The sequence below is a fragment of the Salmo salar genome, chromosome ssa24, assembly GCF_905237065.1.
Source record: "Salmo salar chromosome ssa24, Ssal_v3.1, whole genome shotgun sequence".
In the NCBI taxonomy this organism is placed as follows: Eukaryota; Metazoa; Chordata; class Actinopteri; order Salmoniformes; family Salmonidae; genus Salmo; species Salmo salar.
This window is the reverse complement of record NC_059465.1, coordinates 2,482,338-2,626,516: the sequence shown is the minus strand read 5'-3', so window position 1 is coordinate 2,626,516 and position 144,179 is coordinate 2,482,338. Positions and strand designations below refer to the sequence as shown.

Below are 144,179 nucleotides of genomic sequence, written 5' to 3'. Positions count from 1 at the left end.
GGAGTGATGGTTGCTGATAATGGGCCTCTGTACTCCTACGTAGTTATTCCATAAAAAATCTGCCGTTTCCAGCTACAATAGTCATTTACAACTGTTAGGTTCTTATTTTTCAGAGTAAATAACTCACAGACACTAGATAAGCTTTAACCAAGTTTAATTCTTCCCAAAAGATCTGCACAGCTGTATTCAGACAACAAAACATTTCTCTCCATCATAGTTATATTCATCCTACTTAAGACACTCCCTCTCTCCAATCCTTACAGTTTATGGCTCTACAGGAAGCTAATAAAGAGGGTAACAGGATACCAAACCTTTCTTGCTCCTTTAAGAAAATCTGTCCTCACCTCCTGACCTCAACCCCTCCTTCCTCTAATCCACAGATGTCCATCTGTCTCCCCTGTTTCACACGTTGCTCTCCTCTCATCCAACACATTCCACAGCTATGTCTTTCTACAGAGACCCAGTCTCTTTCACTCCTTAATATACTATGCGTCTGATCTATCATGTCTTTAATATCTCAATGTTCAAAATGTCGAATCCAACACAACATGAACAATGTCTACACTGTATTTCTGCTCAATTTGATGTTATTTTAATGGACAAAAAAATAGCTTTTCTTTCAAAAACGAGGCCATTTCTAAGTGACCCCAAACTTTTGAACGGTAGTGTACATCACCTATGACCTTACCTTTAGGTCGTAAATCACCACTCACATTCCTGAGCGAACAAAATCCAAAGCTAACAACTACTAATCCCCGCCACCCCATCCCTGGGGCTTGTGACTCTGTGTCTGTGGTTCACAGTCCAATACATCACTCAATTACACTCAATCAGCCTGATAATGTAATAGAGAACGGGAACTGATATATCTGCTTATTGTTCTGTCTGTTTACACTAACAGCCTCATAACACAAGAGCAACCATCAGATGATGTTGACATCTCTGTGACCTGCCAGTTGTTTCTCACACAGAGGTCAAGTCCTGAAACCTCTGTACGATGGTACAGTATATTAGCCTGACCAGATTGATCTTTGTGAGTGCACCTCAGCATGTGCGCAAGCACACACACACACGCAAATACACACACTGCTAAATATATGTATGCGACCAATAATATTTGATTTGATTTGACACAGACACACAGACACACACACAACCGGAGGTCTGAGTATACCAAAGGCGCCAGACTACAGTGTCCTCCTCCATCCTTTCTGTTTAATAAGGATGGAGACATATTCTCCTTCCCCCTCCACCCCTTCATCCCCCTTTCCCCCTCCACTCACTGTCCTCTATCCTCTAATGACATGACAAACAACCAAACAACAACAGCACAGGAAGGGAGAGAGTAGAGACATGGACATGGAGGATATTAAACCATTTCTGCCAAAAATACATATCTAGTGCCTTTTTAATGACAGGCACGGTAAAAGGTGGCATGGTAAAAGGTGTCAAAGACAAGGCATGGACTTATACTTCATACAGCATGATGCCTACATATGACTATATATAAGCTTTTCGAGAGAATGCCAAGAGTGTGCAAGGCTGTCATCAAGGCAAAGGGTGGCTAATTGATAATTTGTTCATTTGTTTAACACTTTTTTGGTTACTACATGATTCCATCTGTGTTATTTCATAGTTTTGATGTCTTCACTATTATTCTACAATGTAGAAAATAGTAAAAATAAAGAAAAACACTTCAATGAGTAGGTGTTCTAAAAATGTTGACCGGTTCTGTATATATATGAAACACAAAGAGTGGTGAAATGTAACTGTCATTTTTGCGGTGTGAAATAAACTCTGTCGACTCGAGACAAAGAGCCTTGTTGCCAACGCTGTTTCCATGACAAACACTCAACGCGTGGGTTCAACCTTTTCAACAGAATATCATTCTGCTGTCATCTTTGATCTGCTGTCATCTTTGACGAAGAGAACACCCCTGCCTTTCCTCACCTATCACCAAGTGCCATCTTACTTTTCCGTTGTTACACATCATGATGATGGTCATTAGAAACCATTATCATGGATATGAAACAAATATCCACACCACCACTTTCTCCCTTAAGTGTTTTGTTCTAACCAATGAAACATGGCAACGAGAGAGGGACTGCAGTAGGACATACTATGCCTGAAGCGGATGGCACAGACCAGTCTCTCATTTGGATAATTCAAAATGGAGAGAAGCAGCGAGACAAATGTTTTCTGGTGGCAAGCTGAATTGCAGACAGGGGAGAAGCCAGCCATAGAAATTGAATGCCTAGGGGGTGCTGGTGAGCAGCAACATGTGAAGATGCATTTTCTCGGTGCTCCGATCCAGGGCGAACAATTTACTATTAATTCTTGACCAACACCTCCACCACCGTGTTCATTTTGTGACATTTAATATGGAATCGAACCCAATTTACTAATCAGCTAGTCAACTAGACCAACTAGTGAATTCATATCTTGATTAGAAACGTGCCTCCACCCTGCTGCCAAAACAACATCACAATTATTCATCCAGTAACTTAACGTTATGAACCATGATGGTATGTACACTACCGTTCAAAAGTTTGGGGTCACTAAGAAATGTCCATGTTTTTGAAAGAAAAGCATTTTTAACATCAAATTGATCAGAAATACAGTGTAGACATTGTTAATGTTGTAAATGACTATTGTAGATGGAAACGACTGATTTTTTAATGGAATATCTACATTGTCAGCAACCATCACTCCTGTGTTCCAATGGCAGGTTGTGTTAGCTCATCCAAGTTTCTCATTTTAAAAGGCTAATTTATCATTAGAAAACCCTTTTCCAATTATGTTAGCACAGCTGAAAACTGTTGTCCTGCTTAAAGAAGCAATAAAACTGGCCTTCTTTAGACATGTTTAATACATACAAGTTCATACTCCCAAAGGACCATGTGTATTATTCTTTACTATTTGACTGGTTGGTGTGGTGGAATTATTGTAATCAAAAGGAGAGACTTTTAGATTTCTTCAAAACAATCAAACTTTATTATTTAATTACTGCAGTAATGGAGGTGGTCGGTAATCACCCCTGGAGGTGATCACTGTGAACTCAACGAGCTGGTTTGAGCCACAGCATTTTATAGCAAAGTCCATCCTCCTTCAGTCTACATGACAAACAACAGATATATGGAATGAGTCACAAGGTTAAGATTTATATGAAAGATACTTAGGATTCACAGCAGACAGTATCTGCTGTAAAATCAGTTCTCATTGTGTAGACTCCAATGTCTGGCCCTGGATTCATCTCTCCCTGGTACCTTATATAACAGAAACATAACTTTTTTATTTAACTTTTATTTAACTAGGCAAATCAGTTAAGAACAAATTCTTATTTACAATGACAACCTAGGGATAACTGTTAACCTTGGGTTAACTGCCTTGTTCAGGGGCACAATGACAGATTTTTTTACTTGTCAGTTTAGGGATTTGATCTAGCAACCTTTTGGTTACTGGCCCAACATGCTAACCACTAGGCTACCAACTACCCAATTAACTCATGCTCTGGAATGCGGTATCACCCAAAGACATCGTAAATCTTCCATAGGCCCATCCTCAGTAGAACACACACAGATGAGCGTTCTAACAACCGCTTATTCTGTTACATAAAACAACCATTTGGTGGAATTACAGCACGATAACCTAATCTTGAAATTTTGCTCTCATATTGGTCCGCCCTGGTGCTTGGTGGCAGATGGCACGGGTTTGCAGGTTGAATAGCCGAGCGAACACTGCAGGACGGGTATTAAATGCCAAGCGTTTATCAATTTTCGATATTCTGGTTTGTTAGAATGTTCAACAGAGGGTTACATTTATACAAATGTTGAATTTTACTGGGTTTGTTTTCCTATTTACTTATTTCATTAAATGTTTTTAAAGTACAGTGGGGGAAAAAAGTATTTGATCCCCTGCTGATTTTGTACGTTTGCCCAGTTACAAAGAAATTATCAGTCTATAATTTCAATAGTAGGTTTATTTCAACAGTGAGAGACAGAATAACATGCTGGAATACCCATCCACGACCCATTTTCAATGCCCTGGCTGAGGGAAGGAGGTTCTCACCCAAGATTTGACGGTACATGGCCCCGTCGTTCGTCCCTTGGATGCGATGAAGTTGTCCTGTCCCCTTAGCAGATAAACACCCCCAAAGCATGATGTTTCCACCTCCATGTTTGACAGTGGAGATGGTGTTCTTGGGGTCATAGGCAGCATTCCTCCTCCTCCAAACACGGCGAGTTGAGTTGATGTCAAAGAGCTCCATTTTGGTCTCATCTGACCACAACACTTTCACCAGTTGTCCTCTGAGTCATTCAGATGTTCATTGGCAAACTTCAGACGGGCATGTATATGTATTCTTGAGCAGGGGGACCTTGCGGGCGCTGCAGGATTTCAGTGCTTCACGGCGTAGTGTGTTACCAATTGTTTTCTTGGTGACTATGGTCCCAGCTGCCTTGAGATCATTGACAAGATCCTCCCGTGTAGTTCTGGGCTGATTCCTCACCGTTCTCATGATCATTGCAACTCCACGAGGTGAGATCTTGCATGGAGCCCCATGCCCGAGGGATATTGACAGTTCTTTTGTGTTGCTTCCATTTGCAAATAATCGCACCAAATGTTGTCACCTTCTCACCAAGCTGCTTGGCGAAGGTCTTGTAGCCCATTCCAGCCTTGTGTAGGTCTACAATCTTGTCCCTGACATCCTTGGAGAGCTCTTTGGTCTTGGCCATGGTGGAGAGTTTGGAATCTGATTGATTGATTGCTTTTGTGGACAGGTGTCTTTTTTACAGGTAACAAGCTGCAGTTAGGAGCACTCCCTTTAAGAGTGTAGTCCTAATCTTAGCTCGTTACCTGTATAAAAGACACCTGGGAGCCAGAAATCTTTCTGATTGAGAGGGGGTCAAATACTTATTTCCCTCATTAAAATGCAAATCAATTTATAACATTTTTGACATGCGGTTTTCTGGATATTTATGTTGTTATTCTGTCTCTCACTGTTCAAATAAACCTACCATTGAAATTATAGACTGATCCTTTCTTTGTCAGTGGGCAAACATACAAAATCAGCAGGGGATCAAATACTTTTCCCCCCCACTGTATATGTGTGTATCTATATATGTATATATATATATATACACTGCTCAAAAAAATAAAGGGAACACTTAAACAACACAATGTAACTCCAAGTCAATCACACTTCTGTGAAATCAAACTGTCCACTTAGGAAGCAACACTGATTGACAATAAATTTCACATGCTGTTGTGCAAATGGAATAGACAACAGGTGGAAATTATAGGCAATTAGCAAGACACCCCCAATAAAGGAGTGGTTGTGCAGGTGGTGACCACAGACCACTTCTCAGTTCCTATGCTTCCTGGCTGATGTTTTGGTCACTTTTGAATCTACAACCCACACAAGTGGCTCAGGTAGTGCAGCTCATCCAGGATGGCACATCAATGCGAGCTGTGGCAAGAAGGTTTGCTGTGTCTGTCAGCGTAGTGTCCAGAGCATGGAGGCGCTACCAGGAGACAGGCCAGTACATCAGGAGACGTGGAGGAGGCCGTAGGAGGGCAACAACCCAGCAGCAGGACCGCTACCTCCGCCTTTGTGCAAGGAGGAGCACTGCCAGAGCCCTGCAAAATGACCTCCAGAAGGCCACAAATGTGCATGTGTCTGCTCAAACGGTCAGAAACAGACTCCATGAGGGTGGTATGATGGCCTGACGTCCACAGGTGGGGGTTGTGCTTACAGCCCAACACCATGCAGGACGTTTGGCATTTTCCAGAGAACACCAAGATTGGCAAATTCGCCACTGGCGCCCTGTGATCTTCACAGATGAAAGCAGGTTCACACTGAGCACATGTGACAGACGTGACAGTCTGGAGACGCCGTGGAGAACGTTCTGCTGCCTGCAACATCCTCCAGCATGACCGGTTTGGCAGTGGGTCAGTCATGGTATGGGGTGGCATTTCTTTGGGGGGCCGCACAGCCCTCCATGTGCTGAGGTAGCCTGACTGAGATGAGATCCTCAGACCCCTTGTGAGACCATATACTGGTCTCTTGTGTATTGCATCCAAGTCCATACAGATCCAGACCGAAGCCCAACAATGTAATTTCAAAATCAGGCGCAGTAATCAACTCATTTCTAGAATCCTATAATTTGTCTGATCCATGGAGGAGGAGCAATCCCAATGCTAAACAGTACTCCATTTTTTCTCCAGTCCACAGCACATACTCTAGGATTGACTTTTCCTGCTGGACAATATAATTCTTCCTTTTGTAACTAATAGCCAATATAATAGCATCGTTATCTCAGACCATAGCCCTGTCCAGCTAGATATACGCTTTCTGGACAGTACTGTGTCATTGACCCACTACTACTATCCTGTAGTGCCTTTAAAAAATACATATCAACTCACATTGATGTCTTTTTACAGATCAACTGCACACCTGACGTGTCTCACTCTGCTGTGTGGGAGTCATTAAAATAATATCTAAGAGGCCAAATGATTTAATACACAGTGTATGACAACAAACAGTGCACCACACGCTTATCGGAGCCATCTCAACTCATTCTAGATGTGGACAACAGATATGCCTCTTCTCCAACTCCTGAACTCTACAAAGAGAGACTGTTACACCAATCGGAATTTGATAATCTTTCCACCAAACAAACGGAGCAACGTCTGTTTAAGTTGAGGCAAAAATTCTATGAACACTGAGAGAAAGTTGGCAAGTTGTTATCTCACCAGCTTTGACAATCTGCTGCTAGCAGCACCATACCTGAAATCTGTGTTGCAGCTGATTTAACTTCTACCAATCCCAAAGAAATCAAAAATAATATATACTGTAAATATTTTTTGTGGGCTATTTGTTGATAACACATTAGTCTCATTTGATACTCTGAGGGTTGACCATAATATTCCCAATACCTACTTTTTTAGATACCTGCAAGCTCGCAGCTTTGCCAAAAAACATTTCCCTTAATTTCTACTCAAGCCTACTAAGTGTCCAGTTGAGAGGTGCTTAGATCTTAACCCTTATCTGAAGGGCACAATCACCAGATTATACGACATAATACAGAACATTAATCCGCCTTCCTTTGCAAATACAAAATATGCATGGGAGCAAGACACAGGTGGCGAGCTACCTGATGATATATGGCAACAAAGTATTGAGCGTATCCACACATCATCATTTTGCATAAGGCATGGGCTTATTCAGTTTAAGCTTTTGTACCGTCTCCATTACTCAAATGACAGATTGGAAAAAATATATCCAAATGTTTACCACAAGCGTTTTAGATGCCACCAGAGTCCAGTGACTGTGGGACACATGTTTTGGTCATGCCAATCTTTGAGTGGCCTCTGGGACCCCATTTTTGAGGCATTCTCACATATGTGTAATACAACTGCTAGCCCCAACCCGGTCACTGGCATTTTTGGGACACTTCCCCTAGACCAGAATGCTACCACGCATCAGGCAAATGCGAAAGCTGCTATCTCGCCGCCTTGTCCTATTTCACTGGAAGTCTGCAAAGCCGATCTCCTTTATGCAGTGGGTTAAGGAGGTGATGTCATCTCTGGAGAAGGTTAGGTACACTGTGCATGGGTCCCAACAAAAGTTCTACTTAACCTGTTCCCCATTAATACAACACTTTTACTTAGTGTAACTTGCATAGTTTGGTAAGCAGCCATGTCTGTTCTAGTGGCTGTTAGTGCTGATAATAATGTTTATATTACTTTTTTCTTGTAGAGATACCTCAGCCAACCACAACATTGAATATAAATGACTGTTCTAGAATTGATATTGCTATGTGGGGAGCAGACTTCTTCATTAAAAGTGATAGTAAAAGGAGCCTGGTGGTGTTTGTTAGCAACAGGCTCTCTAGGCCCAGCAGGTGGGTTGTGTTTTGTCCGCAGGCTAGGGGCAGCCCTCCAACTGAACATACACACAGACGCCACATCAATCAGGCTAACTAACAAACCTTTCAGCTTCATGAAGAGATATAATGGATGCTGCGAGTAAGTCTTTTGAATAGCAATCCATTGGGAAACATTCACATACAGATGACAATGCCACTGTCGAAAAGAAAACTAAAAACAATTCACACAAAGAACCATGACTCCTTTTACTATCGCAAACTAACATAGACAAGGGCAACAACAATTCAGTCTCCGTTCTGACTCATTCTGAGCAGGCACCAGTTCACCGCCTTCAGCTCGGCCAGCTATCTTCATGGGGTCCTTCGTCTTTGATACAGATATCAGAGGCAGTTAGTTGGTTCTTGTTGTGCCAAAGCATCTTGAGCCATGCAGATGAGACATGCTGAGCGGATACTTTACAAGGAGTGTACGCACCTCCATTAAATTGCAGATGCAGGGCACAAAAAATTAAGTATTGAAAGAAAGATAGAATCCCTCACACCGTTGCTCAATAAAACTGTGGGAGCATTCAATACTGTGTGGGTATATATTTTTTCCCTTCCGGACCCCAAGCAGACCCATTACCAGATTGACGACAAACACCAGGCCGGCTCTTTGCTGCTATGACACTTACTGGGACCCAAGGGGATGCTCGGCAGGCAGATAAAAGTATTAGGGATGCCGCCACAACACAATTAAATCATTAAATCATTCCTTTACTAGGAATAGGCTAACTGCCTTAGACTGGCATTTGTCTTAATCTCTAATGTCTTTGTCAGGACAACAGTAAGATGATAAGCCATACCAGAAGTTTCTCCCTGCCTGTACCAGGGAAATTCCACTATATTGTAGTGCTTGAGGGCCAAGCCCTGTTGGTTGTTCTGGAGTGGGTGGACTTTGCCCCTAACAACTAATAATAATAATTTATTCAACTTCTATAGCGCTTTTCAAAGAATCTCAAAGAGTTTGAAAAAGCAAAAACAAAAAATTATCAAATTATTAATATGACCAAATGTATGAGCCTGTGCACCAGCAGTGGCATCACCCAAGTGGGTACTGCACAAATGGTAGATCTGGAGGAATAGTAGTACGCTATCTACAAAGCCAAGGGCACGGAGAGGATGTTGGGGAAAGCGTGGTGTGCTGCTGAAGCTACGGACATGTCTGTCTCTGACTCCCTGGCTGTTACTGAGCTGCTCCCTCCTCAAGACAATTGATATTTCCTCGGCTGACCATCCAATATGCAAGCTGTGCAACAACCCTGATCATACCCATGACTTCGGAACTTTCTTGATACTGTATCGTATTTATTGATTTATTTACTTTTATAAAATTTCCTGATGTATATGCAATTCAGCTTTTAGCTGCCATGTTCACTGACAAAAATGTAAATGCCACATGCTATAATTTCAAATCAGTCAATTGAAATAAATTCATTTGGCCTTAATCTATGGATTTAACATGACTGGGAATACAGATATGCATCTGTTGGTCACCACTATTTGCCTCATGCAGCGCGACACTTATATTTCCCTCACTAACTTTAAACCACAGCTTTCTGAGCAGCTAACCGATCACTGCAGCATTACATAGCCCATCTGTAAATAGCCCAACCAATCTACCTACCTCATCCCCATATTGTTTTTATTTACTTTTCTGCTCTTTTGCACACCAGTATTTCTACTTGCACATCACCATCTGCTCATCTATCACTCCAGTGTTAATTTGCTAAATTGTAATTACTTCGCTACTATGGCCTATTTATTGCCTTACTTCCTCATGCCATTTGCACACACTGTATATAGACTTTCTTTTTTTTCTATTGTGTTATTGACTGTACGCTTGTTTATTCCATGTGTAACTCTGTGTTGTTGCTTGTGTCGCACCGCTTTGCTTTATCTTGGCCAGGTCGCAGTTGTAAATGAGAACTTGTTCTCAACTAGCCCACCTGGTTAAATAAAGGTGAAATGTTTTTTATTTTTTTTAAACCCATCTCCTTCACATAGAGTTTATCAGGCTGATGATTGTGGCCTGTGGAATATTGTCCCAATCCTTTTGAAGTTCCTGGATATTGCTGGGAACTGGCCAATATCCAGGAACACAACACACTGTCGTTGTAATGATGGGGCGGTGAGTCAAAAGCAGGTGCAACGTTTTAATAAACCAACAAAACCAAGAACACAACACTAATATAAGGCGAAACGCAGATACACAAAAGCAATACCAACTGGTGAGTGAACATGGGAGAATGACATATTTACATTTACATTTAAGTCATTTAGCAGACGCTCTTATCCAGAGCGACTTACAAATTGGTGCATTCACCTTATAATATCCAGTGGAACAACCACTTTACAATAGTGCATCGAAATCTTTTAAGGGGGGGTTAGAAGGATTACTTTATCCTATCCCATATAAAGGGGAGGAGATGATGAAGGTAATGGAGTCCAGGTGTGAAACATAATGATTAACAGGTGCGCATAATGATGAGTGCCAGGTGTGCATAATGATGAATCCCAGGACTGGGGGTTAGTACTCTGGCGACGTCGTACACCGGAGGGGAGGAGCAGGAGCAGATGTGACAGTCGTACATGTCGATCCACAGCATCCCAAACATGCTCAACGAGTGACATGTCTGGTGAGTATGCAGGCCATGAAGGAACTTGGACATTTTCAGCTTCCTGGAATTGTGTACAGATCCTTGCGACATGAGGCTGTGCATTATCATGCTGAAACATGAGGTGATGGTGGCGGATGAATGGCATGACAATGGGCCTCAGGATCTCGTCACGGTATCTTTGTGCATTAAAATTACCATCAATAAAACACAATTGTGTTCGTTGTCCATAGCTTATGCTTGCCCATAACCACACCGCCACACTCTGTTCACAACGTTGACATCAGCAAACCGCTCACCCACACGACGCCATACATGCAGTCTGCCATATGCCCGGTACAGTTGAACCCGGGATGCATCCATGAAGAACACACTTTTCCAGCATGCCAGTGGCCATCGAAGGTGAGCATTTTCCCACTGAAATTGGTTACGACGCCGAACTGCAGTCAAGTCAAGTAACTGGTGAGGACGACGAGCTTGCAGATGAGTTTCCCTGAGACGGTTTCTAAAAGTGTGTGCAGAAATTCTTCGGTTTTACCAGTGGAGGCTCCTCGGAGGAGGAAGGGGAGGACCATCCTCCTCAGTGAATTTCATAAAAATTATGATTTTGAAACATTTGAAAAGTTATCCTTAACTATACAAAACTGTACAAAATCACCCAAAAATTGATTAAAACGCACTGTTTTGCAATGATGGTCTACAGTAACCTCAACAGCACCCTGTAGGGTAGCACCATGGGGTAGCCGGAGGACAACTAGTTACCGTCCTCCAACTGGGTACGTTGACTTCAATACAAAACCTTGCAGGCTCATGGTTCTCACCACCTTCCATAGACTTACACAACAATTATGACAACTTCTTGAGGACATCCTCCAACCTGTCAGAGCTCTTGCAGCATGAACTGACATACCAATCAAAGGATCAGAGAATGAAACTCAGCAAAAACTCCCTTTTTCAGGACCCTGTCTTTCAAAGATAATTTGTAAAAATCCAAATAACTTCACAGATCTTCATTGTTAAGGGTTTAAACATTGTTTCCCATGCTTGTTCAATGAACCATAAACAATGAATGAACATGCACCTTTGGAACAGACGTTAAGACACTAACAGCTTACAGATGGTACGCAATTAAGGTCACAGTTATGAAAACTTAGGACACTAAAAGACCTTTCTACTGACTCTGAAAAACACCAAAAGAAAGATGCCCAGGGTCCCTGCTCATCTGTGTGAACGTGCCTTAGGTATGCTGCAAGGAGGCATGAGGACTGCAGATGTGGCCAGGGCAATAAATTGCAATGTCCGTACTGTGAGACACCTAAGACAGCACTACAGGGAGACAGGATGGACAGCTGATCATCCTCGCAGTGGCAGACCACGTATAACAACACCTGCACAGGATCGGTACATCCGAACATCACACCTGCGGGACAGGTACAGGTTAGCAACAACAACTGCCCGAGTTACACAAGAAACGCACAATCCCTCCATCAGTGCTCAGACTGTCCGCAATAGGCTGAGAAAGGCTGGACTGAGGGCTTGTAGGCCTGTTGTAAGGCAGGTCCTCACCAGACATCACCAGCAACAACGTCACCTATGGGCACAAACCCACCGTCACTGGACCAGACAGGACTGGCAAAAAGTGCTCTTCACTGTCTCACCAGGGGTGATGGTCGGATTCGCGTTTATCGTCGAAGGAATGAGCGTTACACCGAGGCCTGTACTCTGGAGTGGGATCGATTTGGAGGTAGAGGGTCCGTCATGGTCTGGGGCAGTGTGTCACAGCATCATCGGACTGAGCTTGTTGTCATTGCAGGCAATCTCAACGCTGTACGTTACAGGGAAGACATCCTCCTCCCTCATGTGGTACCCTTCCTGCAGGCTCATCCTGACATGACCCTCCAGCAAGACATTTTACATTTACATTTTAGTAATTTAGCAGACGCTCTTATCCAGAGCGACTTACAGTAGTGAATGCATACATTTCGTACAATTTCATACATTTTTTTCTGTGCTGGCCCCCCGTGGGAATGCCACCAGCCATGCCACCAGCCACACTGCTCGTTCTGTGCGTGATTTCCTGCAAGACAGGAATGTCAGTGTTCTGTCATGGCCAGCGAAGAGCCCGGATCTCAATCCCATTGAGCACGTCTGGGACCTGTTGGATAGGAGGGTGAGGGCTAGGGACATTTCCCACAGAAATGTCCGGGAACTTGCAGGTGCCATGGTGGAAGAGTGGGGTAACATCTCACAGCAAGAACTGGCAAATCTGGTGCAGTCCATGAGGAGGAGACGCACTGCAGTACGATACTGACTGTTACTTTTGATTTTGACGCCCCCTTTGTTCAGGGACACATTATTCCATTTCTGTTAGTCACATGTCTGTGGAACTTGTTCAGTTTATGTCTCAGTTGTTGAATCTTGTTATGTTCATACAAATATTTACACATGTTAAATTTGCTGAAAATAAACGCAGTTGACAGTGAGAGGACGTTTATTTTTTTTGCTGAGTTTAGTACTAAAAGCATAAGCTACAGCTAGCTGTCAATGCAGTACATAAAGGCTTAAGGATAACAAAGTCAAGGTATTGGAGTGGCCATCACAAAGCCCTGACCTCAATCCTATAGAAAATTTGTGGGCAGATCTGAAAAAGTGTGTGCAAGCAAGGAGGCCTACAAAACAGTTACACCATCAGGAGGAATGGGCCAAAACATATATATACATATATATGTATGTGTAGTTAGGAATCCAATTCGTACAATATTTTACAAATTTGTTGTGCTTAAGATCCCGGACTGCATCTTTAAGTGTTCTATTGTATCCCTGGTATTTGCTTAGTCAATTAGTCTCACTGAACAGAGAATAGACACATCTGCTTTGCCAGGTTTGAAGTCGTCTTGTCAGTCACTGACAGCAAGAAAAAACATAACCATCAGTGGTCCTTAAAGATTGGAGCTAAATACACTTAGTTTATAGTCCTGAATATCTAGAGGCTAGAACCACTTATACTGACAAAAAATATATACTTATTTGTGACTTTTAAATAACAGCCAATTACAAAGACATCAATTACTGAGGGAGATATTAGACTACCAAGAGCACTTAACTTTTTAGCAACTGGTGTAGAATTGAACATGACTTAACAAGGAGCTTGTCATACTCAATCATGCAGCAGGGAGGATAACCATCATCATTCTTGCCCTCTCTCTCGTTCTTTCACTCTCTCTATTTCTAGCTATCCTAAACTCTGTGTCTATCTTTCTGTTCTGTCTATCTCTGTCTCCCCTGTCCTTCTTGCTCTCTCTTCTTCTCTCTCCCTCCCTATGCATGAGTCTAGGCTAGTGGCCAATCTTCAAAAAGGGCTTTAGTTTTTGAGATACCCCTACCAGAGGTATAATAAAAACAACCATGTTTTTTTTACCTCCGTTATGTCTCACATTTATGAAATGGATGGTTGTGTAATAATATTTTACTGCAAAAGTGGTTAAATTGATCGATATTGTGACCCACACCCTAAACTAAAACAGTGCAGAATAATGCCTGACTAGAGATGGAATCAGCTGCATGAGCTCATGTAACCCAGAAATGCAAGCTCTGATATTGCTATCATTTGGAATACAAGCAGTCAGTTGCCTGCCCCTACACCACAAACAAACAGCATTAGAATATCTTAATGCATCATGGAAATATAGAAAACAAGTGGGCTTTTTTTTCAGTCAAACATTCCTCTGTGGATTTTTATTTCTTCACCCCCTATTCATGCAATTATGATAGGGGGTTCCCCTGGATTTTAATCCAAATCAAATATGGCTGCCACAATACCATTAAATGGTGGTTTAATCACCTGTATATAAACATGTTTTTTTTTGTGTGCAATTCAACTAGGTTCGAAATTCAATATGCCTGCCATAATTACACTCAAACACCATTGCCTGGATATAGAAAAGGCGGCAGACTGCTTGGCATGGCACCACCAAGTACTCCAAGTCTTTGAAGATCAATGAGGCATCTCAGAGGCTCCAACGAAATGAAAGAGAATCCAACACCCTCTCCCTAGCTCTACAACTTGCCCCCACCGTGGTATAACTTGTACCACCAGGATTGGGTTCTTCAGTCACCTCCTTATCATTTAGATGTGAGCTTTGATTCATGGCTAATCCAATATGGCTACCTGAATCCAACATGACCTTCTGCTGGCTCACTGCATTTGTGATGCACATTGGGATGTTCTGATGCACTCTTATGCTGTTCAGGTTGAGCTGGCACATTGCTTTTTCCAGACAATCATGTCCACCATCCTGGCTGTCTGCCCTGGAGTTGCCGTATGTGTCTTGGTGACATAATGGTGTATGTAAGAACCGACGCTGGAGTAGAGAAGCAGGTACGGGGAGTAAACATTTAATAAGGAACAGCCATGGAACAAGGCAGGAACAGCGTCAGCACACGGGTAACACAATGACATACAACAATTAATCCTGAAGCAGGGAACAGAGCTTGGGAACAGACAGAAATAGGGGATGTAATGACACAGGTGATAGAGTCCAGGTGAGTCCAATAATTGCTGATGTGCGTGATGATGGTGGCAGGAGTGCGTGATGCTGGGCAGCCTGGTGCCTTCGAGTGCCAGGGAGGGGGAGTGGGAGCAGGCGTGACAGTGTATGTGGAGGATGTAACCACATATGATGACAAGCGCATAAGGCAGGTGTTCACTACAATGAACCAACACAACCTGAAACTCAGTGGGTCTTCACATGTCATAGGAATTGCAGCTCTCCAATGGGAATGCCATCCTGAATCTCCCAGTCTGTCCTGAGGGGTATACTACGATTGAAGCTAGATCTGCTCAGGGTTTTCGAAAGCTAACCAGCTTCAGTTAGCTTCACATTACAGCTCAGGCTTCATCCGTACTACAACAGTGGATATTGCTGATTCTAACTCTAGCAGGCTTGTAACTGCGTGTGCACGTGCACCTTTACTCCACACAGAGATGCATACAAAGCTCTCCCCTACCCTCCATTTGGCAAATCTGACCATCCTCCTCCTGATTCCTGCTTACAAGCAAAAACTAAAGCAGGAAGTACCATTGACTCGCTCAATACGGATGTGGTCAGATGACGCGGATTCATCCAATGGCAATGAGGAGTATACCACCTCAGTTATCAGCTTCATTAATAAGTGCATCGACAACATCGTCCCCACAGTTACCGTACGTACAGTTGAAGTCGGAAGTGTACATACACTTAGGTTGGAGTCATTAAAACTCGTTTTTCATGGCCGATTAATTAGGGCCGATTTCAAGTTTTCATAACAATCGGTAATCTGCATTTTTGGAAAATTAGGTAAGGTGCTAGCTAGCATTAAACTTATCTTATAAAAAACAATCAATCTTAACATAATCACTAGTTAACTACACAAGGTTGATGATATTACTAGTTTATCTAGCTTGTCCTGCGTTGCATATAATCAATGCGGTGCCTGTTAATTTATCATTGAATAACAGCCTATTTCGCCAAAACGGGTGATTTAACAAGCGCATTCGCAAAAAAAAGAACTGTCATTGCACCAATGTGTACCTAACCATAAACATCAACGCCTGTCTTAAAATCAATACACAAGTATATATTTTTAAACCTGCATATTTAGTTGATATTGCCTGCTAACATGAATTTCTTTTAACTAGGGAAATTGTGTCACTTCTCTTGCGTTCTGTGCAACAGAGTCAGGGTATATGCAGCAGTTTGGGCTGCCTGGCTCGTTGTGAACTGTGTGAAGACCATTTCTTCCTAACAAAGACAGTCAACTTTGCCAAACAGGGGATGATTTAACAAAAGTGCAAAAAAATTGCGGAAAAAATCACAATCGTTGCGCGAATGTACTTAACCATAAACATCAATGCCTTTCTTAAAATCAAAACACAGAAGTATATATTTTAAACCTGCATATTTAGTTAAAATAAATTCATGTTAGCAGGCAATATTAACTAGGCAAATTGTGTCACTTCTCTTGCGTTCATTGCACACAGAGTCAGGGTATATGCAACAGTTTGAGCCGCCTGGCTCGTTGCGAACTAATTTGCCAGAATTTTACATAATTATAACATAACATTGAAGGTTGTGCCATGTAACAGCAATATTTAGACTTATGGATGCTACCCGTTAGATAAAATACGGAACGGAACGGTATTTCTCTGAAAGAATAAACGTTTTGTTTTCGAAATGATAGTTTCTGGATTTGACCATATTAATGACCGAAGGCTCGTATTTCTGTGTGTTATTATATTATAATTAAGTCTATGATTTGATATTTGATAGAGCAGTCTGACTGAGCGGTGGTAGGCAGCAGCAGGCTAGTAAGCATTCATTCAAATAGTTTCCTATTTTGCCAACTTTCCTGCGTTTGCCAGCAGCTCTTCACAATGCTTCAAGCATTGCGCTGTTTATGACTTCAAGCCTATCAACTCCCAAGATTAGGCTGGCAATACTAAAGTACCTATTAGAACATCCAATAGTCAAAGGTATATGAAATACAAATGGTATAGAGAGAAATTGTCCTATAATAACTACAACCTAAAACTTCTTACCTGGGAATATTGAAGACTCATGTTAAAAGGAACCACCAGCTTTCATATGTTCTCATGTTCTGAGCAAGGAACTTAAACGTTAGTTTTTTTACATGGCACATATTTGCACTTTTACTTTCTTCTCCAACACATTGTTTTTGCATTATTTAAGCCAAATTGAACATGTTTCATTATTTATTTGAGACTAAATAGATTTTATTGATGTATTTAATTAAGTTAAAATAACTGTTCATTGTTCATTCAGTATTGTTGTAATTGTCCTTATTACAAATATATATATAAAAATCGGCGGAATAATCGGGAGCGGCTTTTTTTTTTGCCCTTCAATAATCGGTAACGGTATCGGCGTTGAAAAATCATAATCGGTCGACCTCTAGTCCAAACACACCAAGACAGCCATGAAGAGGGCATGACCACACCTTTTCCCTCTCAGGAGACTGAAAAGATTTGGCATGGGTCCACAGATCCTCAAAAAGTTCTACAGCTGCACCATCGAGAGCATCCTGACCGGTTGCATCACTGCCTGGTATGACAACTGCTCGGCATCTGACCGTAAATTGCTACAGAGGGTAGTGTGTACAGCCCAGTACATCACTGGGGCCAAGCTTTCTGCCATCCAGGACCTATATACTAGGCGGTGTCAGAGGAAAGCCCCAAAAATTGTCAGACACTCTAGTCACCCAAGTCATAGACTGTTTTCTCTTGGTACCGGAGCGCCAAGTCAAGGAGCCTTTTGGTCCTAAACAGCTTCTACCCCCAAGCCATAAGACTGCTAAACAATTAATCAAATGGCCACCAGATTATTTACATTGACACCCACCCCCCTCCATTTGTTTTGTTCACTGCTGCTACTCGCTGTTTATTGTCTATGCATAGTCACTTCACCCCTACCTACATGTTCAAATTACCTCGACTAACCTGTACCACAGCACATTGACTCGGTACCGGTACCCCCTGTATTTAGCTTCGTTATTGTTATTTTGTTGTGTTGCTTTTTATAATTTTTTACTTTAGTTTATTTGGTAAATATTTTCTTAACTCTTTCTTGAACTGCACTGTTGGTTAAGTGCTTGTAAATAAGCATTTCACGGTAAGGTCTACACTTGTTGTATTCGGCGCATGTTACAAATAAAGTTTGAATTTATTTGAAATAGGCTTGTTGAAATGCATTCTTTATTTTATTATCGTTAATGCCATCTTTGATGTGCTTTTCAATGCACAAGTACCTTTTTTCCCACTCCTATCGATAAAATAATTGTATTAAGTCATACACAAATTTTACTATGCGTGAAGTTTCAAAAGATTCTGTCACTATTAAATGTTCAATGTGATGGGTATGTTAACGTTGTAATTTTTTTACACACACAAACATTTGATTAATAAAATACACGGAATTTCCAATGGTATGCGAACACCTGCTTGTCGAACATCTCATTCCAAAATCATGGGCATTAAAATGGAGTTGGTCCCCTCTTTGCTGCTATAACAGCCTCCACTCTGCGCATGGTGATCTTAGGCTTGTGTGCGGCTGCTCGGTCATGGAAACCCATTTCATGAAGCTCCCAAGGAACAGTTCTTGTGCTGACGTTGCTTCCAGAGGCAGTTTGGAAATTGGTAATGAGTGTTGCAACCGAGGACAGACGCTTCAGCACTTGGCGGTCCCGTTCTGTGAGCTTGTGTGGTCTACCACTTCACGGTTGAGCCGTTGTTGCTCCTTGACGTTTCCACTTCACAATAACAGCACTTACAGTTGACCGGGGCAGCTCTAGAAGGACAGAAATCTGACAAACTGACTAGTTGGAGAGGTGGCATCCTATGACGGTGCCACGTTGAAAAACTGAGCACTTCATTAAGGCCATTCTACTGCCAGTTTCATCTATGGAGATTGCATGGCTGTGTGTTCGATTTTATACACCTGTCAGCAATGGGTGTGGCTGAAATAACCAAATCCACTAATTTGATGCGGTGTCCACATACTGTTGTATATACAGTATATATGGAAAGAATTCAACCCCTTAACTTTTTCCACATTTAGTTACGTTATAGCCTTATTCGAAAATGTATTAAATAAAATACAATTTGCATCAATCTACACATAATACCACATCTTAAATGTATTACAAATAAAAAACTGAAATACCTTAAGTATTCAGACCCTTTGCTATGAGACTCGAAATTGAGCTCAGGTGCATCCTGTTTCCATTGATCATCCTTGAGATGTTTCTACAACTTGATTAGAGTCCACCTGTGGTAAATTCAAATGATTGGACATGATTTGGAAAGGCACATACCTGTCTATATAAGGTCCCACAGTTGACAGTGTATGTCAGAGCAAAAACCATGCCATGAGGTCGAAGGAATTGTCCGTAGAGCTCCGAGACAGGATTTTGTCGAGGCACAGATCTGGGGAAAGGTACAAAAAATGTCTGCAGAATTGAAGGTCCCCAAGAACACAGCGGCCTCCATCATTCTTAAATGGAAGAAGTTTGGAACCACCAAGACCCTTCCTAGAGCTGGCCGGCTGGCCAAACTGAGCAATCTGGGAAGAAGGGTCTTGGTCAGGGAGGTCGACCAAGAACCCTAAGAAGAATTGAGGCTGTAATTGCTGCCAAAGGTGCTGCAACAAAGTACTGTTGAAACACTTATGTAAATGTTGGGATGACTCATGCATTGGTCTGGGAAACTGCGCAATAATGTCAACATCCTTTTAAGGACATAATGCCATCTATGACAAATAGGATGGTCAGACTTCAACAAAGATGCTGTATGTCATTGTGTATGGTGGCTGGGGATTAACTGTGATATAGTGGCCATGCTTGACCAGCTCCACCTCCCCTACAACCCCTTTAGTGTAAATTCAAAGCCCAGGGATTATATTCAAATGTACAGTATGTGTCTGGACTACGTCCCTCAAAACGCTTCTTATTCATATAGTTTAGGACCTACCCTCTAAGTCACTCTCCTTATCTCCTGCTGGACCTGCCCCAGACCGTTATCAGAGCCTACCACCCACAGTTCCAATCTGTTGGTGTTTTTTTTCATTAGTTCACTGTTGATACAGTCCCAAACTGTTTTGCATGTCAGCAGTCAAGTTCTCAAAATATCGGACTTTCAAGAAGCAAAGTGTCACTGGCCACATCATCATCGGCCAAATTATCATCCTACCCAACTTCCAAAGGAATATGAAGGAATATGTTGGACAAGCTGGTCAGGCCCCAAAACCACAACCACCACTGGCTACTTTGTATCCTCGACCTGTTAGGACACACTCATGTCCTGGTCACCTCAAAGACTGTATCAACTTTGCACACTTAGTTTCATTGGGGAAAAGAGGGAAAAGGCTTGCGCTGACTGTTGTATTACAGGTTGCTTCCCTGTAACTTGGTTACGCTACTACGTGCTTGTGTCGTGAAAGGCTTGTTATTATATTTTGTTGAAATGCCCATTGTTGATATGCTGTAAGTGTGTGAATGAGATTTAAACATGAACAAACATTGAAAAGTTATTTGGCTATTCAAGCACAACAGAGGCATGGCAGTACCACTTATATTCCTAGATATACCGTACCAAGATAGTGCTGTGGCGGTCATGAAATATTGTCAGCCGGTAACTGTCATGTAAATAACTGCCATTCTCGCGGTAATTGAATGGTAATTAACATAAATTAACATAGAATTAACGTAAATACACTTAGCATCTCCGGGCTACCATGCATAGCCTAAAAAGCCACTGATGCGGACCTCTGGAACTTTTTTTAAAAAGTCTATTAATTCCATTTAATATAGCCTACACCATCACAATAAATCCTTTATTTAATTTAGGCAGGTCTAAAGAAACGTTATGATATGAAGAAAATTTAGCCTTTATTTCAGAAGAACAGAATAGCATATTCTGAGTCGTCCTTATGTTAGACCCTGATCTGGCTATGCCATATGACTGTGGGCTACACTAGTTCATTAAGCAGACAAGATGTACTTATAATTCCCGTGGCATTATTTTATATTATTTTCTAGTAAGAAGAATACAGTTGATACAATAGCTGATATTTTTCCCAAATTATTTCCGAGGGTGTGAGCACATGCAGCACATTCTGTGTTGAGCGTTTAACAAAGTGATTATTTCAAACATGTCCTCCTATATTCTTAATTTATAGTTATTTATGCAACTTTAGTTGTGATACAAACCTTAGAATGTATTAGAAATCAAAACATATATCCTAAGACTGCATGATGCAACTAACGATGATGAAGAAAAAAGTTGCATTAAAGGCTCTGTTTCTTGTGCAGGCTGCACACATTTCATCAATCTCTAATACACAATTTAACAAGCACTTGATAATATTCTCACCTATCAGACTCTTCTCAATTTAATCTGGTCTTTACGTACATATAGACAACTAATATACTATATGTGCAGAATTAATTTTGAGTTAGAATGGCCCACAAAAAAAACATGTAATCCGTAGGCTACACTCGAATAGCGTTTCGCACATGTACATTTTTAATACAGTGCCTTCAGAAAGTATTCACACCCCTTGACTTTTTCCACATTTAGTGGTGTTACAAATAGGGATTCAAATGTATTTAATTGTCTTTTTTTATCCACACAAAATACTCAAAGTGGAAGATATATACACAACCCTTTGCGTAAATAAGACAGCTTTGCACACTCTTAGCATTCTCTCAAACAGCTTCATGAGGTAGTCACCTGGAATGTATTTCAATTAATAGGTGTGCCTTGTTAAAAGTTAATTAGTGGATTTTCTTTCCCTCTAAATGCATTTGAGACAATTAGATTAGATTCAACTTTATTGTCATTGAACAAGTAGAGTACAACAAAATGCAATAAGCATCTGACCAGAAGTGCAAATGAAAGAGTACAAAAAATGTACTAGTGAAACAATTAAGTACAATGTATGTTATTAAGTGGGATGTATAACTGTGCAATGAAGGCAAATGGCAAGTACAAATGGCAAGTCTAAATATGCAATGAAGGCAAATTAAAAGTGCAAGGAGGCATGCAACTGAAATGCAGGGATAGCAGTAATGAGGTTACCGAGGTAAACATGTACATGTACAACTGAATAATGTCCTTAATCAGACTTTGCAAAGCAATATCAGAGTCCAGTAGTACATTGAAGAGTGCAAAGAGAGTAATGCAAAAAGGTCCCTGAGAGGCAGTACTAAGCGGTGGGCGTGTGGATATGGCTGGTGCCGTGTCACAGAGTTCAGTAGGGTTACAGTAGCTGGAAAGAAACTGTTCTTGAGCCTGTTAGTGCGGGAATGTAGAGACCTGTACCGCCTGCCTGATGGTAGGAGGGCAAACAGTTTGTGGCATGGATGTAAAGGGTCCCTGATGATGCGGCGTGCCCTTTGTAGACACCGCTTGCGCTGGAAGTCTATGATGGCAGGGAGCTGGGGACGAGTGATGTGCTGGGCGGTTTTCACCACCCGTTGCAGGGCCTTATGGTCGGCCCCGGAGCATCCGCCAAACCACACTGTGGCGCAGTTAGTCAGAATGCTCTCGACTGTGCAGCGGTAAAAGTTCACCAGGACCTTGGGAGACAGACGGGCCTTCTTCAGTCTCTTCAAAAAGTACAGGCGCTGCTGCGCCTTTTTGACCAGGGTTGAGGTGTTGACCAGTTGTGTTGTGACAGGGTAGGGGGGCATACAGAAGATAGCCCTATTTGGTAAAAGACCAAGTACATATCATGGCAAGAACAGCTCAAATAAGCAAAGAGAAATGACAGTCCATCATTACACTTTAAAGACATGAAGATCAGTCAATACGGAAAATTTCAAGAACTTTGAACATTTCTTCAAGTGCAGTCGCAAAAACCATCAAGCGCTATGATGAAACTGGATCTCATGAGGACCGCCACAGGAAAGGAAGACTCAGAGTTACCTCTGCTGCAGTTCATTAGAGTTACCAGCCTCAGAAACTGCAGCTCAAATAAAGGCTTCACAGAGTTCAAGTAACCGACACATCTCAACATCAACTGTTCAAAGGAGACTGCGTGAATCAGGCCTTCATGGTCAAATTGCTGCAAAGAAACCACTACTAAAGGACACCAATAATAAGAAGAGACTTGCTTGGGCCAAGAAACACGAGCAATGGACATTAGACCGGTGGAAATCTGTCCTTTGGTCTGGAGTCCAAATTTGAGATTTTTGGTTCCAACCTCCGTGTCTTTGTGAGACACGGTGTGGGTGAACAGATGATCTCTACATGTGTATTTCCCACCGTAAAGCATGGAGGAGTGGTTATGGTGTGGGGGTGCTGTGCTGGTGACCCTGTCTGTGATTTATTTAGAATTCAAGGCACATTTAACCAGCATGGCTACCACAGCATTCTGCAGCGATACACCATCTCATCTGATTTGCGTTTAATGGGACAATCATTTGTTTTTCAACAGGACAATGACCCAACACACCTCCAGGCTGTGTAAGGGCTATTTGACCAAGAAGGAGAGTGATGGAGTGCTGCATCAGATGACCTGGCCTCCACAATCTCCCGACCTCAACCCAATTGAGAGAACGTGGGATGAGTCGGACCGCAGAGAGAAGGAAAAGCAGCCAACAAGTACTCAGCATATGTGGGAACTCCTTCAAGACTGTTGGAAAAGCATTCCTGATGAAGCTGGTTGAGAGAATGCCAAGCAAAGCTGTGATCAAGGCGAAGGGTGGCTATTTGAAAAATCTCACTTTCTTTAACACTTTTTTGGTTACTAAATGATTCCATATGTGTTATTTCATAGTTTTGATGTTTTCACTATTATTCTACAATGTAGAAAATAGTAAAAATAAAGAAAAACCCTTGAATGAGTAGGTGTTCTAAAACTTTTGACCGGTAGTGTATATTTTTTTGATGATTAATGAAAAATAAAAACACGTCTTGCACACCTGCGCCTCATGACACTCACCTGGACTCCATCACCTTCTTGATTATTTTCCCTATATCTGTCCCTCCCCTTGGTTCTTTCCTCAGGTGTTATTGACTCTGTTTTCATGTCGGTGCGTTGTTTGTGTTTTGTGTTCATTATTTATTTTATTTATCAAAACACTCACTCCCTGAACTTGCTTCCCGACTCTCAGCGCACTCGTTACAGGTGCAACTTTCACTGGGGATGGGAGGGACATGACGCCCCAGTTTTATCATTGCACTGTGATACAAAAAGCTGCAACTGTGTGCTTTAGGACCATACGGACGCCTCAGAGCGGTCGGGTAGGCTGTTTGTCAGTTTCAGCCAGATGGATTTAGGACAACGCAGACACAACAGTGCATGCGAACAGAGTCAGCTGTTGTCTTTGTGTGTTGTGATTTTTCTCAGAGTTGTCAAAGCAAGCAGAGCAGAAACTGGCTACTCTTTATTTGACTGATGAAGCTGGAAAGGTAACTGCTGTTTGACTTAGCAGGAAAAAAGTACTAATTCCTAGCTAGCTAGATCACTAAATTGAACTATTCTCTTTGCCTCGATCACACTAGACCTGAATCAAACATTGAAACCAGCGGCCGATATTGAAGACCTATATTCTGACGTTTTTTTGACAGCGCAATGTGAGTTTTTATTAGTGTCAGTATAGCAATGTAACGTTATTGGTGTCAGTTTCCCCAAGTAATACCCTACTTTTCACAATGACACGGTATAAACAGCTCTACAGGTTTCACTGTCATGGTGCACAGTCAGTGCACAACACTATGCTCATCATGTCTTAGCAGAATCAGATGGTGACGGGTGTCCCAGCAGGGTCTCAGTGAATGGATATGAAGTTCCATGTTGAGTTGATTGGTAGGCTACAGTTAGAGATCTGGGAATAATGGTAATTTCAATTATTGAAGCATTGATTCTATTCTTGGATAATATAATGTATTTATGTACCCCAAGGTAATTCTTTGTCATGCCTCATCTGAGCAGGATCAGATGGTGACAGGGGTCTCAGCAGGGTCAGGCAGCAAGTAAAGACCTGTCTGTGACCGCTGACGTGACATTTTTCAGATGCAACACATTATTCTCTCTGTGCAGCAAACACTGGACAAAACAGAAAAACTTCAAAGATCGAAACTATGTTATGGCAGTCAGACAAACCTCTTAAGTTGTGAGGAAAACCTGGGAGACACTATTGATGATGATGAATGGATACAGATGTAAGACCATCCAGCTCCAGCTCCCGCTCAGCCCAAGCTCTTCTCTGTCCTGGCACTCCAATGGTGGAATCAGCTTCCCCTAAAGCTAGGACAGCAGAGTACCTGCCCAACTTTTGAAAACATCTGAAATCCTACCTCTTCAAACAGTATCTTAAATAATCCTCCTCCTCCTCATCTCGACACCCCCCCAAAAAAAATGTTTTACAAAAAATTATAAATACACTGTACACTGTACTTTCTATGCCTGTGATACATGATTGTCCCACCTAGCTATCTTAAGATGAACTGTAAGTCGCTCTGGATAAGTGACAAAAAATGTAAATGTTTTAATAGAACATACCTATATGCCAGTGAAACTGAATAGCATGCACTCAGGAATGTAATTCCTCTAATGGAGTTGTAAAACACAAAAAGGGACATATTTGATCGTTTGATCTTGTGAAGGCTGGATGAATTCTGGCATGTCTATAGATTCTCCCTTCTCCCTGTTTTTGATTGCTTGGAAATGTTGATACTGGAGACTGTTATAAAAAGAAACTGTGTAACCATAGCATTTATAGCGGCTAAGAAATGCATTACCATTAATTGGAAGGTTGGTTATCCTCCCACAATGTCACAATGGACAGGAGAAATGTCAAGTTATGTAAGATTAAGGGTATACTGTGCAACTTTCACAGGGTCTAGGTGCCTTATATGGAATACTGTATGACAAAAGGGTGTCTGTATTTAAAACATTCGATTTTTGGGGGTCAAGCAGTCACAAATGTTTTAATTTTTTTATGCCACACGAGACACCTGTTGGATTTGTGCCTGTTTCAGTGGACTAATTCATTGAGGAGGCCGTGGTGATGCCACGCTACAAGAATATGGGGATTGTGGCTCAGATGCACAAGGCACATCTCTCTCCAGAATGTGCTCTCTCCTGCCATTTTGTGGGTATTCATTGCTTCATAACTTTATTGTGTGCATTGTTTGCTATGTCTATTAATTCCCCATTACAAATATCACCAGTAGTAGCCTACATTTACCGTTAATTCCCATAATTTCTAATCTGCAATGTTTATTTGGTTACGGTAATTTCTGTTAATGCATTCAATATATTATTATTACAGTCATTTACCGTTCTTATTGTCAGAGTGGACATGTGTTTTGCAGAACTCACAACCTATGCTACACCTGATTACGCATATAAAAGTATGACTAGTCTTCCTGGCCTGCACGCAAATGTAGGCCTATAAATGTGCCCATTTGGGGATGTCTGATATTATTTCTGATTGTCTTAACTCACCACCACTAATGAGCTGTGGAGCTTCTCAAAGTAATTTTTCTTCACCTCAAACAGCAACTAAACAAAGTCTGTTTTTAGAATCAGTTGAGAATGACAATAGTTCCTCAAAATATTTGAACAATATTTATAGTTCGCCCCTTTTCGATTACCACTTGGCATAGAAGTGGAAAATGTAATGCTCTGATCCAGTGGAAACATAAAATACCTGATTACTTCTTATCCCTTACACAAATAGCCTACAGCTGTGTCTGTCCCGAGCTCACTGGCGCAGGAAACTCTGAGGGCCCAGAATATTTTATATAATGTTTCAAGTTTGCTAGTGTGAGTTTCTGGGCGACCCAGTTGACAGTTGATACAATGTTTCGAGATTGTTGCAGACAGGCCATGCGGAGCCAATGTGATTTATAGGATATTTATTTTCATCAGGATATTTTCTGCCTGCAGGCTGCAATGTTTTTATGTTGGCTTTATGTAGACTCATTTTACATAGTTGGTAATGGCAATAAAAGTTACTTTTAGATTTGTATAATTTTAATTTAGATTTAGATAGAACCACAGACAATGATTTTAAGATACAAAGACTATTATAAATTAAACTGTTCCACAAAAATGTGCATATGAAAAACATAACTGGCACGCAGATTGGTAGAAATGGTAAGATAAATTGGCAATCCAAATGGAAAAGGTCGCTGGTGTAGCCTATTACCGGCATTTTCAGGAGCTTAACGGCAGAATCTGCGAAGGCAAGCAGCACCGGGAGAAAAAGGGTAAGAAACAGTTTTTTTTATCTCTGGCTCCCTCGAATCATTTGTGTGTCTTAATTATTTAACCAAACAGCATGTTTAAAGCATCACACAAGTTCAGTACATATAGTTGATTTTAGTAAAACACATTGGGTGTGTCTATATATGGAAAAATGCATGTTTAAAAATGTTGACCAATCGATTGGTCAAAAGAAAGACCACCCTTGGTCGACTAAGATTTTTTTCCGTCAGCTACAGCACTAGTAGAAATGCAGGAAATTTGCTTTAGATGCCTCCAAAAATGTTTTACCAAAGTTGCGCCCCTGGTTTAGTATAGATACACACGGCAAGGCAGGGCTTAACATGACCACGCCCGAGTAGGGTACAGCTGTAGGGTACTCGCATTACTCCTATGTTAAATTGCCTACCTTACTCATAACCTGACAACGGCTGTATTCTTTTTTTTATCATTCTATAAACATTTTGGATATGCTTGGTTGGTCATTCTTAACATGCTTCCGTGCTGTCTTAATCAACAAACGATATCATACCTAAAAACATTTTAATTCTAAACGTAGAAATGTTAGGATGAACACGTGAAATTTATGTCACGATTATCAGCCAAACAGACTTTATTAATTAGCTAGCTAACCCTCCTTTTACGATGCTGATAAGCTGTTGCGTACTGTTCTGCTTGAACAATGTTAGGAGAAAAAGACTACCAAATTAAGTTTCATCAACTACCCAAGGACCAGGTTAACCTCATGGTTTCAGGCTTTTACGCCGCGATGTTGATGGAAAGTTGTGGGCTCCGCTTCCTCGATACGTTTAAGTGTGTTAGAAGGACTTCATCACTGTTATGTCGCTAACACTTGTTTGTATCTCACTAGCTACAGTTGGAAGTTTTCATACACCTTAGCCAAATACATTTAAACTCAGTTTTTCACAATTCCTGACATTTCATCCTTGTAAAAGTTCCCTGTCTTAGGTCAGTTAGGATCACCACTTTATTGTAAGAATGTGAAATGTCAGAATAATAGTGGAGAGAATGATTTATTTCAGATTTTATTTCTTTCATCACATTCCCAGTGGGTTAGAAGTTTACATACACTCAATTAGTATTTGGTAGCATTGCCTTTAAATTGTTTAACTTGGGTAAAAAGTTTCGGGTAGCCTTCCACAAGCTTCCCACAATAAGTTGGGTGAATTTCGGCCCATTCCTCCTGACAGAGCTGGTGTAACTGAGTCAGGTTTGTAGGCCTCCTTGCTCGCACATGCTTTTTCAGTGCTGCCCACAAATGTTCTATAGGCTTGAGGTCAGGGCTTTGTGATGGCCACCCCAACACCTTGACTTTGTTGTCCTTAAGCCATTTTGCCACAACTTTGGAAGTATGCTTGGGGGCACTGTCCATTTGGAAGACCCATTTGCGACCACGCTTTAACTTCCTGACTGATGTCTTGAGATGTTGCTTCAATACAGTGAGGGAAAAAAGTATTTGATCCCCTGCAGATTTTGTACATTTGCCCACTGACAAAGAAATGATCAGTCTATAATTTTAATGGTAGGTTTATTTGAACAGTGAGAGACTGGCAAGTTGAAAGGACATATAGGCAAGCCAAGAATAATCAACTTTCTAAATATGTACCTTGACCATTCAGAGACAGGCAAAGACTGGAAGAAGTTACACGACATATTTAAGACTAGCGAATTAGATTGAGATGAACTTCTCTCACTAGCCAGGTAGATGTCAACTAACCAGCAAAAAAGCTAGGGGTAAACAAACAGTGACGTAAGTATAATGCGACAGCTTTACTAGCTTTACTGTCAGTGGTGGCCGGTCGTGTAAAAATGTAGAGTGTCAGAATACAGTGAGGGAAAAAAGTATTTGATCCCCTGCTGATTTTGTACGTTTACCCACTGACAAAGCATTGATCAGTCTATAATTTTAATGGTAGGTTTATCTGAACAGTGAGAGACAGAATAACAACAAAAAAATCCAGAAAAACGCATGTGAAAAATGATTTGCATTTTAATGAGGGAAATAAGTATTTGACCCCTCTGCAAAACATGACTTAGTACTTGGTGGCAAAACCCTTGTTGGCAATCACAGAGGTCAGACATTTCTTGTAGTTGGCCACCAGGTTTGCACACATTTCAGGAGGGATTTTGTCCCACTCCTCTTTGCAGATCTTCTCCAAGTCATTAAGGTTTCGAGGCTGACGTTTGGCAACTCGAACCTTCAGCTCCCTCCACAGATTTTCTATGGGATTAAGTCTTGAGCCACTCCTTTGTTGCCTTGGCTGTGTGTTTTGGGATATTGTCATGCTGGAATACCCATCCACGATCCATTTTCAATGCCCTGGCTGAGGGAAGGAGGTTCTCACCCAAGATTTGACGGTACATGGCCCCGTCCATCGTCCCTTTGATGCGGTGAAGTTGTCCTGTCCCCTTAGCAGAAAAACACCCCCAAAGCATAATGTTTCCACCTCCATGTTTGACAGTGGGGATGGTGTTCTTGGGGTGATAGGCAGCATTCTTCCGCCTCCAAACACGGTGAGTTGAGTTGATGCCAAAGAGCTCCATTTTGCTCTCATCTGACCACAACACTTTCACCCAGTTGTCCTCTGAATCATTCAGATGTTCATTGGCAAACCTGCTTTCTTGAGCAGGGGGACCTTGCGGGCGCTGCAAGATTTCAGTCCTTCACGGCGTAGTGTGTTACCAATTGTTTTCTTGGTGACTATGGTCCCAGCTGCCTTGCGATCATTGACAAGATCCTCCCGTGTAGTTCTGGGCTGATTCCTCACCATTCTCATGATCATTGCAACTCCACAAGGTGAGATCTTGCATGGAGCCCCAGGCCGAGGGAGATTGACAGTTCTTTTGTGTTTCTTCCATTTGTGAATAATCACACCAACTGTTGTCACCTTCTCACCAAGCTGCTTGGCGATGGTCTTGTTGCCCATTCCAGCCTTGTGTAGGTCTACAATCTTGTCCCTGACATCCTTGGAGAGCTCTTTTGTCTTGGCCATGGTGGAGAGTTTGGAATCTGATTGATTGATTGCTTCTGTGGACAGGTGTCTTTTATACAGGTAACAAGCTGAGATTAGGAGCACTCCCTTTAAGAGTGTGCTCCTAATCTCAGCTCGTTACCTGTATAAAAGACACCTGGGAGCCAGAAATCTTTCTGATTGAGAGGGGGTCAAATACTTATTTCCCTCATTAAAATGCAAATCAATTTATAACATTTTTGACATGCGTTTTTCTGGATTTTTTTGTTGTTATTCTGTCTCTCACTGTTCAAATAAACCTACCATTAAAATTATAGACTGATCATTTCTTTGTCAGTGGGCAAACGTACAAAATCAGCAGGGGATTAAATACTTTTTTCCCTCACTGTAAGTATCATGCAAAACATTTGCATGATACTTACAGTGTCATGCTGTAAGTATGACACTTACAGCATGACAGCCAAGTATGTTAATAACGACACGTGAGGCTGCTGAAAATGTTTATTTATTGAAACTACAAAAAAGTGTCAGTTTGCTGAGGATGCCATGAAAGTTTGGCTAAATACATGGGAGTAATGCGAGTACCTTATTGCTGTACCCTACTGGGGGCATGGTCACATTAAGCCACGCTGAGCCGTGTGTATCTATTGTGGAGTAACAACAATATTTGAGATCCATCCTCAGTTTTCTCCTATCACAGCCATTAAACTGTGTAACTTTTAAAAAATCCCTTTTGGCCTCATGGTGAAATCCCTGAGCGGTTTCCTTCCTCTCTGGCAACTGAGTTAGGAAGGACGCTTGTATCTTTGTAGTGACTGAGTGTATTGAATACCCATCTAAAGCTTAATTAATAACTTCACCATGCTCAAAGGGATATTCAGTGTCTGCATTTTTTTGTTGTTGAAAACCTCCCTGGTCTTTGTGGTTGAACCTGTGCTTGAAATTACTACTCGGCTGAGGGACCTTACAGATAATTGTATGTGTGGGGTACAGAGATAGGGTAAACATAAAAAAATCATGTTAAACACTATTATTGCACACAGAGTGTGTCCATGCAACCTATTATGTGACTTGTTCAATAAAATGTGCTGAAATGTATCCTGAACATATTTTGACATGCCATAACAAAGGGGTTGAATACTTATTGACAAGACATTTAAGCTTACATTCTTTATTCATTTGTAAACATTTCTACAAACAAAATTCCACTTTGACATTGTGAGGTATTGTGTGTAGATCAGTGGCACACAATCTCAATTTAATCCATTTTAAATTCAGTCTGTAACACCATTTATTTGGGAAAAAGTCAAGGGGTGTGAATACTTTCTGAAGGCACTTTATGCCAGATAGGCTACACCGGTTGTAAAGCGGATTTATCTGCTAATTTTAAGAACTAAGCAATAAATATAGCAGCAGGAGAAAGCTGGGATCTTCTTTTAAAAAGTGTCCACCCAAAACTATGTTTTCACACTTGATTGACTGGGCTTATAAGAACCCGTTTCACTTGGCTCTATCGGCTATGCATGGGCTCTCCAACCCTGTCCCATAGGCTATGCTTAGAGTTATATACAATAGCCACAACATCAAAAAAACATGTGCAACTGCATGCATTTTCATCAGGCAGAACCATAACGCACTGAATGACAGAACATTTGACTTGGAAAGTTGTCTATTAATCAGTTACCAAAAAGCCAAGCTTACGTTCATCTTAAATATACATAGTTGACATTTCCACCTATTGTATCTCTGTGTTTACAGGTCTATATTTCCATGAGGCATTAAGATATTCTAATCATTGTTGTGTATGATGGGCAGACAACTGACTACTTGTATTCCACATTTTAGCAATATCAGAGTTTGTAATATTGGGTTACATCCCCCCTCTAGCCAGGCATTATTCAGCATTTTTTTGTTTAGGGTGTGTGTAACAATATCAATGTAATCACTTTTGCAGTAAAATATCATAAATGGGAGACATTAGGGGAGTGAAAAACATGGTTGTGTTTTGTTGTACCTCTGGTAGGGCTATCACAACTGTTTGGAGGCATTGCCACTAGCCTAGTCTGTGTACGGATGCACTCTGCGGCCCAACAGCAAATCAGCTCCAAGTGATTCACATGCATAATCGAAAGATATACACTGAGTGTACAAATATTAGGAACACTCTCCCTTTTTGCCCTCAGAACAACCTCAATTCATCAGGGCATGGACTCTATAAGGTGTAGAAAGTGTTCCACAGGGATGCTGGCCCAAGTTGACTCCAATGCTTCCCACAGTTGTGTCAACTTGGCTGGATGTCGTTTGGGTGGTGGACCATTCTTGATACACACGGGAAACTGTTGAGTGTGAAAAACCAAGCAGTGTTGCAGTTCTTGACACACTCAAACCGGTGCACCTGGCAACTACTACCATACCCCATTCAAAGGCGCTTAAATCTTTTGTCTTGCCCATTCACCCCCTGAATGGCACATATACACAATCCATGTCTCAATTCTCTCAAGGCTTAAAAATCATTCTTTAACCAGTCTCCTCCCCTTCATCTACACTGATTGAAGTGGATTTAACAAGTGACATCAATAAGGGATCATAGCTTTCACCTGGATTCACCTGGTCAGTCTATGTCATAGAAAGAGCAGGTGTTCCTAATGTTTTGTACACTCAGTGTATGTGATCGTACACAAATGTAAGCAAGGTTTGACATTATTATGTTTTAGTCAAATATTATATCTGTTTGGGCTTCTTGGGGTCAATTTGCAGTCTACAAATTATTTGTAATTATGTTCCGGCCCCCTGACCATCCACTCAATTGGCCCACGGCTGAATCTAGTTGATGATCCCTGGTCTAAACCCATTCAGGTCCCCTATCGACGGCCATATTTCACTCCTGTCCCCGACACCCCTGTCCCTGCCTCCGTCATTCTCAGTCTCCTCACATCGTCTTCCTCTCACTCTCTTTCTCAGTACCGCTCAGGCGCTAATGGCTTCCGGTGGGGACACTAAGAAGGCAACAGCCAATAAGGTGGCTGTATGCGCTGACACGGTACCTCTGGGTATCCTGGGATACGTGTATGTGATCTGTGAAGGATTAGTCTTCGTCTATGTGTATAATCTCACTGAGAGAGAGAGAGAGAGAGAGAGAGAGAGAGAGAGAGAGAGAGAGAGAGAGACTGCAGTCACTGGGTTTAGGGCTGAATATAGAGAGAGACTGAATGGGAAGTGGAGGTATGGCTAAGACACTAAACTATATTATGTGGTACTACCATAGAGTTAGCATAAAACTGGACACAGACAATGGTCATATGACACTTGAACAGATAAGAGAGTGGACAAACTGTGAAGTCAATACAGTCGTATAATGCCTGAAACGTATGATTTAGGAAAGCTGTCTGCATACCTGGGTATCATAACTTGTTAGTGACCAAGGTAGTCTAGAAAGGGCACTTACTTGCATCGGAGTGGACGGGGGGAGTGGAGGGGATGAAGGTGGGGAAGAAGAAGGAACGGAGTGAGCGATGGTCAGAGGAGTGGAGGGGTGAGCGTTGGGTAGGGAGGTTCTCACAACTCCCCACACTGCTGTTGATCTTCAGGTGCTGAGGCTTGGACTTCTTCTGCTTCACTCTGAAACACACACACACAGCAGAATGGTTATACTACCATTAGACTGTTATAAATTATTAGAAACTACAGTTAAAGAGTTTATACTGCAAATATACGGTTATAAAACAGTTATAGACTTCTATTATACAGTTAAATGTCCAGTATATTTATAGCTCTTATACAATAGATATACTGTTATTAAACAATCTACAGTAATAAAGCTCTTATAGTAGTATTATACTGTAATAAAATGGTTATTAACTACAATTAAAAATGTATACTTAAATAATAATAATATATTATACCGTTAAAATGCTCTTATAATACAAGTTCTTATACAACTTATACAGTACAACATGGCAAGGGTTATCCAGAGTAAAAAAAGTCATATTTTTCTTTGAAAATGGGGAAAATCAAACAACTTGAGACATCTCAGATATCCTGAGAAATGATATCACTTCAAGGGTAATAGTGTTAAACTTTCGACATTAATCATCACTCTCCCTGAAGCCTCAGCCTCCCCCCAAAGAAATGCCAGGGGGAAGAGGCAGTTAGGTAATACCTAGTACACAACCCACCAATTAACCCTAAGGCCTGACAAACAACAACAACAGCAAACATGGCTGCCACCCAACGGGAGTGACTCACCGGAGAGAGAGAGAGAGAGAGAGAGAGAGAGAGAGAGAGAGAGAGAGAGATAGAGACAGAGTGCCCCGAGAGAGACAGAGAGAGAGAGATAGAGAGTGCACCGAGAGAGACAAAGACAGAGGGGATGGATGGCTCTTCAAGACACGGGCTGTAAAACTAGGCTAGGTATGGGCTCTGCCACCTAACCAGTCCATAATGGGTTTACACACCCCCAGAGTGGCCCAGAGCAGTGGCCCTTCAGCCTCTTTCAAGCATCACTGAGGGGGGCTTGTGTAACCCATCAAAAACGAGACAGGAACACTCATCACACACGTATCACTCAGTTCCCCTTGACACTGCTAATGATGAGCCTGCAGTGGCACCTGGGGGACTGGGGTGGTGGTGGGGGGCAGATATATATATATACACTGCTCAAAAAAATAAAGGGAACACTAAAATAACCCATCCTAGATCTGAATGAATTAAATAATCTTATTAAATACTTTTTTCTTTACATAGTTGAATGTGCTGACAACAAAATGACACACAAATAATCAATGGAAATCCAATTTATCAACCCATGGAGGTCTGGATTTGCAGTCACACTCAAAACTAAAGTGGAAAACCACACTACAGGCTGATCCAACTTTGATGTAATGTCCTTAAAACAAGTCAAAATGAGGCTCAGTAGTTGTGTGTGGCCTCCACGTGCCTGTATGACCTCCCTACAACGCCTGGGCATGCTCCTGATGAGGTGACGGATGGTCTCCTGAGGGATCTCCTCCCAGACCTGGACTAAAGCATCCGCCAACTCCTGGACAGTCTGTGGTGCAACGTGGCGTTGGTGGATGGAGCGAGACATGATGTCCCAGATGTGCTCAATTGGATTCAGGTCTAGGGAACGGCTGGGCCAGTCCATAGCATCAATGCCTTCCTCTTGCAGGAACTGCTGACACACTCCAGCCACATGAGGTCTAGCATTGTCTTGCATTAGGAGGAACCCAGGGCCAACCACACCAGCATATGGTCTCACAAGGGGTCTGAGGATCTCATCTCGGTACCTAATGGCAGTCAGGCTACCTCTGGCGAGCACATGGAGGGCTGTGCGGCCCCCCAAAGAAATGCCACCCCACACCATGACTGACCCACTGCCAAACCGGTCATGCTGGAGGATGTTGCAGGCAGCAGAACGTTCTCCATGGCGTCTCCAGACTCTGTCACGTCTGTCACATGTGCTCAGTGTGAACCAGCTTTCATCTGTGAAGAGCACAGGGCGCCAGTGGCGAATTTGCCAATCTTGGTGTTCTCTGGCAAATGCCAAACGTCCTGCACGGTGTTGGGCTGTAAGCACAACCCCCACCTGTGGACGTCGGGCCCTCATACCACCCTCATGGAGTCTGTTTCTGACCGTTTGAGCAGACACATGCACATTTGTGGCCTGCTGGAGGTCATTTTGCAGGGCTCTGGCAGTGCTCCTCCTGCTCCTCCTTGCACAAAGGTGGAGGTAGCGGTCCTGCTGCTGGGTTGTAGCCCTCCTACAGCCTCCTCCACGTCTCCTGATGTACTGGCCTGTCTCCTGGTAGCGCCTCCATGCTCTGGACACTACGCTGACAGACACAGCAAACCTTCTTGCCACAGCTCGCATTGATGTGCCATTCTGGATGAGCTGCACTACCTGAGCCACTTGTGTGGGTTGTAGACTTCGTCTCATGCTACCACTAGAGTGAAAGCACCGCCAGCATTCAAAAGTGACCAAAACATCAGCCAGGAAGCATAGGAACTGAGAAGTGGTCTGTGGTCACCACCTGCAGAACCACTCCTTTATTGGGGGTGTCTTGCTAATTGCCTATAATTTCCACCTGTTGTCTATTCCATTTGCACAACAGCATGTGAAATGTATTGTCAATCAGAGTTGCTTCCTAAGGGGACAGTTTGATTTCACAGAAGTGTGATTGACTTGGAGTTACATTGTGTTGTTTAAGTGTTCCCTTTATTTTTTTGAGCAGTGTATATATATATATATATATATATAGAGAGAGAGAGAGAGAGAGAGAGAGAGAGAGAGAATACAAGAGGGATGCCGGGAGAGAGAGAGAGTATACAAGAGGGATGCAGGGAGAGAGGTGATGAGGGGCAGAGAGAGAGAGAGAGAGAGAGAGAGAGAATACAAGAGGGATGCCGGGAGAGAGGTGGTGAGGGGCTGAGGCAGAGAGAGAGGAAACAAAAGAGTGAGGAAGTGCCATAGTGGGAGACAGACAGAGATGGACAGGCTGAGTGAGACTGCTCATTTGGACTGCAGTCAGTTTCTGGTTGGTATTAAAGCCTGCAAGACTTTTCCTCAATCACTGACACACAATTAGACCTTTTAAGCAGTCCTTCGACACATCATCACAATCACTCTCCTGCAATAAGGAAGCTCCCTGCAGGTTATCCCTTTCTCACTCAAGCCTTGGTTGGCAATAACGCTAAAACCACATTATGCCATTCAAATCTAATTTGGCCCATTCATCTCTCCTTGTGTCTATAGATGAACCTCCAGTGATGGATAGATTATTTGCAGAGGGGGAAAGAGGTAGAGAGAGACATAGAGAGTGGATGGGGGAGGACAGGTGTCAAGTAAGATGTGAATAATTGTACACTGTTGCTCAGATCAGCAGCATGGCAATCTGTTCAGTCATTGTGTCACTACTATGTGGAATACGAAACATGCTACTGTACCATTCCATCATACTGCCAGACATGGAAGTATTTGAGGGGAGCCCCCCCAAAAAAATCTATGAAATGGATTCCTTCCACATGGTGGGTGGCCCATAAGTATACCCTAGCTAGCGCAATAAGCATACCACTACTGGTAAGTATGCCATCATACTGTCAACCATGGTAGTCTGTGGTGGAGTTAACATTTGCGAGAGTTCCGATGTCCATGTTATGGATTCCATACTAGCATAAGTAGCACACTACAGTACATTGTATTATATTATGGATAATGGGACACAAGCAATGAAGAAGAAGAAGAATTTGGTGGGTTATGATATTTGTCCAATTTCACACATACAAGTGTGTATTAATACGCATGTGTGAATTGGAAATGTGTTTTTTGCATATCCCAACTCCTACTGAGATGATCTCGGAGAGTGGGCTCTCGGCCAGGGTCTGAAGTTCATTACCTTATTATTTGTACATTGTATCAAATCAAATCAAAGTTTATTTGTCACGTGCGCTGAATACAACAGGTGTAGACCTTACAGTGAAATGCTTATTTACAGGCTCTAACTAATAGTGCAAAAAAGGTATTAGGTAAACAATAGGTAGGTAAAGAAATAAAACATCAGTAAAAAGACAGGCTATATACAGTAGCGAGGCTAGATACAGACACCGGTTAGTCAGGCTGATTGAGGTAGTATGTACATGTAGATATGGTTAAAGTGACTATGCATATATGATGAAGAGAGAGTAGCAGTAGCATAAAAGAGGGGTTGGCAGGTGGTGGGACACAATGCAGATAGCTCGGTTAGCCAATGTGCGGGAGCACTGGTTGGTCGGCCCAATTGAGGTAGTATGTACATGAATGTATAGTTAAAGTGACAATGCATATATGATAAACAGAGAGTAGCAGCAGCGTAAAAAGAGGGGGGGGGGCACACAATGCAAATAGTCCGGGTAGCCATTTGATTACCTGTTCAGGAGTCTTATGGCTTGGGGGTAAAAAACTGTTGAGAAGCCTTTTTGTCCTAGACTTGGCACTCCGGTACCGCTTGCCATGTGGTAGTAGAGAGGTGAGTTTATGACTGGGGTGGCTGGGGACTTTGACAATTTTTAGGGCCTTCCTCTGACACCGCCTGGTGTAGAGGTCCTGGATGGCAGGCAGTTTAGCCCCAGTGATGTACTGGGCTGTACGCACTACCCTCTGTAGTGCCTTGCGGTCAGAGGCCGAGAAATTGTCGTACCAGGCAGTGATGCAACCAGTCAGGATGCTGTCGATGTGGCAGCTGTAGAACCTTTTGAGGATCTCAGGACCCATGCCAAATCTAGTTTCCTGAGGGGGAATAGGCTTTGTCGTGCCCTCTTCAAGACTGTCTTGGTGTGTTTGGACCATTCTAGTTTGTTGTTGATGTGGACACCAAGGAACTTGAAGCTCTCAACCTGCTCCACTACAGCCCCGTCGATGAGAATGGGGGCGTGCTCTGTCCTCCTTTTCCTGTAATCCACAATAATTTCCTTAGTCTTCGTTACGTTGAGGGATAGGTTGTTATTCTGGCACCACCCGGCCAGGTCTCTGACTTCCAGCCCTATAGGCTGTCTCGTCGTTGTCGGTGATCAGGCCTACCACTGTTGTGTCGTCTGCAAACTTAATGATGGTGTTGGAGTCATGCCTGGCCGTGTATTAAGTGAGTTGAGTAAGAATCACATGGTCCAGTCTCGTGTCTGTGTTTATATACCGTAACTCGAAGCCTGACGCAACACAACAACACTTTGATTTTCATTAAAGGTTCAACTCTCTTTTTTGGCAAGTCATTAGAACTGCTGGAGGGAATAGATAAACACAAAAACCACATGATCTGGTGTGGATGTTACACAGACAAGCAAACATGCACACACCCGAATGATGTTGATATAAACAGAACAAATTCTCATTTGATCAGGCAGAATACAGCGGTGAGAAAGGCAGCACTTCAAACAAACATCTTTTGCGGATAAATTAAATGAAGAAAGTGAAAAGCGTAGGTCATGAATATTTCACAGGTTCCTGTCTCTACGTGTGCATCATCCCAGCCCAGCTGGAATATGTACACTGAAGAATTACAGCCTGTATTACGCCCTGCAGAGATTCCATCTGCATACCTCTGCACTAATTAACTAATGTCAGACCTGGGTTCAAATACTATTTCAAACCTTTCAAATATTTTTACCATTTGCGCTAGTATAAGATGGGCAGGGTTTGCAATTTCGCAATTAATCTATTGGTTCCATTGCGCCAGGCAGGGTCAATCAAGCCCAGATAAAGTATTTGAAATGATTTCAAATAGTATTTGAACCCAGGTTTGACTTACGTCGCTAACGAGAAATAGTCTTATGTTTTCACTAAGCCCATATGTGAAAGAAGCGACCAGTTGTTTTTTATGCAAATGCCCTCAGGATATTAACATTCTCTCAATGACATCTTTATGCAGCTTTAATAGAGGTTGGCGAGAGATGAGATAAAAAATATATGAGGCAAATGCTTCAGAGGTGGGCTACTGACAGTGAGCCATTATTCCCATACTGATCTATAGTCAATATTCTGCTGTGATATTCTCTCTCTCTCTCTCTCTCTCTCTCTTTCTCTTTCTCTCTCTCTCTCTCACTCTCTCTCCTGTCCTCCTCTCCCTGTGGGACCAATGTGTGTCAGTGCTGTCAGAGGCTGTAGTGGGTGAAACTCTGAGACACACAGCCCTCAGTGGGGATGCATGGAGGAAAGAAGGAGAGTGGGAGAGAGAGGGGAAACAGGGTACAAGTCCATTTAAAGCTGAACATGTTGGAGGGGTGACAGCAGGCAGTGAAGCCAGTAGGTGCAGTGAGCCCAGAAAAAGACAGGCCGAGAGAGAGAGAAAGAGAGAGAAATGGCACAATGCAAAGGACTTCCTCTCCTGTCAGTTTGTGCTTTCCAACCCCCCTCTCTGACTTCACTTTTGAAATAGTTAAGAACTTCTTGGTGTAACGAGGTTTCCCATTCATAACACATTAAGAAGACATTGTTAGAGGGGTGATATTTAAATATTGTACTGGATAATATAGTGGTTTCCACTACAAAGACGCAATGTGATTTCTGTCAGAGTTAACTTTGTTCTCGTCCTCTTGGGCCATGAAGATATCACATAAAATGTAAAAAAATAATGCATAAATTAAAAAATGTAAAATGCATTCAAAAAAATTATCTTGGAAGATTTCCCAATAAACCTGCAATTTCCCAATAAACCTGCCACACTGTTACCAAGAACATCTAAAGCATGCGTTTTGTATCTTTGTGGTAAAGGACAGTTAGAAATTTATTGGGGTGGGGGGGTGGGTCTGAAATAGGGGAGGGTTTTTTGTGCTTTGGGGATGGTTGTGTGGTTTTTTATTGTGCACAGGGGAGCACAGGGGAGGGTAGAGTCCTCATCTGCTTGCATGCGCCTCTGTTATATCAAGGTATTTTGGTACTTTCCTTATGCACTATGCTTTTTCCGTGTGCTAACTTTTTCTATACCACAGGTCAATATAGTCTACCAGTCTAACTGTCTATCCTGCCCTCAATCAACCATTCATAATGACAATAGTGGTAGGTCGATCGTTTGTCCAGATCTGCAATAGGCTAACTAGCAATCATACCACACATAAATGCATTCAAAGCTGCATAGATTTTCTATATGAATCCAAAAGAACAAATAGGAGGAATAGCTTATAGGCAGCAGAGAAGCCAGGTGCGTCAATGCACGCGAAAGAACAGTGAATACGAGACACGCAACTCAAAAAGCTCCCCTATTGATCTTGTTTAGGGACAACACAATTATCCTACCTAGACTAGCCTGCAACGCCACAATACAATGAATAATTGCATTATTGTTTCCTAGTGAGTACAACATTTTACTCTAGGCTACAGTCAAAATGTCATTTGAATAATGCCGCAAAAGCCCTGTAATTTGAATGTTTCATTTCATTTGGATAATTTGCAGGTCTACTATCTACAGTTTATAAGTTCTAGAAAATGCACAGTAGCAGGCCAGTCTGCCTGTATTTTTACTTCTGCTACTGACATGCGCTGTCTGTTGTGGATCAACATTCTTCCAAGTCGTCCTATATTAATGTGGTCACATATGCTCCCGGCAGGCCAAGTAATTCAGGAAAGAGTAACACGCTCTGCATCTTCTCCAATTCGAGCGGCTATTCCTTGCGCACCTAAACAATGTCAGGACAGGCCTGATGGAAACATCAAATTTGGTGGTAAACTTTCCAAATGTCGACAAAACTAAATACGCTAATGAATATGCACATCTTTGGTTAATCCTGAAACTGTTTGACCACACAGAAGATCAAAGGGTCGTAGTTAGTCCATCAGCAAGATGATATCACTGAAACACACACACTTTCAAACACCAAACATGACAGTATCTGGCACACTGGCCTGGCGCCTAAACGAATATGCTTTCATGGTATAATCACACACAAGCCCACACGCGCTATCACTATGTTCAATAACACAGAGACAGTCTAACTCATTTCAGAAGGTGATCCCCAGTTAGAGGTGTGTGTGTGTGTCTGTGTGTATGTGTGCGTGTGTGCGCATGTGTGTGTGTCAATATCACCAACAGTCCCAGTGGGAGAAGCAAGCGAGAAGAGAACGGCTTTACACTCAGAGCTCTACCTATCTAGATCCACATTTATTTTCCTATTATTTCAAAATGAAACCATACCTCAACCCTTGTATGAGCAAACCTTAATATTAAACAATGCTGCTGGAGACAAGAAAAGCATAGCCGTGTTCTTTAAGTGGTGCTTTAGGACCGTGGTAAAGGGAATGGAGAACAGTAGAGCAGAGACTAACCAGAGGAACAAAGGGTCCGCGAAATATTGAACCAAAACCAAATGAAAATGACGCCTTAAAACTCATTGAGATGATTTCAATACCAAAGCACACATCAGAGATAAATCTCACCTATGGTCTTCAAGATAAATTGCAGAAAGAGTATATGTCTTGGTCGTCGGCTGTGAAAAACAAATAAAACTCAACATTGAACGTAGGCAGGGTATCAAACCCTCTGCATTGCCTTTAAATCCTCTCTCTTACGGCGCTCCACCCTGGGGTCTCAAGAGTCATCTCAACACCCACCCAAACCCCCACTGGCCCGCGCTCATCCCCGCTCACCCCTTCCCCGGCACCATGGCTTGATAAATCAATTATGCAACAATGGCATTCAGTCCAGCACAGCCTCTGCCTTGCACTCCTAAATACTCATATAAATTCAGAATCATGCTTCAATTTTCTTGTGTGGTGAATACACTGAGGGGCATTAGGTTGTGTGTGTGTGTGTGTGTGTGTGTGTGTGTGTGTGTGTGTGTGTGTGTGTGTGTGTGTGTGTGTGTGTGTGTGTGTGTGTGTGTGTGTGAGTGTGTGTGTGCGGACACCCCTTTTCTCCTGACTCGTCATTAATGGCAAGGGCCAGAAACCTGATTAACATGGATGAGCTTTCCTTGAGAGCCAAGAGGAGCGGAGAGAGAAGACACACACATACAATACACACACACATACACCTTACGTCCGCCCATGATGTGATGTGTCTTTATGCACTGTGAGTGTCTTCTTTAAAGGTTTTACGGGCAGACAATATAGCAGTGTTGTGTGTCACTAATAAACCAAGAGGTCAGGGGTCAAAGCATTAATGTTTCTGTCAAGGGAATAGCTGTAGCTCTGATCTGTATTCTAATGGGAGTCATTGACTATTCAACAACATTAACATATAGCCTAGTTAGGAGTTAGAAATTATAATTTAATAAATCTCTCTGTGAATTTAGAGCTTCTTTTTCCACACAGGAAGTGTGTTTGCGCTTTATATGAAATAAACTATATACCATGAACAATACCTATGTAAGTACAATGTAACAGCAAAGTATTATATAATAACACGGTATTACCACGATATAATATGGCACTTATAAACAAAGTGAGACCAAAGGGACTTTAAAAACTTAAGAACTGTTCAGTAGTGTAAAGTATTTAAGTCAAAATATTTGAAAGTACTATTCTGTACTTGACATTACTATTTATATATTTTCCGACTTTTACTTCACTACATTCCTAAATAAAATATATACATCGTATTCCCATACATTTTCCCTGACATCTAAAAGTACTCAGATTTATGGTCCACTGCCTCTGATCTGGCAGACTCACTAAACACAAATGTTGCGTTTATAAATGATGTCTGAGTATTGGAGTGTGCCCCTATTTGTCCGTAAATTTAAAAAAACAAGGAAAATTCTGCCGTCTGGTTTGCTTAATATAAGGAATTTGATGAATAGCATTTACTTTTACTTTTACTCAAGTATGACTGTCACGACTTCCTCCGAAGTCGGTCCCTCTCCTTGTTCTGGCGACGTTCGGAGGTCGACGTCACCGGTCTTCTAGCCATCGCCAATCCACCTTTCATTTTCCATTTGTTTTGTCTTGTCTTCCCACACACCTGGTTTCAATTCCATCAATTACATGTTGTGTATTTAACCCTCTGTTCCCCCCATGTCCTTGTCCGGTATTGTTTATTGTAGGTGCTTGTGCACGTTATGTCTGGTGTGTGTCGGGTTTTGTACCCATTTATTGATTGTTCTGTTTTCCGGTGTTTTTTTTAATTATTAAACTGCGCCGTTGGAAGCACAGTTTTTGCTCTCCTGCATCTGACTTCTCTGGCGCCAGTACGCACCCCTTACAATGACGTTTGAGTACTTTTTCCACCACCGTACCATATAATTTTTTTGTTTTATTCAACTAGTATTTCACTGGGTGACTTTTACTTTTACTAGAGTCATTTTCTATTAAGGTATCTTTACTTTTATTCAAGTATGACAATTGAGTACTTTTTCCACCACTAGAACAGCTGTTGCACATCACCACATGATATCCTCTGATACATAAGTTATTCAGGTGACTGTGTATTTCCCTCTCCACCTAGAGCATCTAAGAGAATAGAGATCGTATTTTGGCTATCACCATCCCTGGGTATACAGTTCCCTTGGCGTCACTGAACAGAAATCCAATAAATAAATACAATTCAGGCTGAACTGGGGGATTCCACAGATTACAGTAAACAAAAAAGTCAACAAAAACCCAGGAAGACATGCATGGAGAGGGAGACAGAGAGAGGGAGAAAGAGAGAGAGGGAGAATAGATTAGTAATATCATCTATAAGACATTTTAATTAAAGCAAACATTCAAATTGACCATGGAATAGATTCACATTTCTCCCCTCACCAAGGCACAGACTTGGTGAATCATAGCCTACCCTGCCCCCTCCTCTCCCTGACTCCCCCTCTCCCTCATGCCTCCTCCAATCCCTCCCTCCTCTTCCCTAACCTCCCACCCAGTGCTGCGTGATTTATTAGCAAATATCAAATTCAATAAGAAAGTGCTTAACATTCACCTCTAAGGCGGAGAGAAGTGTGAGGAGGAGAGGCTTATAGGAACTTTCATAAAGAAGCATTATACGGAATTATGGTGAAAAGAAAAATGGAGGAGAAAAGGAAACTGAGGTAGAGGTAATTGTCACACCCTTCTGGAGCAGCCTGTCATGGGAAGAAATTGATGGGATTCACAAGCTTGATGAGAAACTCTCTGTGTCACGAGCGGAATGAACAGTTTAAGGAGTGAGTCAAACGCAGGAGACTGAGGTCCGTTGAAACAATCTTAATTTAATAAATCCACGGGTAAGTTTCACATACGGCTGGGAGCATAACAGTCAGAAAAATGGACAAAAAGAAGCTCCGTTCAAAAGGCAGACGGGGCGCAGCCCGGCAACCCTAATGCCTAGATAATAAAAGTAACACCACACGTAACAACGAACAATCCCGCACAAAATCCTAGCTAAACACAGACAGACTAAATAACCCCCCCACTAATGACAAAACACAAAACAGGTGCAAACAAAAACCAGACATAACTAATAGACAGTGAAACACAGATCGGTGGCAGCTAGTAGGCCGGCGACGACGACCGCCGAGCGCTGCTCGACCGAGGAGAGGCGCCCCCTTCTGTGGATGTTGTGACAGTACCCCTCCCCTGACGCGCGGGTCCCGCAGCGCACCGACGCCGGCCTTGAGGACGACCCGGAGGGCGAGGCGCTGGGCGATCCGGGCGGAGGTTGTGGAAATTCCGCAACATGGCTGGATCCAGAATGTCCCTTGCCGGGACCCAGCACCTCTCCTCCGGACCGTACCCCTCCCAGTCCACGAGGTACTGCAGGCCCCCCACCCGACGTCGGGAGTCCAAGATGGCCCGGACTGTGTACGCCGGGGCCCCTCCGATGTCCAGGGGGGGCGGGGGGGCCTCCCGCACCTCAGCGTCCTGCAGCGGACCAGCTACCACCGGCCTGAGGAGAGACACATGAAACGAGGGGTTAATGCGGTAATATGTAGGAAGTTGTAACCTATAACACACCTCGTTTATTGTCCTCAGGACTTTGAATGGCCCCACAAATTGCAGACCCAGCTTCCGGCAGGGCAGGCGGAGGGGCAGGTTCCGGGTCGAGAGCCAGACTCTATCCCCCGGGTTAAACACGGGGGCTTCACTGCGGTGGCGGTCAGCGCTCTCTTTGTGTCGTTCTCCAGCCTTCTTTATACACTCCTGGACCGCCTGCCAGGTCTCCCTAGAGCGCTGGACCCATTCCTCCACCGCAGGAGCCTCTGTCTGGCTCTGTTGCCATGGCACCAGGACCGGCTGATACCCCAACACGACCTGGAAGGGTGACAGGTTAGTAGAGGAGTGGCGCTGAGAATTCTGGGCCATCTCGGCCCAGGGTACGAACCGCGCCCACTCCCCTGGCCGGTCCTGGCAATATGACCGCAGGAACCTGCCTACATCCTGGTTAATGCGCTCTACCTGCCCATTACTCTCGGGGTGGAAACCCGAGGTCAGGCTGACCGAGACCCCCAGCCTCTCCATAAACGACCTCCACACCCTGGACGTGAACTGGGGACCCCGATCAGATACGATATCCTCGGGCACCCCGTAGTGCCGGAAGACGTGGGTGAATAGGGCCTCCGCGGTCTGTAGGGCCGTAGGAAGACCGGGCAACGGAATCAGACAGCAGGACTTCGAGAACCGATCCACAACAACCAGGATCGTAGTATTTCCCTGAGATGGCGGGAGACCCGTAAGGAAATCCACCGAGAGGTGAGACCAAGGTCGTTGTGGAACGGGGAGGGGCTGTAATTTCCCTCGAGGCAGGTGCCTAGGAGCCTTACACTGGGCGCACACCGAACAGGAAGAGACATAGTGTGTTACATCCTCTACCAAGGTGGGCCACCAGTACTTCCCCCTCAGGCCTCGCACTGTCCGTTCCACCCCAGGGTGACCCGAGGAGGGTAGAGTATGGGCCCATCGGATCAAACGATCGCGAACACCCAGCGGAACGAACTTCCGACCCGCAGGACATTGAGGTGGAGTGGGTTCGAGCCGACCCGCCCGCTCGATGTCCGCATCCACCTCCCACACCACCGGCGCCACCAGACAGGACGCAGGGAGTATGGGAGTGGGATCGATGGTCCGCTCCTCGGTGTCGTAGAGACGTGACAGTGCGTCGGCCTTCCGGTTCCGAGAACCCGGGATGTACGAAAGGGTGAACTGAAACCTCATAAAGAACATGGCCCACCTGGCTTGACGAGGATTAAGTCTCCTCGCTGCCCGGATGTACTCCAGGTTACGGTGGTCGGTCCAGATGAGAAAAGGATGACGTGCCCCCTCAAGCCAATGTCTCCACACTGTCAAAGCCTTGACCACGGCTAACAACTCCCTGTCCCCCACATCATAGTTGCGCTCCGCCGGGCTCAGCTTCTTAGAAAAGAAAGCGCAGGGGCGGAGCTTCGGAGGAGCGCCCGAACGCTGCGAAAGCACAGCTCCCACCCCAGCCTCGGACGCGTCCACCTCCACTATGAATGGCAAAGAGGGATCCGGATGCGCCAGCACCGGAGCGTTGGTAAACAGAACCTTCAGACGACGGAAGGCTCTGTCCGCCTCTGCCGACCACCGCAATTGCACCGGACCCCCCTTCATCAGTGAGGTAATGGGAGCTGCCACCTGGCCAAAACCCCGGATAAACCTCCGGTAATAATTGGCGAACCCCAAGAACCGCTGCACCTCCTTCACAGTGGTAGGGGTCGGCCAATTACGCACAGCCGTAACGCGGTCATCTTCCATCACCACCCCTGTGGTGGAAATGCGATATCCCAGAAAAGAAACGGCTTGTTGGAAGAACTCACATTTCTCAGCCTTGACCTATAGGTCATGCTCCAGCAGCCGCCCAAGCACTTTACGCACCAGAGCCACATGCGCGGCGCGAGTGGCGGAGTAGATCAAGATGTCATCAATGTACACCACCACCCCCTGCCCGAGCATGTCCCTGAGAACCTCGTCCACAAAGGATTGGAAGACAGCGGGAGCATTCTTTAACCCATATGGCATGACGAGGTACTCATAATGGCCCGATGTGGTACTAAATGCGGTCTTCCACTCGTCTCCATCTCGGATACGCACCAAGTTATAAGCGCTCCTGAGATCTAATTTGGTGAAAAAGCGCGCCCCGTGAAATGACTCCACGGCCGTAGCAATGAGAGGTAGTGGGTAACTGAACCCCACTGTGATAGAATTTAGACCTCTATAGTCAATGCACGGGCGCAGGCCTCCCCCTTCTTCTTCACAAAAAAGATACTCGAGGAGACGGATGATTTAGATGGCCGAATGTATCCCTGTCTCAAGGATTCAGTGACGTATGTCTCCATTGCCACTGTCTCCTCCTGCGACAGAGGATACACGTGACTTTTAGGAAGGGCCGCGCCAGCCTGGAGGTTTATCACACAATCCCCTTGTCGATGGGGTGGTAATTGAGTCGCCTTCATTTTACTGAAGGCGATAGCCAAATCGGCATATTCAGAGGGAATGTGTACAGTGGAGACTTGGTCTGGACTCTCCACCGTGGTTGCACCGATGGAAACTCCTATACACCTACCTGAGCACTCCCTCGACCACCCCTTAAGAGCCCTCTGCCCCCACGAAATCAGAGGATTGTGAGAGGCTAGCCAGGGAAGTCCCAGCACCACCGGAAACGCCGGGGAATCAATAAGGAACAGGCTGATACGTTCCTCATGACCCCCCTGCGTTACCATGACCAGTGGCACTGTTTCCTCCCTCACTTGGCCAGACCCTAGTGGTCGACTATCTAACGCGTGCACGGGGAAGGGTTTGTCCAGTTTAACCAGGGGGATCCCTAACTTATCAGCAACACTTCGGTCCATGAAACTCCCAGCTGCGCCTGAATCGACTAGTGCCTTATACTGGGAGTGAGGGGAAAAACCAGGGAAGAAAACAGAGACATACATGTGGTCGACAGGGGGTCTGGGTGAGACTGGTGCGGACTCACCTGGGGGGTCGATGGAGTGCTCTGCCTGCCCTCTGAGTTCCCGGGAGAACCTCTCCAGCACCGGTCCGCAGTGTGTCCTCTACGGCCACAGTGGGTGCAGGAGAGGCCCCCCCCTCCGGTCCTCCTAGCAGCGGTCCCTCCAAGCTCCATGGGCGTTGGAGCAGGAGGGATGGGAGGTGGAATGAATAGGCCCCGATCGGAACGTCCCCGGGCAGTTAGCAGGGCAATCAACTGGTCCAGAGTGATGGTATGGTCCCGGCAAGCCAGTTCCCGGCGGACGTCCTCACGTAGACTACACCTGTAGTGGTCAATCAGGGCCCGCTCATTCCACCCCGATCCGGCGGCTAGAGTCCGAAACTCCAGCGCAAAGTCCTGAGCGCTCCTCGTCTCCTGCCTCAGACGAAATAATCGCTCGCCCGCCGCCTTGCCCTCCGGGGGATGATCGAATACCGCCCGGAAGCGGCGAGCGAACTCTGGGTAGTTGTCCTTTGCTGAGTCTGGGCCCTCCCAGACGGCGTTGGCCCATTCCAGGGCTCTACCCGTGAGGCACGAGACGAGGACGCTCACCCTCTCTTCATCGGAGGGAGAGGGCCGGACGGTCGCCAGGTACAGGTCCAACTGGAGCAAAAACCCCTTGCACCCAGCGGCCGTCCCATCGAACTCCCTGGGAGCCATTATCCGTATCCCGCTTGTACTGGGTTCGGTTGGATTCGGTAGGGGCGCAGGGCGATGAATTGGTCCTGGTGGGGGTGATGGAGCGACTCGCTCCCAGCTCTCCAGTCGGGTCAGCACCTGGTCCATGGCCGTGCCCAGTCGCTGGAGGAGACTGGCATGTTGGCCGACTTGTTCCTCCATTGACAATGTTCCTGTCCCTGCTGACTCCATAAGTGGTGCGGGATTCTGTCACGAGCGGAATGAACAGTTTAAGGAGTGAGTCAAACGCAGGAGACTGAGGTCCGTTGGAACAATCTTAATTTAATACATCCACGGGTAAGTTTCACATACGGCTGGGAGCATAACAGTCAGAAAAATGGACAAAAAGAAGCTCCGTTCAAAAGGCAGACGGGGCGCAGCCCGGCAACCCTAATGCCTAGATAATAAAAGTAACACCACACGTAACAACGAACGATCCCGCACAAAATCCTAGCTAAACACAGACAGACTAAATAACCCCCCCACTAATGACAAAACACAAAACAGGTGCAAACAAAAACCAGACATAACTAATAGACACTGAAACACAGATCGGTGGCAGCTCGTAGGCCGGCGACGACGACCGCCGAGCGCCGCTCGACCGAGGAGAGGCGCCCCCTTCTGTGGATGTTGTGACACTCTGGCTTTCCCTCACAGAACTAAGATTAAACAAACATATCAAAGTATTTACGCACATCTAACTAGGGCTGTCCCCGACAAAAAAAAATCTTGGGTTGACCAAGAGTCGTCTTTTTTCGACCAATTGATTGGTAGAATTTTTTAAACGTGTATTTTTCCATATATTGACACATCCTATGTGTTTTAATCAAATCAACTATATTCACTGAGCTTGTCTGATGCTTTGAGCACACTGTTTGATTAAATAATTAAGACACACAAATGACTAGAGGGAGTCCGACCAGAAATTGATCTGATTGTGCTGCGCCGGGCTCAGACTTGCTGCACTGTGTTAAAAAAAAGACAGCGAATGACTGTGATTGGCAACCATTGTCTCTCTCTCCTCCCTGCTGCAGTGACCACCACAGAACATCAAAGTGTTTATCGCGCTGTCTGTGTTGCTAAAGCGGCAACATAATTACAGCCATTTCTGACTGAAAAGTTCTGTTACAGAAATACGTCATTTGTTTAGGAAAAACATTCCCTTTTCCCTCAACACTTGCTCTCTTTACGTGACACAAGTATGCATCGCATGCACGTGACCAAAGACTTATTCAAAGACTTGCTCCCTCTCCGGCCTCTAGGTCACCAGGCTGCTCGTTATGGCGCACACCTGTCACCATCATTACGCGCACCTGCGTGTCATCAGCCTCACCTGGACTCCATCACCTCCCTGATTACCTTCCCTATATATGTCACTCCCTTTGGTTCCTTCCCCAGGTGTTATTGTTTCTGTTTCTATGTCATGTCTGTGCGTTGTTCTTGTTTGCTATTTTGTATTATGTTGTGTTTATTTATTAAAACCCTCACTCCCTGAACTTGCTTCCTGACTCTCAGCGCACATCGGTACAGGCCTAGTATTACTAGAGAACATTGGTTATGTAATTATTACTCCAGAATGTCCATTATTCCAGAGGACAATTCAGACGGGATTAGCTTTTTCCAAACTGCCCCCTGTAATTGTTATTTTTTTCTATAAATTAACAGTTATGACAGAGCGAAATTTGTGAAATTGTTTACTTGACTTGTCGTTGCGTGACACTTGGTGCTCACAGAATCAGTAGGCTATTAAACAAACACTCAAACAGGCAACAGAAGCAGGATCTGTCTTATTTCTGTAGATATATTGATGATTTATAAAGCCGGGCACATTAACAGTTAGGCTATTGATTAAAGACCTAATTACGTTGGGGTTTCTTCTCTCCTCACTTTTCTTAGACAATAAGGCAGGGGCTGTTTTCTCGTCTCATTCTGCTGCTGCCTCCGCAGCATTGTTCTCAACACCAATATGCTGGTTAACTTTGCTATTATGCACATAGCAATATGGTCAAGGAAAAGTCAACTCTACATCTAACACAGCTTGACAAAAAAAAAGGACAACTAAGGAGAGAAGGTGAATGTTTACTCTATACTCACTGTTTGCAACTCACTTTTAATTACACTTTTTTTGTGATATATTGGATAATAATGATGACTGAACCGTGTGAGTTTGTAATTTGAATTTCGTGGTTGCAAGCACAAATGTGTAATTTAATTTTGCAAGAGATTTGTAAACTTTTTGAACGTTTTGTAAATTTGTAGAAAGAGATTCGCAAGTAAAAAATTGGTTTGAGCAGCTCTTTTAGTCCTGACCAATCAGCCAAAACCACAACCGCCTATTGTTGCAACCATTGGCTGGATTGTTCCATCAATCAAATCTCAGGAAGTAGCTTAAAGAGGAGAAGAGAAATAATTTCAACAAAGTAACAATGTTACTCGTCGGTCAGAAGTGTCTTGTTTTGTACGCTTTGTACAAAATAATAAAACACAGAACTACAGGATGTTTCTTAACATAACTCTTTATTAACTAGCTACAACTGCATGTTCGCCTATCTCCAACCAGATCAACTGGCCATGACCTAACCGTCTGGGTGGTCTTAACCAATCACCGCACAGTAGGATACGGCGGTAAAATGCATCCAATTATAATTCGGTATGTATTCACATATGAATATTACAAGAAGTACTAGCATAAAATGATATACTTGAAGGTAGTAATCTCTTTTATATGTGTACATCGATTTTTGACAGTAGTTTGTTTAACGTGAAATATACTGCTCAAAAAAATAAAGGGGACACTAAAATAACACATCCTAAATCTGAATGAATTAAATAATCGTATTAAATACTTTTTTTCTTTACATAGTTGAATGTGCTGACAACAAAATCACACAAAAATAATCAATGGAAATCCAATTTATCAACCCATGGAGGTCTGGATTTGGAGTCACACTCAAAATTAAAGTGGAAACCACACTACAGGCTGATCCAACTTTGATGTAATGTCCTTAACCTGTTAGGGCTAGGAGGCAGTATTGACACGGCCGGATAAAAAACGTACCCGATTTAATCTGGTTACTACTCCTGCCCAGTAACTAGAATATGCATATAATTATTGGCTTTGGATAGAAAACACCCTAAAGTTTCTAAAACTGTTTGAATGGTGTCTGTGAGTATAACAGAACTCATATGGCAGGCCAAAACCTGAGAAGATTCCATGCAGGAAGTGGCCTGTCTGACAAGTTGTTGTTCATCTTGGCTCTTTTTATTGAAGACTGAGGATCTTTGCTATAACGTGACACTTCCTACGGCTCCCATAGGCTCTCAGAGCCCGGGAAAAAGTGGAATGATATCGAGGCAGCCTCTGGCTGAAACACATTATCGCGTTTGGCAAGTGGCCGATCAGAGTACTATGGGCTTAGGCGCGTGCCCGAGTCGACCCCATGCTTTCTTTTCTTTCGTCTGTTTACCTAAACGCAGATTCCCGGTCGGAATATTATTGCTTTTTTACGAGAAAAATGGCATAAAAATTGATTTTAAACAGCGGTTGACATGCTTCGAAGTACGGTAATGGAATATTTCGAATTTTTTTGTCACGAAATGCGCCATGCTCGTCACCCTTATTTACCCTTTCGGATAGTGTCTTGAACGCACGAACAAAACGCCGCGATTTGGATATAACAATGGATTATTTGGGACCAAACCAACATTTGTTATTGAAGTAGAAGTCCTGGGAGTGCATTCTGACGAAGAACAGCAAAGGTAATAACATTTTTCTTATAGTAAATCTGACTTTGGTGAGTGCTAAACTTGCTGGGTGTCTAAATAGCTAGCCCTGTGATGCCGGGCTATCTACTGAGAATATTGCAAAATGTGCTTTCACCGAAAAGCTATTTTAAAATCGGACATATCGAGTGCATAGAGGAGTTCTGTATCTATAATTCTTTAAATAATTGTTATGTTTTTTGTGAACGTTTATCGTGAGTAATTTAGTAAATTCACCGGCAGTGTTCGGTGCGAATGCTAGTCACATGCTAGTCACATGCTAATGTAAAAAGCTGGTTTTTGATATAAATATGAACTTGATTGAACAAAAAATGCATGTATTGTATAACATAATGTCCTAGGGTTGTCATCTGATGAAGATCATCAAAGGTTAGTGCTGCATTTAGCTGTGGTTTGGGTTTATGTGACATTACATGCTAGCTTGAAAAATGGGTGTCTGATTATTTCTGGCTGGGTACTCTGCTGACATAATCTAATGTTTTGCTTTCATTGTAAAGCCTTTTTGAAATCGGACAGTGTGGTTAGATTAACGAGAGTCTTTAAAATGGTGTAAAATAGTCATATGTTTGAAAAATTGAAGTTTTTGCATTTTTGAGGTATTTGAATAACGCGCCACGGGATTACACTGGCTGTTGTGTAGGTGGGACACTTGCGTCCCACCTAGCCCATAGAGGTTAAAACAAGTCAAAATGAAGCTCAGTAGTGTGTGTGGCCTCCACGTGCCTGTATGACCTCCCTACAATGCCTGGGCATGCTCCTGATGAGGTGGGGGATGGTCTCCTGAGGGATCTTCTCCCAGACCTGGACAAAAGCATCCGCCAACTCCTGGACAGTCTGTGGTGCAACGTGGCGTTGGTGGATGGAGCGAGACATGATGTCCCAGATGTGCTCAATTGGATTCAGGTCTGGGGAACGGGCGGGCCAGTCCATAGCATCAATGCCTTCCTCTTGCAGGAACTGCTGACACACTCCAGCCACATGAGGTCTAGCATTGTCTTGCATTAGGAGGAACCCAGGGCCAACCGCACCAGCATATGGTCTAACAAGGGGTCTGAGGATCTCATCTCGGTACCTAATGGCAGTCAGGCTACCTCTGGCGAGCACATGGAGGGCTGTGCGGCCCCCCAAAGAAATGCCACCCCACACCATGACTGACCCACCGCCAAACCGGTCATGCTGGAGGATGTTGCAGGCAGCAGAACGTTCTCCATGGCGTCTCCAGACTCTGTCATGTCTGTCACATGTGCTCAGTGTGAACCTGCTTTCATCTGTGAAGAGCACAGGGCGCCAGTGGCGAATTTGCCAATCTTGGTGTTCTCTGGCAAATGCCAAACGTCCTGCACGGTATTGGGCTGTAAGCACAACCCCCACCTGTGGACGTCGGGCCCTCATACCACCCTCATGGAGTCTGTTTCTGACCGTTTGAGCAGACACATGCACATTTGTGTCCTGCTGGAGGTCATTTTGCAGGGCTCTGGCAGTGCTTCTCCTGCTCCTCCTTGCACAAAGGCGGAGGTAGCGGTCCTGCTGCTGGGTTGTTGCTCTCCTACGGGCTCCTCCACGTCTCCCAATGTACTGGCCTGTCTCCTGGTAGCGCCTCCATGCTCTGGACACTACGCTGACAGACACAGCAAACCTTCTTACCACAGCTCGCATTGATGTGCCATCCTGGATGAGATGCACTACCTGAGCCACTTGTGTGGGTTGTAGACTCCGTCTCATGCTACCACTAGAGTGAAAGCACCGCCAGTGACCAAAACATCAGCCAGGAAGCATAGGAACTGAGAAGTGGTCTGTGGTCCCCACCTGCAGAACCACTCCTTTATTGGGGGAGTCTTGCTAATTGCCTATAATTTCCACCTGTTGTCTATTCCATTTGCACAACAGCATGTGAAATTTATTGTCAATCAGTGTTGCTTCCTAAGTGGACAGTTTGATTTCACAGAAGTATGATTGACTTGGAGTTACATTGTGTTGTTTAAGTGTTCCCTTTATTTGTTTGAGCAGTGTATAATGGTACATTTCAGACTAAATTGACAGCAGCTAATGTTAGCTGGCTTCTCACAGTCATCCTAGCTTTATTATCAACTGGCTAGCTTCATTAACCTGTTGGGGATAGGGGGCAGTATTTACACGGCCGGATAAAAAACGTACCCAATTTAATCTGGTTACTACTCCTGCCCAGTAACTAGAATATGCATATAATTATTGGCTTTGGATAGAAAACACCCTAAAGTTTCTAAAACTGTTTGAATGGTGTCTGTGAGTATAACAGAACTCATGTGGCAGGCAAAAACCTGAGAAGATTCCTTACAGGAAGTGCCCTCTCTGACAAGTTCTTCTTCATCTTGGCTCTTTTTATTGAAGACTGAGGATCTTTGCTGTAACGTGACACTTCCTACGGCTCCCATAGGCTCTCAGAACCCGGGAAAAAGCTGAATGATATCGAGGCAGCCCCAGGCTGAAACACATTAGCGCGTTTGGATAGTGGCCTGTCAGAGGACCATCAGACTGGGGCTCGTGCACGAGGGCACGAGATGTTTTTATTTTCCCTCTCTTTGAACGAAAACCACCACTCCCGGTCGGAATATTATCGCTTTTTTACGAGAAAAATGGCATAAAAATTGATTTTAAACAGCGGTTGACATGCTTCGAAGTACGGTAATGGAATATTTTGACATTTTTTGTCACGAAATGCGTCGTGCTCGTCACCCTTCTTTACCATTCGGATAGTGTCTTGAACGCACGAACAAAACGCCGCTATTTGGATATAACTATGGATTATTTGGGACCAAACCAACATTTGTTATTGAAGTAGAAGTCCTGGGAGTGCATTCTGACGAAGAACAGCAAAGGTAATAACATTTTTCTTATAGTTAATCTGACTTTGGTGAGTGCTAAACTTGCTGGGTGTCTAAATAGCTAGCCCTGTGATGCCGGGCTATCTACTGAGAATATTGCAAAATGTGCTTTCACCGAAAAGCTATTTTAAAATCGGACATAGCGAGTGCATAGAGGAGTTCTGTATCTATAATTCTTTAAATAATTGTTATGTTTTTTGTGAACGTTTATCGTGAGTAATTTAGTAAATTCACCGGAAGTGTTCGGTGGGAATGCTAGTCACATGCTAGTCACATGCTAATGTAAAAAGCTGGTTTTTGATATAAATATGAACTTGATTGAACAAAACATGCATGTATTGTATAACCTAATGTCCTAGGGGTGTCATCTGATGAAGATCATCAAAGGTTAGTGCTGCATTTAGCTGTGGTTTGGGTTTATGTGACATTATATGCTAGCTTGAAAAATGGGTGTCTGATTATTTCTGGCTGGGTACTCTGCTGACATAATCTAATGTTTTGCTTTCGTTGTAAAGCCTTTTTGAAATCGGACAGTGTGGTTAGATTAACGAGAGTCTTGTCTTTAAAATGGTGTAAAATAGTCATATGTTTGAGAAATTGAAGTAATAGCATTTCTAAGGTATTTGAATATCGCGCCACGGGATTACACTGGCTGTAGCCCAGAGAGGTTAATGTCGAACAAGCTTTCTCTGCCCTTAACCTTGTTCTGAACACCTCCAAAACAAAGGTCATGTCACGTCCTGGCCAGTATAAGGGTTAATTGTTATTGCAGTTTGGTCAGGACGTGGCAGAGGGTATTTGTTTTATGTGGTTCGGGGTGGTGTTTTGGTAAAAGGGTGTTTGATTTAGTATTTCCGGGTTTTTGGTTTATGGTCTATGTTTATGTATTTCTATGTGTAGTCTAGTAAGTGTGTTTCTATGTAGAGTTAATTGGGGTGGACTTCCAATTGAAGGCAGCTGTGTGGTGTTGCCTTTGATTGGAAGTCCTATATTAGTTGGGTGTGTTTGTCTGTGTGTTTGTGGGAGATTGTTCTGTGTTTAGCCTTGTGCCTTGCCAGACTGTCTGTATATCGTTCGTTCACTTGTTTTGTTATTTTGGTGTTCATTTTGGGAAGTTAATAAACCTCAAGATGAGCTTACACATACCTGCTGCGTTTTGGTCCTCCATTACCGACGAAAACCGTGACAGGTCATGTGATTTGGTAAGAAGAATCCCCCTCTCCCCACAGGTGTGATTACTACCTCTGAGGGTTTAGAGCTTGAGGTCGTCACATCATAAAAGTACTTGGAAGTATGGCAAGACGGTACACTGTCCTTCTCTCAGCACATATCAAAGCTGCAGTCTAAAGATAAATCTAGACTTGGTGGAGAGGAGGCTGTGGAGCCTCGCCATGTGAGGACGTACTTTTCTGAACTCCTCACCAGAACATTTAAATATTTGATTGGTTTGTTCCAAAACATATGGGCATATTGTAATTTTTATCAAAATACCACTCTACAACCTGAGACTAAATTTTTAGACTTACTGTCACGTCTTTGTAATTTTTGTCGACGATGCCAGGCACCAACCGTAAGAATCAGCCCAAGACTAATGCTAACAGACCAGCTTACCTAGCCAAGGACCAGGAGGCTACACCAATGGCTGAACAATACACATCTGAGGCGACTGGACAAGAAGCTATTCTACAGGCATTAACTGAAATGAAGCAGGAATTAATTGACAAAATGGACGAAAAGGCAGAGATTCAGTCGGCAGAACTATGAATTCATGTTAGCCAGCTGGGAGAGGAGCTGAAAACTGCCACTGAACAGGCTAGATCCAACCATGAGGCACTGGACATCCGCATGACCAGCCAGGAGACCGCGGCTAATGGCCACTCTGACTCAATCACCACACTGGAAAGGAATGTTCTCCAAATGAAAAAATAAATCAAGGAACTTAAAGAGAAAAACAAAAATTTGGAGGCTAGATCCCATCGTTCGAATTTACGTGTAACGGGTGAGAGAGAGAGACAAGAGGATGGCAAGCGGACTACAGAGTTCATGGCAGAGATGCAACAACAGGCACTCGGCCTGGATAAACCCCCACTGCTAGACCGCACACATCGCACTCTACGAGAGAGACCGAGGGATGACCAGCCACCACGAGCATTCGTGATAAGATGCCACAACCTCCAAGAGAAAGAAGCAATCCTCCACAAAACAGCCGAGGTCAAAAAAGTGATATCCACAATTGGAGACCAGATCCGAATCTACCCTACACCCAGGCGGTTACCAAGCAGAGGGCTGCCTTCAGGGAGGTGAGGGCTATGCTCAGGGGCTGTGAGGAAATCCGTTATGGCCTGTGGTACACTGCAGATTTGAGGATAACAACTCCAGATGGCGCCCGGGGAAAGCTTCTCATAACCAGCGCTAGCTAAGGATTTCATTCTGAAAAATTTGACATACGCGTGAAGATCGAACACAACAGTAATTCAGTTCTCGCTTTCAAACATTGGGTGAAATTCTAGCCTGCCAAACCAAGCTCGGAAGAAACGGGCGATTTGCAAATCTGGAGGTAAACTACGCTAGCCAGTTTAAGGACTGAACCAGGCCATCCAGCTGCATGGATGTTACTGTTGTTGATCTGTTAATGGACTGGTTACTTGTGCCACCTGGAGAAGATGGGTAACTAGCTATAACGTTATGTGAATTTTTCCAGTAATCAGCATTTTTGATTATGATGGCCCATGTTAATGCCAGATTAGCTAGTTAGCTAACATTTATGTTACAGATCTGACCTTTTTAGCTAACATTAGCTGACATCACTTGTTCTCAATCTCAGCTAATTCGGACTAGAGCACATCTGCATTAATATTCATGATGCTTAGACCAAAAGTGAAATAATACTTTACTAATCTTGTTATTTTACTTTGACTTTTATTTTACTACCTAGTAGAGCATATATTGCAAATTATGTACATCTAAGGATCTCACTAGTTTGTTTAGCTGTCATTTTTTGAGGCAACCATTACCCTTAGTTTACGTATAATTTACAGCAGTTTTCGTTTTTTTGGTTTAATGCTGGTATTTTGCTTCTGTTTGAGTGAACCTTGTAGCTAACCCATGTCGTTAATCCATGGTACAAGCACAACGCAGCCATCGCTGTTATCTTTCACCTCCATAGTTTGGAGTTATACATCTAAGCTATCATTGTAGATCATGAGATCTCTACTTTCATTAGTTTAGTTCGAGTCCATAATTCCCCTCCGTTATTATGTAGCTCAGTGTAGCCCGTAGCCATGAGACATTTAAAAAAATCTACGCATTACATGTCATACCAACTAAATTCACTAGAGGGCATTCAATTTAATGGTATGATTATTGTCCTGCATAGCCATGCTATTTTAGCAATAAGAGCGGGTTGAACTGGGTGATTTGAAAGGGGCTATTGTGAATTGCGGCACGTTATAGTATACTCAAATCTGTTCGTTATTGTTATATTTTTAAGGGAGTTTTGTTTCCTCTCCTTTTAATAGCCTGCTGACTGCGTAATTTGAGGTTATCTTAAATTAACAAACATATTTGAAGTGTCACAGAACACAAAAGTAACAGGGTAACCACAGTGAGATATTTACTCTCAGACTCAGACATTACAAGTTACATAAAAATGTACATTGAAAGTTTGCATGGTATGCTATATGGCAAGGAATTCACTAATCACTGCATGTGTGTATATGTATGTATGTGTATATGTGTATATACAGTTGAAGTCGGAAGTTTACATACACTTAGGTTGGAGACATTAAAATTCATTTTTCAACCACTCCACAAATTTCTTGTTAACAAACTATAGTTTTGGAAAGTCGTTTAGGACATCTACTTTGTGCATGACACAAGTAATTTTTCCAATAATTGTTTACAGACAGATTATTTCACATATAATTCACTGTATCACAATTCCAGTGGGTCAGAAGTTTACATAAACTAAGTTGACTGTGCCTTTAAACAGCTGGGAAAATTCTAGAAAATTATGTAATGGCTTTAGAAGCTTCTGATAGGCTAATTGACATAATTTGAGTCAATTGGAGGTGTACCTGTGGATGTATTTGAAGGCCTACCTTCAAACTCAGTGTCTTTTTGCTTGACATCATGGGAAAATCAAAAGAAATCAGTCAAGACCTCAGAAAAACAATTGTAGACCTTCGCAAGTCTGGTTCATCCTTGGGAGCAATTTCCAAACGCCTGAAGGTACCACGTTCATCTGTACAAACAATAGTACGCAAGTATAAATACCATGGGACCACACAGCCATGATACCGCTCAGGAAGGAGACGCATTCTGTCTCCTAGAGATGAACGTACTTTGGTGTGAAAAGTGCAAATCAATCCCAGAACAACAGCAAAGGACCTTGTGAAGATGCTGGAGGAAACAGGTACAAAAGTATCTATATCCACAGTAAAACGAGTCCTATATCGACATAACCTGAAAGGCCGCTCAGCAAGGAAGAAGCCACTGCTCCATAACCACTATAAAAAAGCCAGACTACGGTTTGCAACTACACACATGGGGATAAAGATGGTACTTTTTGGAGAAATGTCCTCTGGTCTGATGAAAAAAAATAGAAGTGTTTGGCCATAATGACCATTGTTATGTTTGGAGGTAAAAGGGGGAGGCTTGCAACCCGAAGAACACCATCCCAACCGTGAAGCACGGGGGTGGCAGCATCATGTTGTGGGGGTGCTTTGCTGCAGCAGGGACTGGTGCACTTCACAAAATAGATGGCATCATGAGGCAGCAAAACTATGTGGCTATATTGAAGCAACATCTCAAGGCATCAGTCAGGAAGTTAAAGCTTGGGCGCAAATGGGTCTTACAAATGGACAATGACCCCAAGTATACTCCCAAAGTTGTGGCAAAATGGCTTAAGGACAACAAAGTCAAGGTATTGGAGTGGCCATCAAAAAGCCCTGACCTCTATCCAATAGATAATTTGTGGGCAGAACTGAAAAAGCGTGTGCGAGCAAGGAGGACTACAAACCTGACTCACTTACACCAGCTCTGTCAGGAGGAATGGAACAAAATTCACCCAACTTATTGTGGGAAGCTTGTGGAAGGCTACCCGAAAGGTTTGACTCAAGTTTAAATTGTTTAAACAAATCTAAATATTTTATCTTTTTGACTTTTCAAAGTAGCCACCCTTTTCCTTGATGACAGCTTTGCACACTCTTGGCATTCTCTCAACCAGCTTCATGAGGAATGCTTTTCCAACAGTCTCGAAGGAGTTCCCACATATGCTGAGCACTTGTTGGCTGCTTTTCCTTCACTCTGCGGTCCAACTCATCCCAAACCATCTCAATTGGGTTGAGGTGGGGTGATTGTGGAGGCCAGGTAATCTGATACAGCACTCCATCACTCTCCTTCTTGGTCAAATAGCCCTTACACAGCCTGATAGTCTCATTAAACGCAAACCAGATGGGATGGCGTATCGATGCAGAATGCTGTGGTGGCCATGCTGGTTAAGTGTGCCTTGAATTCTAAATAAATCACAGACAGTGTCACCAGCACAGCACCCCCACACCATCACAGCCTCCTCCTCCATGCTTCCCGGAGGGAACCACACATGCGGATATCATCCGTTCACCTACTCTGCGTCTCACAAAGACATGGCGGTTGGAACCAAAAATCTCAAAAAGATTTCCACCGGTCTAATGTCCATTGCTCGTGTTTCTTGGCCCAAACAAGTATTTTCTTATTATTGGTGTCCTTTAGTAGTGGTTTCTTTTCAGCAATTCGACCATGAAGGCCTGATTCACGCAGTCTCCTCTGATCAGTTGATGTTGAGATGTGTCTGTTACTTGAACTTTGTGAAGCATTTATTTGGGATGCAATCTGAGGTGCAGTTAACTCTAATGAACTTATCCTCTGCAGCAGAGGTAACTCTGGGTCTTCCATTCCTGTGGCGTTCCTCATGAGAGCCAGTTTCACCATAGTGCTTGATGGTTTTTGCGACTGCACTTGAAGAAACTTTCAATGTTCTTGAAAGTTTCCGTATTGATGGACTATCATTTCTCTTTGCTTATTTGAGCTGTTCTTGCCATAATATGGACTTCTTTTACCAAATAGGGCTATCTTCTGTATACCACCCTACCTTGTCACAACACAACTGATTGGCTCAAATGCAAAAAGAAGAAAAGAAATTCCACAAATTAACTTTTAACAAGGCACACCTGTTAATTGAAATGCATTCCAGGTGACTACCTCATGAAGCTGGTTGAGAGAATGCCAAGAGTGAGCAAAGCTGTCATCAAGGCAAAGGGTGGCTACTTTGAAGAATCTCACTTTTTTGGTTACTACATGATTCCATGTGTTTTTTTGGATTTTCGTAATTTGGATGTCATCTATTATTCTACAATGTAGAAAATAGTACAAAAAAATAAGAAAAACCCTGGAATGAGGTGTGTGCAACCTTTTGACTGGTACAGTATATCATTTTTATTTTCTTGAAACCTAATGATGGTGGTGGGAGTTCAGTAATTTCAATTTAGCTAGCTACATGTTGATAGCTAGCTAATGGCATTTATATCAACTTTGTTTTTCGTCTGAAATGTACCATTTATATTTCACATGATAAAAACTACTGTCATGCCTTTTCACAAAAATTACTTTAAAGTAGATCATTTTATTCCCTCACTTCAGGCCGAGTACTGTTACTTTGTAGAAATTACTTCTCTTCTGCTCTTTAAACTCCTTCCTGAGATTTGATTGACGGAACAATCCAGTCAATGGTTGCAGCAATAGGCGGATGTGGTTTTGGCTGAATGGTCAGGAGTAAAAGATACTGCCCCCAAAGCTGCTCAATCCACTTTTTTTACTTGCGAATCTCTTTCTACAAATTTACAAAACTTTCTACAAGCTTACAAATCTCTTAGTAACGTGACAACAGTGGCAGAACTCCAAGCGTGTACAGATAAAAAATCTGCAAGTTTATTTTTGATTCACAGCAGAATATTCATAGTCGTAAATTGAGTTATTGAATGTATTCAAAGTTTCAAGTTTGTGACCATTGTTACATTTTTCGCAACATCACAAGCTTGAGAAATTCAATTAGTATTTGCAACCACGAATCTCAATGTGCGAACACAAAATTCAAAATACAAACTTACAGGGTTCTGTTGTCATTAGTATCCCATAGCGATACACCAACAAAGTGTTGACCCATAAACAAAGACACACAAACACAGCACAACACTTCTGGAGAGCACTTTAGTCTGTGTCAGAGCCCAATGGGACTCAACTCGATGGCTCCATGACAAAACTCTGTGGCCTTTTCCACAACACAAATTGCTCATCATTACCATAGCGAAGAAGCCTCATTCATTACCACTTAAGCTGAGAGAGACACTCACTTTGAAAAGGGCAACGAGACAAGAGAGGCAACGTAAGTTAAATTAATGGGCACTCGCACTGCACATCGCAACCCCTGCTCCTAGGACGCTAAAGTTTAAGTGGGGGTAGGTACCTAAGACACTTGTGTCGACAAAGTTAATTTATTTACATTTTTGTGCACACACACACCATATGTGGGTGGGTTGTGGTGCTAGTTGGCTGAGGCATGGATAAGGGAGTGGTTTCTGTAACTAACTAGCTAACCAACCATTACAGTACAACTACTCTGTTCCCTGATTGAGTGTGTACAGAATAGAGATTAGCTGAGCTAATCATGCAGGTAAGCCCTGTTCATTGTATGAAAAATTAAACAAGTAAATGTTGACTTAATTGATTTTGTGTACATGAGAGAGAATGATAGACGAGAAAGAGAGAATTACAACTGATTAGTGTATCAAGCAGGTGGATTACATGAATCCTTTCTAATTGGCCTGTGGGGGATTGATGAGAGACAGATTATATTTATTATATTCTCCTCTCATTACGCCACCATGAAATACATGGACCACTTACCCAAACTAGACATATTCATGATCAATTGCCTAAACGAGACACATTTTCCTAACTGTCCCTCAAGACATACAAATATGCAAATTCAATCAGGAGACAAGCCAGTCTAGCAACGTTCCTTCCATAAAACCAATTATCAAATCATTGAAAAAGCTAGCCAATTACTTTTTCTGGGTGTTGTCATTTTTTCACTAACAAATTAATGACGGTTTTTGAGACAGTGCATACTGAATGAATTTCAAACTAGCTAAATAGACTTCTAATTTAAGCAAAACTATACAATTGTTTTGGTATGAGACTACAGCCTTGTCATTCTCAACTCTAAATTGTGTGGGTGCTTATATTTGTCCTATTTCATGCATTTTTTTGCATATCCCAACTCTCCCTGGGAGAGTAGGGTCACAGCCAGGGTCAGACATTATTAACAGCACCCCAGAGGTTCTGCCAATTAGGGCGAACTGCCTTGCTCAAGGGTAAATGTTGGCGCAGGAAGTTGAACTAGCAACCCTTTGGTTACTGGTCCAACACTCTAACCACTAGGCTACCTGGCATACTTCTCATTAGCAACAGTACAGTTGAGGAGATTGCCATTTAAAAACAAGTGTTCAAAATGACCAAGAGTTGGGTATTATTTTGAGCAAGAGCCTACTCGAGAACACAGAAAGTCTTTCAAATTCCCATCCATAACCAAGTGCCAAAAAATAAAAACTGTGATTGGCCACTCCTGGACATACGAATTGTCTGCCTCTTTACGGAAAAAAATGTGGGAAACAATGACAGTGAGGCCATACAGGTAACGTTATCATGGCTAGTGAACGAGGTGATTCACTGGTCACTGGTTTGTTGAGTGTGCAACTTTCTTAAGGTTGTACAGTGCATTTGGAAATCATTCAGACCCCTTCCCTTTTTCCACATTTTGATACATTACAGCCTTACTCTGAAATTAATTAATTCATTGTTTTCCACATCAATCCTTACTTACATAAGTATCCAGACCCTTTGCTATGAGACTTGAAATTGAGCTCAAGTGCATCCTATTTCCATTGATCATCCTTGAGATGTTTCTACAACTTGATTGGAGTCCACCTGTGGTAAATTCAATTGATTGAACATGATTTAGAAAGGCACACACCTGTCTATATAAGGTCCCACAGTTGACAGTGCATGTCAGAGAAAAAACCAAGCCATCAGGTCAAAGGCACAGAGCTCCAGAAACAATATTCTCTGGTCTGATGAAACCATGATTGAACTCCTCGGCTGAATGCCATGTGTCAAAACTGGAGGAAACCTGGCACCATCCCTACAGTGAAGCATGGTGGTGGCAGCATCATCCTGTGCAGATGTTTTTCCGCGGCAGGGACTGGGAGGCTAGTCAAGATCGAAGGAAAGATGAACGGAGCAAAGTACAGAGAGCTCCTTGATGATAAGCTTCTCCAGAGAGCTCAGGACCTCAGACTGGGGCAAATGTTCACCTTCCAACAGGACAACGACCCTAAGCACACAGCCAAGACAACGCAGGAGTGGCTTTGGGACAAGTCTCTGAATGTCCTTGAGTGACCCAGCCAGAGCCCGGACTTGAACCTGGTCGAACATCTCTGGAGAGACCTGAAAATAACTGTCCAGCGACGCTCTCCATCCAAACTGACAGAGCTTGAGAGGATCTGCAGAGAAGAATGGGAGAAACTCCCCAAATAAAGGTGTGCAAAGCTTGTAGCGTCATACCCAAGAAAACTCGAGGCTGTAATTGCTGCCAAAGGTGCTACAACAAAGTACTGCGTAAAGGGTCTGAAAACGTATGTAAATGTGATTTCAGGTTTATTTATAATAAATTTGCAAAAAATTATAAAAACCTGTTTTTGCTTTGTCATTATGGGGTATTGTGTGTAGATTGATTGTTACATCTACTCCCGCACCACAGGGCCTGGCAACCCATCTTTACGCACACCTGGGCATCAGTCACACCTGGACTTCATTACTTCCTGATTACTTACCCTTTTATATAGCACTCTTTTGTTATCAGTTATCAGGTAGTATTGGTTATGTTTCCTTGTCAGATGTTTCTCTTGTTTTGTAGTGTTCTATGTTCATTATTGTTAAACTCACTAACTGCACCTGCTTCCTGACTCCCTGTGTCGACGTTACAGAATAGTACCTCAACAAATGGAAGCAATCAGGACATCTCCCAGATGGTCAGCGAACAGGGACACCTACTTCGCCAACACCGTGACCAGCTGGGGACGTCTATGGATGAGGTCCTCCGCATTCTTCAACGTCTCTACAATCCCCGAGAGGCGTCACGTCCAACAAGCGGAGGATTCTATACCACAAGTCGAACAAGCACCCAGCCCATCAAACAGTCCACCCAGGTCAGCGATGCCCGTTTGTCCCTCCCGGACAAATATGACTGGTCTCCATCCAAATGCCGTGGCTTCCTACGCCAGTGCTCCCTCTATTTCACTCATTAGATGGGAGCCCTAACCACCGAGAGGTCCAAGGTTGCCACGGTTATTTCCCTGCTGACCAGAAGGCCGTTGGAGTGGGCTACGGCCATTGGGAGAGAGGAGATGGAATGAGCAGCGGATGGAATGAGCAGCGGATGGAATGAGCAGACGCTCAACGCCTTACTCAGAAGAGGATTACGCAAAGAGGTCCAGACGGAGTTGGCGTTCCGAGATGAGAAACTAACCTTGGACACACTCATTGCGATGGCCATCGGCATCCCCAACACCTCACTCCCTCCTTCGTTGACCTTTCTGAGTCAGAGCCTGAACCCATGGAGGTAGGGGCCACACGCCTCCCCGTGGCTGAGCGACGCCATCTGAGACAGGTGGGGCTATGTCCCTATTGTGGCCAGGAGGGTCATGAGCTTCAACGGTATACGGTACGTCCCAATCCGGAATCCACGAGAACAGAGGGACGGCCCTGTGATCATCCATCTCCTGGGTTAGGCGTGAGTAATCCATCATCATCACTTTCCGCCAAACCTTTTTTAGTATTTATTTCGCTGGCTGTCCGTCATCTATTGTTTCTACAGCTCTAGTGGATCCGGTGCCGCAGGGAATTTTATTGACCAGGCACTTGCTTCCTCCCTGCACATCACCTCACACCCGCTCTCCTCTCCATTTCCGGTCCAAGCGTTGAATATGCGACCATTGGGATCCAGCACTATTACGTACGTCACAGCTCCACTCAACCTCACCCAGGGACCCAAGCAGCAGGAAATCCTTCCCTTCGCCATCACCTCTGCACCCGTGCACAAAGTCATCCTTGGCCTCCGGTGGCTCCAACTCCATAATCCCACCATCTCCTGGTCAGAGAGGAGGATTACCGCCTGGGGACCAGGATGCCGAAAGATCTGCTTTCCGGCACCCTGTGGTTCCACGTCGGCGGGGGGCCCTGTGAGTGTCCACCAGCCCATCAATCGGTCCTCCTGTATCGTTGGCCCTGTGTTTTGGGATGTAGATGTGGACATCTGCCAGGCTCTGGAGAGGGAACCTACTCCTGCCACCTGCTCTCCGGAGCGCATCTACGTCCCCACGGGGGTCAGAGATCGGTTGCTGACCTGGGCACACACATCCCTCACCGCTGGACACCCAGGTATCACCTGCACCACTCAATCCCTTTCTGAAAAATACTGGTGGCCCAATTTGGCGCAGGACGTTGCACACTAAGTCAACTCATGTTCAGTATGTCCTCAATCTAAATCTCCCCGGCACACTCCAGCATGAAAATTCCTTACCCTTCCCGTGCCTCAGCATCCCTGGTCTCATCTGTCCATTGATTTCGTCACTGATCTCCCCTGGTTTTACCCCCATTTTGGTGGTTGTGGACAGATTCTCAAAATCATGCCATTTCATCCCTCTCTCTGGTCTTCCTACCGCTTTCCAGGTTGCTGAGGCACTGTTCCAGCAGGTCTTCTGGCACTATGGCCTTCCGGAGGATATTGTTTCCGATTGTGGCCCACAATTCTCCTCACGTGTATGGAAGGCTTTCATAGAGAAGCTGGGGGTCACGGTCAGACTCACTTCTGGGTACCGGCCTCAATCTAACGGGCAGGGGGAGAGGATGAACCAGGAGCAGCGACGGTTCCTGAGGAGTCACTGCCAGGACCGGCAGGGGGAGTGGGCCTGATTCCTTCCTTAGGCTGAATACGCCCAGAATTCATTGTGACAATCCTCTAGCGGGCTGACTGGGTTCTGGGTTATCAGCTGGCCCTGGCTCCATGGAGTCTGAGTCAGACCGAAGCTCCTGCGTTGGACGAGTGGTTCAGGCGCACAGAAGAGGTATGGAACGCTCGACGTCACAGGTCTACTAACCACCGGTCCTGGCACCCCATCTTTACACACACCTGCGTCTCATCAGTCACACCTGGACATCATTACTCCCTGATTACTTACCGTTTATATAGCACTCTTTTGTTATCAGGCATTATTGGTTATGTTTCCTTGTCAGACGTTTCTCTTGTTTTGTATCATTCATTATTATTAAACTAACTGCACCTGCTTCCTGACTCCCTGCGTCAACGTTACATTGGTGAGGGAGAAAAAAAACAATTTAATACATTTTGTAGAACATTTGGAAAAAGTCAAGGGGTCTGAATACTTTCCAAATACTCTGTATAATTTAATACTTTATCATGGCCGTAACAATGTCCCCATTGTTAGGTCAGCAGACAGGCTGCTCAGGGCCTTCTGTCCCCATTCAGGAAGTGACACGATACTCTCCAGCATCTCTCCACCTGTCAAAGTTTCAACTAGAATCTCTTCCCAGACTTTCACAAAGCAACGAGCCACAACCTGCCAACAAGTCCTCTGATAATTTCATACTTTTTGCTGGGTTGTGCATACAGTATGCATGGGGATGGAGGGTTATATTGACATTGTACTGAGTTCTGGCACATATAGCTTAACCCCTCCATACAGAACTACACTGCCACACAAAAGTGTTTTGCAGGTTTGTACGTAGAGTATGGAGGGGGATTAATATCCTAACAAAACACAATTTTCCCTGCTGTTCCCATTAGTGGTTTTGTGCAAAATATGCCACAGACAACAAAACATCTGTCAGGTTCAGTTTATGTGCACAATAACGTTCCTCCTTCTCCACATCAAGTCACAGGCTGCTTCTATGGAATGAGGAAACCAAGCTAATAGCAAAGAAATACCTCAAGATGTTCTCAAATGTGGATAAGCAAGGCAACCATCAATGTTGTGACTCAAACAGAAGGACATTCTTCTAATTTCTCCCTAATGAATCTGAGTGTCTCCTTTCAGGCCAGCACAACATTCTCAGCGCCCGCTGTTCATTCAAGTCTTTTGTCTATGTGATTTAGTATTCTATTCGCATCACCATTAGCTGCAGCAGTTACTCTTCCTGGGGTCCACAATGAGTTAATGGTGGCCGGGAGGTGGGAATATTTGGAGTGCATGCCTGACGTCTGTCGGTACGACTATCTCATTAACAGGAATGTGGAGGGGTTAAAGGTTAATCCTGGATATTGTGTCCTGTTCACAAGACCATGTAATTAGGACAGGAGAGGATGAGCTAATAGGTGTTGAGAGCTCTTTCAGATACTAAGGATAGGAGGTGAGACATGGGGAACCTGTTACCAGGTATAACAACTTTGTAATTATGAAAGAGGGAACAAGCTGAGGTGTGTTGACAGCTTGTAGAGATACAAAGGGTAGAAGGTGAGGAATGAGGTATTTGGTATTTTATTAGTTTCCCCATTTTCTGTTGCAAATGCAGCAGCTACTCTTCCTGGGGTCCACATGAAACATGACCTAATACAGAACATTAATAGACAAGAACAGCTCAAAGACAGAACTACATACATTTAAAAATGGCACAAATAGCCTACATAATATGATAAACACAAAATATCTATGTCAAATAAAGAGCGAGGCATTGTGCTGTGAGGTGCTACTCTATCTGTTTTTTTAAACCAGGATTGCTGTTAATTTGAGCAATATGAGATGGGAGTTCCATACAATAATGACTCTATATAATATTGTACGCTTTCTTGAATTTGTTCTGGATTTGGGGACTGTGAAAAGACCCTAAGGTGGCATGTCTGCTGGGATAAGTGTATAGTTGAAGTCATTAAAACTCGTTTTTCAACCACTCCACAAATTTCTTGTTAACAAACTATAGTTTTGGCAAGTCGCTTAGGACATCTACTTTGTGCATGACACAAGTACTTTTTCCAACAATTGTTTACAGACAGATTATTTCACTTATAATTCACTGTATCACAATTCCAGTGGGTCAGAAGTTTACATACACTAAGTTGACTGTGCCTTTAAACAGCTTGGAAAATTCCAGAAAATTATGTCATGGTTTTAGAAGCTTCTGATAGGCTAATTGACATAATTTGAGTCAATTGGAGGTGTCCCTATGGATGTATTTCAAGATCTACCTTCAAACTCAGTACCTCTTTGCTTGACATCATGGGAAAATCAAAAAAAATTAGCCAAGATCTCAGAAAGAAAATTGTAGACCTCCACAAGTCTGGTTCATCCTTGGGAGCAATTTCCAAATGCTTGAAGGTACCACGTTCATCTGTACAAACAATAGTACGCAAGTATAAACACCATGGCACCACGCAGCCATCATACCGCTCAGGAAGGAGACGTGTTCTGTCTCCTAGAGATGAATGTACTTTGGTGCGAGAAGTGCAAATCAATCCCAGAACAACAGCTAAGGACCTTGTGAAGATGCTGCAGGAAATAGGTACAAAAGTATCTATATCCACAGTAAAACGAGTCCTATATTGACATAACCTGAAAGGCCGCTCAGCAAGGAAGAAGCCACTGCTCCAAAGCCACCATAAAAAATCCAGACTACGGTTTGCAACTGCACATGGGTACAAAGATGGTACTTTTTGGAGAAATGTCCTCTGGTCTGATGAAACAAAAATAGAACTGTTTGGCCATAATGACCAAAAGGGGGGGCTTGCAAGCCGAAGAACACCATGCCAACCGTGAAGCACAGGGGTGGCAGCATCATGTTGTGGGTGTGCTTTGCTGCAGGAGGGACTGGTGCACTTCACAAAATAGATGGCATCATGAGGAAGCAAAATTATGTGGATATATTGAAGCAACATCTCAAGACATCAGTCAGGAAGTTAAAGCTTGGCCGCAAATGGGTCTTCCAAATGGACAATGACCCCAAGCATACTTCCAAAGTTGTGGTAAAATGGCTTAAGGACAACAAAGTCAAGGTATTGGAATGGCCATCAAAAAGCCCTGACCTCAATCTTATAGAAAATTTGTGGGCAGAACTGAAAAAGTGTGTGCGAGCAAGGAGGCCTACAAACCTGACTCAGTTACACCAGCTCTGTCAGGAGGAATGGACCAAAATTCACCCAACTTATTGTGGGAAGCTTGTGGAAGGCTACCTGAAACGTTTGACACAAGTTAAACAATTTAAAGGCAATGCTACCAAATACTAATTGAATGTATGTAAACTTCTGACTCACTGGGAATGTGATGAAAGAAATAAAAGCTGAAATAAATCATTCCCTCTACTATTATTCTGACATTTCACACTCTTAAAATAAAGTGGTGATCCTAACTGACCTAAGACAGGGAAATTGTACTAGGATTAAATATCAGGATTTGTGACAAACTGAGTTTAAATGTATTTGGCTCAGGTGTATGTAAACTTCCGACTTCAACTGTAGCTTCACTTCTTACCAGTAATACATGTATTGTTTTAGAAACATTACAAAGCATGCTTATCCATTTTTTGTTTTTGTTATAATTATGTTGCAAACATTTTTGGTCTGGTAAAAATCTGACTGGCTGGTGGACAAAAAAGTTAGTCTCAGGCCCTGAACTGATCTATTTGTTATCAAAGCTTGAGTTTTGAAATATAATATGGTCTGAGAAGAACAATACTGACAGACCAGGCATGTAGCCAATATGCTGTGATAATGTATTAGGCCTGCCTACTTCACAAACGTCATTCTTACAGAACTGTTTATATTAGGTTAATGTAAAAAAAAATTAAGTCATGTTTTAAAAAATATCTGAGCGGTAGATCTCAGCTTGCTTTATTACTGCGAAAGTGATCTTTACTCAGAAAAGGTTGGTGACCACCGCTGTAGACTTAGATTAAAGATATGACGGATACGAGTGGCCATAGAGTCAGCTACCATCCTCGGTAGCATTTCATCTAAGTTGACAATGCCAGGAGGTTTGTTGTTATTGATCAATAACAAGCATTTTTAAAACCTCTCCCACACTAACTTTACAACATTTTAACGTACATTGCTTTTCTTTCATTATTTGTTTTTAAATACATGATTACAATGGCTCAATATTCGTTGTTGGCATTTCCTGCCTAAGTTTGGCCATTTTGCCAATGAATCATTAATCATCAGAATAATTGCCAACATCAAATGGTTTTGTGATAAATAAGCCATCTAATTCGATGAAAGATGGAGTGGAATTTGTCTTTCTGCCCATCATTTTATTTCAAGTACTCAAAAGTTTTTATATAATTGATCTTGGCTTAGTAATACAGTTTCTCCATTTTGTTGAGTATAATCACATCATTTCTCAATTTGCAGTAAGTCAGCCAGTCAGATGTGAAGCCAGACTAATTAGCCATTCCTTTTGCCCCATCTCTTTCAACCATACAGTTTTTCATTTCCTCATCAATCCATGGAGCCTTAATAGTTCTAACAGTTTCTTAACATCTCTGGGATATGTGGGACGCTCGCATCCCACCTCGACAACAGCCAGTGAAATTGTAGGGCGCCAAATTCAAAACAACAGAAATCTCATAATTAAAATTCCTCAAACATACAAGTATTATACACCATTTTAAAGATAAACTTCTTGTTAATCCAGCCACAGTGTCTGATTTCAAAAAGGCTTTACGGCGAAAGCATCAGATGGCACTCATAGGACTTCATGTCACACAATACATGTATGTTTTGTTCGATAAAGTTCATATTTATATCCAAAAATCTCAGTTTACATTGGCGCATTATGTTCAGTAATATTTTGCCTCTAAAAAACATCCGGTGATTTTACAGAGAGCCACATCAATTTACAGAAATACTCATCATAAACTTTGATGAAAGATACAAGTGTTATGCATAGGATTATAGATAAACTTCTCCTTAATGTAACCGCTGTGTCAGATTTTAAAAAAAGCTTTACGGTGAAAGCACACCATGTGATAATCTGAGTACAGCGCTCAGCCACCAAAACAAGCCATACAGATACCCGCCATGTTGTGGAGTCAACAAAAGTCAGAAATAGTGTTATAAATATTCACGTACCTTTGATGATCTTCATCAGAATGCACTCCCAGGAATCCCAGTTCCACAATAAATGTTTGTTTTGTTCGATAAAGTTCATCTTTATGTCCAAATACCTCCTTTTTGTTCGCGCGTTTAGTTCACTATTCCAAATGCACAAGGCGCATAGGTCCAGACGAAAAGTCAAAAAAGTTCCATTACAGTTTGTAGAAACATGTCAAACGATGTATAGAATCAATCTTTAGGATGTTTTTATCATAAATCTTCAATAATATTCCAACCGGACAATTCCTTTGTCTTTAGACAAGAAAGGGAAAGGAGCTCGTGCTCACGGCCGCATGTGACTAAACTAAAGGCTTTCAGCCAGACCACTGGTTCAAACAGCTCTTATTCCCTCCCATTTCACAGTAGATGCCTGAAACAACATTCTAAAGACTGTTGACATCTAGTGGAAGCCTTAGGAAGTGCAATCTGACCCCATTTACACTGTATATTGGATAGGCAATCACTTGAAAAACTACAAACCTCAGATTTCCCACTTCCTTGTTGGATTTTTCTCAGGTTTCTGCCTGCCATATGAGTACTGTTATACTCACAGACATTATTTTAACAGTTTTGGAAACTTTAGAGTGTTTTCTATCTGAATGCAGACAGATATGCATATTCTAGCTTCTGTGCCTGAGTAGCAGGCAGTTTACTCTGGGCACCTTATTCATACAAGCTACTCAATATTGCCCCCCGTTCCCAAAGAAGTTAACAGGTGCATGTTTATCAATAATTGGAAGAAGAAATTTCATAAATTCATCACGTGCAGCGTCTGGATACTCCTCATTAATCACATCAGACCAACATATATTTTTAACTTCATCCACATAAGAGTCACAGCAAAATCGTTTGTATGATCTCTTATACACTATTTTAGGCCCAGCTTTTGGAACTTTGGCTTTCCAGGATATAGCCACTATATTGTCATCACTGCATCCAATGGGTTACACTGAGAAGCTTCCTCTTGTGCGGACAGCTTGATGAAAATCCGTCAATATTGAGGTCCCCAAGAAAGTAGACCTCTCTGTTTACATCACATACACTATTAAGCATTTCACACACATTATTATTATTTTATTTGTTTCATTTTAGAATAAGTCTTTACGTTAACAAAATGTGGAAGAAATAAAATTCCTCAGCAATCTACACACAATACTCCATAATGACAAAGCGAAAAAAGGTTTTTTGAAATTTTAGCAATTATTTTCCAAATTTTCTTACGTTACAATTATTCTAAAATGTATTAAATACAAATAAATCCTCAGCAATCTACACACAATTCCCCATAATGACAAAGCGAAAACAACCTTTTAGAAATGTTTGCTAATTAATTCAAAATAATAAACGTAAGAATTCAGACCCTTTGCTATGGGACTCGAAATTCAGCTCAGGTGCATCCTGTTTCCATTGATCATCCTTGAGATGTTTCTACAACTTAATTGGAGTCCACCTGTGGTAAATTCAATTGATTGGACATGATTTGTTTATATAAAGGGCCCACAGTTGATAGTGCATGTCAGAGCAAAAACCAAGCCATGAGGTCGAAGGAATTATCCGTAGAGCTCTGAGACAGGATTGTGTTGAGGCACAGATCTGGGGAAGGGTACCAAAAAATGTCTGCAGTATTGAAGGTCACCAAGAACACAGTGGCCTCCATCATTCTTAAATGGAAGAAATTTGGTACCACCAAGACTCTTCCTAGAGCTGGCTGCCCGGCTAAACTGAGCAATCGGGGGAGAAGGGCGGTGACCAAGAACCTGATGGTCACTCTGACAGATATCTAGAGATCCTCTGTGGAGATGGGAGAACTTTCCAGAAGGACAACCATCTCTGCAGCACTCCACCAATCAGCCACTCTTCAGTAAAAAGCACATGATAGCCCGCACTTGAGTGGCCTTGAGTGGCCCAGCCAGAGCCCGCACTTGAACCCGATCGAACATCTCTGGAGAGACCTGAAAATAGTTGTGCAGCAACGCTCTCCATCCAACCTGACAGAGCTTGAGAGGATCTGCAGAGAGGAATGTTAGAAACCCCCCAAATACAGGTGTGCCAAGCTTGTAGCGTCATACCCAAAAAGACTCAAGGCTGTAATCACTGCCAAAGGTGCTTCAACAAAGTACTGAGTAAAGGGTCTGAATACTTATGTAAATGTGATACATCCATTTTTTTATTTTTAACAAATTTGCAAAAATGTCTAAAAACTGTTTTTGCTTTGTCAATATGGGGTATTGTGTGTACTGTAGATTGATGAGGATTTATTTTTTTGGGACTCTGTGTAACATAACAAAATGTGGAAAAAGTCAAGGGGTCTGAATACTTTCCGAATGTGCAGTATATAGCAAGAATTCCTCCACCATAAGAATTCCTGTCTCTTCTTTAGATGTTATATCCTTGTATTGCTACTGCTGTATCATCAAAGGAATTTTCTAAGTGAGTCTCAGAAATGGCTAAGATATTCATGTTATCTGATGTTAACCTCTTGACGGTCGCCTAGGATAGGGGGCGCCACAGCGCATTTTGAAAAAAATTTGTGCCCATTTTAAACGGCCTACTACTCAAACTCAGAAGCTAGGATATGCATATAATTAATACTTGTGGATAGAAAACAAGTTATTGATTTCATGAAGCTTGTTTCCAAGGCTACATATATTGGTATGGGCTATTTTCAGCCCTTTTCTGGCTAGCTTCTCAGAGATAGACATCTTAGGGAAAAGAACAAACAAAGCAAGAGTTGATGTGTGTAAGTGTGTGTGTGCTGTGGGGTTGAAGCTAAGAACCCATAGGCTTGGCTCTCATCCCTTCCAGACTTTTGGGAGGGAGGGTGGACAATGACCCTGTCATAGCGGATGTCCCCACGCGTTCTGGCAGCTTTCATGGCCGAGATAAGTTATTTTCTCTTCTTGCGCACAGCTTCAGGATAATCCTCGTTGAGGAAGATGTACAATCCTCTCAAGTTCTTGGTTCTTTCCAGAACAGAAACCTTGTCCTTGAACCTCAGGAACTTGACCACTGTCGTGCCTGTCACCTGGGCCAGTGGTGGTTTTCCAATCCTGTGGGCGTGCTCCACTTCAATCTTCCTGTGGTCCATCTTTAGTATCTCCAAGATAATTTCCCTCACTTTGTCCTTAGGTCTCATGTGGAGATTCTGCAATTCCATTCACAACAATGTTGTTCCACCTTGATTGTCCCTTTAAATAATCACATTTCTCCATCATTGTTATCATGGAATCACATTCAGAACTGATGTCCTTTCTCAATGACTTACAGATTGCTGTCACCTTGCCGTTTTCCTGTTTAAACTCATCGAGCTGACCCTGGGAGAAGAGCAAACTGTTCTTCAGGTCCTGGACCTCTATGGTCAAGTCGTCCATTCTTTTATTAGGTGACTCCACCAGTATTTGGACACAACACTTGAAGCTATTTTCTTGTTGTTGTAACAACTGCTTGTAGAATATACACTACCAGTCAAAAGTTTGGACACACCTACTCATTCAACGGTTTTCCTTTATTTTTCCTTTATTCTACATTGTAGAATAATAGTGAAGACATCCAAACTATGAAATAAAACATATAGAATAATGTATTAACCAAAAAAGTGTTAAACAAATGAAAAAATATTTTATATTTTAGACTCTTCAAAGTAGCCACCCTTTGCCTTGATGACAGCTTTGCACACTCTTGGCATTCTCTCAACCAGCTTAATCAGGAATGCTTTTCCAACAGTCTTGAAGGAGTTCCCACATATGCTGAACACTTGTTGGCTGCTTTTCCTTTACTCTGCGGTCCAACACATCCCAAACCATCTCAATTGGGTTGAGGTCGGGTGATTGTGGAGGCCAGGTCATCTGATGCAGGATTCCATCACTCTTCTTCAAGGTCAAATAGTCCTTACACAGCCTGGAGGTGTGTTTTGGGTCATTGTCCTGTTGAAAAACAAATGATAGCCACTAAGCACAAACCAGATGGGATAGCGTTTCGCTGCAGAATGCTGTGGTAGCCATGCTGGTTAAGTGTGCCTTGAATTCTAAATAAATCACAGACAGTGTCACCAGCAAAGCACCACCACACTATCACACCTCCTCCATGCTTCACAAGCGGAGATCATCCGTTCACCTACTCTGCGTCTCACAAAGACACGTCGGTTGGAACCAAAAAATTTTGCTCATCAGACCAAAGGACAGATTTCCACCGGTCTAATGTCCATTGCTCATGTTTATTGGCCCAAGAAAGTCTCTTCTTCTTATTAGTGTCTAATAAAGGCCTGATTCAAACAGTCTCTGAGATGTGTCTGTTACTTGAACTCTGTGAAGCATTTATTTGGGCTACAATCTGAAGTGCAGTTAACTCTAATGTACTTATCCTCTGCAGCAGAGGTAACTCTGGGTTTTCCTTTCCTGTGGCGGTCCTCATGAGAGCCAGTTTCATCATAGCGCTTGATGGTTTCTGCGACTGCACTTGAAGAAACTTTCAAAGTTCTTGACATTTTCTGGATTGACTGACCTTCATGTCTTAAAGTAATGATGGACTGTTGTTTCTCTTTGCTTATTTGAGCTGTTCTTGCCATAATATGGACTTGGTTTTTTACCAAATAGGGCTATCTTGTGTATACCCCCCCTACCTTGACACAACACAACTGATTGGCTCAAACACATTAAGAAGGAAAGAAATTCCACAAATTAACTTTTAACAAGGCACACCTGTTAATTGAAATGCATTCCAGGTGACTACCTCATGAAGCTGGCTGAGAGAATGCCAAGAGTGTGCAAAGCTGTCATCAAGGCAAAGGGTGGCTACTTTGAAGAATCTCAAATATAAAATATATTTTGATTTGTTTAACACTTTTTTGGTTACTGCATGATTCCATGTGTGTTATTTCATAGCTTTGATGTCTTCACTATTATTCTCCAATGTAGAAAATAGTCAAAAAAATAAGAAAAACCCTTGAATGAGTAGGTGTGTCCAAACTTTTGACTGGTACTGTATATTTGTTCTGTTAAAAGATCCTTCACCTGTGATAGAGAGACACAACTATCCTCAACGATACTCCCACTGGCTTTGGTCTTTGTCATAGTAGCAACGTAGGCTATGTTGTTACTCCTCGCAGTTCTAGATAGGGCAGGTCTCAGGGAAGATGGAAACAGCAGCAAACAGCAGGGATCTAGACAGTCTCAAGCCCGGGACAAGCCGTGGTCGCAGCCACAAGGGCTAACCGTGTCACGGGTTGCGTTCAAGCCCTCAAGGAAACTCTGCTAGCTTGATTGGCTGCTAACAGTGGCAGCTAGGCTAGCTTCTAAGCCAAGCAGCTCATCAGACCCTTGGTTGGCAGGATCCCTGGGCAGATAGCAGCAGTCTCAGCAACTGATGCCAATCGTGTCGTGGGATCCCAAGGTAGCTAGCTAGTGACTAAACCTTTTCAATAGAACACTTTCAGAGACTTTCAAAACAGGATCCTCTGATAATGACAGCAGCAACAAAACTGAGTCTACAAAACATTGGGAACACCTTCCTAATATCGAGTTGCATGCCTTTAGCCCTAAGAACAGGCTCAATTCGTTGGGCATGGAGTCTACAAGGTGTCAAAATCGTTCCACAGGGATGCTGGCCCATGTTGACTCCAATGCTTCCTATAGTTGTGTCAAGATGTCCTTTGGGTGGTTGACCATTCTTGATACATAAGGGAAACTGTTGAGCGTAAAAAACCCAGCAGCTTGACACACTCAAACCGGTGTGCCTGACACCTACTACCATACCCTGTTCAAAGGCACTTAAATATTTTGTCCCATTTACCTTGTGAATCCATTTCTCAGTTGATCAAGGCTTAAAAATCATTCTTTAACCTGTCTCATCCCCTTCATCTACACTGATTGAAGTGGATTTAACAAGTGACATCAATAAGGGATCATAGCTTTCACCTGGATTCACCTGGTCAGGCTATGTCATGGAAAGAGCAGGTGTTCCTAATGTTTTGTATACTCAGTGTATAACCCACTGAAGAACAAGGGGCCATATTTACTTTGTACCTGCCCAAGGTTTGCCCCTACTATTCTAAGGAGAGACTGAAAAATAAAGGTAGAATAAAACATGAAATCAGATTAGGAGAAACAACTCTGTTTGAACCAAATGTAGACCTCTACTTATCCTCTGTGTGCCATGTATAATGCAAGCAGAGGGACAGCACTAAACCAGTGTTTCCTATGCATTCAATAAACCAAGGGCTGGCTGATTAGTCCACTAGTTCAATCAGGTGTGCTAGTTCAGGAATAGATTGGAACAGTATAAATGACTGGGGGAACCTGAGGAGAGGTTAGTGAAACACTGCACTATGCTACTCCCCACTGTGTCCAGATCAGACCTGGGTTCAAATACATGTGTATTTGAGAATGTGTTATTAAAATCAAATTTTATTTGTCACATGCTTCGTAAACAACAGGTGAAATGCTTACTTTACGCATCCTTTTCCAACAATGCAGAGTTAAAGATTAAAAAAAGAAAAAAGAAAAGTGAAATAGTGACAGGAGGAATAAACACACAGTGAATAACGAATAAGAATAACAAGTAAAAATAACATGCCTTTATACAGGGAGTACCAGTACCAAGTCGATATGCAGGGGTACGAGGTAATTGAGTTCTTTTTTTAGTTATGTACATACACTACCGTTCAAAAGTTTGGGGTCACTTAGAAATGTCCTTGTTTTTGAAAGAAAAGCAAAAAAAATTGCTTTTCTTTCAAAAACAAGGACATTTCTAAGTGACCTCAAACTTGTGAACGGTAGTGTATATTTGAGTATTTCCTAATAATGTGGCTGGAATCAACTATTTTCAAATAATTTCCTATAAATAGCCTTCTACTTGAAAGTATTTTTAAATGCTACTTTTAAATACTATTTTCAAATACCTGGGTTAAATGCATAGGTGTGTATTTGATTCAGTATATTTTAGTATTTTCAAATACTTTCCAAGTGTATTTCCAAATGCATTCCAATATTCAACTAGTTGTCTTTTCAAATAAAAAAATATCGAAATACTTACTTCCAAATGTCTTTGAAAGTAATTGAAATACCCTAAATAGTATTTGAACCCAGGTCTGGTCCAGATGAATCCTAGTGTTTCCAGGCATGGTCCAGTACAGTCATTGATTAGAGAGCTTAACTTTGAGCCTGCAGTCTATCAGTGCTCAGGGACCGGTAATCAATTCTCTAATGCTGTGTGAGTCCCTATTCACTGCCCTGCTTATACACTACCTCACAGGAAAGACAAGTACGTGCACAAACACAAACAAACACACACAAACCGGGGCAGAACACAACCCAGATGGCGGTCATAAAGAAGGAATATAACCTCCAAATATTAACTCACCAAGTAGGCAACGATGGGCCACTGTCATAATTGTATTATAAAAATGACTGTTACTCTCCTGAGGGGCACTCCTTTCCTGACTGCTGATGGTTCCTGATTACCCTAGGTACTCTGGTGGATCCTCTCTGGCCTGGCCCGTTAGTAGAGGATACAAGCTGATCTGATCAGCATTGCACCAGACCAGACGCACGGTCGGTTTGGTCAGGAACTCAGCGCCTTGCTCCCAGCCAAGCTCTCTGTTATCTCTGTTCTGTTGACAGGCCATTGTTTTTCTACGGGCGCTGGTGGACATGAATTAAACTGAACGAATTAGGCTGATTGGGCCTCGGGCAGGAAGATAGAGGAGTAAATAAAGTACTGAGAGAGAGAGAGAGAGAGAGAGAGAGAGAGAGAGAGAGAGAGAGAGAGAGAGAGAGAGAGAGAGAGAGAGAGAGAGAGAGAGAGAAAGGAGCTCCATCTTGCATTTATTGTCTAAGTGTTTTATTAAATGCAGTTAGAGACAATACAAGATTTCCTATGAGTGCCCTCTTCCGCTCTTTTATATAGAAGTCTATCTTAATCTTATTCTTATTTTATTAAAACAGTTAGACAGTAAATGCAAGATTGAGTTGTTATCCTGGGAGTGGCCTCTGTCTTAAATAGAACTTAATCTTACTATTTTTTTAAATACTTGCTGTATCAGAGGGCTAGAAATCCGATTCAGAAAGTTTAAAGTTAAACTCCACTATTTATAATTGTACATGCTTTATTATAAAAGCATATATATATTATATAAAACATTTTTGTAACTTTGACCCCTTTTTCGTGGTATCCAATTGGTAGTTACAGTCTTGTCTCATCGCTGCAACTCCCATAAGGACTTGGGAGAGGCGAAGGTCGAGAGCCATGCATCCTCTGAAGCACGACCCAACCAAGCCGCACTGCTTCTTGACACAATGCCCGCTTAACCCGGAAGCCAGCCACACCAATGTCCTGGCACGCCACAGGAGTCGCTAGAGCGCGATGGGACAAGGACATCCCTGCCGGTCAAACCCATCCCTCACCTGGACGACGCTGGGCCAGTTGTGTGCCGCCCCATTGGTCTCCCGGTCGCGGCCGGCTGCAACAGAGCCTGGACTCGAACCAGGATCTCTAGTGGCACAGCTAGCAACTGCGATGCAGTGCCTTAGACCACTATGCCACTCAGGAGGCCCATGCTTTAGTTTTATTGTACTGACTGCAAGCTCTCTCTCTTTATCCATAAACTCATTGAAACCCTTGTCCCCCAGCAGAATCAAACTTGTTGGTACAACAAACAAACTGCTCTAAAATCACAACCAAAAGCACAATTGTTGTTATTGTAGTTGACCAATATCCCCACAAAAGTCAAACACTTTATCACAATAGTTGCCATTACTGACAATTTACTCAAAATGGCTGTTGTATCATGTGGGCAGGTCACCCTGTGGGGTGCCTTGCAAAATAGGTTTCTAACCTAAAGGATCCAGATGTAAAAAAATTTAAATAAAAAAAATACTCACTTGAGTGTCTGTGTGTCAGCTGCCTCCAGAACTATGCGGTTGCCCTGCTGGAACTCATGTGACTTGGAGCGGTGCAGCACCGTGAAGCCTGGCAGCAGGTGGATGAGCTTTCGGCTGGGGGGTGGGGGCGTCCCGGGGGCCTTCACCTTGTTTCTGCGCCTCATGGGGGGCGTGCCCGGGGGGGTCATGGTGTTCACCACCAGTGGAGTCCGGGGAGGAGTGTGGGCAAAGTGCCTCTGACGGGGCGAGGGGGGCAGGGATCGATGACCCATGTCCATGGGGGGGAAGGCCCCCAGTCCCAGGTGGCTGTCCACGGTGAGGCGGTCTGGCTGGACATAGGGGCCATACGGATAGGGTAGCAATGACTGGGGGCTGTGGCACTGGCTGTGGTGCTGCTGGTTGTACTTGGCCTGGACCATGGGGCTTTGGGAGAGCTGGAAGCGGACCCACTGGCTGGGTTCTGGAGAGGGGAAGGGAGTGTTCTCCTTGCCAGACTCAGAGGTGGGCCACTGGATGGACCAGTCCTGCTTAGCATGGCTACCTGCTGTGGAGGAGGAGGAGGAGAAACAAGAAGGAACATGTTACAGATAACATTTAACCACAAACAATTACCTGATACCTTGACTCTGCTTAATTATTTACATTTATACATGTCATTTAAGGATAATAAAAACTAAAATTTGATTAGAAAAAAATGGCCTGACGATAGAGCAAAAAAGCGAGAGAGCATGGATCTGACATCAATAGCAGATGTAATGTAGCATGGGCTCAGATAGGAGAGGAATAGAGGAGAGTGATGCTTGATTAACCACAGCCACCTTGATCCCTAAACATTAGATGAGAAGCTGGAGATGAGGTTGATGTTGAATAAGTGAGACAGAGGAGTTTGGTTTGGGAGAGCAGAGAAGAGAGAAATTATATTTTCAGCTTAAATGGAAATATTCACCTCCGTTATTGGGCAATGAGTCATCCTCGAGTTGTTCTTGAAAGAAAAGAGAAGCAAACAAACGTTTAATTGATTTGATAAAAAGATGGCAAAAATATTGTTTGTTTCCTCTCTCTTTCTGTCCATCAGAGACCCAGCCATTGTACTAATCACAGTCTCTAAAATTCAACTCTGATCTGAATGCAGTATCCGAATTAGCTCAATAACACTAATGGCTATGCATTCTCCCGAAAGGCTTGAAGGAAAAAAAGTATTCCTTAGTAGTATTTCTTCCCTGTGATGTTTTAAGACAAGCCCACCAGAGACTTCTGAAGGGACAAGGAGAGGGATAGAGAGATGTGGAGTAGAGGGAGACACATTGGGAAAGGAGAGAGAGAGGGAGAGGGCTGAAGTAACAAGAGTGACAAACAGTGTCCCCGGGATAGTAGAGTACAGTATATACTGCGTGTACAAAACATTAGGGACACCTGCTCTTTCTATGACAAAGACTGACCAAGTGAAAGCTATGATCCCTTATTGATGTCACCTGTTAAATCCACTTCAATCAGTGTAGATGAATGGGAGGAGACAGAAGGATTTGAGACAATTGACACATGGATTGTGTATGTGTGCCATTCAGAGGGTGAATGGGCAAGACAAAGATTTAAAAGCCTTTGAACTGGGGTATGGTAGTAAGTGCCAGGTGCACCGGTTTGAGTGTGTCACGAACTGGTTTTTCACACTCCACAGTTTCCTGTGTGTATCAAGAATGGTCCTCCACCCAAAGGACATCCTGTCAACTTGACACAACTGTGCGGAGTCAACATGGACCAGCATCCCTGTAGGAATGCTTTCGACACCTTGTAGATTCCGTGCCCTGACAAATTGAGGCTGTTCTGAGGGCAATAGGGGGTGCAAATCAATATTAGGAAGGTGTTCCTCATGTTTGTACACTCAGTGTACATAGACTATAGGAGTCCTAAGGGATGTGTCCACTCATAGGCACAGACTGGGACTGGGAGACGGGTTGGTTGTTAAAAGACATCCCTCACGACTAGCGATCCAGTCTGTATTTTAGAGGGGTATTTTACAGCCAGGCCAGAGTTCAAACTGCACTGGACATTAGAATTAGTCATTGCAGTTCTATGGTGGACGTAATGATCTGTTCAGATAAACAACACTATGGAAAGTTTATGATCTAATCATAGAGGCTACAGTGGACTGTCTGCTTGCATGGATCTCCTACACACAATCACTATCAATGCTGCACTCAGTCTCAACATACAATAATACAACTTTGCACATAGTTACTCATGGTGTTGCATATTAATCAACTTCATGCATAAGCAAGGCCACATGAGTTAACCCCTGAGATGAGAGAGACTTCTAATGATCGAGGAGAACTGTATACGGGGTTAAACAGTATACAGGGGTATTGGGGTGGAGACGGCCTGTTTAATGGAGTACCTCTGTGCTCTACTCTCTCCTGGAGAGGCACCAGCCTCCTTCCTGCACTTCAAACACACGCAAGCACACACTGTGGGGACTCTGAAAGTGTGCTGCACAGTGCACCAAACTCCTCAGACAAGACCAGGATGCAACAGGAAAAGAGCCAGACGGAGCGCTCCTCAACTGCTCAGAAAGGAATAGAAGGGGAAGATGACGCACGATCAAGCCTCCTTCATTAGCAAAAACGTACGACAAACAAGCCACTCGAAATTAAAAAGTTTGGCATCTCCTCACTTGAAATGTTTCGAAATCATCAAAGAGCCTTCTTCACCCTTGAATGCCAGTAAACTGACACTAGGTCTGTAAATATAGATGATGACGAAACACACACACACACACACACACACACACACACACACACACACACACACACACACACACACACACACACACACACACACAAAGCCTGCGATACTGAGGAGGATTTTAGTCAAATTACCAAAGGCTTCAGATCAAATCACAGCCCAGCCATTAATTAAACACAAGACCTGCATAATCCAATATTGTCTGCAGACATCCATGTAACTGATTAATAGTGTGAATAGTCCACGTCTTAGAGTATCCATTTCCTTGGAGTCTTTCCATTCTGTTTGTCAGGGCTAGAACCCTGTGAAGTGACAGTTCCAGAAAGGCCTATACAGTAGAGAGAGAATGGAGTGTAATCAGATACATAAACACATTGCCTCATTAATGACTTAAAGGGGCAATCTACAGATGCTACATCCATTTTTGAATGTATTCATTAATGATATGTACCCACTGATTCTTGAAGAGTATCATTTATTAATGCCTCATGAGCTTAGTTTAACTGTCGTACCCCATCAGAACCCAAAATATAAGCTTGTTTTACTCCCATGTTTGTAAACAAAGTAAATGTAAACAAACACTATATAGCCTCAAAACATGGTCCTTGCATCCATAGCGCTGTCTCTGAATTTGAGAGTGGTTACATTTCTCCAGCCCCATCCCTCAGCTTTTTACCGAAACAGGGGCGGGGAATCACTTTGTTATTGTTTCAACTGCTGATTGTCCCTTTAATTTACCAACCATACTAGTATTTTACTTGCTCGTCTACCCATCCACTTCGCTCTGGCCAAACGCCAAGCCCACTAACGTTTCTTCTCCACAATGAGTCTGGAATTTATCTCCTCATCGTGTGTATGCAAACACATTCAAAAAACTGTTCTGATTCATCCCAGAAACCAATGAGTTGGGCCAGAGCCTGAACACAAGTGTGTAAAGCCAGAGATATTAGAGAAAGGAGGAGATAAGAATCCTATCGGGAAATGAATGAAGGAACATGTAACACCCCACCCATCACACTGTCGACCAATCGCATTCACGTTGTCATGCTGCATCATTCAGTTGCTAAGCTAATCGTCACACAATCCCTTCTCAAAGTCAGGCTATCAGTCGAGAAATCTGCCTATTTTCCTCTAAAGTAACCAATGTCACCATTCCAAAGCTATATGATATTACAGAGAACAAGTTAATTATCTCACATCTCAGAAAAGATTTGTAATGTACTTGTCCACGAAATTCATGCTAATGTTGGGTTTTTGAGTTTACGCCCAATTGAGTCCCATTCACTCATTGAAGGAGTGCTCTCCTTATCCCAGAATCTCCCAGAATGCACCAGGCGGCCTATTAATGATGCATGGGCAACTTACAAAATGGCTGTTAATACGATTCCAATGGAGTTTCCCATCTCCTCCAAAGTATCTCTGGTAACGTGCCATTATGGGAAATTAGTCAATGGCTTTGATCCTCTGATTGTCTGAGACTCATCTCTTACCAATCTATGCAGTGATAGATAGAACAGTGGAATAAAATTCAATATGAGTCTTAGCAACTGGTTTATCAAAATTGTAACAAAACTCGACTGCAGTTAGTTCATGTGATCTCACTTGTAATAACAACAACAATATATATATATATATATTAGCTCTTCTTTATCCCATTTAATCCTTCTCTATGGGGCTCCCTATTGCTCAACAAGACTCCCCCATAGCTTACAATTACGTTATGTTGCACCCTATGAGTCCCCATAGCTCACAAATGTTCCAAAGCCCATTCATTCTAGTACTTTGGGTCCACCTGTCTGTAGGGTGGCATGTGCAGCCAGTGTTCTCTGTGTTGTCACTTGGCAGTAGCAGAGGCCCTATACAGTACAGTAGCCTGAATTTTCTCCATAGTGCTTCACAACACTTTAGCCCAACAATACACCAGTCAGAGGAGATGTATTGTATGAGTAATTATCCAAGATCATGATTTTTGGTAAATGGCCAACGCATTATACATCCCCATTGTTAATAGCAGATCTTTACATGGGGAGAGTGTTGGGAGAAAAGGTGGTCAACAGCATACTAATTGGACTAATTAGGACCAGGCTCTGGCTGTTGTGTGGTAAATGGCAGAGAAAGGCCACTGGGATTCTATCTGGTCCATTAAACTGCCATAATAAGGCTGCGTGGCAAATGACACCCTATTTCCTACATAGGGCCCATAGGGCTCTGGTCAAAAGTAGTGAATAGGGTGGCATTTGGGATAAACCCTTTGTGAAAGGATGCCATATGCTCCTCGGGAGGAATCCCTGGAAGGATTGTTTTTTAATTCAGTCTTTTGAATGGGATGACTGTGGACGAAGGAGGTTGTTACGGCATCATCAGTAGCTAGATAGCACTTTATGTTGGCTAACTAATCTATCATTGTCCAGATGATAGGTAACCTAAAAGTTGTTTCTCCACCTTCTGGCATCTGTGAACATCCCCACATTTCTCTCCCTTATTCTCGCTCTTCATTCTCCTCTCATAAATGGAAGAAACTTGCTCTCCTTTTCCTACTCCTTCTCTCCTCTCCCCTATTCTCTTTTCCTCTCTAATCCTCCTCTCCTCTTCTCCTCTACCATACTCCTTCCCTCTCCTTCTCTCCTCTTCTCCTCTGCCATACTCCTCTCATCCCTTCTACCATACATCTTTCCTCTTCCTCTCCTCTTCTACCATAGTCCTTTCCTCTCCTTTTCTCCTCTCCTCTATCATACTCCTTCCCACTCCTCGTCATCTACCATAATCCTTGCCTCTCCTCTTCTCCTCTTTTCTTTGCTGCTCCCTCCTTTCCCTTCCCCATTCACTCCTCCTCTCCTGTACTGTCATCTCCTCTCCTCTTCTCCCATACGCCTCTGCTCGTCTCTTCTCCCATACGCCTCTGCTCTCCTCTCCTCTCTCCTCTTCTCCTTTTTTTCTATACTCAAAGATGGCATTTGAAGCGAATTAATGGTGAGTGTAATTGAACCGGTCTTAAGGCATGGCAAGCGTGGGGACAGTCCATTTAATGATGAAAAGATGAGTGAGGACAGATACTGAATCTGAGACTAACTTCAGGGCACGAATTGTCGCTCTCATGTAAACCTAGCTCTCAGCGTTAGGGCTAGATCAACAATATTAGTAAGGACAAGGCAGGATGTTGGGTTTACAGTGTGTGTGTTTTTGTTTGTTTGTTTGTTTGTTTGTTTGTTTGTTTGTTTGTGTGTGTGTGTGTGTGCGTGCGTGTGTGTGTGGGCGCCTGAAGAGGGGCATGCTGGGTCATAGAATGTGTGGATATTGCAGCAACACAGAGGACCAACTGACGAGCCCCTAGCTGGAATAATATGAGTCACTAAAGCAACTTGTGAGCTGAAATACAAAACAAGAGCTTTGTTGAAAGCGACAATCACCTTGCATTTGTTTTTAATATAATAAACTATTCTAAGCTATTCTAAGTGTTCTTAATAGCTGACATTCTCATTTACTGTAAGTGTATTACTTAACTCACTTTTTACTATGCATTTATGCATTACGTTTCTCTATTTGAACCTTTAAAACCTTTTTATGTATGCAACTGTGACGGACATCACTGTACTTGATTAACCATACATCTTCCCCACTAACAAGGTCACACAGAGACTGAAACGCGGGACCTCTGTCTCGCAAACACACCCCACTGGGCACAAAATGGTGGAATCAACGTTGGTTCAATGTAATTTGTCAATGTATTGTGAAGTGGAATCTATGTGGAAAATACAAATATTGTACCTTTAAAACAATGTCAGATTTTTTTATACACACTATCAGAAGAAGAAAAGACAATTTGGGCAGCATCTCCTACTGGAGGATTGATCTATCAACTGCTACCCTTTAGTCTCCCATTCAAGGTTTTAACCAAGCCCAGCCCTACTTAGCTTTGATATTTGTCACTAACTATTAGCAATGTGCTACTGTGAGCAAGATTGTTGAGAGATCTCCCCTAAAAAACTAAATAGAATCACTTTTGCTATCGAAGTCAAGGGAGCAAGGAAAATGTTACCATACCTTATCACATATCAATGATGATATTTAGGCCTACAGTTGAAGTCGGACGTTTACATACACCTTAGCCAAATACATTTAAACTCAGTTTTTAACAATTCCTGACATTTAATCCTAGTACAAATTCCCTGTTTTATGTCAGTTTGGATCACCACTTTATTTTATGTGAAATGTCATAATAATAGTAGAGAGAATGATTTATTTCAGCTTTTATTTCTTTCATCACATTCCCAGTGGGTCAGAATTTTACATACACTCAATTAGTATTTGGTAGCATTGCCTTTAAATTGTTTAACTTCGGTCAAACCTTTCGGGTAGACTTTCACAAGCTTCCCACAATAAGTTGGGTGAATTTTGGTCCATTCCTCCTGACAGAGCTGGTGTAACTGAGTCAGGTTTGTAGGCCTCCTTGCTCGTACACACTTTTTCAGTTCTGCCCACAAATGTTCTATAGGATTGAGGTCAGGGCTTTGTGATGGCCACTCCAATACCTTGACTTTGTAGTCCTTAAGCCATTTTGCCACAACTTTGGAAGTATGCTTGGGGTCATTGTCCATTTGGAAGACCCATTTGCGACCAAGCTTTAACTTCCTGACTGATGTCTTGAGATGTTCCTTCAATATATCCACATAGCTTTCCTTCCTCATGAAGTCATCTATTTTGTGAAGTGCAGGACTCGTTTTACTGTGGATATAGATACTTTTGTACCTGTTTCCTCCAGCATCTTCACAAGGTCCTTAGCTGTTGTTCTGGGATTGATTTGCACTTCTCGCACCAAAGTACATTCATCTCTAGGAGACAGAACGCGTCTCCTTCCTGAGCGGTATGATGGCTGCGTGGTCCCATGGTGTTTATACTTGCGTACTATTGTTTGTACAGATGAATGTGGTACCTTCAAGCATTTGGAAATTGCTCCCAAGGATGAACCAGACTTGTGGAGGTCTACAATTTTCTTTCTGATATCTTGGCTGATTTCTTTTGATTTTCCCATGATGTCAAGCAAAGAGGCACTGAGTTTGAAGGTAGATCTTGAAATACATCCATAGGGACACCTCCAATTGACTCAAATTATGTCAATTAGCCTATCAGAAGCTTCTAAAACCATGACATCATTTTCTGGAATTTTCCAAGCTGTTTAAAGGCACAGTCAACTTAGTGTCTGTAAACTTCTGACCCACTGGAATTGTGATACAGTGAATTATAAGTGAAATAATCTGTCTGTAAACAATTGTTGGAAAAATTACTTGTATCATGCACAAAGTAGATGTCCTAACCGACTTGCCAAAACTATAGTTTGTTAGCAAGAAATTTGTGGAGTGGTTGAAAAACAAGTTTTAATGACTCCAACCTATGTGTATGTAAACTTCCGACTTCAACTATATATAGCATTTGCAAAGTCATCAACAGCGATTGTTGGAATTAAACAAAAAATGAAACAAAAAATAGACAACACAATATGCTTAGGGCTTCAAGCTCTGGTTGATTTCAAATGTAATGATATTTAGTGATATTTAATTATATTTGGTTGTCAACGCAAACAAATATCAACATATGAAGAAGATGAAGAAAAGTTAAAGAATAAGACTTAATCAAATCAAACTTTATTTAAAGTTCATTTAAAGTTTGATTTGATTTAGTCATATTCTATAACTTAGATTTTTGGTTGAGATGGAGACTTGAATCGAACCTATCAATTACTAATTTGCAGACAAACAGGAAATGAAATCCAGACTAAGTCAGTGGCACAGATGGAACTATCCAAGCAGAAGATAAATGTAAATGTTGATAAGTGGTTGCATTGTCAACCAAACACAATTCAATATTACCTTTGATCACAGTAAATAGCCTACAATTGAGGCTATCTTACAAACTAATGTAACATTCAACCTTAAAATGAATAACACATCCACGGCCACATTTTGATGTTACAGTAACTACATTTCTTGTTATCTAATCATATAAAGCGCAGGTCAGTAGAGATCTTCACAATTCCTGTAATAATCTGCACAGAATCTCTTATGGCATTGATCAATCAATCAATCAAATTTATTTATAAAGCCCTTACATCAGCTGATGTAACAAAGTGCTGTACAGAAACCCAGCCTAAAACCCCAAACAGCAAGCAATACAGGTGTAGAAGCACGGTTTCTAGGAAAAACTCCCTAGAAAGGCCAGAACCTAGGAAGAAACCTAGAGAGGAACCAGGCTATGAGGGGTGGCCAGTCCTCTTCTGGTTGTGCCGGGTGGAGATTATAACAGAACATGGCCAAGATGTTCAAATGTTCATTGATGACCAGCAGGGTCAAATAATAATAATCACAGTGGTTGTCTAGGGTGCAACAGGTCAGCACCTCAGGAGTAAATGTCAGTTGGCTTTTCATAGCCGATCATTCAGAGTATCTCAGAGTATCTCTAATATCTAAACATTTTAACTTTGCTGTGCTTTTAAAATGGTTGAAAGCGCAGTAATATATATTTTGGTGACAACTAAACCAAAAATCTGACATTGTTTTTCAATGGAATTTGGTTTTGCTTTTAGACCAACACATTGGATATTCATCTAACTTTAAGCTGTCTTTTTCAGTGGTCACCCATATAGGTTGTAATCTCATTGATCAACGTCTCAACTAAATATTACCCAATTAGCCACATTGAAATGACGTAGTGTGCCCAGTGGGGCATTACCATCCCTTTGAAAACATCTTAACCAGCTACGCCACCAAATAGCTAGCCATTCAGCTGTGCGGGTGGAGACATTTCAAGCTGAAGAGTCCGAGTGAGGTTACAAATCCTGTACAAAGTCTTTATTAGTCACTGTCTTGTCAAAAAACAGAAGTGCTGGCCAACAAAGTCTGCGATGGCCTTAAGAGTCATTACAAAATAATGTGACAATTATTACTTTTTCATGTGATTCGAGGCAAGAGAATATTTTGCGTATTCATGTTCTGCGTAGGAGTTACAAAGACAGGCTTCCATAGAGGACGATGACGAATCCTCCCAACGGACCCCGTTCCTCTCAGATAATTTAAAAATGTAATATTTAAAAGTGGTGGCTGAGCAAGATGGTGTAGTGGTGGTTATATTCTTTCCCTTTAGGTTTAAAGAAAGGGCTGAGATAGAATAGGCCTTTCTCTCCCCTTCGCTCTGAGTATGAGTGGCCCTTACAGCAGCAGCGCAGTGTGTGGTGTTGCTATTACATTCACACCTCTCCCCAGCCATCCGTTTGAAAAGAGCCCATTAGTGTGTGTGTGTGTGTGTGTGTGTGTGTGTGTGTGTGTGTGTGTGTGTGTGTGTGTGTGTGTGTGTGTGTGTGTGTGTGTGTGTGTGTGTGTGTGTGTGTGTGTGTGTGTGTGTGCCCGTACAAGTGTGTCTGTGTGTGTCCAGCGCCTTTGCTGCCTTTGTGAACCAGGAGGACTGGAGAACAAGCACAGCAGTAGTAGCAGCATTTTCTAATGGAACTGTCTGTATAACACAGAGCTACAGTCTTAGTTATCCATGTTGTGCATTGCTATCTAATGTATAGTTGGGGTGAGTTGGGCTGGGTTGGATCTGTTTCATGTATACACCTAGCCTATGTGTGATAATCTTTCAGGCTTGACGCACAAACACGCATGCACCCACACACAGAGAGAGAGAGAGAGAGAGAAAGACCGACAAACACACAGACACACAAAACATACACACAGAAGAAGGACAAACATAAGGACACACACACCCATCTGGACCCTGTATGGGCGTCCAACCGCCTGGCCGGCTCCTGTGGAGGAAGTCAGAACTCAGCCGCCAATCAGCTACCGGCTACAATCTAATCATGCCTCAGGAACAGACACACAGGCCAGACCAGTGTGTGTGTGTGTGTGTGTGTGTGTCCAGCCACTATCTCACCCCAGCCCAGAGCCTATTCACCACCCACAGGTTACAATGAACCTACCCACTGCCCTGCGTAGGGTGCCATCTTTCGGATGGGACGTTAAACGGATGCCCTGACTCTCTGTGGTCGTTACAAATCCCATGGCACCCTACGCAGGGCAGTAGACAGGTTCATTGTAACCTGTGGGTGGTGAAGGCTCTGGGCTGGGGTGAGATAGTGGCTGGATACACACACACACACACACACACACACACACACACACACACACACACACACACACACACACACACACACACACACACACACACACACACACACACACACACACACACACACACACACACACACACACACACACACAAGTAGGGGTGTTAACCCCGGTGACCTGGCCCCATTCCATCATGGCCACCTAATCTTACCCTCAATCCTAATTGGCATATATCACTCCTTACCGCTCCACCATGCTAGCTGAGCGTTCTGGAACCAAAAAATGGTTGCCGTGCAATACCCAAGTGGGTGCCACACATTAGTGGTGGATGAGGTGCGTTTCCCCCTTACTACAGTATGTAAAGCACTTTGTGTTCCTCAGTTGGTAAAAAGGTGCTATATAAATCCAATTCATTATTATTATTATTGCTGGAGTTAGCTGTGTGTAGAATCAAAGGAGGGAAGGGAAGTGAGCCGATGATGAGCATTTGGGCCGATGGGGCGTTGTGTTATCTGACAACAGTTTGGTATGTGAACAGGTTTTCCCGAAGCAAGATCTGCAGTCTTTTTTCATTTGGAGAAAAGAAAATGGTCTGTGTATTATGGCTTTAATGAGGAGAACACTGCAGTGACAATGCAACTCTTCTCAACTTGGCTTGACAACATGTCCTAAAGTATTCCTAGTGAAACATATGAGAGACACATCTGGTGGGCATTAATGCAAACATTTAGGTGTGTGTGCGTGTGTGTATGTGTGTGTAGGAGGAACACACACGCATAACATGGCAGGTTATCCAACCTTGTTATCAAACCTAGTGATAGTGCTGGTTTCCTGATGGTATAGTGCCCCCTTCTGTTCAGCCTGCAACACTACAACACTATGCTGTGCAGTTCAGAAAATAAACATGTGGTCTGTGCTGCCCTCTATTGGACAAACTAGCATTGTACTAAATGCCCTGTGTGCTCAGAGGGTGCATCTCAATAGTCTACAGCAGTGGTTCCCAACCTTTCTCAGTTACAGTACCTACATCAAAATGTTGCTCTGCCCTGAGTACCGCTGAAGTACCCCCTCATGTTCATTTTACCAGTAGGTCTATGGTCTCATGAATCTTCTCAAGTACCCCTTGTGGATAGGCCAAGTACCCCCAGGGTCCTAGTAACCCTGGTTGGGAACCACTGATCTACAGCAGCCTCCTCTCCTCGTGTCCACCCTTCATCTATGCTAATCTGAAAACACTGGACAGGTGAAAGCAAAATGTTTCACCTGTCTGATTATTTTACAACGGTGGAGATTTAGAAAAGGAGGCTAGGAGAGCCTTTTAACAATTGAGATACACCCATGGAGAGGAATGAGGAGACAAGACTACTATGAGAATATCACTCAGTCACAGATAAGGGGTTGACTAGCTCTAGTTGTTACAGTATAGGAGGGCAGAGAGACTAATGCTTAATTAAGACAATAATGGCAAGAGTTATTAATGACTCAATATCGATCATTTATCCCCTAGATATTTTCTAGATATTTCCCTTTCTGTTCCATTCTGGACTTTTGCCAAATCAAGCCTTGTATTATTTGAATATTGCAGGATTTTGCCCTAGTCCCGCACTAACACAACACAATAAACTAGCAGAATCAACAGATTCAATCCTACCATTCATTGTAAACTCCAGCCCTCATTGTAAACAAACACATAATATGCCCTTATCAAACAATGACCTACTTGTAAATGTTTTATTTGACAGTTTCCACACTGAAGGCACATTTCTGAGACTGCATCCTACTGAATTCATAATGTGTTGCAAAATCTGGTCAACAGGGGGCGACATTCACCATATTATGAAAACTCCTCATGAACTGTACGTATAGATAGCCTAGTACTGATCCTGATCTCACGAGCTACATAAATAGGTTTTGCGTGTAGCTTGTAGCGAAACATATGTAAGCTTGCGAGATCAGGATGGTAGTATGAGGCTACTGTATAGTACACTAACTGAAAGCTCCCCACGAACTGGCTGTGGGCCTTGCTGACGCAATAACAACCTGGAGAAGAGTCACGGTTACATTGCAGAGTGCCCTCCCTCGCTCTGTCCCTTGCTCAGCGATTGCATGTGTTAGGGCCCTACCTGACTTGTCCCCACTGTCTGCCTTTCCCTCCCTCCCTCCCTCCCTCCCTCCCTCCCTCCCTCCCTCCCGCCCTCCCTCCCTGCCTCCCTCCCTCCCTCCCTCCCTCCCTTCGTGTGTGTAGGGTTCCTACCTGACTGGTGGGCCTTCCTGAGGCAGGACAGAGAGGCGTTGAGCCGGGCACACTCCTCGTCGTTGGCTCCAAACTTCTCCATGGCCTCACACACCTGCTCATCACTCATCTCCAGCAGCCCCTCCAGAGTCACGTCGCCCGGATCCATCTCCTACGGAACACACACAAGTAACCTGGTCCCAGATCTGTTTGTGCTTTTGCCTACTCCATTGTCATTGACAATTCCATAAGGAGCTGGCAAAAAAGCAGAAACAGACTGGCACCCAGGGTAATACTCAAGTACTATAAGTCAAATTCCAGTTATTGCAGGCAATAGCTATTGCAGGTTTTAATTTCTCCCACACAGGGAGTCAGCATACATGGTTTCCCAGGTATAAATCAGACACTAATTTAAAGGAAAAAACGAAAAACAGCAGACTACTAACACTCCTGGGCCCGTATTTACAAAGAGTATCAGAGAATGCTGATATAAGACCAGGTTTGCCTTTTACATGCTTATCATTATATGGACTTCGTAAGACACTTCGTAAATACAGGCCCTGGTCTAGACCCACTGACACTGAGTGGCTCCATTCCTACTGTAACAATGTTGCTTCCGTCCCTGTCCTTGCCCCAACAAATCTTTCTCCTTTGTCAAATAAAGTCTTGATTACTATATTGCTGAAATCCCAACTTGAATCTTTTGATCAAGTGGTTATAGCCTACTGTTATACCTGACATATTTGTGTCAAATTCCTGACATTACCATTAAGAATGATTTTAACACATCAGTTTGATTTTTCCCATATAGAAGTGTTCTGTATAGATATGTCGCATTTATGACAACACGCAACCTTGTTGGCGGCAGCCTACCTGAATGTATGGCCTATAGCAGTTATTTATTTAGATCCATTCAATCCTCATGAAGAGAAGCGAAAGCCGTCTGAGCCTTATTCTAGTCCTATGTTTTATTCAATGTTAAGAAAGGTCTCCCATGAAAAAGGTCATGTTTCAGCCTCTGTCTTGCATAGAGCACTATCTAGCCATTTCACATCAGCTACGCTACCAGGGTAACACCCCTGGCCCAGACCCATATAGTGTCTTTCATCCTACTGCCAGAGGGATTTCAATACTAAAAACATAACTATTTTCTTTTTTCCCCTTACTCTTACTTGCACAAATTTTGCAGACCATCGGCTATTTGTAAGAAGGTGTTCCTTGCAATGATAGTGATACGTAGATGTAAATCAATGTACCTCAGTGACCTCCTTCCTCAGGTTGACAATGCGGAACCAGTGTCCCAGTCTGGGGAAGTCCTGTAGCTCAGTGCTGTCCTCCTGTGAGGCCACTCTCACTTTACAGGACAGCTGGCGACTGAAGTACTTCACCAGCTTTCCCTGCAGGGGGGGACAGAGGGACATGTGTGAGTTAGAGATGGAGGAGCACAACCAAAAGTTCTGGATAGCTATGAATGCACGGAATCATAGTCCATTAGAGCAGTACTTTTCAAATCTCACTTTTGGGACCCCCAGATGTTTTACAAATGTGTTGTAGTGCTGAACTAGTTTGATAATTAGTTGATGAGTTGAATCAGGTGTGCTATCTCTGGAATTGTTCAAATACATGTAACGGCTGGGACAGGTTTGAAGTAGGCTGCATTCAATAAAACATATTGTGAAGCTATACATTGTTTGTTTGTCACCTCACTGACCAAGGGCATTCCCCCCTGATTTCTCAGTTTGGCCGGGCGGCCAGCACTAGGAAGAGTTTTGCTGGTTCCAAACTTCTTCCATTTAAGAATGATGGGGGCCACTGTGTTCTTGAGGACCTTCAATGCTGCAGAAATGTTTTGGTACTCTTCACCAGATATGTACCTCGACACAATCCTGTCTCAGAGCTCTACAGACATTTCCTTCGACCTCATAGCTTGTTTTATGCTGTGACATGCACTGTCAACTGTGGGTCCTTATATAGACAGGTGTGTGCCTTTCCAAATCATGTCCAATGAATTTCATTTACCACAGGTGGACTCCAATCAAGTTGTAGAAACATCTCAAGGATGATCAATGGAAACAGGGTGCACCTGAGCTTAATTTCAAGTCTCATAGCAAAGGGTCTGAATACTTATTTTAATAAGGTATTTCTGTTTATTATTTCTAATACATTTGCAAACATTTCTAAAAACCTGTTTTGGCTTTGTCATTACGGGGTATTGTGTGTAAATTGATGAGGGAAAATGTTTATTTGATCAATTTTAGAAAAAGGCTGTAACGTAACAAAATGTGGGAAAAGGGAAGGGGTCTGAATACTTACCAAATGCCCTGTATAGTGTAGTTTGGATTAACTACCAACTACCAAAACTGCACTCTCAAAAAGTGAGATCCATCTGTGCAATATTCAGCCCATGTTCATTAAGCACATGTGTTAAAGGCCCAGTGCAGTAAAAATGCATTTTCCTGTGTTTGATATAATATTAGACAACAGCTGATGAAACTAACACTGTAAAAGTGTGAAAAAATGTGATCATTGTTATTTCCTGGTAGTTGCAGGTTGAAAATACAATCTACACAGGACCTTCTAATCCCTACTACTGCAAATAATGGTAATAATAATATTTCCATATCAGTTCTGTGAACAGGATATATGGCAGGAAGTTAGATATATAAAATAATGACCGTGACTGGTGTATTTGCAGAACCACATAAAAGGTCTCTACGCACTTTGTCAGCAGCATACCACCCGGCATCCCACTGCTGGCTTGCCTCTGAAGCTAAGCAGGGTTGTTCCTGGTTGGTCCCTGAATAGGAGACCAGGTGCTGCTAGAAGTGGTGTTGGAGGGCCAATAGGAGGCACTCTTTCCTCTGGTCCCAAAAATAATATCCCAATGCCCCAGGGCAGTGATTGGGGACATTGCCCTGTGTAGGCTGCTGTCTTTCGGATGGGACGTTAAACGGGTTTCCTGACTCTCTGTGGTCACTAAGGATCCTACGGCACTCATCATAAGAGTAGGGGTGTTAACCCTGGTGTCCTGGATAAATTCCCAATCTGACCGTCATGACCACCTAATCATCCCCAGCTCCCAATTGGCTCATTCCTCCCCCGTTCTCTCCCCTGTAACTATTCCCCAGGTAGTTGCTGTAAATGAGAATGTGTTCTATGTGAACCTACCTGGTCAAAATGTATAAACTTTAAACCAAAACAGAATTTCTCTAGGCCTTTATGAAACTATAATTTATTTGTTCAAAGCAATTTGAGATAATTCCCTCTCAATTAAATGTCCTTTACTGGCTGTGCCAATATATCAATAGAACAACAACAAATTCCTGGACAAAATGAACGATGGTACATCTCTCCACTTTACCCTGCCCATGGCATGGATTGATATTGATAAACACACTGATTACCATCTATTTCCTTTTTTAACCATGAGAAAACAAAGTCTGAATCGTAAATAATGAAATGTCCCTTTGGTGAAGCTATGGTTACGTCCCAAATGGCACTCTATTTCCTATACAGTGCACTACAAAATACATTCTTAAATGAACTGCAACAACTAGCCACTAGCACTACAATTACTGAAATAGGTGTAAGCTATTGTATAATACAGTACATAGAGCAAGTGTCATTAAAGTAAATATTTGACATGGATACTCACCAACAAAAACATAAACAATCTATTTCATTTCATGACATTTCTCATGGGAGGAAGGAAGACTGCTATCTCTAACTCATTACACAAATAAATTGAATTATCTAAGTCTAAAACACTAAACCTCCACATGTGAATCTTTTATATGTCAGTAGATCTCTAAGGAGCTTGGCAGATTCATAGACGCTTGTTCCTGTGTTTGCATTGTCATAAGAATACTTGTTTGGTTAGACAGTTTCTACCCAAATCTTTAGTTGTGGAGTACCAAACGTTTTAAAGCTCTTGTTCATGGGCATGGATAGTGGTGTATGAATCGTCCTCTGTCCAATTATACTTTTTTAGGACCAGGTCAAAAGCTTGTTTTCAATAGGAGAATACTCCGTTATTCAAGGGGTGAATGGCAAAAGTGGGTAAGTAGCAGTCAATACCACCAGAGAAACAGAAGTAAACACTGGATTATGTGGAGTTTGTCTTTTCACACTAATCCTAGGTCCCAGTGAGTGTGTTTGAGCTCCGAAGGTTATGGTTACAATTGAGTTATGGAGAGCTGATACTTGACCTGCTCCCACCGCTAAGGCCAGTCATTTGTTGTCTACACTAGGGAGGAAGTGCTGGTCATAACTAGGGTTGAGGAGTTTTCAAGGAAGCGTGCAGTAAAGATCATCATCGACCCCGCCCACCCCGGACATCCCCTATTCCAAAAACTCCCCTCTGACAAACAGTTCAGGTCAATCATGACCAAAACCACCCGCCAGCTGAACAGTTTCTTCCCCTGTGCTGTAGCCCTCACCAACCGGCCATCGGGCTCATAGGGATAAAGAGACTTTGCACTCTGTGCCGAACACTGCACCTTGCCATCATTGACCTGCAAAACGAATAACTTCACTATACTGCATTTGCACTATGTATACCTCTGCACAACACTGTATATGCACTGGATATATACACGTCATGGCAGCACCCCTCCCTCTGCATATATAAATATATCCCCACTGCAAATTGTATATCCTCACTGTAAATCAGCCTATACTCTAGATTTTTATGTTTTATGTTTACTGTGTGTCTATATTGTATATTCTGTTTGTTGAATTTGTGTAAATTCCTCTGTCTGTGTTCTGTCTGTACAGTTGTCTATTAGCAGCAGTCTGCTAGCAGTACCAATTCACTGAGTCAAATTCTAGGTATATGTAAATGTCCTTGGCAAATAAAAGTGATTCGGATTCTGAGAACCTAATCAAAATCTTATATGATGAAAAAGGCATCTGAGATACAGTATAGTCAAACCTATCCCACGTGCATCTTACTTTACAACAGCGAGATACTGCGAAACATACTCTGACACACATTAAGCCCATTTCTGGACTAAAAAGCAAGCTCAAAGGAGAATCCCCAGTGAAAGTGCTATTTAGTCCAGGACTATAGGCTTAATCTGTCAGGGAAAGGTCAAGACAGCTCTTTTGTGCAAAAGTAAAACATCTAAGTGAACCCAAAGCTCCTCAAACCTGTGATGTAAGAACAAGTTCAATGTATTGAACAGTGCAGGTGGACATTTTACAAATTAAGTAATATCCCACAATTGCAATGGTTAGACGCTTTCATATTCGAAGTAGTAGTTTCTATAATAATGCATATATCAGGGTTAACACAGGACTTTGTCCGAAATTCAACAAAGAAGCAACAAGTGCAGCAAAGATCTATGGGGTGCAACTGGTGCATGATTCTGCTACAAGTGCATAAGTCACCTGCCAATGAGTCTACACACTTGACCCGACTCGGAGGAGACAAGGTAAAGGGGCAATCTGCAGGTCAAACAATAACAAAGCATACTGTACCACCACCACTTTTTGCCACTGTTATGGTAAAAAGCTGAGGGATGGGGCTGGAGAAATGTAACCAATGTCATAGACAAAGCCATAGATGCAAGGACTCCATGATATCATGTATTTCAACTATGTTTTTACGCTAGGCCTACAATGTTTGTTTACATTACATTGTTTACAAACAATGGAGTAAAACAAGTTTATATTTAGGGCTTGAAGGGGTACAACAGCTATATTATTAAAAAAAGAATGGGTATACAGTGCCTTCGGAAAGCATTCAGATCCCTTGACTTTTTCCACATTTGGTTACGCTACAGCCTTATTCTAAAATTGATTAAATAAATATTTTTCCTCAGCAATCTACACACAATACACCATAATGACAAAGAGAAAACAGGTTTTTTTTATGTTTGCAAATGTATTCAAAATAAAAAACAGAAAATACCTTATTTACACAAGTATTCAGACCCTTTGCTATGAGACTTGAAGTTGAGCTCAGGTGCATCCTGTTTCCATTGATCATCCTTGAGATGTTTCTACAACTTGATTGGAGTTCACCTGTGGTAAATTCAATTGATTGGACATGATTTGGAAAGGCACACACCTGTCTATATAAGGTCCCACAGTTGACAGTGCATGTCACAGCATAAACCAAGCTATGAGGTCGAAGGAATTGTCTGTAGAGCTCTGAGACAGGATTGTGTCTAGGCACAGATCTGGTGAAGGGTAACAAAACATTTCTGCAGCATTGAAGGTCCTCAAGAACACAGGGGCCTCCATCATTCTTAGATGGAAGAGAGCTGGCTGGCCGGCCGGCCAAAATGAGAAATCTGGGCGAATGCCCTTGGTCAGTGAGGTGACCAAGAACCCTATGGTCACTGTGACAGAGCTCCAGAGTTCCTCTGTGGAGATGGGAGAACCTTCCAGAAGAACAACCATCTCTGCAGCACTCTATCAATCAGGCATTTATGGTAGAGTGGCCAAAAGGAAGCCACACCTCAGTAAAAGGCACCTAAAGACTCTCAGACCATGAGAAACATGATTCTCTGGTCTGATGAAACCAAAATTTAACTCTTTGCCCTGAATGCCAAGCGTCACGTCTGGAGAAAACCTGGCACCATCCCTACGGTGAAGCATGGTGATGAAAGTGTCATGCTGTGGCGATGTTTTTCAGTGGTAGGGACTGGGAGACTAGTCAGCATCGAGGCAAAGATGAACGGAGCAAAGTACAGAGAGATCCTTGTTGAAAACCTGCTCCAGAGAGCTCAGGACCTGAGACTGTTCACCTTCCAACAGGATAATGACCCTAAGCACACAGCCAAGACAACGGAGGAGTGGATTCGGGACAAGTCTCTGAATGTCCTTGAGTGGCCCGGCCAGAGCCCGGACTTGAAACTAGTCTAGCATCTCTGGAGAAACCTGAAAATAGCTGTGCAGCGACGCTCCCCATCCAACCTGACAGATTTTAAAAGGATCTGCAGAGAAGAATGGGAGAAACTCCCCAAATACAAAAATGTCTAAAAACCTGTTTTTGCTATGTCATTATGGGGTATTATGTGTAGATTGATGAGGGTAAAAAAACTATTTAATCCATTTTAGAATAAGGCTGTAGCGTAATAAAATGTGGAAAAAGTAAAGGGGTCTGAATACTTTCCGAAGGCACAGTATGTCATTAATTGAAAAGTCAAAAAATGGATGTACCAATCGCAGATTGTCCTTTTAATGTATACAATCTAAAGCTTTTGTCCAACACAATCAGTCAACCAATGAAAAAAAGAATAAGTCAATGAAATGTATTCATAAAGTTTTTACATCAACAGCCTGCGAGACAGGCAACTGCTTGTCCACTTGTGAATACATTATTACAACATACTAATGCAATGCTATTAGAACTAATCAGGAAGAAGAGCAACTTTATGTAAATCATCTACTGTGCCCTCTGCCTCAGAAGGCCCAAACAATGTGCATGCAAACACCTGCACATACACTACACCTAATCAGGCTTTAATACAACCATGTTTTTCCTGACTGACGATACCTGCATGACACAGCACAGTTTCGCCGAGTCAAACTATTAGCCCTACATTTCAAAGTGCTGTTTTTGGTTGGTAGCTAGGGAGTGAGGAACTTCACACTGTGAACTTTTGTTAGATCAAATAATTGTGACAGCTGGACATATCATGGTATCTATTCAGCATGTTCTATTCACACTAACATGTAGGCTAATGATTTAATTTGTGGCCATACTGAAGGCCTGGTTATAGGGCCATACTGTATGTTTTCAATATCTACTCCACTCTGAAATTCAATTCAACTCCAGCCTCTAGGCCTACTTACAGTATCCCTAAAAATATATTGTAAAATGGTGTGCCTATATACATATGAAGTCCATATGAGTGACAGATGTGGATTTGTTTTCCTTGTATCATTGGGGAAAGGGAAATTACATGATTAAGTTAATAAACAAACAGTATATACATACTATTCCTTCATCTGTGGTCACGTAAACGTCATTATACATTTATTGCAGGCCAATGTCATCTCATCATGTTTAGGATAATGAAGTTCCCCTATTTTACTCACACACATCAAGTCCCATCACATTGGGCCTTGGTTTATATAGTTCCATTTGAAAGCCTGGAACACACCAGGGAATGTCTACGTAGTCTAAACCACATTGGGGCCTAAGTGCATCTGAAATGTACACAGGGTATGCAGACCCTATTTTATTAATTTGACAAACACATATATCTATGTTTTGATATCAAAAACACAACATTGGGTTTGGATAATATCCTGGCCAGTACATAACGCAATTTACGAAATACACTGTGGGCCTATTAAATCAGATGACAATTCGAAGCAATTTCACTAATAGACACTTGCATAACAGTCGTGGCAATATAGCCTGGCTGATGATAGAAGCGCGAGCTGATGATAATGGCAATGATGACGATAATAATATAAATCATACACAAATAATGTTTAGGCCTCAGCGTTCTCATGGAGAATTCGGGTGGAGAAGAGTGCACGGTGCTAAAACTGAACATTCCACCTTCTTTCCACCACCTGCAGAATGCGCAAGCCCACAACAGCTCGCTCACTGCAGCTACAGCTTCTTGATTTATTACACTGCATAAAACACATTTCGGATATAGGCATATAAAATATAAATAACACAGTATTCCAATTGTATAGTAGTCAACCGTTTCAACTACATTGAATAATGTACATTGATGTTGATTGACAGACGTGACCACTAGCGGTTGGGGGGGGGGCAGTGCCCCTGTGACAACAATTTTGGACCCCCTTGTGGCCCCCCTAAATGTGGAGTATGAAATAATTTTGACATAACACATTTTTGCTATCGTTCTTTTTTTTACATCAGTTATTAGACAGTGGCAACGATGATGATTATGAACATGGTATTTTGCCTGCTAATGCCTGCAATGCAGTGAAGAAAACGATATGACAACAATAACGTCTAATGTAACTGGCCCCTCTAACAGTACAACTGGCCCCAGCTTGGCCCCCCCAGTTGAAATGGTCTAGAACCGCCACTGGACGTGACAACCAACCCTACATTGATTTTGATCAAAATGCATAGCTTGATTAGCCTCAATGCAGCCGTAGCCTATTCATTCTACAGAATGGGTGCTTTTACTTACCTCCAGCGTTCGTATTTCTTTTTGTGTCAAGTCGTTGGATGTGGCACATTTGGTCCTCAAACCCTCCAAGCTGGAAATGCTTATGTCTATCATATTTTGAACCAACTCGCACTGCTGCAAAGCTTTTTGCAAACTCAAATGCTGCTCATCGCTTTTTGTCATATTCTCCTCGTCCATAGTTTGCGAGCAGTGGTCGTTTTTATGTGTACTTCAACAAAAATATTCTACTCGGGGGAAAAAAAGGTGGAAATAGCTCCATGTAAAAAGTACCCTGCAAAACGCCAGCCAACGTGGTGTTATAATCTATTATATACACTGGTTTAGAAACGAGATGTGATCTATGTGAAAGTCGACTTCATTGTAATAGTCCTTGTATTCCTGGTGGTGGTTCATCAAGGTGTTTCTGATTGAGCCTGGTACTGATGCTGAGGGCTATATCGTCAAACACATTATGCAGATAGCCTAGGCTATACCCCCTCAACAGAAATACAAATCAGAACACAACCGATCAAGCCTTATCTAATAAATCCAGTCAGCGTTCTGTTTGTTAATTTCAAATAAAAATCATAACGGATCAATAACACTAAAGCAGCTTCGTATAATCATTTTAAAAGTGATGCTGTGTGGATTGGGTACAGGTTCTACTCGTCACACATGCCAGCAGCTGCATCCCGGTTCGCTCCCACCACCACACCGACATGTTTCACGTCAATCAAATCCACAGCATTGCCCATGGAAGCTGCGGGAGAAGAGGGGGGGGGGGGGGCACTGTTTGGGGCACCACCAACGAGTGATGCTGCGTGTGGGAAGAGTTATCGCGAGATTATATTAGTGCAGTGAGCGTGAACTCAGGTTTAACTTCATACCAGTAGGTTCCATCATCAGCTCCACATAATTGTAATGTCATGTTTCACTAAACCGGGATAATTTTTTTATCTAGGCTTTTCTACATGTGCCCTTTTAAGGCTACTTGTATCTTGGTCAATCCACACACACACAGTGATGTGGTAGTAAAAAAATAGATTACTGCTCGCAGTGAAAAAAAGTTCTCTATACTTTAAATATTTTTTTAGAAGGTGAGCAAGCCATTGTGCAAAAAAAGTACCCTCCACTGCACACAGACAATAACCATACATATGTTACAATTGTATACTCCACATGAACTGCAACAGTTATTGCCTGTCTGTCCAAATTAAATTACAGAACGCTGAGTGAGCCTGAGTAGGCCAGGTCAACATCTCTCACTGAATTATACATTATGACAGCTCTTTCTCTTCTGTGGGTGGGGGGGAAATAAACAGAGGGGCGATATAGAGCGTTACAAGTGAGTGTCATCTTGAATGCAGCAGGTAGTGGGGAACCAGTGATTTTTATGACATTTCCTCCGTCACCTGCGGAGACATCAGACAGCATTGTGTCTCACTGCTGGACTGAACAGGCATGGTGCCGTGTGTTGTGCTACCTGCTGGAAATCCCATCACAATTAAAAATAGAGCTACCCGGCTTCTAAAGGCTACACTACATTGTTGCCCAGTTTCTAGTGAATTATAGAATGATGTCTGTTGTGCCTAATGTACAGTATGTGATCAGAAATACAGCTGATCAAGCAATCATAAGGATTTATTGTAGGCTGTCTGAGCCTACAATAAACTAATTATTTGGGTTACCGATTTTTGGCACCCTTTTGATTTAAATACTTTAATTCAACTGCCATATTTAGACAAATGTCACTCACTTTTTGATAAGTGCACAACTATGAAAGTGCTACTAGGCTACATTTGCATGCATTTCAGTGAGTCAAATGTATCCCTTAACTTTTGAAAGTTAGCATACCTCTGTACATTCCAAATGGCAGTATACATTGTGGTCATCTAAAATGTTTCATAAAATTAGTTTTAAACTTAACTGCACTAACCTTATACTTTACCAAGGACCAAAAAGCAATGTGTCTGCATTCATGGTCACAATATACCCAATTTTGCCTTTGGTAACTAGTGGAAACAATGTGGGGGGGCACAAGACAAACACGCTCAAAAAGTGAGTGGCGTCTGGCGTGTTTTTTGCTATTCAATGTCTAACTGAAAATGATCCTAGCACCTCTGAAAGTGATGACCGCTTCCGCTTTGCTTCCGTATTGAGGCTCGTATTGTTTGAGAATGGGAGTCAAGAATATGTAAAATTCATGAACACCGCGTGGTCAATTAGCTAAATATGACCATGTCAGAGTTTACCCCATGTCCTACTTACGAGTGAGTGGTCATTTTCGTCGCTAAAGGACCGGTCTCTTGAAAGTGGTAATCTGTAGTGAATAAATTCATACACAAAAACCGTTATTGTAGTAAAACATCATATTTTAACGCTGTTTCGTTAATTTGATATGGCAAAATGGTTTCACTAATGACTGGTGAGATATTGTTTTTCAACAAATAGTTTTAATAGGCGCAATGATGACAATTGACAACAAAAAATAATCTTCAATGTTGACGATACAAAGACCAGAAGTACAAAATCGCCCCCAGGTGGAATGTTATTGGGCAAGACCATGAACATGGTTTGTAAATCAATGGCCGACACACGTGGCTAAATGTAAAGATGCTCAAGCTAGATACATAAACGAGAATAGGACTAAGACTACAACAAAAGTCTTTCGGTCAACATGGACTTTTCTTGAAGAGTCAGCCAAATGATCTTGAATCGGAGTGTTACTCGTTCACAGCATAGCTAGCTGTCGTAACTGTCCCTGTAGGATCCTCGAGGTAACCGTAGCCTCCCTAGGCCCTAATTATTGTCCCTGTAGCCACCGCCGGAGGAGTATCCACCGCCTCGGCCTCCACCACCGCCGCCGCTCCTGTATCCGCCACCACCCCCGTAACCCCGGTCTTCACCACCATAGCTACGGCCACCGCCGCCACCATATCCACCGCCACCACCATATCCACCGCCGCCTCGGGAACCTCTGAATCCACCGCCTCCTCCGCCGCCGCGACCGCCACCCTGGCCTGCCTCATTCACACGGATGGTTCTGCCGTCAAGAGACTGACCGTTCATTCCCTCCATTGCATCCTTAGCATCCTCGGCATTGTCGTACTTCACAAAGCCGAATCCACGGGGCCTTCCTGTTTCTCTGTCCATGATGACATCACATTTAGCGATGTTTCCGTACTTGGAGAAAGCTTCCGCAAGAGATTGCTCTGTGGTGTCGAAGCTCAGGCCACCGACGAAAAGTTTTCCTTCGTCGGACATGTTTCTTTGTCTTTTACGAACAGAACGAGAAAAGCTGCTGCTTGGAGAGGCACGTCGTCGGAAAAGAAATGGAGGCTTGCCGCGAAATATTATAAAGATTAATTTGACTCCGCCCACATTAAATCAACGGATGCGATTGGTTGCAAACCTGCCGTAAACTCTGTTTCTTGACGTAAAGCACATTTTGTTGAAGTGGAGCGCGCCAAAAAAAAAAAGCCAATTAGTGAAGCACTCTTTTCTTGCTAACTTAATCAACGATTCAAATGGCATCGACTAGCAAGATAGCGTTGCAGTCAAGAAATTTGCCGTGGTAAGTTGAATCAACTAGCTAGCTAGTTTACGTGTTGCCAGCAAGGTAGTCACGTTAGGTTTAGCAGGATTTAGCTAGGGTCGTCACTAGTTAACACAGCCATAAAGTCATAATTCTGGCTAAACCCCTCCCATTTCTACAATTTATCTTAAAATGATTTTAGACCTAACCACACTGATAATTTTATGTCTATCTCTATTCATAAATGAAGACTAAAAAGCTAATTGTTGTAGCCAATGTTTATTTTGTGGCTGTGTAATGACTGTGGTTGTGTTATCTAGTGGAAACCTTTAGCTACTGTAGCTCGCCGAACTGCAATCAATGTTTCGCTTGTGTGATGTGTATTTTCGCTGAGTTGTGAAAATCTCTTTTGAGCATTTTGATCTTGACTAGGGGTTGAAAAATTGCTGGGACCGGGACTGCGTCACATACATTTAACATACCATTAAGGGGCCGCGGTCCTGCACGGGACCAGTTCTTGCTAGAGCTGGTGGGTGTCGGACAATAAGTCATGCATGTAAGATGTCCATGAATATAACGTTACTTTTCGTACCGCTCCCGCTGATTTATTGTCCGTCACCCACCAGCTCTAGCAAGAACTGGTCCCGAGCCCGACCGCGGTCCCGCAATGTTACGTTAAATGTATGTGACGCAGTCCCGGTCCCAGCAATTTTTCAACCCCTAGTCAAGATAAAAATGCTCAAAACAGATTCTCACGTAGCCAAATGTATTAGAGCATCGGTATTATTGTGCTATATCAGCCAATAGGGTAGACGTAGTTTGAAAGATAGTAGAGTTGGGGCGAAATATAGGAGAGCAAACACTTGACTTTAACAACATTTAGAAGAGGAACAATTTGCAAGCTGAGTAAATATATGTGTTATTAATATTTATCTCCTGTTTCATATAATGTTTTTCTGAATCAAAACGGGCTTTAGGTGGGCGTGGCAATGGGAGCAGTCGCCATATCTCCTACAGATGCACATGGGTTTTGCAGTATGTTGTTTTTCCCGGATGTCTAACCCCCATTTTCCGTACGTGATGCACACGTGCTTCGCAAGGTTGCGGAACCGTTTGCAGCATGGCGAAGATCAGTTGAGCCCTGTTCGACCAAAACTAATATTTGAACAGATGAACGTTATTCTTCGGTCGTTTTACAGGTTTCATAGGCTGGCAGAGCTACCAACAGACTGGCGCGTACAAGGGCGCATTACAACAATTAATTAATTTATATTCTTCTGTCACATTCATCTCTAGCAACATCAATAAATTGAACTGGTTGTTTTCATATAGAGTAGTGATTTGAAATCACTAGCTTGCCCAGCATGATGGCATGCTAAATTATGCACAGAACAGTTATGTGTGTATTGATTTTGCACGCCATTCTGTTGGCTGGTTTGCAGTACCCAAGTGTAGTAATGATGAATTGTTCCAGTGTCATTCTTACAAGAGACAAATTTCCAGTCATTCAGCTGTTATCTTCTTGCCTGTAATTACACAATAGTCATGATCATTTTGGCCTCTGTGTGGTCCTTCCCAATGGATAACTTTTACTTCCATCTGTACCACTGCATGGTAATGCCATGCACATTTAATTCACATAGAGTTGATCTGGCTGTTGATTGTGGCCTGAGGAATGTTGTATCAATCCTCTTCAATGGTTGTGCGAAGTTGCTGGATATTGGCAGGAACTGGAACACGTTGTTGTACATGTCGATCCAGAGCATCCCAAACATGCTCAATGGGTGATGTCTGGTGAGTATGCTGAAACATGAAGTGATGGCGGTGGATGAATGGCACGACAATGGGCCTCAGGGTCCCATCACAGTATCTCTGTGCATTCAAATTGCCATTGATAAAATGCAATTCGTTGTCCGTAGCTCATGCCTGCCCATACCATAACCCCACCGCCACCATTGGGCACTCTGTTCACAACGTTGACATCAGCAAACCACTCGCCCCCACACGACTTCATACATGTGGTCTGCAGTTACGAGGCCGGTTGGACGTACTGCCAAATTCTCTAAAATGACGTTGGAGTCGGCTTATGTTAGAGAGATTAACATTACATTCTCTGGCAACAGCTCTGGTGGACATTCCTGCAGTCAGCATGCCAATTTCATGCTCCCTCAAAACTTGAGGCATCTGTGGCATTGTGTGACAAAACTGCACCTTTTAGAGTGGCATTTTATTGTCCCAAGCACAAGGTACACATATGTAATGATAATGCTGCTTAATCAGCTTCTTGATATGCTCATGAAACATGGGACCAACACTTTACATGTTGCGTTATTTTTGTTTTGTGTAGTAAATGCAGTCTGCAGATAGACAGACAATTTTAGAGACCTCCATCTTGGTGGTGTAGAGACATTTTTGCATTTTAAAGCCAATTTCCTGCAGTTCTACACGTTTTGTTTTTTGCTCAAACATAACATCTAAACAGCTAAATTCATTGTTTTTGGAATGTTCGATTTTCCCTGACTGTCTATCTTTTTTTTGGTGATTGTGGAGTTCTCAAAGATTATATTATAAAACAATATAGGTCCATCATCTTTTCTGCATACTTTATTTTAGTCGTTAATGTTTACAATGAGAGTGTTTTTCAATCCAAAATATTTTCTATTTATTTTTACACTATTTGGACTTAAGTGACCCAAAAGAACACTTAGGCGGCCCGCCCAAGGATTTACATGGCATAAAAAGCCCTGCATATTTAGGAAGTTAAAGACAACTGCTCCGTGCTTCTCCGCCTATATAGCCTAGTCTACAGACTATTTAAGTGAGACCACACATATTGTCGCACTTGATCTCGCACACCCAACAAAAGAGAAGAAAGGTAGGCTACTGAACTTGAAGCAGAATTTTCCTATGAGAGTTTTGAATAGTACGACAAAGATGTGCTTTTAATACAATAGATAATGCATACTAAACAGAAAGACAACCGGTTGAATTAATCTGTGGGACACATTTTTTTTTCTTCATATTTTCAGCAGGAATGTAGCTCTCTATTCCCACCACCTCTTCCCTGATTCTAATGTAGCCACTATGCGCGGATGCTGGCTGACATTTTTGTACATATTTTTAGGGTTGAGAAATACAGGCCACAGACCCTAGATGACTTGATTTCTCACAAGGACATATTAAGCACCAGTAAGTATGTTTTTGTTAGTCTTTGAAACAGCAAGGGATGGAACTACTGTTGAAAACCTGACCCTTATCCATTCCAGCAACAATTCAATTGTCTGGTCAAGTGAATGTATTCCAAATAATGTTTTCATGCTCAAATGAACTATAACATGTTTTGCATAAGTTCTATGTAACAACCCTGGCTTTCTTCAGTACAGAAGATTATCAGTGAGGACAGACTGCCACATCTCTTCTATGGACCTCCAGGTGCAGGGAAGACGACTACTATTCTAGGTTGTGCCAAGCAGCTCTACAAGGACAAGGAGTTCAACGCTATGGTCTTGGAGGTACGCTCCAACTCAGCACATAGAATTATCCGAAATAAATGTAACGCTCATAACACTGTACTTGAAGGGTTGTCGTGTTTTCTAGTCAGCTAGATTGATTCTTAACATTTCATGTTAGTTAAAGAAATGTTCTCGGGTGCAATCAAGGTTATGTTCCAATTTACAGTGAATTCGGAGCATTCAGACCCCTTAACTTTGTCCACATTTTGTAACGTTTCAGCCTTATTCTAAAATTGATTAAATTAATGTATTTCCTCATCAGTCTACACACAATACCCCATAATGACAAAGCGAAAACAGGTTTTTAGAAATTTTTGCAAAAAAAAAAACCGTATTTACGTAAGTATTCAGACCCTTTGCTATGGGACTCGAAATTGAGCTCAGGTGCATCCTTTTTCCATTGATCATCCTTGAGATGTTTCTACAACTTGATTGGAGTCCACCTGTGGTAAATTAAATTGATTAGACATGGTTTACAAAGTTACACATCTGTTTATATAAGGTCCCACAGTTGACAGCGCGTGTCAGAGCAAAACCTGATGGTCGCTCTGACAGCCTTAGGTGTTCCTCTGTGGAGATGGGAGAAACTTCCAAAAGGACAACCATCTCTGCAGCACTCCACCAATCAGGCCTTTGTGGTAGATTGGCCAGACGGAAGACACTCTTCAGTAAAAGGCACATGACAGCCCACTTGGAGTTTGCCAAAAGGCACCTAAAGGACTCTCAGACCATGAGAAACAAGATTCTCTGGGCTGATGAAACCAAGATTGAACTATTTGGCCTGAATGCCAAGCATCACGTCTGGAAGAAACCTGCCACCATCCCTACGGTGAAGCGTGGTGGCAGCATCATGCTGTGGGGATGTTTTTCAGCGGCAGGGACTGGGAGACAAGTCAGGCTCAAGGGAAGATGAACGGAGCAAAGTACAGAGAGATCTTTCATGAAAACCTGCTCCAGAGCACTCAGGACCTCAGACTGGGGTGAATTTTCATCTCCCAACAGGACAACGACCCTAAGCACACAGCCAAGACAATGCAGGAGTAGCATCGGGACAAGTCTCTGAATGTCCTTGAGTGGCCCAGCCAGAGCCTGGACTTGAACCCGATCGAACATCTCTGGAGAGACCTGAAAATATCTGTGCAGCGACGCTCCCCATCCAACCTGACAGAGCTTGAGAGGATCTGCAGAGAAGAATGGGAGAAACTCCCCAAATACAGGTGTGCCAAGCTTGTAGCGTCATACCCAAGAAGACTCAAGGCTGTCATTGCTGCCAAAGGTGCTTCAACAAAGTACTGAGTAAAGGGTCTGAATGCTTATGTAAATATGATATTTCTGTTTTTAATTTTTTATTCATTTGCAGAAATGTCTAAAAACTTGTTTTCACTTTGTCATCATGGGGTTTTGTGTGTAGATTGATGAGGGAAACAAACAATTTAATAAATTTTAGAATACGCTGTAACTGTCAAGCCTGCTCCCGCTCTTCTCCCCTGGCTCTCGAGGGCGCCAGGCTCACCAGCATTGTGCACTCCTGCTATCATTATTACACACACCTGCCTTCCCCCCGTCACACACATTAGCGATTATTGGACTCACCTGGACTCAATCACCCCTGTCATTACCTTCCATATATCTGTCTGGTTCCCTGCTCTGTTCCCTGCTTCTGCATTAATGTTTGTATGTCTTTGTATACCCGTGTGCTGATGCTGTTCCTGTCCTGTTACCTGTCTGTTCCGCATTAAATGTTCAACTCCCTGTACCTGCTTCTCATCTCTGGTGTCGGTTCTTACAGTAACGCAACAAAATGTGGAAAAAGTCAAGGGGTCTGAATACTTTCCAAATGCACTGTATCTGATATTATATCAAATTATTGTTCTTACATGTTAATGCATTTATTTTAGCTAAACGTGTCCGACGACCAAGGTGTTGATGTTGTTTGAGGACTCATCCTGTGTTTTGCCAGCACCAGGACCATATTCAAGTAAGACAATAATAATTGGGGATGTGAATCTTTCCTTTCAAGCACAATTCGGTACGCATCTTGATACATGGGTTCCGATACGACTAAATAACAATTATTTTAGTTTGAAACGATTCGGTGAAATACAGTTTGATTAGTGGAAGGAATCAATGCGATTTGGTTGGGGATTCAAAACGATTCTATGCACTAACATTTGTTTCATGAAACACATTCATTTTACATTCTATATTAAATGCTGATGGCGCTCAGGAGCTGGGCCTTTCTAAACTGGATCTATCTGATCTGACTTCTCTGAGCTGAGTGACACTGTGTGAGTGAGTGCTTTACAGTGTATGGTGTGTGTATGAACCTGAGCTGAGCATTAGGGCAGATTGAGCATCTATCACTATCAGATTAGGTGGGGGACAGGCAATCTGAAATCCCCATCACCCACTGATTCACTTGCCATTTTAGCAGATACATTTTTTTTTTTTGCACGTAATATGTCAATATTTATCTTTAGAAATTAGCTTTGACTTAGCAAATTAATATAACACAGATATTTATCTGTGATGATGTCTGATTGGCCAAGCTTCAGATCAATCACTCCCACTTGAGTCCAGTTGCGGAAGAAGGTGTGGTTTAGTTAGGTTCTTTTCATAACTTATTATGGCTATAACAGTCTGTACTTTCGTTGTGCAGTCACAAAACCTATTTCAATGTTCTTGTCATTTCCTTGTGGTTCCGTGCATACCAAAATTGACATGCTAATAACTTCAAATTCATGAATGCTCAAAAATATCTGAAATTCATTACACAAAGTGAGAGGCATAGCATAATTACACAATTATTAATTTGTTATGATGGATATCAGAAATACTCTTTGGAACTCTGTGTCCTTTGGAAAAAGTACAATATAAGGTTTTTGTAAATTTTTTGCAGCTTTTCACTTTAGCAGTCCGGTCCCTTGGTATCATCCAGGGCCTACACTCTACAACATCTCTTTGTCTTGCAAACGTAAAGGACCTCCCATTGAATGGGAACCATTTGGGGCAGACTCCACCGAGGATAATTCCTTTGACATTCCAACTGGCCATTTGACGGCGGGGTTCTTTCTTAGCTGGGCGTCTTCCTGGATGACGTGAAGCCATTGAAGAAGAATGGGGGATCTTTCTCCCCCATGGAGAGGTGTCTCCTGTGAATTGAGGAGTTTTATTGTCACATACACCGGATAGGTTTAGTGAAATGTGTTGTTTTATGGGGTCAGCCATGGTAGTAGGGGGCCCCTGGAGCAAATTAGGGTTAAGAGTCTTGCTCAAGGGCACATCGACAGATTTTTCACCTTGTTGGCTCAGTTACTGGCCTAACGCTCTAATCGCTAGGCTGCCTGCTGCCCTAGTAGACAGAGCACTCAGAACCTCAGACTGGGGTGATTGTAGATTGTAGATGTTGATTGGAAGAAGGTGTCCTTCCTAGTCAGACGGTGTGGACGCGGTCGGTGGTGGGGGGGGGCGACTCTGCTCTAATGCCTCAATCAGATCGACAGCGTCATTGCGTTTTGGTACACCAGCTTTGGATTTCGGCCCCTTCTCAAAAGTGAAGGGTTTTGACCTTTTGAAACTTTATGGAGGAGAGCTCTTCTCCCGCTCCAACCGATTGCAGCTTGCAAAAATGAATGCTGTCCTTCTTGTGAAATTACAACTTTACCCAGTTCATGTACAAATTACCAATGCACTGACTGTTTAAAGCAAATCTACCAAAGCTATTTCTTATGGTGAACATGCCAATCGAAAAGCCCCAATCAGCAGTTAGATGTGAGTTCGTCCACTCCGATAGCCTAGCCTACACAACTCCCCTGGTAAAACACAATTTTCTACACCGCATTTGGTAACAATGACCCAGCAAATTACATTGGATGTCACCCAACTAATAAAGCCTATGATTTGACATTGCGAAAGCCATTTTACAAGCATTTGAATGCGGAAGGTGCTGCACAGATGTACGAATATTAGATCAGGGATATGCCTACCTCTCGTTGGCACGAGCAGCTATGCTCTGTGCGCACAGCTGTTATCTGACTTTGAGATCAGTGACTGTCATACACATTTACATGCTTAATTCAATATTGGCTAATGGGTGAGATGACGCATACATTCAGTCACAAAAGATTAGAGGTATTTATTAGAGGTACAAATAAATGACTAAAACATTTTAGTGAACTTGCGTTTCATAATATTTGAATTCATTTTCTGATGACGCGTGTAACTTTTGGATCGGTTTGGGCTCCCGTGGACCGACACACTCCTATCTTAAACGATTCATATCGGTAAATCGTTACAATCCCTAACAATAATCCTTTTAGAGAAGTAGGTCTTTTAGCTACCATATCGCAATCAGATTCCTGGGACTTTTCAGCAAGGACAAGGGAATGTATGTTTCATGATTAGCGACTCATGGTGTAATTGTAACAGCGTACAAGAACTCAAGTCCTTTTGTTCACCTGACCTAGAATTCCTCACAATCAAATGCCGACCGTGTTATCTTCCAAGAGAATTCTCCTCTGTTAATGTCACAGCCGTGTATATCCCCCCTCAAGCCATTACCACGGCCCTCGATGAACTTCACTGGACTATGCAAACTGGATACCATATATCCTAAGGCTGCATTTATTGTAGCTGGGGATTTTAACAAAGCAAATTTGAGAACAAGGCTACCTAAATTCTATCAGCAAACTCTGAATCACTGCTACTCTTTCTTCCGCGATGCATACAAGGCTCTCCCCTGCCCTCCTTTTGGCAAATCTGACCACGACTCCAATTTCCTCCTTGCTATAGGCATAAAATCAAACAGGATGTACCCGTGTTAAGAAATATTCGACGCTGGTCTGACCAATCGGAATCAATAAGAGATTTAAACGTGTTAACCCTCGCAAGGCTGCCAGCCCAGAAAGCATCCCTAGTCGCGTCCTCCGAGCATGCTCAGACCAGCTGGCTGGTATGTTTACGGAAATATTCAATCTCTCCCTATCCCAGTCTGCTGTCTCCACATGCTTAAAGATGGCCACAATTGTTCCTGTACCCAAGAAGGCAAAGGTAACTGCACTAAATGACTATCGCCCCGTAGCACTCACTTCTGTCATCATGAAGTGCTAAGACCCACTACAATTTGCTTACCTCGCCAATAGGTCCACAGACGATGCAATCGCCAGGGTAGCCTAGTGGTTAGAGCGTTGGACTAGTAATCAAAAGGATGCAAGTTCAAATACCCAAGCTGACAAGGTACTAATCTGTCGTTCTGCCCCTGAACAAGGCAGTTTACCCACTGTTCCTAGGCCGTCATTGAAAATAAGAATTTGTTCTCAACTGACCTGCCTAGTTAAATAAAGGTATAAAAAAAAAATAATGCCCTATCCCATCTGGAAAAGAGGAATACCTATGTAAGAATGCTGTTCATTGACTTTTGCTCAGCATTCAACACCATAGTACCCTCCAAGCTCATCATTAAGCTAGAGGCCCTGGGTCTCAATCACGCCCTGTGCAATTGGGTCCTGGACTTCCTGATGGGCCGCCCCCAGGTGGTGAAGGTAGGAAACAACACCTCCTCTTTGCTGATCCTCAACACTGGGGCCCCACAAGGGTGCGTGCTCAGCCCCCTCCTGTACTCCCTGTTCACCCATGACTGCGTGACCATGCCCGCATCCAACTCAATCATCAAGTTTGCAGACGAAACAACAGTAGTAGGCCTGATTACCAATAATGACTAGAAAACCTACAGGGAGGAGGTGAGGGCACTCAGAGTGTGGTGTCAGCAAAACAACCTCTCACTCAGCGTCAACAAAACTAAGGAGATGATCGTGGACTTCAGGAAACAGCAGAGGGAGCACTCTGAGTACACATCACGGACAAACTGAAGTGGTCCACCCACACAGACAGTGTGGTGAAAAAGGCGCAACACCGTCTCTTCAACCTCATGATACTGAAGAAATTTGGCTTGTCATCTAAAACCCTCTCAAACTTTTACAGATGCACAATTGAGAGCATCCTGTCGGGCTGCATCACGGCCTGTTATGGCAACTGCACAGTCCACAACCGCAAGGCTCTCCAGAGGGTGGTGCGGTCTGCACAACGATTCACCGGGGGTAAACTACCGGCCCTCCAGGACACCTACAACACCCGATGTCACAGGAAGGCCAAAAAGATCATCAAGGACAACAACCACCCGAGCCACTGCCTGTTCACCCCGCTATCATCCTCAAGGCCATCAGACTGTTGAACAGCCATCACTAACACAGTGAGGCTGCTGTCTACATACAGACGTTAAATCATTGGCCACTTTAATAATTGGTTCACTAGTCACTTTAATAAAGCCACTTTAATATTGTTTACATATCTTGCATTACTCATCTCAATATATATATACTGTATTTTATGTCGCTCTGTCATTGCTCATCCATATATGTATATGTTCTTATTCCATTCCTTTACTTAGAGTTGAGTGTATTATGTAGTTGTTGTGGAATTGTTAGATTACATGTTCGATATTGCTGCACTGTTGGAACTAAAAGCACAAGCATTTCCCTACACTCACAAGAACATCTGCTAGCCATGTGTATGCTACCAATAAAATTTGATTTGATTTGAACACAAATGATTATTTATAGTCCCCGTAACCTACACAGGCAACCCTTACTTCAATTCACAAAATGTGTGTTTATTTTTTTGTCTTTGTCTTCCAGGAAGGGTTTCAAGTTGGTGATACTGGACGAGGCCGATGCTATGACCCGGGATGCCCAGAATGCATTGCGGCGAGGTAACCATCTGTTTTGATGTGCTCACCTGCTGTGTACCAACTGGCCAAATGAGCTGCCTGCCAGCTAACCAGTCATTTCCAGTCATTCACACTGATTAAAAGATGTGCTTACTGTAACATGAGATATGAGACGACAAGCAAAATGTTGAATGCATTTGGGAGGGGGATACTGCATATTACCCTGTTATTACTGCTAATGATTTACAATATTAATGTGCTGCAATTGCTTGTAATAGATCACACTGATTTAACAGCGGGTTAATATTTTGGATTTTACATTTTTATGAGGTTATGTCCGCTGATCTTCAAAACATTGACATCCATTCCTCCCTTCCTCTCTCTCTTCTTGCTTCCTCTCCATTATCTATCTCCTCCCCCTCTACCTCTCTCTTCCTCTCCTACAGTCATTGAGAAGTACACAGAGAACACGAGTTCTGTCTGATCTGTAACTACCTGTCTAAAATTATCCGGGCCCTGCAGTCCAGATGCACCAGGTTCCGTCCTGTCTCAGGACCAGGTGATCCCCAGGCTGGAGTATGCTATCCAACAGGAGAGGTGAGGCCAGAGGGTATCTGGAGAGGCCAGAGGGTATCTGGAGAGGCCAGAGGGTATCTGGAGAGGCCAGAGGGTATCTGGAGAGGCCAGAGGGTATCTGGAGGGGGCAGGCTTTTAGTGTCCCAGAAAGACACTGCGTGCTGGGTTTTATTCTTGCCTTTTAATCAGAGGCGTATGTATGTCTGATCTTGTCCCTGCAGCATCGATATAACTCCAGATGGAATAAAAGCTATTGTGACCCTATCATCAGGAGACATGAGAAGTTCACTCAACATACTGCAGGTACGGGGGGAAAAAAACATATTCCCAGTGTGTAGCTAAATGTAGTCAATTGCATCACCATGTTCAGTTTTTATTGCTGATCAAAATGAATGAATGTATTAACTAGTGATGGTCACCAATATGGAATATCGATATTAGTAGCCGTTTTAGATTTCATATTGATGTATCAGTTTGTAAAAAAAAATACATTGCAACTGTGTGAATTTTCACTTTTCTGTAAAGTCTAGACATCTGCTTGCGGATTGCCCATTGGGACAGGTGTAAATGTTCTGGTAGCATAAACCTACCTAACCAGTTTGAATACAATGGGAAGCCCACAGTTGATGGCCCATCAGCAGGCAATTAAATATGCTAATTCGAGAACCTGCCTTGTGAGAAGGTCTGTGAGAGGGTTTTGTGCATACAGGAACAGTCTTTTATACTTTTTACAGAACAGTGTAGGTTAAAGCGAGAATCCTTAATTTCAAAAGAACAAAGCCTCTCCCCGCCTCTGTTTTGGTAAAAAGCTGAGGGATGGGCCTGGATAAATGTAACCACTGTCAAATTCATAGACCGAGCTGCCTACGGGTGCAAGGACTAACCATCCATGATATCAACATTTGAGGTTCAATCATGTTTTGAGGCTATACAGTTTTTATTTACATTGTTTACAAACATTGGAGTAAAACAAGCTGATATTTTGTGTTCTGATGGGGTACGATAGTTGAACTAAGCTCATGAGGTATTTATGTTATATTCTCCAAGAATCAATGGGTATATATCATTAATGTATACATCCAAAAATTGATGTAGCAACTAAGGATTATAGCTTTAAAGACGTCCTCCAGAGATTTTTTTTAATGTTCCTGTTGAAAAGCGATATCCTAAATAATGTACACATTAAAAGTAAAACAATATGTTTTGAGCAGAATAGTGTTTTTTAGATACAACTGCAAACTTTAAGGAGTAAGACATTCAAGGAGTTGGTCCGATATGATGTCATCGGCCTCCCACTTGCTTGAGGAACAATAGAGGACAAAATAGGAAAGGCCCACCCACTGGTGTCAGATCATACCTGGACCACCTATTGAGATGTACCTTTTGTTAAGTAAATTGGGTGTTAAATGAGGTCAAAAGGAGACTGGAGTATGACCTCCTCCAGTCTCCTTTTTCACAGGAAGAATAAACCGATATCACAATATGCCTTTCTCTTATCGATATCAAACAATATCAATATTGGCGCTCACCACTAGTTTTAGCCATATAATACAGATATAGAGTGTACTAGCTACTTAAAGTGAATTTATTTGTGTTATATTTTATGACTGACTGATTCCTCACCCATGTATTTCTCAGAGCACCAGCATGGCGTATGGGAAGGTGACAGAGGGTAATGTGTACACCTGCGCTGGTCACCCACTACGATCAGACATAGCCAACATTCTGGGCTGGTCCCTAAACAAGGTCTTCACCTCCGCTTACAACCACATCCTTTATTCTCTTTCGCAACCAAATGTAATATCACAATTTATGTTTAGCTTACTATCTTCAATAGAACATTCTTGTTTTTCTCCACAATGGGTATATTTATGTTTTTCTAAAGCAGCTCTTTCAAATAACAATATATCCAATGCATTGTATATCTACATACCAAATGTAATATCACAATTTATGTTTAGCTTACTATCTTCCATAGAACATTCTTGTTTTTCTCCACAATGGGTATATTTATGTTTTTCTAAAGCAGCTCTTTCAAATAACAATATATTTAGCGCAGTATCTAGAAATAGCAAAATGGCCATCTGAGAATACAATCATCACATAGCGTAATATCTCAATTTAGCATAATATCTCCAATATGTGGTATCTCACATAGTGTCACATCTCAGTATAGCGTAGAATCAGTATAGTGTAGATTCAGTATAGCGTAGAATCACCTTTGGCAGCAATTAAGCTGTGAGTCTTTCTGGGTAGGTCTCTAAGAGCTTTGCACACCTGGATTGTAGAATATTTGCACATTATTCTTTAAAAAAATTCTTCAAGCTCTGTCAAGTTGGTTGTTGATCATTGCTAGACAGCCATTTTCAAGTCTTGCCATAGATATTCAAGCCCATTTTATGTCAAACTGTAACTAGGCCACTCAGGAACATCGTCTTGGTAAGCAACTCCAGTGTATATTTGGCCTTGTGTTTTAGGTTGTTGTCCTACTGAAAGGTGATTTTAATCTTTCCCAGTATCTGTTGGAAAGCAGACTGAACCAGGTTTTCCGTTAGGATATTCCCTGTGCTTAGCTCTATTCCGTTTCATTTTATCCTCAAACTCCCTAGTCCTTGACGATGACAAGCATACAGTGGGGGAAAATAGTATTTGATCCCCTGCTGATTTTGTACGTTTGCCCACTTACAAAGAACTGATCAGTCTATAATTTTAATAGTAGGTTTATTTGAACAGTGAGAGACAGAATAACAACAACAAAAATCCAGAAAAACACATGTCAAAAATGTTAGAAAATGATTTGCATTTTAATGAGGGAAATAGGTATTTGACCCCTCTGCAAAACATGACTTAGTACTTGGTGGCAAAACCCTTGTTGGCAATCACAGAGGTCAGACGTTTCTTGTAGTTGGCCACCAGGTTTGCACACATCTCAGGAGGGATTTTGTCCCACTCCTCTTTGCAGATCTTCTCCAAGTCATTAAGGTTTCGAGGCTGACGTTTGGCAACTCGAACCTTCAGCTCCCTCCACAGATTTTCTATGGGATTAAGGTCTGGAGACTGGCCAAGCCACTCCAGGACTTTAATGTGCTTCTTGAGCCACTCCTTTGTTGCCTTGGCCGTGTGTTTTGGGTCATTGTCATACTGGAATACCCATCCACGACCCATTTTCAATGCCCTGGCTGAGGGAAGGAGGTTCTCACCCAAGATTTGACGGTACATGGCCCCGTCCATCGTCCCTTTGATGCGGTGAAGTTGTCCTGTCCCCTTAGCAGAAAAACACCCCCAAAGCATAATGTTTCCCCCTCCATGTTTGATGGTGGAGATGGTGTTCTTGGGGTCATAGGCAGCATTCCTCCTCCTCCAAACACGGCGAGTTGAGTTGATGCCAAAGAGCTTCATTTTGGTTTCATCTGACCACAACACACCCAGTGTGGATTTCAGTCCTTCACGGCGTAGTGTGTTACCAATTGTTTTCTTGGTGACTATGGTCCCAGCTGCCTTGAGATCATTGACAAGATCCTCCCGTGTAGTTCTGGGCTGATTCCTCACCGTTCTCATGATCATTGCAACTCATTGCAACTGATCTTGCATGGAGCCCCCCAGGCCGAGGGATATTGACAGTTCTTTTGTGTTTCTTCCATTTGCGAATAATCGCACCAAATGTTGTCACCTTCTCACCAAGCTGCTTGGCGATGGTCTTGTAGCCCATTCCAGCCTTGTGTAGGTCTACAATATTGTCCCTGACATCCTTGGAGAGCTCTTTGGTCTTGGCCATGGTGGAGAGTTTGGAATCTGATTGATTGATTGCTTCTGTGGACAGGTGTCTTTTTTACAGGTAACAAGCTGCGGTTAGGAGCACTCCCTTTAAGAGTGTGCTCCTAATCTCAGCTCGTTACCTGTATAAAAGACACCTGGGAGCCAGAAATCTTTCTGATTGAGAGGGGGTCAAATACTTATTTCCCTCATTAAAATGAAAATCAATTCATAAAATTTTTGACATGCGTTTTTCTGGATTTTTTTGTTGTTATTCTGTCTCTCACTGTTCAAATAAACTTACCATTAAAATTATAGACTGATCCTTTCTTTGTCAGTGGGCAAACGTACAAAATCAGCAGGGGATCAAATACTTTTCCCCCCCACTGTACCCATAACATGATGCAGCCACCACCATGCTTGAAAATATGAAGAGTGGTACTCAGTGATGTGTTGTGTTGGATTTGCCCCAAACATAACGCTTTGTATTCAGGACATAAAGTATAATCAGTATAGTGTAGAATCAGTATAGCGTAGAATCACCTTTGGCAGCAATTAAGGAATATTTTTTTATTCTGTACAGGCTTCCTTCTTTTCACTCTGTCAATTCGGTTAGTATTTTGGAGTAACTACAATGTTGTTTATCCATGCTTAGTTTTCTGTTATTACTGCCATGTAATTGTTTAAAGTCACCATTGGCCTCATGGTGAAGTCTTTGAGCAGTTTCCTTCCTCTACGGCAACTGAGTTAGGAAGGATTCCTGTATCTTTGTAGTGACTGGGTGCATTGATATCCAAAGTGTCATTAATAATGTCAGCTTTTTTTTTTACCCATCTTCCAATAGCTGCCCTTCTTTGCAAGGCATTGAAAAACCTCCCTGGTCTTTGTGGTTAAATCTTTGTTTGAAATTCACTGCTCGACTAAGGGACCGTACAGATAAAAAAAAAAATTGAGGTAATCGTTCAAAAAACGTTAAACACTATTTTTGCACACAGTGAGTCCATGCAACTTATTATGACTTGTTAAGCACACTTTTACTCGTAAACATATTTAGGCTTGTCATAACCAAGGGGTTGAATACTTAAGACATATCATATTTTTAAATGTTATGTTAATTAGTAAACATTTCCAAAAACATAATTCCACTTTCACATTATGGGGTATTGTGTGTAGAACAGTGACACAAAATCTCAATTTAATACATTTTTAATTCAGGCTGTAACACAACAAAATGTAGAAAAAGTCAAGGGGTGTGAATAATTTCTGAAGGCAATGTATATTGTCATGATATATTTGGTAGATCAATTCTAAACAGACACAGTATATGAGGGAAGACCTACCAGGCCAGAATTTGACACCATCTGCACTGTGACTAGATGTTTTCTTGGTCTGGTGTCCCAGGAGACCCCTCACGGTTGCCATGGCTACCGGTGTTTTCATGGTAGGAGGAATGGCTTGCCCTCGGTTGTGTGGTACGCACCACTACTGCTATGATTTAGCATTGAAATGAACAATATAGCGAAATTTAGTTTAGTTTTTTATGATTATGAATAATTGTCTTATTTCTGAGGTTATGTATTTCTGTTCTTACTTAACTATCTTGGCATATTCATCAGGCCTTACCATAGAGGACTTCATAGTTATTTATAATTCTAGTCAATTTTATGATACGTTGATTTGATACACTTCTGTAGGGTATATTAAAGAGGTGTCTCTTGATATATAAAGAGGCAATGGTGATAATGTGATAAGTGGTTTGATTATTAGTTATGAAATATACGGGGCACCGTCCATAATCTGAGTCTATGGGAAAATCTGGTCTAAAATGAATCTTTGTCAATTATCATCCAACTTTCTGAAGGCATCGTAAATTCTTTTGAACTGTTTGGTACCCGAACCACACGCTTGTAAACACGCAACATTTATTAAAAGATAAAACAAACAAACAATGCAAACTGTAAAATGATACAGAATAAAAGAATGGGGTTTCCTGAATGGAAAACAGGAATGGGATAGCTACATGTAGTCAACGCCAAAGCAGCACAGATGCCACACTTGGCAAAAGGAGTAGGCAGAGGCATAGATTTGAAAGACGTTGAGAGAGAATGGCTCGTCTGTGGTACATCATCAATTTTTTAATTTTATTTAACCTTTTATTTAACTTGGCAAGTCAGTTAAGAACAAGTTCTTATTTACAATGACTGCCTACCCCTGACCAAACCCGAAAAAAACTGCAGTACATTAATCAATACACAAAATCATAAGATTAGGCCTACAGCTTAACACCAATGCATTTGAGGATAGTAAGGCAATCCACTTGTATACTTATTCATCTGTGTTGAAGTCTGATTGGCCAAGCTTCAGATCACTCACTCAGTCACTCACTCACTTGAGTCCAGGTGTGAAAGAAGGTGTGGTTTAGTTAGGTTCTGTTCATAATATATTATGTCCATAACGGTCTGTACCTTCTTTGTGCAGTCACAAAAGCTATTTAAATTTCATGTAATTTCCTTGTGGTTCCGTACATACCAAAATTGACATGGCGATAACTTAATATTCATGATTGCTTGAAAATATCTGAAATTCATTACACAAAGTGAAAGACATACAGAATTACAGTCAGTAATTTGTTACGATGGATATCAGAAATACTCTTTGTCCTTTTGTAAGTTTGTCTTTTCACTGTAGCAGTCCGATCCCTTGGTATTACCCAGGGTCTTCACTCTGCTACATCTCTTCATCGTGCAAATGTAAAGGACCTACTATTGATTGGGAAGCATTTGGGGCAGACTCCACCGAAGCTAATTCCTTTGACATTCAAACTGTGGCCATTTGACGGCAGGGTTCTTTCTTAGCTGGGTGTCTTCCTGGATGAAGTGAAGCCATTGAAGAAGAATGGGGATCTTTCTCCCCATGGAGAGGTGTCTCCTGTGACTTAAGGAGATTGGTTGATGCCTCAGTCCTGTCTTGATTGTAGATTTAATATATTTTGATTGGAGGAAGGTGTGACAACCGACATCGCCATTGCGTTTTGGTACACCAGAAGTACATTCATTTCCAACGGAACACTGCGTTGCAGAGGCAGATGCAGTGCGTTCTGTGTGTGTGCCTTCGGAAAGTATTCAGACCCTTTGACTTTTTTCACATTTTGTTACGTTACAGCCTTATTCGAAAATAGATTAAATAAAACATTTTCCTTATCAATCCACACACAATACCCCATAACGACAAATCGAAAACTGTTTTTCAGAAATGTGTGCAAATGTGTGAAGAAAAAAAAACACCTTATTTACACAAGTATTCAGACCCTTTGCTATGAGATACGAAATTTAGCTCAGGAGTATCCTATTTCCAGTGATCATCCTTGAGCTGTTTCTAGAACTTGATTGGAGTCCACCTGTGGAAAATTCAATTGATTGGACATGACTTGGAAAGGCACACAACTGTCTATATACGGTCCCTCAGTTGATGAAACCAAGATTGAACTCTTTGGCCTAAATACCAAGCTTCACTTCTGGAGGAAACCTGGAACCATCACTATGGTGAAGCATGGTGGTGGTAGCATCATGCTGTGGGGAGGTTTTTCAGCAGCAGGGACTGGGAGCAAAGTACAGAGATATCCTTGATGAAAATCTGCTCCAGAGTGCTCAGGACCTCAGACTGGGGTGAAGGTTCACCTTCCAACAGGACAACAACCCTAAGCACACAGCCAAGGCAAAACAGAAGTGGCTTCGGGACAAGTCTCTGAATGACCTTAAGTGACCCAGCCAGAGCCCGGACTTGAACCCAATCAAACGTCTCTGGAGAGACCTGAAAATAGCTGTGCATCAACTCTCCAACCTGACAGCTTGAGAGGATCTGCAGAGAAGAATGGGAGAAACTCCCCAAATAAAGGTGTGCCAAGCTTGTAGCGTAATACCCAAGAAGACTCAATGCTGTAATTGCTGCCAAAGGTGATTCACAAAGTACTGAGTAAAGGGTTTTGAATACTTATGTAAATATGATATTTCAGTTTATTTGTAATAAGATACAATTTCAAAACCTGTTTTTGCTTTGTCATTTATAGGGTATTGTGTGTAGATGAGGGGGAAAATATAATTTAATAAATTAAAAAATAAGGGTGTAACGTAACAATGTGGAAAAAGTAATGTGGTCTGAATACTTTGCGAAGGCACTGTACTGTACAAGGTATGCATTGTATGTGTACATTTCCCAAAAAACATGCGACCGTCTGTACACGTGTGGCAGATACATTAATTCAGTATAGTTGCATAGCTACTAGGGCTGTTACGATATCAGTATCGTAATATTTTTTTCATGGGAAACCATGAAGCAGACTTAACTCTTTGGTACTTTATAACCTATGGAAAATGTTGTGTGCTATAGCTTAGAAAATAAATAAAAATGACTCCAAAAAAACAGCTCAACTTTAGGGCTGTTTTCCTGAAGAAGTTAAATCCACTTTGTTTTGTTTCCTTGCCATGATACTAATGAGTATCGAGATACTGGTATCATCCTGGCTGAATGTTCCGCATAATCGATGCTGTCGGTCTGAGGCGTAGGATCAATGCGTGACATTGCTACACCTGTTAATTTTACAATGCAATGTTTTGAGGCATTTGAAACACTTCTTTGGTATAAATTAACCATGTATTTTGGTTTCTTACAGTTGACTTTCATCCTGTGTTTCGGATGGGTTTGCTTATCAAGTTGGCAGATATTAAGTGCTCCTGTATCTTCGGTATGGCTGTTGATTATATACAATTTGTTGGGTAAGTCGCTTTGGAAAACAGCGTCTGTTAAATGTGAATTAAGATTACTAATATGTTACACTTTTTTGATAATGTGTTTTGTTCTTATAGGTACCGGCTGGCCTCGGGACCCAACGAGAAGACCCAGTTGAGTTCGATGGTGGCAGCTTTTCAGGCAGTGAGAGAGATCTGGGTCAGGCAGTGAGAGAGATCTGCCACCCAGACCAGCGGTCCCCAAACAGTCACAATCTATTACAGTGCTTCCCAAACTGTGCCCACGCCCCCCCCCCAATTTTTAAGGAACTCAGTGCAGCTTTCAACTTACTCTTGAAAGTTGTAATAGTAGAATGCACAAGATGCAATTTAAAAAATGGGTAGTGCACCATCAGTGTTCCTCTTGTTATTTCAGTCATTGCCTACCTTAAAGCTATTTGTAACTTGTCAGAAATGTCCATGTCAGCTAACATTTTTTTAGCCCATAGATTTTGTTGTAATGTTTGAGACTCAAATCACATGAATACACATTAGACACGGCAACATTTGATAGAATTCCAAGAAAATGATTGAAAACTGCAACATTTTCTCTGCACCCCTTGACAAAATGTTTGAATTGCAGGAAAAAAAGCTTTAAACTTGCAACATTTTCTCTCCACCAACAAGAGGGGTGTGAACAGTTTATGTCATGAACAGTGCTTGTGCCCATAGAACTAGACGTGGCGCAAACGCGGGAGGGGGCGGACGTTCCCCATTGCTGGAAGGGGTGGCCTGAGTGAAAAAGTTTAGGAACCCCTGATCTAGTACACATTGATCAACCAACCAAGTTCTTGGAGAGCTACGGGTGTGCATGATTTTGTTCTAGCCCATCTTTAACACACCTGCTGCAATTAATACATTGCTGGTCGAGACCATGGTTACTTGAGTCAGGTGTGTTAGCGTTGGGCTGGGACAAAAGGCCTGCGTACCCTGTTCACTAAAATATAACATTTATCAATGAAAGTGTGAGGGGATAGAACCAGTGAGATTAACGTCATAAAAACACTTGTTGTCCCCGTTTGCTCGATATTCCTTTATGTACATTAAGTAGAATTTCTGTTTAATAAAATTGTAATTTGTGTATTTTTTTAGACTGTCATGGAATTATGATTTAATAGACCAATTTACACAATACAAAATGTATATTTACTCTCAGCAAAATTACACAAATGTCACTTTACATACTATAATATATCTCTAACACAAAATATAGATCTAGTAACTTCCATTTTCCATTTATGTAAATTAGCCAGTAAAGAGTTTTTTTAAAGTTCATCTGTATGTTTGTTTATAATCACTAGCTAATTGCATCCAGGTGAATTTCCATTTTGACATCCTGAGAGATTTCCTTGGACAAATAGCTGATGAGACATGACTGATTTTGTGTAAACCAAAGTATCCACTCCACTCAAGGTCCTAAAAAGTCCCATCATTTCAGTCAGACAACATTCCCACCAACTTTTTATGCATTTGTAAACGAGGCAAATAATAAGCTCTCCTCCTTTGACTGTTCCATCATTAGTTAGTCAATACATCCATCAACTCAAATGCATTACAAATGGAGTCCAGAAACATTCCTCCACCCATTCCCAAAGTCACTATTCCTCCTCATCCGAGGAGCGGTCAGATCGTGCTTCTGAGTGGTCCGGGATGTCTCTGTAGGTGAGGAACTCCAGGATCCTGCGTGGTATGGGGAGGGCCTCCACCTGGTGTGTGGAGACTGAGTGGCGCAGGACGGAGCGGCACAGGTGGCACAGACTGGGCACTGACCTGGGTACCATCCAAAACCTCACGTGGCCATCTCTGGTCCTGCAACAATAACACACAGGGTATTAGCCTATTTGTTTGCCTCGTTTTAACCTTCCTACATGGATATGCTAACTAAATAAGACTAAAAAGACCAACTGCAACAACACTGGGTGTCGTGTCCGAAATCTGTCTTGCCCACTGTGTACTAATCATACTAAATACTATTTAGAACGTACTGTTTAGTATGTAGTAAGCAACTAATATCACCACACTAGGCTCATCCTACTGAGAATGCGTCATCTAATGCGCAATTGCGTTCATTCCCAATATTAGTTTATTTTGTTACAGCGCGTCCCCTCAGCTGAGTATCAGCTGTTGTCAGACTAGGGTTGCAAAGCTACAGGTAATTTACTATAGTTACCGGGATCTTTGGTAATTAACATAAATTCTTTGGCAGTAACTTTGGTAATTTATACTTGAATAACTTTTAAAAACTGTATTCATATATGATTCATGTTTCATATTGTCCATGAGTTTCTAGTAGATAGACCATATGGTTCAAGAGAAAATCGCCTAATTAATGAAAAAAGCATCTTATCAATTAACTCTGGAACTCTAATATTGACTTTTTTCACAACTGCCACCAGTTTGACGCCAAAACGTTGTACTGAATACAGACAGTAAAATAAATGTGTAAAAATGGTTTTATATATATATATATATATATATATATATATATATATATATATATATAATATTACAGACACCTGTGATAATCTGAAGTACTCAAAAGGGCCACTAGATGTCTTGTGATATATAAAATCCTTGAAAGATACAAAAATTCAAGTAGTTTACTGGTAAACTTTGAAAGTTTCCAGTAATATACCCTCCCTTTACATACCTATGTCAGACACACATGGGTCTCAAAAGATGATTCCCTTAATAGTGTGCAGTGAATTCTACTGGATGAAAAGCCCAAATGAGTATGACACCCTGGCATTTAAAGCACACTAAACCTATAAAACGACATTTTTCCGCATACCTAAAATGCCTACTATTTAGAAAACGCAAGTACGGTTATTCGGATACGGCCAGGATCTTAGAGGTGCATCTGAAGGTGAAGGCAAATTCCTAGGACCGTATTCACAAAGCCCTCTGGAAATTGCTTTCAACAGTCTCATATCAGTATAAAATAAGGGGGTATTGTCTTCCCCATCTCTCCAATGTTATCTATTAACTCTACCCTTATAATTCATAGTTGATTATATCCAGGCCTGACAGAGCTTGGATGCATCTAAAATGAGTTAGTAGTCCAAACACACCAAGACAATCATGAAGAGGGAGACTAAAAAGATTTGGCATGGGTCCCCAGATCCTCAAAAAGTTCTACAGCTGCACCATTGAGAGCATGGTGGCAGCGTAGCCTAGTGGTTAGAGCGTTGGACAAGATCGAATCCCCGAGCTGACAAGGTACAAATCTGTCGTTCTGCCCCTGAACAAGGCAGTTAACCCACTGTTCCTAGGCCGTCATTGAAAATAGGAATTTGTTCTTATTAACTGACTTGCATAGTTAAATAAAAATTAAAAATGTAAAAATCCTGACCGGTTGCATCACCGCCTGGTATGGCAACTGCTCAGCAGGCGCTACAAAGGGTAGTGCGTACTGCTCAGTACATCACTGGGGCCAAGCATCCTGCCATCCAGGACCTATATACTAGGTGGTGTCAGAAGAAAGCCCAAAAAATGGTCAAAGACTCCAGTCACCCAAGTCATAGACTGTTCTCTCTGCTACTGCACGGCAAGCAATACTAGGACCAAAAGGCTCCTTAATAGCTTCTACCCCCATGCCATAAGACTACTGAACAATGAATCAATGGGGATCATTTACATTGACACCCCCCCCATTTGTTTTTCACACTGCTGCTACTCACTGTTTATTATCAATGCATAGTCAGTTCACCACTACATACATGTACAAAATTACCTTGATTAACCCTTCACATTGACTTGGTACCGGTACCCCTTGTATATAGCCTCGTTATTGTTATTTTATTGTGTTACTTTTTATAATCTTTTACTTGAGTTTATTTGGTAAATATCTTTCTTGAACTGCATTGTTGGTTAAGGGCTTGTAAGTAAGCATTTCACGGTAAGGTCTACCTGTTGTATTCGGCGCATGTGACAAATAAAGTTTCATTTGAGGCTCATGTTTGTATCAAGTTATTCTAATGAGAATGAGCCAGTAAAGTAAATCTACCCTGTGGCTACGACTCCCCCTTGTGGATGGAAGTTGCAGCACAGCCCATTGGAGGTACGGTCCTCCTTGGTCTGCATCACCATACCCCTCTGTCCTGGCTCCCACATCTGGAGGGCTCTGTGAGACACATGAAACAGAAGGCCTAGCACTTTCTCTTTTAAATTTGTTGAGGAGGGTGCAAAGCTTTTAACTAAACTCTTACCTGTCTTCAGTAACAATGGCCAGTTGCAAACCCCCGGGGGAGAATCTCAATGATGAGATTTGGTTCTGTCCATACATCTCAGAGCAATCCCTATTGGAAAGAAAAAGCAACAATGTGTCAACTAATGCACCACACACATCACACCATTATCTTGCTACAGATATCAAACCATTATCCACACAGAGATGTACATTAGAGTAGACAATTTCTGTGCAGTGTAGGGGTCCCACAGATCGATCCACCAACTGGAACCACTGAAGGCTGCGGTGGCGAGCAGTGCCCCATCGGGAGAGAAGTCACAGGAAGCTAATAGGTAGAATGTCTTGTGGTTGATCCCCGTTAAGTTCCTGATGAAGGTGTACGACCGCAGGCTCCATAGACACACCATCTGGTAAAATAAAAAATACTTTTATAGCCTTTTCATACTACCATGCGGAGTCGAACCAAACTCTGCTGGCTCAGACATTTCCTTTTCAGCACGGTTTCAGCAACTATTGTGGTTCTCTTGGAGAGTCCTCTGCTGAGGGGCAACTCACTCTGTCAAACCTGCCGACCGATGCGATCATGCTGCAGTCTGGTGAGACACTACAGCAGCTGACCCAGTCCTTGTGACCAGAGAGGACATGTGGCTCCTTTTCACCTATGGAGGGCAGAGAAAAAGATACAGTATATAGAAGTTTAAGGTCAATTCCACATGCAATAAAAATGTCCATGAATTTCTGCATTGAAGAAGATGAGAGAAATGTCCTTTGGAGGAATGTTTTTAGCTGTATAACAATAGCTGACCTTTCTGGGTTAGATCCCATATCCTTAAGGTTTTGTCTCGAGAGGATGATATGAGGGTGAGCTTTTCGTTGGGAGTGAAGACCAGGTCCCTTGCAATACCCTCATGTCCTTTGAGGTCAAACCGAGGCTGACCTGAAAATGTAATCAGGGCACTGTGAGTTGCACGTTAACATTAGAGACTTGGCATCATGTAGTCAATAAATGAAATAGAGCAGTGTCCTAAGTTGGATATCCCACCAGTTACAACATCCCATATCTTGATCACTCCATTGTCTAAGCCAGTTGCCAGAAGCAGTCTGGATGATTCTCTCTCACAGGATGCTGCTTTTTCTCCAGGTGCTGGTGTCTTTGATGGACGTGGTCCAAACGCCAACCCCCACACTGTCTGACCACAGTTCAGGGTCTTGTCCTGTCTGTTGCTCTCTAGGGCAATCTCAACCCTATTGACCCTATATGGACAAGCATTATTGACAGTAAACAAATTAAGAATAAAACTCAAGAGTTGCTGATGAATAACATCAAGACCATCAAATGAGGAAGGAGATGAAGCAAGGAAGAATGTTAGGAAGGAAGGAAGAATGGATGGAAGGAAGGAAGGAGGAATATTTACAGGCCTATAGTCTTTAAAGGCCCTACATACTTATCATGCCGAAGCGGCCAGGCAATCACCCACACAATTCCGTGTCCCATGGACCATGCAAACCAGGATCCATCTGGAGAGAAATCAACGCTCCACGTCTCGCAGCCAGCGCGCCCCTCCAGCGATGGAGGGTGGGCGGATTTCAATTCCAATATCAGCCCATCGGAAGCTGTGAGAGGCGAGAAGTTAGAATAGAAACAATGAATGCTGTTGGACTACCGTAATACAGTACATTTGAGTGAATACTCCACATAAACTCAGCAAAAAAAGAAAAGTCCCCTTTTCAGGACCCTGTCTTTCAAAGATAATTCGTAAAAATCCAAATAACTTCACAGATCTTCATTGTAAAGGGTTTAAACACTGTTTCCAATGCTTGTTCAATGAACTATAAACAATTAATTAACATGCACCTGTGGAACGGTCGTTAAGACACTAACAGCTTACAGACGGTAGGCAATTAAGATCACAGTTATGAAAACTTAGAACACTAAAGAGGCCTTTCTACTGACTCTGAAAAACACCAAAAGAAAGATGCCCAGGGTCCCTGCTCATCTGCGTGAACGTGCCTTAGGCATGCTGCAAGGAGGCATAAGGACTGCAGATGTGGCCAGGGCAATAAATTGCAATGTCCGTACTGTGAGACGCCTAAGACAGCGCTACAGGACGGAAAGCTGATCGCACGTGTAACAACACCTGCACAGGATCGGTACATCCGAACATCACACCTGCAGGACAGGTACAGGATGGCAACAACTGCCCGAGTTACACCAGGAACGCACAACCCCTCCATCAGTGCTGACTGTCTGCAATAGGCTGAGAGAGGCTGGACTGAGGGCTTGTAGGCCTGTTGTAGGCAGGTCCTCACCAGACATCGCCAGCAACAACGTCGCCTATGGGCACAAACCCACCGTCACTGGACCAGACAGGACTGGCAAAAAGTGCTCTTCACTGACGAGTCGCGGTTTTGTCTCACCAGGGGTGATGGTCGGATTCGCGTTTATCGTCGAAGGAATGAGCGTTACACTGATGCCTGTACTCTGGAGCAGGATCGATTTGGAGGTGGAGGGTCCGTCATGGTCTGGGGCGGTGTGTCACAGCATCATCGGACTGAGCTTGTTGTCATTGCAGGCAATCTCAACGCTGTGCGTTACAGGGAAGACATCCTCCTCCCTCATGTGGTACCCTTCTTGCAGGCTCATCCTGACATGACCCTCCAGCATGACAATGCCACCAGCCATACTGCTCGTTCTGTGCGTGATTTCCTGCAAGACAGCTATGTCAGTGTTCTGCCATGGCCAGGGAAGAGCTTGGATCTCAATCCCATTGAGCACATCTGGGACCTGTTGAATCAGAGGGTGAGGGCTAGAGCCATTCCCCCCAGAAATGTCCGGGAACTTGCAGGTGTCTTGGTGGAAGAGTGGGGTAACATCTCACAGCAAGAACTGGCAAATCTGGTGCAGTCCATGAGGAGGAGATGCACTGCAGTACTTAATGCAGCTGGTGGCCACACCAGATACTGACTGTTACTTTTGATTTTGACCCCCCCTTTGTTCAGGGACACATTATTCCATTTCTGTCAGTCACATGTCTGTGGAACTTGTTCAGTTTATGTCTCAGTTGTTGAATCTTGTTATGTTCATACAAATATTTACACATGCTAAGTTTGCTGAAAATAAACACAGTTGACAGTGAGAGGACGTTTATTTTTTTGCTGAGTATATTTGTTAGTGTGCCAGCTGTTCATTTGGCAATTTTTCCCTTTCCTTTCTCACGACTTCTACATGGGATTGACTGTTTCTGAAAGCTATAATGGAAACACCAACATAAAGTGTCTTAACTGGGTGTTGGGTCCCTACGAGCCGCCAGAACAGCCTTGGCATAGATTCTACAAGTGTCTGGAACTATTGGAGGGATACTACACCATTCTTCCACGAGAAATTCCATCAATTGGTGTTTTGTAGATGGTGGTAGAAAACGCTGTCTCAGGCGCTGCTCGAGTCTCCCAAAAGTGTTAATTTGAGTTGAGATCATGGCATATGGTTTACATCAGGGTTCCCCAACTGGCGGCCCACATTTTCGTTGCCCAATAAAAAATCGTCCCGCAGCTGAATCTAGTTTTACATCGTTTTCATGGTCATCAAATCATTCATTGACCACCACTTGTGCCCTGTGAATGGGGGCATTGTCATCCAGGAAGAAACCACTCCCACCAGGATATAAATTATTAATCAAAGGTTGAAGGTGATCACTCAGAATGGCTGTGTATGTATTTATTGGCGTTTACCTTGCCCTCGGTGGACCTAAACCATGCCAGCAAAATGCACCCCACACCATAACAGAGCCGCCAGAACCCTAATTTACTCAAGTGTTTCCTTTATTTTTGGTTACCTGTATATTGTTACCTGTATATTGTTTTATTATAGTCCTATAAATAAAATGGAACGTACCTGGCCGTATGCGCCGAATGTTGTCTTTCAATGAACACATTTTTGCAAATTTTAGATGTTGACGGAAGCAGGTTATCACATTCTTGATCGGGTTACTGTCTATACTTCCTGATTATCTAACAATACCGTCTAGTCAATAATCCCATGTTAAAATGCCATATTCCGAGAGAAAAATAGAGCGCATACTGTATATTCGGATCGCTAAATGACGTGATATAGCCAAATTGTGTTTTTTTTTAAGCTTTCGGTAGAGAAATGTAAGTCAAATAAGAATTCATCTCATTTCCTGTACAGTAAAATTCCATTCCTCCAATGCGATAGGATTGGCTACCTTGCCACACGTGCCTTTGTTTTCTATTAAGTAACATGGACTCGTCTTGGGCTTGTTTGATCTATTGATAAGCATACTCATTCCCAGGGACATGTCCCCCCCACATTCTGAAATTGCATTTTTGTCCCCCCTCAGTTTTATCATTGTAATGTGACACAAAATAGGGTTAGGTGAACTTTAGGACCATGCGGACGCCTCGGAACGTCGGGTAGGCTGTTTGGACTGTTTATCCGACTGGATACAAAAATGTATTATTATGTTCCCACCACTTCTAAAACTAAAGTTGCACCCCTGCTCATTCCAACTTGTAAATTGTATACGTTGTTCATTAATAAAAAGAGAAAGAGAGAGCGAAACAGTGTACAAAACATTAGGAACACCTGCTCTTTCCATGAAATAGACCGCTCAAACTCAACCCTGGACCTCGAAGCCAGCTCCACTTCATTTTTTCATTGTTCCCCTCTAATCAGGGATTGATTTAGCCCTGGGACAACAGGTGTGTGCAATTCATTATCAGGTAGAACAGAAAAGCAGCAGGCTCCGGACCTCGTAGGATAAGAGTTGAGTACCCCTGAAATAGACTGACCAGGTGAATCCAGGTGAAAACTATGATCCCTTATTGATGTCACTTGTTAAATCCCCTTTAATCAGTGACAATGAAGTGGAGGTTTAAGAGTTTTAAGCCTTGAGACATGGACAAAACATTTAAGTACCTTTGAATGGGGCATTGTTGTAGGTGCCAGTCAGTTTGAGTGTGTAAAGGACTGCTACACTGCTGGATTTTTCACACTCAACAGTTTCCTGTGTGTATCAAGAAGGGTCCACCACCCAAAAGATATCCAGCCAACTTGACACAATTGTGGGAAGCATTGACATCAACATGGGCCAGCATCCCTGTGGAACGCTTTCAACACCTTTTTTTGTCCATGCCCCAACGAATTGAGGCTGTGCTGAGGGCAAATGGGGGTGTTACTCACCCTGCCTATGCTTTTTTATTCAGGTTTATTTTGTGTTTGAGTGATACAAAATGTTATGAAATGTTACATTATTGTGAAAAATGTCATTTATTGAGACAAATGGCAACAATTCATTTAAATAACCCTGTTAATTATCAATTAATAAGCCTGAAGCAAAAACAAAAAAGTGAAATGGATGATAAAAAGCTCACCCATACATCGACATAGGCTACTGTGAAAGCCAACCACCAATAATTACACATCTTTTCACAGTTTCATAGGTAGTGAAATGTTATCTTTGTTTTTATGTAATGTTAATATCAATCTTCCAACACCTAAAATGTGACAAGTTCTTCCATATCTGTATTTTCTAGCTGTAATGGATGTTCAACAATTTCTTCATCTTCATGGTCATCTGAAAAAGAGATGGGTTACAGATTTGGGTTAAAGCTGCATATACAGTATGAGGTCAATACAAAACAGAAACAGAATAGTTACAGTTCTATCCACACTAAATTACGGATACATGCAATTACAACATTACGATCACATTACTTGCCTTCATCATGTAATATAGAACAGGCCTACACCTTTTCAAAACAAATATATGCAGCTAGTACCCCAGTGGGCAATCCTCCCTTCTACAAGCAGGAAGCAGCTAGAATCATGTCTTACTGGATGAGATTCGATGTATTTGTACAAGTGTAGTGCTGTGTCCGTTAGTCAGAGATAGAGGTGGCAGTCTGGGTACTGCTTCAGGAAACACCTCTTCATCGGACTCTACCAGGCTCAACACATCTTCCCTCTCCTCCTCCATTCGCTCAAATCCATTACCTGTAATAAAAAAATATCAATTTCAAAATTGGTTGTTAGTATTTAAATATATATTTTTGCAAGTCAGTAACTTTCCAAGTCAGTCATCATCAAAGTATATCTTATCTTTAAGGTTAGGTTGATGGATCTTTTTCTTTCACCTTTCATGAAATTACACAATAATAAACAAAGGCAGATGAGCTAACTTAAAAGCTCTTGTAACAAAAGGAACAATGCAATTCATGGGGAAAAAAGGTTTTACCCAGGCAAATTCGGTCACGGCTGGAATATACTGTTTTAGCGATAACAATCCCAGATCCTACGATCAAAATGGCTAGGAATATCCCAATGATTGCTCCAGTGGATTGAGATGAGGCTGAGAAAAAGAAAAAAAAACTAGATTAGACATGTTTTAGTCTCTCATTAGGCATGCTTACATGTCGCTAAAGGGACATGAATGTACAAGAATCTCTCACAAGGAGAGGCAACAGGTTTATCGACATTCCAAAGAAGGTATTGCCATGCTACCTTTCTGCACCTGCCTTTGTTAGGTTTTGTTTATAAGTATGGTCTTCTGTGTCTATACCTCTATTACAAATCAAATGTTATTAGTCACATGCACCGAATACAACAGTGAAATGCTTACTTACGAGCCCCTAACCAACAGTGCAGCTTAAAAAAAAAGAAGATGTATAAGAATAAGAGATACAATTAACATGTATTTAAGGAGCAGCAGTAAAAAAAATAACAATATATACAGGGGGGGTGCCGGCACAGAGTCAATGTGCGGGGGCACCGGTTAGTTGAGGTAGTATGTACATGTAGGTAGAGTTAATTAAAGTGACTATGCAAAGATGACAACAGAGAGTGGCAGTGGTGTGGAGGGGAGGGGGGGGACAATGCAAATAGTCTGGCTAGCCATTTGACTAGATGTTTACGAGTCTTATGGCTTGGGGGTAGAAGCTGTTTAGAATCAAATATAATGTATTTATAAAGCCCTCCTTACATCAGCTGATATCTCAAAGTGCTGTACAGAAACCCAGCCTAAAACCCTAAACAGCAAGCAATGCAGGTGTAGAAGCACGGTGGCTAGGAAAAACTCCCTAGAAAGGCCAGAACCTAGGAAGAAATCTAGAGCGGAACCAGGCTATGAGGGGTGGCGAGTCCTCTTCTGGCTTTGCCGGGTGGAGATTATAACAGAACATGGCCAAGATGTTCAAATGTTCATAGATGACCAGCAGGGTCAAATAATAATAATTACACTGGTTGTCGAGGGTGCAACAGGTCAGCACCTCATGAGTAAATGTCAGTTGTCTTTTCATAGCCGATCATTCAGAGTATCTCTACCACTCCTGCTGTCTCTAGAGAGTTGAAAACAGCAGGTCTGGGACAGGTAGCACGTCCGGTGAATAGGTCAGGGTTCCATAGCCGCAGGCAGAACGGTTGAACAGTTCAAACTGGAGCAGCCGTTTCAAGCCTCTTGGACCTAGACTTGGTGCTCTGGTACCGCTTGCCATGCGGTAGCAGAGAGAACACTCTATGACTAGGGTGGCTGGAGTCTTTGACCATTTTTAGAGCCTTCCTCTGACACCGCCTGGTATAGAGGTCCTGAACGGCAGGAAGCTTAGCCCCAGTGATGTACTGGGCGTTCGCACTACCCTCTGTAGTTCCTTGCGGTCAGAGGCCGAGCCGTTGCCATACCAGGCAGTGATGCACTAAGCATGTTCACAAATGGTTTTGTTCTGATAAAGATCTCCCACACCTGGCCTTTATGATTATAAACAAATTATCACTAGGGCCATAATCAATCTCTAGATACGTTTTCTATTCAATTTCCCATAGTCCCACAATTTTCTTACAGGAAGGAAAATTAGGTGCATGCACACACACAGACGCCCCGACACTCAACTCAGTCTTAACTCACTTTTAACTGTTAAATAGATCTCCAGCTCGCGGACCATCAGTGGGTTCTCACTCCTGCAGAAGTAGAGGCCCTCGTCCTGCTTGGTGATGTTGACTATGGTGAGGGTGAAGGTGGGGCCCTGTCCTAACAGGACATACTTGGGGCTGGGTACCACATCCTCCTGCTGGGCTGTCCTCTGCCAGGTGGTGAGGGCTGGAGGCAGAGAGCTGGACTCTTTACAGGTTAATGTGATGTTGGTGCCTTCAAGAGCTGTGACCAGTGGTTCCCCTTCAGGATAGGGAGACTCTGGGAGATGAAAAGAAACAGGGTGTTAGACTGGGCCAGGGATATAATTACACATAATTACAATTGAGCCAGAAGCATACCACCCTGCATCCCACTGCTGGCTTGCTTCTGAAGCTAAGCAAGGTTGGTCCTGGTCAGTCCCTAGATGGGAGACCAAATGCTGCTGGAAGTAGTGTTGGAGGGCCAGTAGGAGGCACTCTTTCCTCTGGTCTAAAGAAATATCCCAAGGGCAGTGATTGGGGACATTACCCTGTGTAGGGTGCTTGCTGCCTTTCGGATGGGTGTCCTGGCTTTATTCCCAATCTGGCCCTCATTCTGTCACCTAATCATCCCCAGTTTACAATTGGCTCATTCATCTCCTCTCCCCTGTAACTATTCCCCAGGTCGTTGCTGTAAATGAGAATGTGTTCTCAGTCAACTTACCCGTTAAAATAACCGATAAAAAAAAAAAAACATTTATATTAGCTATAAGGATGCACACACACACACTGGAGAGGTGTGGCTGAGTAAGATGTTCTTTGGCGCTTTTTCATTGTTTGAGTAACCTTTCAAATATCCCTCGGCACGCCTTTCTGGAATTGCAAAAACACACTTGCTGTGTGCCACTGAATGGTTTCACACCTGGCTAACATTCTGAGCTTTGTACAGTTGCAGAAACCATACAGTTGTTTAAAAGCGGAAATAAACAAGAGTTGACCTGAAGTGAACTAAACATTGATACGTTTCAGGGTGTTTTTCTACAGTATTTGCAATACAGAAACCATAAATCTGAAAAGTAAACATAAAGCATAGCAGATGTTGACTAGTTTGCAGGGTGTCTCTTATATTTCTTACTGAGCGTGAAGGAGCAGAACTTCTCGTCTTCTGTACTAATCATAGGATGATACCCATCACACTTCAGCGTCTGCCCGTCGAACAACAACGACCTGTTCAGATTTACCACTAGACGGTCTGTCACCTCCGACTCCATCAGCTGTCCAGCCACCTAAAGAGGACCACAATGGAAATAAGTTGTTACACTTTTGTGTTACCGTCAATTATTTTAAATGCATTGTATTCCATTAAATTGTGTTTTTAAATTGTCCCCCAAAAACACCCAAATAAACACCTCGTTCCCCTGGCTCGCTGGCACTTGATGTTTCTCCCCCCAGAGTAACGTGGGAGAGGGGTAGCCTCCAAACCAGCTGCAGTTAAACTGGACATGGGACGGGTCCTTCCCAATCTTCCACTGACACTCCGGGTGCTTCTCTGGGGAATCTAGAGAAATGGAAGCAGTTCATTTTACGGTATAGAATTGATTTGGTATTTGAGTAATTACACAGTAATAACAAACCAGGTACCATTTACATTTTTATGATAATACAATTTATTATTTTGGTTAATCTAAACAAATAGGGCACCATTTGGTACCAGGTATATAGCCAGTGGCAACTGCAGATAAACAAAACAGTATTGACATTGAGATTTTATTTCATTTTATTATCACTAAGCCCATGGCAATCACAGAAGACAGATCCCAGTATCAGAGACTAGTGAGTCTATTACCCTTATAGCCACCTACAGTATACAAGCAGCTCTTTGCTCCAGCCAACTTCCTTCTGGGAAACTGAGTTCTGGGCTCTACATATGTAGTTCCCCTGAGCTGTGGGTTGGATGTCCTCTATCCTGAAGTCCAGCCAGGACCCACTGCCCGCTGTCAGAGAGTCATTTCTGTACGCCACACCCTGAAACTCCCAGGACAGACGCTGGGAGGGATAGGACCAGCTGGAGCAGTTGAACAACACCGTGGAACCCCTGTGGACGACGAGGGTTCCATTGGAAAGGGTTGTGGCTGGGTGGATGTCTGTGATGCCATTGCCAGGACCACCTGTAAGAGGTCAACATAAGGTGGTTTCGTAGGCATACACTTTCCACTTGAATACAGTCTTCACATTATACAACAATCAAGCATTGTTACAATGTTTCATTATTGAGCAATGTGGACTGATAGCATTCTCTTTAGAGATCCTTCTCAGTCCTTATTCATTAATATCAGACAGTTCAATGCTCTTCAAGGTACAGTATTTAAGATCACCCGCAAATACCTTCTTATCATGCTCATTCAAATGGCTACAGGATACATGGACATACTACTACAGTAACTGTTATCCACGAAACTAGCCACTGCAGCAAATATTCCGGAAGAACCAGTTTCAAGGAATTTGGAGCCAGGGCAATAGACCAAAAATACTCGATTCTATACACCTGTCAGCAACGGGTGAGGCTGAAATAGCCAAATCGACTAATTGAAGGGTGTCCACATACTTTTGGCAATGTAATGTATATACAATTAATTATACAAGAATGACACCAACACACACATTGTTACATTAGAAAACATATACTTACTGACTATTTGCAATGTCAGACTTGTTTGAGTGTTGTTGTCATGGGGTAAGGAATCACAAAGATATATCCCCTCATCTGATAAAGCTAGTCCATTGATGTACAAGCTTTGATTGTTCATTATCGTCAGGTGCCCTTCACTTGAAGGTGTTAGAATTATGGAATGATTTCGGCCAATGATAAACTGTCCATTCTTCATCCATCGCGTGAAGGAGGGAGTCACATTCGTCGCAGTGTTCCAACACGGAAGTAGAATATTCGCCCCCAGAGTTTTAATTACAGTAGTTTTATCTGAGCGCCCATTTGCTGCAACTTTCATAAAAACAATAAGCAAGAGATGAGACACGATTATCAAATAGTAGAAGAGAGCACCACATAGATCAAAACATTGACCTAATATAAACTAATTTCACTGTATCACTTATTAGGCAAGTCCACTTTTTAGGTTACATAGTCGATTCATAAACATGTCACAAGTGGACACTCACCTGTCTGATGCATGAACAGAAGAAGAAAAATTGCAACTGAGAATGCCTTCATGATTATTCCTGCTGTATAGCCTGATTTCAAGTTAAACAAAAGCTCGGTTGCCAATGTCAGCAGTTTACCTGACTACCTGTTGTACGTGCTATGACACAAGACAACTCTACACGTATTTACACGAGACTGCTTAGAGTAGATAATAGATCCATAGGCCATAATTCAACATGTCTCTTTTCCATGGAACTGCCACATACTACATATTTTAACCTATTTGACTACCTGGCTGTTTACTCGGGGAGAGGCATTATGGACACGCCTAGTGCCCAAATGGATGACGCATGTCGCGTAGCTGAGTCGAGTGTGGAGACAAATCGGTTCAGTCAGTTGTCGCGATAAACCCTTCCCAGTTGCAATATGTAACCTTTTGTGCGACCAGACCAAATTCACATAGACATCAGAGTTATAGATATGTCATTCTTATTCACAGCAAGTCTAACAATTCTGTTTTCTATGTGCTCTATCTATGCTCCCCGTTCTTTTGTTTCGTTTTTGCATCTTTTACTTTCGGCTTTGTACACCAACTTCAAACTGCTGAAAATACTATATTATAGGTTATGGAAAATATATTTATCACCGGTTAAGATGGTAGAATGAATCTCTACACAGTAGATTGCAACACCAACCCCTTTGGCAGTTCTATCTTGTCGGAAAATGTTATAGTTAGGGATGAACATTTCAAGGTTTTTGGTGGTCTTCCTAAGCCAGGATTCAGACACGTGTCACGGCTGTTCAAAGGATCGGACCAACACGCAGCATGGTTGTAGTTCCACACATGTTTATTTATTCCGTGAAACATTTGCAACACACCAAAATACTTGTAACAACAAAACAACAAACCGTGACGCAGAGAAAATAACACTCCTCAAAAATTAACAACCCACAAAAATAAATGGAAAACCCCCTACATAAATATGATCTCCAATTAGAGACGAGAACTGGCTGCCTCTAATTGGAGATCATCCCAACAACCCCAACATAGAAATATAAACCTAGAAAAACAACATAGAAACAGAAAACAAGAAAACCACCCAAAAACACCCCCTGTCACGCCCTGACCTACTCTACTATAGAAAATTACATCTTACAAGGGTCAGGACGTGACAACACGGCTAGAAATCCGGGTTGGCAGAGTGTGCTAAAGCAGTGAATAAAACAAACTTAGGGAGGAAGCTTCTAATGTTAACATGCATGAAACCAAGGCTTTTACGGTTACAGAAGTCAACAAATGAGAGCACCTGGGGAATGGCACCTCTTTCAAGCTGAAAGAGGAAAGGGCCTTCCACAAACTGTTGCCACAAAGTTGGAAGCATAGAATCGTCTAGAATGTAATTGTATGCTGTAGTGTTAAGATTTCCCTTCACTGGAACTAGCGCGAACCATGAAAAACAGGGATAGACCATTATTCCTCCTCCACCAAACTTTACAGCAGTGGCATGTATTCATGGATGCCAAGGGAAGCCAGGCTTCCCAAAACATTTGACAAATAAAATGTTTTGAAAACATAAAATCATTTATCTTTCATCTTTCTGTGTTTCATAACTTTCCTTAAATTCTCAAGAGACTGAATATATCACAGGAGAATGCATCCGAGCGAGCGAAACAGCGCCCCTCTATCTCGCTACGTATAGG

The 144,179-nt window shown here is 42.6% G+C and overlaps 5 protein-coding genes across 5 annotated transcripts; 1 reads left to right on the top strand and 4 right to left on the bottom strand.

Annotated features, from left to right (window-relative positions):
• Window positions 1-33,528: 33,528 nt before the first annotated feature.
• LOC123730423 (kinase suppressor of Ras 2) lies at window positions 33,529-105,066 on the bottom strand. The gene is made up of 6 exons (XM_045707065.1): window positions 104,370-105,066; window positions 96,489-96,629; window positions 95,254-95,404; window positions 83,090-83,125; window positions 82,144-82,687; window positions 33,529-33,929 (listed from the first exon to the last, which is right to left on the bottom strand). Exons 1-6 carry the CDS (start codon window positions 104,544-104,546, stop codon window positions 33,740-33,742), a joined length of 1,239 nt encoding a protein of 412 aa, XP_045563021.1. The 5' UTR covers window positions 104,547-105,066; the 3' UTR covers window positions 33,529-33,739.
• Window positions 105,067-106,785: 1,719 nt separating this feature from the next.
• cirbp (cold inducible RNA binding protein) lies at window positions 106,786-107,666 on the bottom strand. Its single transcript, NM_001139676.1, is given in 1 exon segment — window positions 106,786-107,666. A coding segment is annotated over 1 exon segment (465 nt). The 5' UTR covers window positions 107,613-107,666; the 3' UTR covers window positions 106,786-107,147.
• An 89-nt stretch (window positions 107,667-107,755) lies between these two features.
• On the top strand, window positions 107,756-128,319 carry LOC106585245 (replication factor C subunit 5). Its single transcript, XM_045707144.1, is given in 12 exon segments — window positions 107,756-107,922; window positions 111,008-111,072; window positions 111,262-111,395; window positions 113,294-113,373; window positions 118,088-118,161; window positions 118,566-118,589; window positions 118,592-118,661; window positions 118,663-118,716; window positions 118,917-118,998; window positions 120,334-120,441; window positions 127,118-127,220; window positions 127,311-128,319. Coding segments are annotated over 12 exon segments (882 nt in total). The 5' UTR covers window positions 107,756-107,875; the 3' UTR covers window positions 127,352-128,319.
• On the bottom strand, window positions 128,314-135,694 carry wsb2 (WD repeat and SOCS box containing 2). The gene is made up of 9 exons (XM_014171244.2): window positions 135,314-135,694; window positions 132,867-133,035; window positions 132,464-132,675; window positions 132,227-132,358; window positions 131,977-132,080; window positions 131,632-131,828; window positions 131,441-131,530; window positions 131,239-131,355; window positions 128,314-129,041 (listed from the first exon to the last, which is right to left on the bottom strand). The coding sequence occupies exons 1-9, from the start codon at window positions 135,351-135,353 to the stop codon at window positions 128,831-128,833; spliced, it is 1,272 nt and encodes a 423-aa protein (XP_014026719.1). The 5' UTR covers window positions 135,354-135,694; the 3' UTR covers window positions 128,314-128,830.
• A 995-nt stretch (window positions 135,695-136,689) lies between these two features.
• Window positions 136,690-142,831, bottom strand: LOC106585246 (V-set and immunoglobulin domain-containing protein 10). Its single transcript, XM_014171249.2, has 9 exons — window positions 142,496-142,831; window positions 142,011-142,319; window positions 141,184-141,489; window positions 140,731-140,879; window positions 140,457-140,607; window positions 139,338-139,622; window positions 137,676-137,789; window positions 137,276-137,434; window positions 136,690-137,015 (listed from the first exon to the last, which is right to left on the bottom strand). The coding sequence occupies exons 1-9, from the start codon at window positions 142,545-142,547 to the stop codon at window positions 136,936-136,938; spliced, it is 1,605 nt and encodes a 534-aa protein (XP_014026724.2). The 5' UTR covers window positions 142,548-142,831; the 3' UTR covers window positions 136,690-136,935.
• Between the last annotated feature and the right edge of the window lie 1,348 nt (window positions 142,832-144,179).

Excerpts from the sequence above, each read along its gene's own strand:
- wsb2 (XM_014171244.2), bottom strand. The coding sequence starts at position 135,353 with ATGTGTTCATTGAAAGACAACATTCGGCGCATACGGCCAG. Across the intron at positions 132,676-132,866 it reads TGGCCGCTTCGGCATGATAA|GGTCAATAGGGTTGAGATTG; the intron begins GTATGTAGGGCC and ends TTGTCCATATAG. Across the intron at positions 131,356-131,440 it reads GCCATTGTTACTGAAGACAG|AGCCCTCCAGATGTGGGAGC; the intron begins GTAAGAGTTTAG and ends TGTGTCTCACAG.
- LOC123730423 (XM_045707065.1), bottom strand. The coding sequence starts at position 104,546 with ATGGACGAGGAGAATATGACAAAAAGCGATGAGCAGCATTTGAGTTTG. Across the intron at positions 96,630-104,369 it reads AAGAAATACGAACGCTGGAG|GGAAAGCTGGTGAAGTACTT; the intron begins GTAAGTAAAAGC and ends CCCCCCCTGCAG. Across the intron at positions 95,405-96,488 it reads TGAGGAAGGAGGTCACTGAG|GAGATGGATCCGGGCGACGT; the intron begins GTACATTGATTT and ends TGTGTTCCGTAG.
- LOC106585246 (XM_014171249.2), bottom strand. The coding sequence starts at position 142,547 with ATGAAGGCATTCTCAGTTGCAATTTTTCTTCTTCTGTTCATGCATCAG. Across the intron at positions 142,320-142,495 it reads TCTGTTCATGCATCAGACAG|TTGCAGCAAATGGGCGCTCA; the intron begins GTGAGTGTCCAC and ends TTTTTATGAAAG. Across the intron at positions 137,790-139,337 it reads GATCTATTTAACAGTTAAAA|CCTCATCTCAATCCACTGGA; the intron begins GTGAGTTAAGAC and ends TCTTTTTCTCAG.